This window comes from Ovis canadensis, chromosome 20 (genome assembly GCF_042477335.2).
Source record: "Ovis canadensis isolate MfBH-ARS-UI-01 breed Bighorn chromosome 20, ARS-UI_OviCan_v2, whole genome shotgun sequence".
Taxonomy (NCBI): Eukaryota; Metazoa; Chordata; class Mammalia; order Artiodactyla; family Bovidae; genus Ovis; species Ovis canadensis.
This window is the reverse complement of record NC_091264.1, coordinates 64,473,003-64,614,352: the sequence shown is the minus strand read 5'-3', so window position 1 is coordinate 64,614,352 and position 141,350 is coordinate 64,473,003. Positions and strand designations below refer to the sequence as shown.

General features: G+C 48.3%; 4 protein-coding genes across 32 annotated transcripts; 2 read left to right on the top strand and 2 right to left on the bottom strand.

The window, feature by feature from the left end:
• Positions 1 to 49,501: 49,501 nt before the first annotated feature.
• On the top strand, positions 49,502 to 76,753 carry PRP4K (pre-mRNA processing factor kinase PRP4K). Of its 18 annotated transcripts, XR_011251346.1 has the most exons (21): positions 49,522 to 49,743; positions 56,624 to 57,820; positions 59,690 to 59,866; positions 60,229 to 60,384; positions 60,763 to 60,844; positions 62,130 to 62,340; positions 63,235 to 63,308; positions 64,307 to 64,397; positions 64,950 to 65,097; positions 66,232 to 66,369; positions 67,014 to 67,167; positions 69,668 to 69,782; positions 70,344 to 70,495; positions 71,549 to 71,635; positions 72,307 to 72,584; positions 72,911 to 73,044; positions 73,553 to 73,598; positions 74,112 to 74,194; positions 74,454 to 74,526; positions 74,984 to 75,125; positions 76,572 to 76,753. XR_011251346.1 is itself a non-coding variant. In XM_069563909.1 (15 exons), exons 1-15 carry the CDS (start codon positions 49,607 to 49,609, stop codon positions 72,508 to 72,510), a joined length of 3,123 nt encoding a protein of 1,040 aa, XP_069420010.1. In that variant the 5' UTR covers positions 49,502 to 49,606; the 3' UTR covers positions 72,511 to 76,753. The 18 variants fall into 18 exon arrangements, 1 of the variants encoding a protein (XP_069420010.1); XR_011251345.1 differs by lacking the exon at positions 74,454 to 74,526; XR_011251343.1 differs by having other exon boundaries at positions 74,984 to 76,753.
• A 2,484-nt stretch (positions 76,754 to 79,237) lies between these two features.
• FAM217A (family with sequence similarity 217 member A) lies at positions 79,238 to 88,557 on the bottom strand. 5 transcript variants are annotated; one of them, XM_069563904.1, is made up of 7 exons: positions 88,400 to 88,557; positions 88,019 to 88,123; positions 87,179 to 87,263; positions 83,910 to 84,170; positions 83,206 to 83,280; positions 83,050 to 83,117; positions 79,238 to 80,868 (listed from the first exon to the last, which is right to left on the bottom strand). In XM_069563904.1, the coding sequence occupies exons 3-7, from the start codon at positions 87,236 to 87,238 to the stop codon at positions 79,659 to 79,661; spliced, it is 1,674 nt and encodes a 557-aa protein (XP_069420005.1). In that variant the 5' UTR covers positions 87,239 to 87,263; positions 88,019 to 88,123; positions 88,400 to 88,557; the 3' UTR covers positions 79,238 to 79,658. The 5 variants fall into 5 exon arrangements, with proteins under 5 accessions (XP_069420005.1, XP_069420007.1, XP_069420009.1 ...); XM_069563906.1 differs by having other exon boundaries at positions 84,086 to 84,170; XM_069563908.1 differs by lacking the exon at positions 88,400 to 88,557 and having other exon boundaries at positions 84,070 to 84,170; positions 88,019 to 88,117.
• Positions 88,558 to 94,742: 6,185 nt separating this feature from the next.
• On the top strand, positions 94,743 to 101,673 carry LOC138425192 (testis expressed protein 56-like). The gene is made up of 3 exons (XM_069562781.1): positions 94,743 to 94,935; positions 95,550 to 95,631; positions 101,400 to 101,673. Exons 1-3 carry the CDS (start codon positions 94,743 to 94,745, stop codon positions 101,671 to 101,673), a joined length of 549 nt encoding a protein of 182 aa, XP_069418882.1.
• A 53-nt stretch (positions 101,674 to 101,726) lies between these two features.
• ECI2 (enoyl-CoA delta isomerase 2) lies at positions 101,727 to 119,370 on the bottom strand. 8 transcript variants are annotated; one of them, XM_069562988.1, is made up of 11 exons: positions 119,224 to 119,370; positions 118,008 to 118,150; positions 115,775 to 115,928; positions 113,445 to 113,543; positions 113,046 to 113,234; positions 112,754 to 112,823; positions 109,468 to 109,570; positions 108,676 to 108,796; positions 104,031 to 104,120; positions 102,587 to 102,730; positions 101,727 to 101,993 (listed from the first exon to the last, which is right to left on the bottom strand). In XM_069562988.1, the coding sequence occupies exons 3-11, from the start codon at positions 115,880 to 115,882 to the stop codon at positions 101,838 to 101,840; spliced, it is 1,080 nt and encodes a 359-aa protein (XP_069419089.1). In that variant the 5' UTR covers positions 115,883 to 115,928; positions 118,008 to 118,150; positions 119,224 to 119,370; the 3' UTR covers positions 101,727 to 101,837. The 8 variants fall into 8 exon arrangements, with proteins under 8 accessions (XP_069419089.1, XP_069419091.1, XP_069419090.1 ...); XM_069562990.1 differs by having other exon boundaries at positions 118,076 to 118,150; positions 119,224 to 119,357; XM_069562989.1 differs by having other exon boundaries at positions 118,797 to 119,274.
• Between the last annotated feature and the right edge of the window lie 21,980 nt (positions 119,371 to 141,350).

The window sequence follows — 141,350 nt, the reverse complement described above, 5'->3', positions numbered from 1 at the left end:
CCGTGAAAAGCACCTGGAGCTCAACAACTATCTGCTCTTATCCTCATGCTCTTAGTTAATTCCTTTGAAGGAGCTGCTCAGTCTCTCAGACGTGTCCGTCTCTCTGCGACCCCGTGGACTGTAGCCCACCAGGGTCCTCTGCCCATGGGATTCTCCAGGCGAGAATACTGGAGTGGGCTGCCATTTCCTGTGACCCATTTCAGAATCTTCTGAGGGCAAAGGCGGACCTGCCCATCACTTTCCCAGCGCTAGGGGAGGCAGCCGCTCGATCACACACTGGGGGAACAGCCCCCAGCCCCGAGGTGCTCCCCAGCGGGCTCCCTTAGCCCCCGGGGTCAGGGGACCAGAAACCTGGTGTGGGTGACCACTTTTACTTCTGCCTGAAGTCCCATGGGGCTCTTCACAGCCTGGCCACAGGCCCTCTTTGTTTAAGACTTTAGTGTCTTGCTCATCGTGAAGCTCCTTGTGTTATTCTTAAAACACTGCACCATTTATCCTGCCTGCTGGATTTCTGGGTGTCCCCAGCCCGTACCTTAGCGCCCAAAGCAGCTGCCTCCCTCCCCATCCCAGCTCCAAGTGTGGGAGGGACACTTCTTTTCTCAGAGTTCCTGCCTCAACCCACAGACGAGAGTTTGCACCAGAACCCTGGCCCTCCAGGGCAGAGGCTCTCAGCCTTGCGTGACGACGTCAGACCGAGTGCCCTAGGGTTTCTGTGCCCCAGAGTTGTCCGCACTGAGCTGAAGTCGTTCAACAATTAGACTTTTAAGTGTCCGTGTTCCGACACCGCTTTCTGCTGTATGTGGTGATGCGCTGCACCCAGCTGTTGCTACAGTTTGGGGGCAGCACTTTGACCTATGACCTTGCTTCTCTGGCAGTTCTAAGAATAACTGTTGATTTTTCGGTTTGCTCACCTTTTACGTGTTGTTAGGGTGGCGTGCTGACATCTAAGCTCCTTGCGTGCCTGCACCAGAAACCAGAGCACCCACCCACAATGTTTAGCAGCATTCGAACAGCCCCAGCCTCTGAATACACACATCCTGCAGCCGTCCGACCTGCCCCCGTTGGGGTTGGCGTTGGTGTCTCTCTGCGGGGCGGAGCTGACGCCCTGGGGACCCCTCCACCTGCCTCCCGGGCCCCTCCCCTGGTTCCTCTCGTGGGTCTTCTTCTTTCTCATCCGCTTCCTCTTTTTGATGGAGCACATCCTCCTTGGCTTTAGGTTTCTGAGAAGCACTTGTTTTTAGAGCTTGAGCATCTGAAACGTACTCATTTCACCCTGCTACGGGACTGAAAGTTTAGCAGATGGAAATCACATTCTGTCAGGACACTGAAGGCACTGCTCCTAGCCTCATAGTTTGCTTTCTTGACTATTTCACTTGGAACGTGGAGCAGAAGATCGTGGGGGTGGGGACCACATCAAACCCGGGAGAACTTCCCCCCATCCCAGACCTCCAGGGACGGTCCAGCTCCCCCTTCCCCTGTGCGTCCAGGCTGCTCCGTCCGCCTGTCCAGTGCTCCAGCAAAGAGGCCTCTTCTCAGAGGCAGAAACCCTCCTGGGCCGAGTCATCTGATCCCACAGCCCCCTCTCTGCGAGACCCCCACCCAGATGGAAGTCGTCCCGCTTTGTCGTCCACGGCAGTTGGCACTTGCCGTGGGCATTGTGTGAAGCTTTCTCCTCATCTCTGTGTGATCAAGTCCTTGCACCCAGGGGTCAAGGCTTTACGATTCCTGTCTCCCCAGGCTACCTGGACCACAGAACTGTTGGTTTAACTGACTTGGATGAAGACGATATTTGCTCCGGGATATTCAAAGCACAGCAACGAGGGTGGGTGCCCGGACCTCAGCCGGCCCCCAACCTTTCCAGGTGGAATTCAAGCCTGATGCTGTCAGGATGCCTAAGCCACTGTTTCAGAGGCTCCCAGCCCAGGGAACCCCAGGGGAAGGACGGCCGCCGTCTCCTCTGGTGATGCTGATGGCTCCATAGCGCACAAGACACCGGCCCCTCCAGATGGAAAGAACGCGGATAGGGGACAGCAGAGGGAAGACTGTCCTCTCCGAGAGGTCTCCCCCTAGGAACAGCCGAATGCAGGGTTTCAGGCGGTGGCTTGTCTCCAGGACCCTGTGAACCCCACACGTGCCCCTACTCCTCTGTCCCACGTCTCTGTCCCGAACCCTCTGACTCTTCCGAGGAGGCCAGCATCCTGGAGTCCGGACGGCTTCACTGCCCCAACACCCAGAGCCAACACTTGGATCGCTGCAGAGATCTCCATCCAGGGGTTTCAGAAACGGGGCTCCCTCCCAGCCCTGGAGAGAGACTCCAGCTAGAAGAAGCAAGGACGATCCGGGGAGGATGCCAAAGGCTTTGATCTCAGAGACCTCGCCCCAGCCTTGTGAGTCTGAGACTCGGGTTCTCGGCTATCCTGGAGAAGCCTGTGGCTTTCACTCTCTCTCCCTTTCCCCGGGTTAGACGGCTGTGGCTCTTTCTTGCTTCTCCTAACGGGCCGTGTCAGACACTTCTGCAGTTACGCATCCTCACGCGGGTGTACGGAGCTTAGATAATCTCAGGACGCTCAGGGACCAGCTGCCCATGCAGGAACAGAGAGGAGCATTCACAAGCAGTTTGTAATATGCTTTAAAATTTTACCATTGTATTGAAGCCTGCTCCCCACATCGTCTTCAGAAACACTCCACAAAATGTTTTCATCTCAATTTCTTCCTTTTCATGCTTTTAAAATATGAGTATAATCCATACATGTCTTCAAAATATGCAGATTTAGAAGATGCAATTTTTCAGCGGTTCTAGATTTTTTTAAAAATTACTGTCCTCTGTAATGATGGGCAGTGAAAAAAACACAGGTTCCGCTTCTGTTTTTCTGTAGTTGCCTTCAAATTAGGCTTTCTCTCTGGCGGAAGCATGTCCCCGGCGTTCTTTGTGGTGATTTTGATGTCTGTGTGTATATCCTGGGAAAGACGCCTAGAACCCTTTGCTTCCTTGCCTATTTTTTGAAGAAGTTTAGTCTACTAGCCCAAATGTGGGATGTTTTAGAAGGTAGAAAAGCCACCTTTCAGATTAAGCAACGGTGAGGTTAACTTTCTCCCTCGAACCATGCAGTTCAGTTCAATCGCTCAGTTGTATCCGACTCTTTGCAACCCCTTGGACTGCAGCACGCAGGCTACCCTGTCCATCACCAACTCCCAGAGCTCACTCAGACTCATGTCCATCGAGTCGGTGATGCCATCCAACCGTCTCATCCTCGAACTATTAGGACATGACTTGTCGTGGCGCCTGCCTGAGGCACCTCTTTCCCCGAATCGCAGACAGAGTTTCTGGAAGCTCATAGCTTCCAGCGTTTCTGCCTCCCTCATAGCTGTGAAATGGGAAGCCTTCTGCACTCAGCTGATATCATTTCAGTTTGGGGGTGGGAAGTACAAGGCAGGAAACTTTTTAAAAGTTATGAAACGACTCTTGCACCCCACCCAGCTCCCTCGTGCACCTGCAATATTACTTGTTTTTTAAGAGGATTAAGACCCATCCCCACCCAGGCAAGAGCCCATTAGAGCACAGGCCAAACCTGGTCCCAGTCCGTCTGCCAAAGATGGAACCCTTCCCTGCCCAGAAACAGCGTCCCTCTTTCTTCCCTGTTGGTAGCAAAGTGAGCTGCAAACTTCTCATTGTTAACATCCCTGCTTCTCCTCATCACTTCAGCCACCTTTACTGCCTCTAAATCCTAGATGCCAGCTCTAGACCTGCCCCTCCAACACGAGGCCGCCTTTGAGTAAAAGTCATTCCTTTTAAGGTCCTTTGCGCCACGTCGGGCTCCCATCAGACCAGCATACCCTGCCCACGGGACCTTTGTGTGGCTTTGAGCAAGTGTGCTCAAAGAGGCAATCGGTGGGTTGTTTCCAGGTTTTTATCTGGTGAGATAAGGGGACACGGATCAATTCCTCCCATGTCTCTATGGCTGCCTAGGAACCAGGGGCCCGGGACTGGCTTGGAAAGCCTGTGCAAAGCAGTATCTTCCCCAGAAAGGACATTCTGACCTGATGGGCTGCTCAGAGAGACTTGTCCTCTCTCCTGCCACCGGGGGACTGGGCGGTGGGGTCAGCGCTGGGGTCTGAGTGCCCGACGGGGATGGGCTGAGCAGACTGTTTGCAGGGGGAGCAGGGGTCCCGAGACCCTGCCTTGTGCACACAGGACCCCGTCTGGGGCTTGGAGTGGCTGACCCTGTGTCCTGTCGGGGTTCCCAGGAATTCCTCCCTGGGAACAGTGACCCCAGGAGCCCACACTTTCCTCACAGCACTGGCCAGTCCTTGTCATCTCCTCCGAGTCTCTGGCACAGCTACACCCCGGGGTTCCACCAGCCACCAGTCCACAACCTCGGGTTTCAGATATGCAAACACTTAACCGGCAGATTAGGGGTTTCTGGTTTGACGTGTTAGTTCAGTCTTGTCTTCTTAAGGAAGTTAGGATTTTCAAGACAGCGCGTTCCTAAGTGTATCACCCACACAAGGTCATGGATAAAGCCTGTAGGATATAAGGTGATTTAGTCCAAGATAAACACTTTGAACTTTCAAACCCACTTCGTCTTCACACAATCATTTCAGCCTCCTTGCCGAAGAGTTCGTGGATAAGATGGATCATTCTGAACTGTGCTTCTGAGTGGAGATTCAAATCTCCTCATTCACACTGAAAAGTCTAAATACGCCACGACTAATCTCAATTTCTATTGTAAGCAGCTATCAAAAAAAGAAAAAGGAAGTGAGATCAAAGTTTAAAAATGTTCAGGACAAAAATGTGTGTGTTTGCAGTCCGTCTTTTTCCTTCATGGTGTATGTGATTTCACAGAGAAGAATTTCTGCTGCAAGTTAGACTCAGTCCAGCCTTTGGAAACAGTGCCGGCAGGGCTCTGGGGAGGAGGTCTCTCACCTACGAGGCCAGCCTTGAAGGATGAGCTGGCGGTTCTCAGACTCTTAGACCCGGTGACCATGAGTCCTGAGAGCGCCTCCCAACCGTGAAGCCCCGCTGACCCCCACCCAAGACGTTCAGCTCAGTCGACCTCCAGGCGATTCTATTGCAAACAAGGCTTCTGTGGGGGAAAAGTCACTCCTAGTCCTACTGGTGGCAAGATGACCACTCTCAAAGCTTAATGCTGGGCTAACGAACCTCCAGGATAACCGTCAGTATCCTTGCCTCCCAGTAACCACATCCTCATGAGGTCTCTCCCGTGAGAAATCAGGGCTGGGCCTGCATGACCCATAGAATATGCTGAAGCATGATGTATGCTTCATGATATATGAAGACAGTGTGGGACTTTCCAGGCCAGGCCGTGAAAGACATTGAAGCTTCCACCTACAACCCAGATTTCATAACAGCGGCACTGTGGCCACTTTGGACCAGCTAACTCTTCACTGTGGGGGCTGCTCTGTGCATTGTAAGGTGTTTACTAGCATCCCTGGCCTCTACCCATTAGACAGCAGCAGCCTCTCCTGCTTGGCTGTAAAAATCAGAAGTGTCTCCAGGCACTGCTGAACTGGCCCAAGTTGAAGACCTCTGACCTGGACTCGACTTGCTAGCTCTGGGGACAATAGGTCACCAGATATTGCGAGAGCGCTGCGGACAGGAACACATGGGGAGGAGCTGAGAGCTCCAGCTGACAGCCGATTCCATCTTGCCATCCCCTGGGGGGAGCCACCTGGAGAGGGACCAAGCCACCAGAAGGCGAGGGGAGCTGGCCAATCCAGGTGGACCACTCCCAAATTTCCGACACATAGAAACCAAGAGATAACAGATAATGATTATGTTGTCAAAGCCACTGGGTTTGGCGGCGACTTGCCTAGTTGGTTTGCTCAGCAATTGTTCTTGAGGTCTGAGAACCGGCTGCATGAAGAGCAGGCATGCACATCCTTTTTGTTTCCCTGAGCACATTCTTTCCCTGACTCTTCGCAACCCCGTGGACTGCAGCACGCCAGGCCTCCCTGTCCATCACTAACTCCCAGAGTTTTCTCAAACTCATGTTCATCGAGTCAGTAATGCCACTTAACCATCTTTCCCCAGCATCAGGGTCTTTTCCAGTGAGTTAGTTCTTCACATCAGGTGGCCAAAAAATTGGAGCTTCAGCTTCAACATCAGTCTTTCCAATAAATATTCAGGACGGATCTCCTTTTGGATGGACTGGTTGGATCTCCTTGCAGTCCAAGGGACTCTCAAGAGTCCTCTCCAACACCGCACTTCAAAAGCCTCAGTTTTCTTTATGCTCAGCTTTCTTTATGGTCCAGCTCTCACATCCATACATGACTATTGAAAAAACGATAGTTTTGTCTATGACTTCGTCAGCAAAGCAATGTCTCTGCTTTTTAATCGGCTGTCTAGGTTAGTCATAGCTTTTCTTCCAAGGAACAAGTGTCTTTTAATTTCATGGGTACAATAATCAGTACCTTGGTCTGAACTATCTCCACAGGTTATGGAGGATATGACTATCCCTAACTGTTTACAGACCAAACCTACATGCTGTTCCTAAACCGGGTGACTGCCCTGCTCCTGCAGGTGGGACATCAAATGTGTGGGCCTAGAGGGGGAACTGGGGCCCCTGCTCATTGCCAGCCCCGTTGCTCTGGTGGGAGGCTCTGGGGCCGGTTTGTTTGTCCCGAGATGTTGGTAAGGCAGCTTGGAGGTATTGTTTTTGTTGTTGTGTGTTTTACATACTGTTACCATTTGACAATGAATTAAGGTCTATATATTTCCATTTTTTAGCCACAGTGAGCTTGAAAGGGCTATTCAGCTTTCGTTTTCCATACTGTCAAGAGAAATGTATTATTCCACTTTTTTTTCTATTGTCATCAAATGTATACCATTCCATTTTTTACTGCAGTCAACAAACATGTATATTATTCCATTAGCAAAACAGTCTGCTGATTTTAGAATATCTGAATTCAATTATCCAGTTCTATAATTACTCATGTGATTTTCCTTAAAATATATGAGAAGAGAGAAAACTGGAAGCTAGGGAGCAAAGAACTACAGATTCTTATTCTTTGGTTTGGTTCTAAAGTTCTGCACCAAGAGATGATGGAGCATTTATTTGAGAGAAAAGAAGAAAAAGGAAAGAAAGAGGAATAAGAAGACCACTCAGGCCCTGGAAAGAGCCTGGCACCCTTTCCGCATATCATCTTTAACTCTTTCTCTGATACATAAAGATTTCACATAGTTATAATCAAAGTGTACATATACTTTATGTATTACTTTTCCATAAGATATTATCCAGTTCTCTGTTTCAAAATAAAATACATAGTTGCCATTTTAATGGTGGCATAATATTCCATGATCTCAATATACGTCACGTCCTTATTGTTGGATATCTGGTTTGTATGAATCAGACTTGTAACAAGATATGACTTCTGAGAAGATCTAGAAATATTGTCAACAGATGGCTTATGAACTGATTTTGATATTACAGTGCCTCTATTGATGATTCTGCAGTAAATAAAATGTAACTAAGGATTGCTCACAAGTTGGTTGGAAATGTGGGTATTATATATACAAATAGAATTTACAGAGAGATACATGAAATTAAAAAAAAAAAAACAGAAATGAGATGTAGGTGAGACAGAAAAGGCCAAATATACATAGAAACCAAATGCAGCCAGATCCATAAATAAAGACATTTTGGTCACGTTACTCACCCACGTGTTAGAATTTTTCACGGTCCAGGAGTTTCTCTGTCTGAATCCATGCGTCTATTTAATCCTGAAATACTGAGCTTTTATATCCCTATACAGCTAAACGGTTTCTCAGTTTCTCTCTAAGATTTATGCTAAATCCATATTCCTAGATTAAAGCAACAGTTTCTAAAGTGAAAGGCAGGAATGGAAAGTGGAAAGTAAGGCGTTTTCCTAGTTAGAGAAAAAGACACAGAGGATCTCAGGAGTGACTTTGATTTATGGGAGGGTGGATGTTGGAGAAGGTCACCTGGAGAGGAGTAGAGGAAAAGGAAGGGACTAGTTCTGTAGTCTGGGCTTTTACAAAGAGAGACTGGAAGGGCTACACGACGCCCTTGTGTTAGACACTGATGTGTTCAGACTGCGTCTTAGGTCATAAGGGGCTGAAGTTGTCCTTTTAAAAGAACCAAGGTCGCACCCTTGCCCACCCTGATCCCAGCTGAGCAACAGGGCAAGTTCCATCTCCCTGGAACGTTTCAGCCGGGGGAGTGCCAAACTGCAAAATCGTTCCCACCAACTCTGCTCTGAGAGGAACCGATGCTTCTCTGGTTTTCTTCCCTCCCTCACGGGCCCAGCTGTGACTCCGGGCCAACCTTGAAAACTTACCCAAACTGTTACACAACGAGGGGAGCTGTCTGCTAGGAAAATGGTCTCCGTACATGATTTCTTCTCTCTGAGACTCACAGTGGTGGCTCGTGGGATGGTGCAAAACCCAAATCCTCGTTCAGAGCAGGGCGGTACTCTATGAGGCCCCTGGAGTGTGTGTCTGCAGTAGAAAATGCAGATAACTTATTCCTCAGTCTTATCTGCTCTGATTAGTTGGCACTTATCTTCAACCCCTGTGTGAAGGGAATGATCAGACTGTCACGCAGATCGATATACTTGATTAAATACCAGTATCTACATAGTCGCTTCCCTTGTGGCTCAGTGGTAAAGAATCTGCCTGCCAAGCAGGAGAAGTGGGCTCCATCCCTGGGTCGGGAAGATCCCTGGAGAAGGAAATGGCTACCCACTCCAGTATCCTTGCCTCTAGAATCCCATGGACAGAGGAGCCTGGAGAGCTATTGTCCATGGGGTTGCAAAGAGTCAGGCACGACTTAGTGACTGAGCCCAGGTGGGACGGTGGTAAAGAATCCTCCTGGCAGTGCAGGAGACCCGAGGGACTTGAGTTCGATCCCTGGGTCAGGAAGATCTCCTGGAGTAGGAAATGGCATCCCACTCCAGTATCCTTGCCTGGAGAATGCCACGCACAGAGGAGCCTGGCGGGCTACAGTCCCCGGGGTCGAAACAACATGCCACATTCACATATACAGACACCTGTAACCATTTCTGTCTAATTCTGGGTGTGTTCACACACACACACACACACACACACACACTATATGAGCTCATACTGACACTTCTGATTTCATTCCCATCCCCGCCCCTTCTCCAGGGTGGGCACCTGGGGCCGCCCTCCCAGCGGAGAAACTGCTGCGGCCGTGGGATCCAGGGAGAGGCCACACCCAGCCCGTGCAGAGGCCATGCGGAGGCGACCCAGTGACCACAGGGTTCCACTCGCCTCTTGCCACACATTCAGGATTCACAGCACAAACACGGTGCCTCACGGGTCCCATGGTCAGGAGTCCAGGTTCAAGGAGCAGGGCAGCTGCAGGGCCTCGCCTGGCTGGAATCTGGGGTCCCCTCTGAGCTCTCTGGTACAGATGGCCGTCAGGCCCTGGGACCGTCTGGGTGCAGCTCTCAAGCCCCTATAGGCCCCCTCCCTGCCACGGAGGCCGCTCCCTCATTCCAGGGCTCTGCGCGGCCAACAGGACAGCCTCTGCTCCAAAATCCCCCTTGTCAGGAAGTCTTCTGTGAAAGGGCTCCCCTGCTTAGGTCAGGCCCACCCAGGGCAATCTTACTTTTCATGACCTCAAAGTCAGCTGTTTAGGGACCTGAATTACATCCATAAAATCCCTTTATCGTCACCATGTTATTCACTGTGTTAGCTGTTCAGTCATGTCTGACTCTGACCCTGAGGACTGTAGCCTGCCAGGCTCCTCTCTCCGTGCGATTCCCCGGGCAAGATTACTGGAGTGGTTGCCGTTCCCTTCTCCAGGGGATCTTCCCGACCCAGGGATCAAACCTACATCTCCTTCTTGGCAGGTGGATTCTTTACTGCCTGAGCCAGCAGGGGAGCCCTGTTAGTGTACAGGTAACTTAATGACAGATGTGAGATTCCACTGAGTTCACAAGTCTCGCCTCCGACGACAGGAAGTTATCCAGAAGCTGTGCACGGTGGGGCCAGAGAGGGAGTCCTGATTCCCTGAGCTAGCCTGACCCCCTAGCTTTTTTTAAATGTACTTTTTAACTGTGGTATGAAGCATGGAACATAAAACTCACTGTTTTAATTCATTTTTCATGTGTTGTGAGTTCAGGAGCACCAGGTGCGCTCATGGTGCTGGACTCCGACCCCCTCCCTCGATCCCCACAACTCTCTCTAGCCTGTGAAACTGAACCTCCGTGCAGACTGAGGCCGTGCGGTCCCGGCCTCCCCCCACCCCGCCCCTTGTGTGGCCGGGGCAGGAGCGGGGAAGCCGACAGGTTCGCCCAGCTCACTCCTAAGCGCAGTCCTGTTGGAGCCCGTTTCTTGTCCCATTCAGCGTTGGCTGCGCATTTGGCCTGCTCTTTACAGGACCCGTGTAGCTCACCCCCTGAGCTGGGACCGTGAACCCCATTCGCAGGGCAGGATACAGAGGAAGAGACGAGTCAGGGGATGGAAACAGGACGTGTTGCCCGACTCCACGCTTCCCACAACTGCAGACGCAGTGAAACTTCCCACTCGGTCAGCAGGACGGGGCAGTCTCTTCAATTTGGGAAAGGAGCCAAGCCCAGACCAAGCGAGGAAGCTCATGCCCCCCCCGTGACCAAACGGGAACGGCAGCGTCTACACGTGTTAAATCGCCGCCCCGCGTGTAGACAGCCTACACGGCAGTCATCTTCCACCCAGGGCGGCTGCAGGGCTCTGGAAAGGCTCTACTGCTGCAGGGACCGCTCTCAAGCTGCACAATAAAAGGTCGCTCTTCCGCTTGTTGGGAGCTTCCCTCCTCATGGATGTGTCATTACTGAACAGGGTGAAGAACGTGACTTTGATTCTGTTTCTTTTTTAAATTTGTATTTCTTCTGTTCTGTGTCTGAGGGAAGCTGCGGGCTGTGGGTAAAACCTGCTTTTCACATCCCGAGAGCCTTAGGCCCGGCTGGGCCAATGCAGAAGGGACTTTGGTCCCACTTTCGGGGGTCTGGACGCTGTGTTTTGTATCCTGCAAGATTTCTTTAGCTCTGTTCCGGAGTCATAATTATTTCCAGACAAGATGCTGGCTTGGCCACCGGCCGCGGCCCTGATGCCACTTTTGAGTTTTTCAAGCAGCAAACACAGAGCTGTCCTCTCGCCTTCAGTGAGCAGTTGGTAGCGTGGCAAAGGAAGAACTCGTAATTTCCAGCTATGATACTGTGTTTCCAGGGTAAAGTAACTTGTTGTTCAAATTCCAAAACCACATGCGTAGAAACTATCATTTTCTGTGTGGATAGGAACTCTCCTCTGCAAGCAGAGTAAGGGTGACTGTGTCAAAGGCCTCTCTCTGCTTTTGAATGTTGAGGCCCGTGGGGTGGCGAGCCCCCTGGGAGAGGGTGGGGCTCAGCCCTCTGTGAGCTTTGTGTGTGGACTCGGACCGGGCAGGCTGGAACCCTGGGGACCTCTGACAGGTCGGCAGTCTGCTGGGGACCCCAGAGGTGCCTGGAGCCCTGAGGATCTTGGGTGTACCTGAGCTTAACCAACACAAATTCAAAAGACTTCCTGCTTGGAAAAAAAAAAAAAAAAGAATGAGTAGGAGTTATTTACATTGCCACTTCAATATCTTCAACATACTTGAAGATAAAAGAAAATTCCATAAACATAGAGAACTACAGCTACCAGTCCCCAAAGATGCGAGTGCAGCTGTTTGCACCTCCTCCGGAGCAAGAGGGGATCCAGGGTGAGGTCATCAGCACGCTGGCCCGTTCTATGGACGTGGCCGTTCAGGTGGACACACGCTGCGGTCAGACCGTTTCCTCTGTGTCCCGAAGGCAAGTAGGGGACGGGCCCTGCAGCTTCTGCAAGCTGTGCCCGGCCCGAAACTGCGTGCACACACACACACACACACACACAGAGTGTCTGACCGGCCTAGCCTACTTCACTGAGTGTGCTGAGCCTCATTTCTGTCGACAGCCCCCCCGCAGCCCTTCAAGCCTGTTTACCCCAGCCTGTCATGCCCACCATGGCCTCGGGTCATGGTTTCCTTCCAGGTTCCCGGCTCTGCCCTCTCTCCTCTCCTCAGTGGCCCTGGGACCTTGACTCAGAGATGACCTCGGGCCCCCCAGCTGGTTCCCAAGTCCGCCCGTCGGCGCAGGGCCAGGCAGCCCAAACTAGCCAGGGCGGGTGGGTCTGTTGCCACCCACGACTTCACAGATCTTCTGTGCCCACATCCTGCTCCCCAACTTCCCGCAAGGTCGCTCAAGGTCACTGAGATCTGCTTTCCCCTTCCTCACAGTCAGTGTCTCCCACATGACCTGGTCTCCTCATTGGCCTGACTCCAAGCTAGAATCAGAGTCGGACCAAGCCTTGGGGAGGAGGCAGGCAGCCTGGTTCAGCCTCACCGACATGCCTGTGCGTTATGGCTGCAGCAAATGTGCGGAACGTGAAAAGAACCTAGAAGAGAATTCTACCAGAAACGGCACTGTGAAGTCCATCTACAGGGGACAGAGACGGCAGGAAGGAGGTGACGCAGAACCGAACGTAGGGGACAAGTAGGTAAGCCAAGCTGTTCCCAAGACCCAGACACAGCGAGTACAGAACCAGGTGCAGCCTGGCCGTCGAGAAAATTCTCCCTGGCCAGCCTGCCCTCTGGCTCACACTTCCTGCCCGTGGGTCGTGTGACCTCAGCCAGAGGTAAGGAGGCCCCAGAATTCACTTGGGAATTAATTCAACCCTTAATTTTTGGAATGATATCATCATTTCCTTAGTGAGCACATGGCGTTAGTCTTGAAGAGATACAGAATTAAGTGTAAAAATAATGAAGATAAATCAAACCTATTTTTAAAAATATTGGTACCAAGAAAAAGTCTGTGGATATTTGTGGGTTTTTTTCCCCCATTTGTTATGTTTATGAGTATTTTGTGTGCTGGGTTGCCAGGTCAAACTTGAAATTCTAATTTAAAGCATTAGTTCAAATAGTTGACAGATGATGATTTTATGTTGACATTTTAAGGAAATGTAAGATTCATTATGTGTCCAGAGTTTATTTGTTATTTTTCCAGGAATAATTACTTAAGTGTTTGGCACAATTTGCCTGTTCATCAGACAATTAAGGAAATAAAATTATTACATTTACAAATGCTGTTTTGGTTTTCTTAAATAGGACCAAGGATTAATCAGAGGCCCTCTTTGAAAAGTTATTAAATATTACTAGATTCAGTGTTGAAAATAAAGTTTGCAGGTTGAATGGCATGTAAGTATCATGAAGGGACCCTGCCACAGTGCTAATTAAGCATTCAAAACATTCACCAGTTTTTATTGTAGGTGTATTTCTCATGAGACTCTTCGGCAACGATCACCTTTCCTTTCACTGAAAAGGCTATTTCAGACACCAGTGAGCACATACTCACACCAGAGGCCAGGGAGTCCAGTGCGAACTCCAGGGAGGCTGCTGTTACCTGTGAACTGAGTCGCTCAGCCCCTCTGAGCCTCAGTCTCCTCATCTGTAAAATGACACAACAGCAATTCGCTCCTGTGGCAGACTCTAAGGGCAGATGAGACCAGGTGGGTGAGAGAGGCCCTTGCCAAGGACCCCCACAGCAGGCACCCAGGCTCGTCCCATCTAGGAAGACTCCGATCAAAGAAGCATAGCAACCTTTTACCTGGGCCACAGCCTTTCCGATTTCATCAGAAATTCATGTCGTAAAGGAAACTTACACATTGTCTTGAAAGCCTGCAACAGCTCCATCTCAGTCAGGGGATGAGCCGAGGCCAGGGCTGTGGCCCACCGCCCGTACCCTGGCCCCCGCAAGCTGCCTGCATTCCCCCTGACCTCATTGCCTGCTGTTCCCCTGCTGCTCTGACCCCGACCTGCCTAAGTGACCAGCGTTTCCCCTGGCTGCGAGCGTTTCCAGCAGGTTCTGCATGACCCACCCCCTCTCGCTCTCAGGCCTCTTTTCAGATGCTGCCTGAGCCCCCTAAAAAGCCCGCCATATCGGCTCTAGCCCCTGGATGCCCATGGCCATGCCGTCCCTTTCCTCCAAGGTCCTCATCACCATTTAGCAAAACACCCAAGCCGTGACTGGCTCTGTGTTCACATACCCCAGTAGGGTGCGAGCAGAGCAGAGAGTGTGTTCCCCACCACGGACCTGACAGAGCGGGAGCCCGCCCCTCAAAGGAGCAAAGGATGTGAGACAGGCGGGCCCAGGGCTCCGGCAAGGTGGATTTCTGAGACTCGCCTGTGTGGTCATCGTGTACAGATCCCTGGGCCTCCTGACTCTTTGCTTCCTCCTGTCCACAGGGCAAGCAATCCTGTGGGACACAGGGAGCCCAGGATGACTCAGGGTATAAGGGCGCATTGGCTGGATGGCGGTGCGGACTGTTATCACTAGCGGGTGACATTTCAGAAGGTTGCCCGAGGGTGCACAGTTATAAACATTTTGAAGTTGAAAATTGTTTTCCCTTATGGAACAAGGCTGTGAGCCAAGAAGGACTCAAATCAGCAGTGCTCAGCCCCGTCACATGATATGGGGAAAGGACAGTCACCATGAGTTGTCTCAAAACTGGTGAAAACTGGGGTCGACTGAAGATTCTGGAAAAGTCTCAGGAGGGAATTGTTCGCATCTTGGGAGCTTGTCTCTTTGCTCTGTGAATGCCTGGTCAACGTTCTCTCGGTGGAGGTCTGGAAAATTCTCTGATGGGGAGAAACTCGATGAAGTTCATTACCTCTGATGATGGATAGAATGATTCTCTAAGTGCAACCACTGTGTCCAACAGGATGGCATGCAAGTTCAAGAGACAGAACAAGGGTTTTCCTCGCTGTTTATACACGGTCGTTCAGTCCGCATTTTAAAAACTCTTCTCATTGAATTTAGAGACCAAAGGTCTTTCTCTCAGAAACTGAAGCTTTTGTACAGAAAGAGCCCAGGCATATTTGCAGGAACTAGGCTGGTGTGACAGGTCACCTGGGCAGCTCTGCAGCATGAGGACACCGGTCTGATTAGCTGAGGCCACAGGTTCAGATACAGCAAGTTCCTCAAACCAGTCACCCTGGCACCTGTCCACACACCTGCGCTCGAGCTGACCAGGGGCCAGGGTCACTGGGGGGCAGGGTAGGGGGGACGGCTAAGTGTCAGGCTCCTGGGAACATGAGATCACATGTGAGAGTCTGTAATGTTCTAGAGCAGGTGAGGGGTGGGTGTCAAATCAAACTCCAGTGTTATCCTGTTTTTCAGCAATTTGAGGACAAGATGCTCATGGATGGGGGCCCAGCACAAGAGGTGAGCGCCACCTGGTGGACGAACCCGGAGGTCCTCCTGGTACCCAACCTGCCCCCCTTCCCAGCCCCCACCTGCCAAACTCATCAACTGAGGCTAATGCGGCGGATGGAGCGTACACTTGACAACATTCTTTCACGTTTTTCAAAAGAAGGGTAATTTAAAATCTAATAATGAATTTTCCCTGGGGATCCCCCAGGTGCTGTCTGCCTTCTTGTTCTCCAGGGAGGTTACACAGGAGCCATCCCCTCACCCTATTCCTTGTTCCTTCGCTCAGACATAGCCTCCCCGACGTCCATCTCACACCTTTCTGCTTCACGCAAGAAACCCTGATTTTGTGTAAATGCCATGTAGGGCCCAGAGATGCCACATGAGCAAGGCCGGCCTCTGGCTCTGAGTCAGGAGAACAGACGTACAAGTGATGAGTGTTGGGATTTGCCGACAAATAGCAGCAAGTATGAAAGGGCAGAGGGGAGGGTCTGGGGGAGGTCAGAGGTCGGAGGCAGTGAGGGGAGAAGGGAGGGTCAGGGGCCACGGGCAGCGCCCCCAGAGTCCACCCCACTCACTGCCGCCGTCCAGATGTCCCCAAGCTCCAGCTAGTGCTGAAGCTGCAGCCTTGTCCCTGAGCCTCTGCCCTCCCTGGCTGCACTGGGCTGGCCTGGGTGTGGACACGTTGCTTTTCCTCTTAGTTCATCCAAGGCAAGGATGGAATTTTCCAGCAGAGTTGTTTACTAGGCAACTTAAGGGAAAAACAAAGCAACAACACGAAGTGCTAGCTTGCTGAGGCAAGCTACTCCGTCCCGGGGGCCCAGGCAGACACCCGCACACCGGCGAAGACGGCTCGGCGAGAGCAGCTCGTCCGCATGCGGCCCCTCGGCCCCCTTCACCCCTCGTGGGTCTCCAGGCGGCCAGGCCGGCGGAGGCAGAAGGCAGCTCATGAGTCTCCCGGGCTGGCTGAGATCGCAGGACCTTCCGGAAGCAGCTTCTGGAGCCCGGCTCTGGGACGGGTTGGTGATGCGCCTCCCGGCCCCACTGAAGCCCTCCGCCCTCGCCCTTACCCTCCTCTTCCTTCTTCAGGACTAATGAACATTTACGTAAAGTAAAAACACGAATCATAAGCGTTGCTTGTGGTATATGGGGGCCTTCCCTGGTGGCTCAGATGGTAAAGAATCCGCCTGCAATGCAGGAGACCCGGACTTGACCCTGGGTCAGGCAAATCCCCTGGAGGAGGGCATGTCTACCCACTCCAGTATTCTTGCCTGGAGAATCTCATGGACAGAGGAACCTGGTGGGCTACAGTCCATGGGGCCGCAAAGAGTTAGACACACTGAGCAACTAACACATCCACCCATCTCCACACACACACGGTATATGGAGTATGCACAGACAGGTGTCCTTCCATCAGCTCAGTCTCTCGGTCATGACTGACTCTCTGTGACCCCATGGACTGCAGCACACCAGGCTTCCCTGTCCGTCACCAACTTCCACAGCTTACTCAAACTCACATCCATCAAGTCGGTGATGCCATCCAACCATCTCATCCTCTGTGATTTCATAGTCATGAGAGTAAATAATGTGCAAAAATATAATGTATATTTGTGCAAAAAATGTATTCCTATTATTTAAGTTTTGGATTGTAATATGTTTAAAAAAAAAAAAAAAAGACCAAGGAACATTTGAGTTACCTCTGAGCTTGGCGAAGGTTTCTTTTGGTTCCTCTGGAATCGAAATCTGTAAGCTAACGTACTGCACTTCTCGATTACACCTTGAGATGAGACTCAATGCCTTCCTTTTTACAGAATTCATTGGGACAATTTAGTCTGGGCAAACTGGAAATACCGCAAAGCAAGGCTGGATCTGGACGTTAGCCTTGAGACCGTGTGCGCTGAGCAGAAAGGGAGGCCGGGTCTGGACGTGGATCGTCCTAGCATGAGGGACCAGCAGCCCAGGGGTGAGTCCCTGGCCCGGATCTGGGCGAGGGTCCCCGGGCCCGGATCTGGGCGAGGCAGCAGTCGGAGCATCAGCCCTGCTGCCCACGGGCGGGGCGAGGCCCCCACTCCCCGCGCCCCGCGTCCTTTCTGCGAAGCGGCACAGACGGCCTCGGCCGAGAGGGGGCGCCGCGCCCCCCCACCCCCGCAGGGTCTCGGGCAGGGCAGCGCCCCCCGGAGCCGCCGTGCTCCAGCCCCGCGCCCCGAGGCTCCCGACCGGCCACTCAGCAAGCTCTCTCGGGCGCCAGGACGCCCCCACGAGGCTGTCTCTCACACTCTGCACCTGACCCCTGAGGAGACAGAGCGTTTTAAAAAGACGGACTTTCTCGAGGGCGCATTTCTAAACAGCAGTGCTGGGCCTCAAACCCCAGTTGGTGAATCGCCAAAGCCTTTTTTAAAGGACTGTTTTTTCTTGAGGTAAGGCATGAAAAGTACTAAGCCACCATCCAGCTCTGTGGGTCTCCACCCAGTAACACACGTGTGCTTGCACGCGTCTCCCCCACCCTCGTCTGTTCCCCTCCCAAGGGTCAGGCGGCTGTCCTTTCATGGGGCTTTTCCGACGTGAGCGCCTCGATTCCCAGAAGCGATCACTTGTCCTCCACCAACTGCACCTACCGTGGCTACGGCCAGCGCAGGTTGTCCTGGATCCGGGAGCAGAGGAAGGAGCTGAAGAAAAACGCATTCCTCGGCACAGCAAGACAAATGCCCCGGGGAAACGGTACACGTGACCTTACTCACACAGAGAGAGTCACAGATGTAGAGAAATGTGTGGCTCCCAGGATGCGCGGAGGGAGACAGAGACTGGGGGGTTAGGGTTGGCATATACACACTGCTGTGCATAGAAGCTATGGCTACTAAGGACCCACACTGCAGCAGACGGAGCTTGACTCAACACTCTGAGATCATCTAAAGGGAAAAAAATCTGAAAAAGCGACCATTTTATATGTATAACCGAGTCACTTGGCTGCATAGCAGAAACTAACAGACATTGTAAGGCAACTATACTCCAGTGAAAGTTTCTAAAAAACACACAAAAACAAACTATTTCTCTCTCTAGAGGATGGTCCGGGTCAGGAGTCAGGAGGACAGCAGGGCAGCGCAGGACACTGCCCTCGGCTCTCCTGGGGGCCAAGGGCCATCCCAGCCACGGGTGAGGCCCGAGGAGCCTGGAGCTCAGTCGGCTTTGCTCTCTCCATCCCCAGGTCTGGACACCCTTCCTCCGCACAGCAGACCTCCACCTAGTCACTGCACTGGGCAATGTCCACTCACAGCTGGTTCATTTCCAGGACAGAAGTGAGGCTGCGCCAGCCTCATGGGAAGGACTCTGCTTCTTCCGGTCCTGGTATTTAGTTTTCTCTCCATCTAGGCGGTCGCTACGGCACAGGCGGCTCTTGGGATGGCTCCACTGTCAGAAACGAGCTCCCTGCTCGGCTGGACCAGGACTCCAGGGCTCTCCTGCCTGGATGGTGCTTCTGCTCCCACTTCAGGCAGGAAGATGCAGGCCTGCCTCGTTCTTGGTGATCGATCAGAACAGAGCGGAGCTGAGACCCCTCCTCGCTTCCCCCGGGAAGCAGCTGATGGCTCTCAGACCAGCGCATCTTCTGGGCCAGACGGAACCATTCCCAGCCTGCTGAATGGCCTGAGGACACAAAAAGCCGGTCTTAGAGATGTCACTGAACACTCTGCAGACTTCAGGGTGGTCCAGTGGATAAGAATCCACCTGCCACTGTAGGGGGACACGGGCTCCATCCGGGGTGAAAGAAGACCCCACGTACTGCAGAGCAGTTCAGCCCGTGCGCCACGACTGCTGAGCCTGCACTCTAAAGCCCGGGAGCTGAGACTCCCGAGCCTGCACACCCTGGGGCCTGTGCGCCACAGCAGGAGTGAGAAGTGAGAAGACCATGCACCGCAATGAAGTGTAGCCCCGCTCACCGCAACCAGAGCGAAGCCTGCGTGCAGCAGCAAAGGCCCAGTGCAGCTGAAACAAATAAATTCTGCCTCTGACCCCATCATTTCAATAATTCAGATAGTACCTTGCAGGTCATCTAATGCCTTAGCTTCTCCCCCATGTCACACCCATCCCTGCAAAACTTACTGCTTTCCCCATTTAGTTGACCCTTGGGTCAGTTTGGTTCTGGATACACTCCGATTCCAGAATTGCGTTAGGAGGGGATGAGCCCCGCGGCAGGACTGTGGGCAGAGGAAAGTGGCCATTTAACTCCGCAGGCAGAATCGCACCTCGTGTGGAGAATCCTTTTTTAACAAAACCCTTTGAGGTACTATTTTGCAGCAAAAATAACAGCTCTTGGGGCAAAGCCAAGACAGAAGGGAGTAAAACTATCAGAACAAAATTGTTCTGCTTAATAAATTCCCTCAAGGCAGCCCAAGACTGAAAGGATAGGAGACCCTCGACCAGCAAAACAAAACAAAACAGAAATGTAAACAGAGGAGTAAGAAACAGTGGTGAGCAGAAGGGGCTGGACAGCGGGGTTTTGCAGGGGGATGTGCTCATTTGCAGGAAGTCTCGTGGGGCAGGAACACAGCACAGCCCCTCCATCACCCCCTCGTGCACCCCGACTCCTCAGACTTGGAGGGGGAAGGAGCCCCCAGTAGGGGGGAGCTGCAAGTTCTGGAGGAACAGTCTAGAGACAGGATTCCAGAACAAGAAGCTGGTGATGGCTGGGAGGAATCCGGAAATGTCCCCACCTCCCTGCAAATAAGGGGAGGACGCTGGATTCCCCAGTGTTCGTGAACTGGGGCTGTGAGGAGCTTTTTTCCATTTCAGAGTGTGCAGTGACCCCGCAGCAAGAGGACTGGGCGCCTCTGTGCAGCTGACCATCAGATGCGTCCCCCTCCTCTAGGCCCAGGTCCCAATTCAGCAAAATTTGTGCTGAATTAATTTTGGTTACTATGGAGATGCTGATTTTAAATTGGGTAACAAGGGCCTGCATACAGTTCTGTCTGTCCCTTTTCAGCCTAGAGTCTGGCTGGTGAACAAGATCTTTTTCATTTGGTGCCATAAATAACACATTCAGAAAGATTCTATCAGTTCAGTCCTACGGAAATATTGGTGTCAAAATTAGCAACACGGCGCCCTTTGTATGACACAAGGCCTGTACGCGCTAATACCGCCCAGTGGATTTAATTAATCACACTTGACAAATGAGCACTGTTTGCTAAGAGGTCGATACAAAGAGATTGATACATTAGTCTGCTACTCATTTTTCTTTTCCATAAAGTTACTTTTTAAAGAAATCGAAAAAATCACCTATAATTTTGTTGCATTATAAAAAATACTACGGTCACAACACTTGGAAAGCCAAGAGGAGACACACAATCTTCTCCCATGCTGACAAAAACAGCCTGAGCGTTGTAATATATTTCTAGGAACATGTTCATTTATTTCTTTGCAGTTTTTCATTGTTAAAATTATGAAGCCTTTCCAATGTTTCCAAAACAATATAACACCTATACCCTCCCCACTGAAATTAAATCTGCTAGCATTTGACTATGTAATTGTACACATAAAATTACTGTATCCCTCTCTTTTAAAAGGGCTTCCTTAGAAAGAATCTGCCCACAATGCAGGAGATGCAAGAGACGGGGGTTCAATCCCTGGAGAAGGGAATGGCTACCCACCCACTCCAATATTCTTGCCTGGAGAATTCCGTGGACAGAGGAACCTGGCGGGCTACAGTCCATGGGGTCACAAACAGTCGGACACGACTGAATAACTAACACTTTCACTTTTTTCTTTCTCTTTTAAATAGACAGAGCATGACAGATAAAGCTAAAGCTCAGGCCCTGAGATCCCATCCACCCACACATGTCCACATGTGCGTGGCTGCGAGATTCTGCACTTTGTACTGCATCTTACATTTACCGATCAACACCTACTATCTTTTTGTGTGTGTCTTTGAAATATACATATATCTTTTTGCTCTTTATTTTTTCTTCCAATGTGATGTTATTGCAACTCAAGCTGTCTCCGCTCACCTGGGGCCTCAGTGCAGGGCCTCCACGGGGGTCTGTCCCCCGCCTCAGCCCAGCACACCGTCCTGCTGCAGCTGTAAAGCCCGTCATGGCTCAAGACCGTCCCCAACTTCACCCTTCTCTGATCGCTGCACCAGCAGAGTGCATCCTGGTCTGCCCGGGTGAAGGGACAGCACACCGTCCCTCTCGCAGGACCGTCCATCAGTTCCAGTGTGACCTGCACGCTCAGTCACTCAGTCATGTGTGACTCTGCCACCCCATGGACTGCAGCCCACCAGGCTCCTCTGTCCATGGGATTCTCCAGGCAAGAACACTGGAGTGGGTTGCTGTTCCCTCCTCCAGGGCTTCTTCCCAACCCAGGGATCAAACCCACGTCTCCTGTGTTTCCTGCATTGGCCCAGTCACAAGTGTTTCTAGAAGGCAAACAAGCAGCACACAAACTGACCTCATTCTGATCGTCAATCAGGGACGGAGAGAGAGGAAGCTGGGAGCAACATCTCAGAGTGGAGCAGGGGGCTGGGGGCCGGGGGGTCTTAACTCATCTTCCGCCTCCAGCTCAGACACGCAGAAGGCCAAGGTCTCTGAAGTCTCCCATCTGTGTCCTAAGTCACTTTCTTCTACTTGCTATTCCTTAAGTGTTCTTTCAGAGCAAACCACAAGTCCAAGGACTCTTGAGCAATTCCACGCTCAACAGCATGGGTGTGTCTCAGAGACACATTGTGGCATGAGTCCACTTAAGAAAAGTTCACAATAAGCAAAGTCGACTCCCAGCAATGGAGGCCAGCAGACGGCCCCTGTGGGTGGACAGGGATGGAAGGGGCTCCTGCGGGGATTCCAGGGCACTGCGGATGTCGTTTCCGTACCTGGGCGCCTTGCTACATAAATGCGTTCATTTCGTGGCCCATCTCGGAGCTGCATCCTCAGAGCATGTGCACTTCTCTGCCAAAATTTTGCTCAACTAAAAGGTTTACTCTTTGAAAAAGTAAATCAAAAGTATTCTGTGTATATCGGCAGATGAATGGTTAAGGGAGTTCTGGTACACATACACAAAGGAATATTACTCGGCTATAAAAAGTAACAAATTTAAGTCAGCTCTAATGATGTGGATGAACCTAGAGTCTATTACATACAGACTGAAGTCAGAAAGAGGAAGACAATTATCATATATTAATGCATATTTATGGTATCTAGCGGAGAAGGTGATGGCACCCCACTCCAGTACTCTTGCCTGGAAAATCCCATGGACAGAGGAGCCTGGTAGCCTGCAGTCCCATGGGGTCTCGAAGACTCGGACACTACTGAGCGACTTCACTTTCACTTTTCCCTTTCATGCATTGGAGAAGGAAATGGCAGCCCACTCCAGTGTTCTTGCCTGGAGAGTCCCAGGGACAGGGGAGCCTGGTGGGCTGCCATCTATGGGGTCGCACAGAGTCAGACACGACTGAAGTGATTTAGCAGCAGTAGCAGCAGCTTTGTATCTGGAAAGATAGTACCAACGATCCTACGTGCAGGGCTGCAAAGGAGATACAGACATAAAGAACAGACGGGCACAGCGGGAGGAGAGGGTGGGGTGGTTTGGGGCACAGTGGGAGGAGAGGGTGGGGTGGTTTGGGGCACAGTGGGAGGAGAGGGTGGGGTGGTTTGAGAGAGCAGCGTTGCAACGTATACACTACCATGAAACAGACAGCCAGTGGGGGTCTGATGTACGACCCAGGGAACCCAAAGCTGGTGCCCGGTGACAGGCTGGAGGGGTGGGGTGGGGAGGGCAGTGGGAGGGGGTTCAGGAAGGAGGGGACACAGCCTACGGCTGACTCATCTTGATGTATGCAGAACCATCACCATATTGTAAAACAATTATCCTACAATAAAAATAAATAAATGAAAACATTATAAGTATTCTGGATATATACATATAACTGCAGAACTGAGTCGCTGCTGTACCCCTGATGCTAACCACATTGTTACAATCAGCTATGTCCCAACATAAAACAGATTATTTTAAGTATTCTGAAAACAACTGAGGTTTTTGGCTATTCCTCCCACAGGGGAACAAACTCATAAAGGGAGGAAGGCAGTGAGGAAACCAGGAAGGAAAACAGTGAGGTGCCTGAAATAACGGGACCAGTTGGAGGCGCTGGCAACCAGGTCTCTGGAGAGAATGACGATTCGGATTCCCAACTGGGCTTCTTTTTAAAGCAGTATTCATGCCCCTGTAAACCGCAGCTGGGATGGCAGTGTCCTTAACACACGTCTAAGATGCTATTTTAGCAAGCACTTGAAAGGAAGTCTGAAGCCAGGCTGGCCATTTCCAGAGGCAACTGGTAGCTTTCCCCCTTGCCTCCGGGCTCCCCTAGGCAAGGGCTGGTGAGGGTGCAGCTGCCGTGGGTGCCCGAGGGGCATCCACCCTTCCCTGTGCCACGAACCTCTGGCTGGCAGGCTCAGCAGTCAGCGGGGTCCTGCCCTGGACACACGGCTCAGGAAAGCCTTTCAGGGTGCCGACCACCCTAAGGAAGGGGGTGATGCAGCTGTGCTGCGACCTCACTGGGACCCTGTGCTCCCTGCAGGCGCAAGGCAGACATTCCAGGCTGTCAGGGGAGCGGGCTGAAGCTTTGCAAGCTGACAGCATGGCTGCAGAATCGATCCGACCCACCTAGGTCCCCGCCTCTCTGGGCTGGTTTGTGATGGTACAGGCGTGTTGCAAACACAGCGCCCATCTGGCCCCACGGAAGTCTACATCCGCTCCTGTGAACTCTTTCTCCCACTCACAATGTGGCCTGTGTGCAGATGGGAAGCGACCCCGAGATGTGGAGAGTCATGCTGGGACCAGCCTAGGGGAAGGCATGGGGACCCAGGGACCCCGCGAGGCTGAAAGCCGAGATGTGTCTGCAGTCCTCAGGTTCACGCGTGTATCTTTGTTTTCTGGTGTTTCCTGCACCTGTGGCCTGAGGCTTGGGGAGAAAGCTGAGACTCTATTTCCTGTTTCCAGGGAAAGAGAAAGCCCATCAAGCAAATGATTCTAGTTTCAATTCCAACCACGGGAGGGTATTCTATGTGCAGCATCGGGCCTGGGCCTGAGCCTCATGGGCTACTTATCCAGTGAACAGTCCTGTAAATAATAACCCGGCAGCCAGTCTCTGACACCTGCCACATCCTGTAGGCTTCGAAAACTGCTTCCAGACACATCAGACTTTGTCTTTTCAGTATTGTTACAAAGCGAAGGCGAGCTGTGTGAGATTGCTGATTCCTAGCACACGTCACATGGAACAGTCACAGGGAAGGGACGCCTTGCTCCGCACGTGGCCAGAGGGCACCCCCTCTGGCCCCGCTCAGCCTGTCACATGCTCCTGGCTCGAACCACAGCCTCTGCGCCTGCGAGGCCGTCTCTGGTTTGGAGCCTGTGGCCTCTCCGGGCAGCGATGCCCCAGATGGACCAGCGGAAGAGAGACCATGGCGTCGGGCAAGTACACTTGCCCAGTGTTCTTATCTGTGTCCAGGAAGGGCCCCACTGTTTTCTCTGAGGAGTGCCCTGAAGGAAAACAGCGCTTCTTGCTTCTTAATAGCTAAGCAGCTGGAGAAAAACCCAACGATTTCTGCCTTTGCAGCAGTGTGCTTCTCTGGGAAACACAGAGAAACAGAGACATTCTTGCCAACTGTCCTGGAAACCCGACCTTCTGCTGTGTCCTGGTGTCAGGCAGATACAGACTCGACTTCCTAAAGTCCAGCTGCCTGGCTCAGATCGCATCCTCCCACCACCTCGGGCGACTGGCACTTTTGCAGAGGTGACAGCTGTTTGGAATACCTCCGTTTAGCCCACATGAGTTTTACATGTTTCCACAGGACAGCAGGCTCCTCCTTCCTTCCCAGTGTGTTGATGACACGTGAGCAGGAAATGCAGAGTCAGAGGCCCTGGCTCCCAGCCTGGCCCCGCCACAGACTCACTGCAGAGTCTCCTGAGCCATTGCTTCCACGTCTGCAAATTAGGGGTCCAAAGAATGCCTCCTTCAGAGAAGTCCAGGACTTTTAAATATATGAAAAAATATATATGGGAGAGTTCCGGAGAAACTCTAAGACCAAAATATATTACCGAGCTAGGAAACACGGCCGGTGCAACTTGTCCTCACAATGAAGAGAAAAAAATGACTGCAGTGCACTTTCCCGCCCCGAGCAAGGGGTTCGTGAATAAGAACTAGCTAGCAGGATCGGACGCTGTAGGGATTCAGAACTGCTGAAGGATGGGCCAGAGAATGGGGGAGAGGAAGAGGTGAGATCTTAGTTAACTTATAAAAAAAGGAAACCATGCAGATATATGAGCTTTAAGACACACGTAAGAGCGTGACAGAGTAAGCACAGCTCGGGTCAGGAGAAGGAGCGAGGCAGTGAAGGACAGGAAGGGCGTTGCTTCCTGCGGCCTGTCCGGCCCGGAGGCCGGGACCGGTCACCTGGGCCCACTTTTCCTCCCCGGCTAGACTGCAGGTGCTGGAGGGCAGGAGCTGTCAGGGCGGGGCCTGCCCAGGGCCCAAGTGCACGGCCGGCGGCGCGGTGACTGCTCTGCAGACAAGCACAGACGCTTTGGTCCAAGGTCACGCTGCAGAGCGAAGAGGAAAGTCCGGGCAGCCGTCGACCACGTCCGCAAGGTCTTGTCCAGCGAGCTGGGCCGCAGCTGCTAGAGAGAAGGCGCCTCCAGGTCGGCCAACCACCGAGGCTCGGCCCTACCAGCTGGCCCCCGCCTCGCGGTCAGCTGTGGGGAAGGCCCGCGCCTCCCGGGCAGCTCTCTCCCTGCCCTCCTCCGCACGCCCCTGGGTCTGCCCTCTCCTGGGTCCAGCAAGGGGTGTCCCTCGCAGAGGAGCCGGGGCAGAAGGAGCACAGCGTGTTTGCCTGCTGCCCTGGGGCCTCCTCTGGGTTTCATCACCGCAAACCTCCTCCCTCTCTGGACGCAGGCAGGGAGGAGCCAGGCCTGCCTTTGCCCCTTAAACATCTCCAGCGACTGCAGCGTCAGACTGCCCTCCCAGGTGCTGGCGAGTCACCTGGGGAGGAAGGTGCCCCCTCTCCTGTCCACAGAATCCTGAAACACAGATGCCGCCAAATTCCCCTCTCCCCATGGCCCAGTGCCAGGGAAAAACAGGCTCTATTTTCACTGAGAGGTCTTTAAAAATAGGGAAGGAGACAGGAGAAGGGTGGATTAAGTGACCTCTGGAACTCCAGGCCGGGCGCAGGAAATCCTGGCAAACTCAGAAATGTATGCTTAAGGGACCAGTGGGCTTCGCACAATGAGGCCCTGTTGAGCATTTTGCTGCAGCAGGCTGGTGAGCTGAATTAATCACTGTTCTTTGCAATCAACTAAGGAAAATGGACTTTCCTTCAAAAAAAAAGAAAGAAAGAAACAGCTGTGAGCAATGACTATAAATCGGTTCATTTTATGTGTAAAGATGCCCTGTGACAGTCAGTAAAATGAACACTTCCTTCGATGTGACTTGAAACAGAATGTTGGAAGTGACAATCTATGAGTGAAAATAGACGGGCTAACAAACAGCAGGGTCTCAGACCCACTAAAGCAGCAAGACGCACAAGGGGTGAATTTTGGAGCCGACGAGTAAAAACAATAATCCTGAGAATGATGCCTAATGTTTATCGAATGCTTGTTATATCCTTGGCATTTACTTGCCTTGTCTCACCTACCGTTAAAATTAATATATCCAAGCAGGTCTGTTTGCTATTGAGACTTGCCAAGACTTCCTCAAAATCACAGGCCCACCTCAATGGTCTAAACACACCGTAAAAACACAGATTATCAAGGTGGATCAAACTGAATGTTGTCCAGAAGAAACCCATTTTAAAGTCACATACAGATTAAAAGTAAATAGATAGGACTTCCCTGGTGGTCCAGGGGTTAAGAATCTGCCTGCCAATGCAGGGGACACGGGTTCGATCCCTGGTCCACTAGGCCTGTGCACCACAAATACTACTGAAGCCCAAGGGCTCTAGAGCCCGTCTCTGCAACAAGAAAAGCCACTGCAATGAGAAGCCCTGCTCCACGAGGAAGAGTCGTCCTCAATTCCTGCGACTAGAGATAGCTCATGCACAGCCACGGAGACCCAGCACAGCCAAAAATAAATACAATTTTTTAAAAAGAATAAATACATGCGTGAAAGGATGAAGAGATAGATAGGGTAGTAACCATAAAAATGGACAGGACTGGAAAAGTCCAGGATTAAATTTGGAAGACAAAAGCAACTGGTGAACGTAGAAAGCTACCAGGTGCAGAGCTCCCTGAGCCTGGCACCCAGCAGAGGGAGGGACCCCTGGAAACAGGGGTCTCGGGGGGCCTGCCTTCTGGAAGCAAAGATGATGAGTTCGGTTTTGGACATTTTGAGTTAAGTGAGGGGGAGAGCTCTGGCAGAGAGCGAGGCTCTCTACAGAGAACATCTGTATGAACTAGGCTAGTAAAGAGGTCTCCGAGGAGCACTTATCATCTCAAACTAATGAACATTCTCTAGTGACTTTTAATGGATAAAACTTTCCTCTGAGCAAATGTAACCTATTGACACTGATCAGGCTATACCAAACAGATAGGAGAGAAACATTACCATAAAAAGCGCAGCAGGCTCGGTGTCTGTGTGCTCATCTCCCTTTCCCCAAAGTCAGATGGAGATAAAGCAGATGGAATCAGTGCCCAGTGCAACGTCTAGGCGTGCGCTCAGTCCTGTCCGACTCTGTGCGACCCCATGAACTGTACCCCCCCCAGGCGCCTCTGTCCATGGGATTCTCCAGGCAAGAGGACTGGACTGGGTTGCCATTTCCTCCTCCAGGGGATCTTCCCAACCCAGGGATTGAACCCCCGTCCACTCCGTCTCCTGAGTCTCCAGCCTTGGCAGGCAGATTCTTTATCACTGAGCCGCCAGGGAAGCCCCAGGTTAATCCTTAGTGGTTATTACATGAAGTGGGCTTTGGCAGGGCTGACTGACTCTTTCATAATATTTGTGACACTCTCCCCACTCTGCCCTGTTAAATACGGTTGATGGTACTTCTTTATGGAGTTTCTGACATTAGCCTATAATTCAGGGGAGGAAAAACACCCTCATTTAACAAATGACTGCACTAAATCCCAAAGAGGTGAAAGAAACTGGCCTTAAACCACACAGCCATTAATACTTAGGGGCACAAGCAGGGCTGGATCCTGTCTAATGCCCTGCATTTACACTCCGTGTTCCTCCTGGAAGGTGTTGCCATGTAAATTACCTGTAAAACATAGGGCTTCGAGTCAGAGAATCTAGGTTCTTAGCTCAGTTTTAACACATATGCTGTATGATTTTTTACCTCCATGAAAATCAGCCCTCTCCTTTTTAAATGATTTTAATGATGATACCTACTGTATTGTTTTTTAAAAAGATATGACAAATACTACATAGAATAAAGGGCTTCCCGGGTGGAGCTAGTGGCAAAGAACCTGCCTGCCAATGCAGGAGACGTAAGAGACGTGGGTTCGATCACTGGGTCGGGAAGATCCTCTGGAGAAGGGCATGCAGCCCACTCCAATATTCTTGCCTGGAGAATCCCATGGACAGAGGAGCCTGGCGGGCTACAGTCCATAGGGTCACAGAGAGTCAGACATGACTGAAGTATAGAATAAAAGCACTGAACAGATTTTTAAAAAATAAACTTTACTAGAAAGGTAATTTGGGACATTTTTCTTTTACATTATTTAAAGATGACTCTCTCTCTATAATTTGACTAAAATATAAGAATTTTAAAATTTGCTTATATTTATGTCTTCAGCATCGCACTATTCTAATGTTCAGTGGTTTGTTACTTGAAATTTATGTAATTTGATTTAGAATTAGCTCCACTGGGTAAAAGACAATATTCCTAAGTAAATGCTAATACTGATAGTAAAATAATAATAAAATATTGTATTTTCTACACAGTATCGACAAAAGGGGCCAGTAAGGTAAATAAATTTTCAGGAAATTTATAAACACACACCGCAGCAGAGCATGGTACATTGATGTTCAATAGCCTTTATGATGATAGTGCTTCTATGTAAAGTAACTTGCTGGAGCAGATTACAAGTGAATTTATCCACCACAAACCAAAATCTAGTCACTTATAGCTGCATCTTAAAAAATAAATTTTTTTTCAGTAAAAGTTCGGGGACTTCCCTGGTGGCGCGGTGGTTTTCCACTTCAGGGGGCATGAGCGCCCTGTTGTGGAAAGAAGATCCTGCATGCCTCACCTTGCAGCCAAAAAACTATTAAAAAATTATTTTAAAAAATAAAATAGAAATTTGGCATTGCTGAAGTTCTGCATTGTACGTTCAGAGTTTACTCCGAATGATTACTGGCAATGATCGAATCCAGGATTAGCGGATTAAGATCTATCACCACTGATGCTTGTTAAAAATATGCTTAAAATTCTGAAGGGAATTCTTAAAAAGTACCACTACATGTTTCAGAAACTTCAGAATTTAAAGTTATTTTTCAGTCGGCATATTTTGAGTACTCATGTGTTGGCCAATGTCTTCCTGAAGCAAAAGGCTCAATGTAGGTATACAAATGTTACCACGTTCATTAAACGTTGGAGCGATAGTTTTAGGAAATGTGACTACAAGTGGATTTAAAGGGCATATGCCTCTCCTCTTTCGGTTCTAAAGGGAAGCCAGCCTGAGGATAGAGGTACCGCTCGGCTTCTACAAGAAGGAAATTGGCCGAGAGTGGCCGAGGCATGCAGGTCAGCAGGATTGTCCACCTCTGTGCGGCCCAAGTGCTGTCAGGGAGGAAAGGACAGAACGGTTAATCCAGGCGGTTCTCTTTTACAAGCTTCCCCTTGATTTTCTGCCAGCTCCGCTGCTGCCACGCTTTGTTGGGTTAAGCCCTGCACAGAGATTCTTTCCTGCCTGTAAAAGAAGCCGGCTGTACGAGAACAAAATAACAGGACAGAGGAAGTGGAGAAGAGGAAGCGGGAACACGCAAGCAGGCCTTTGTCCTTCACCCACCGGGTAACATCCACGGGTGGAGAAGTTAGTCGCGGAGCAAGCTTGTTTCACCTACATCCAGCTTAGAAGCCTACATTATTTAATGACTTCATCCAGGGATTTTACACACTAGCTTGAACATGAACACATAAAAATGGGAACATATTCTACACCAGTCGTGTTTGCTGACGTCCCAACAATCTAACCTGGAGGCTGTCTGCAAGCAAGAAGCTGAGTGACACATTTCTTTAGCCAATACATTTATCACTGGTGTCTTTAAAAAAGAAGTTGTGTTTTCTTTGCTGATGTGATTCAGATGCAGTGAAACGTGCTCTTTGAAAAAATGTCTGTTTAGTCCCTCTGCCCATCTTCTAAGCAAATGTCTGTTGTTATTGTTAGTCCGTAGATGAGCTCCCTGTGGGGTTCTCTGCACCCTCTCAAGTGTCCCCTGCCAATTCATGTCTTGATTTTTCCAACTCTGTGTTCTAACTTTTACTAACGTGAATGGTGACTTTAACTGATAGAGTAATTCAGCAACCCTAAATTTCAAATTTTGAGTTTAATTTTCAGCTGCTTCAGCCTTAGGGTTAAAATATAGAAGAGGTGGGGTTTTTTTCTTTTTTGGCTTTGTGTGTTTTCATATTTATTTTATATGTATTTTCAAGTTTAAAAATAATTAAAAATGAGCAACCGTGACTTGAAGGATCTAAGTACATAAGAAAGATAAATTGAATGAAAAGGATTAGAAAGATTGAAAAGGATTGAAGATAGTCTTAATTAAGGAATCATTTTTTTAGAGATATAGATCTCTAAAAAAGAGAGAATGTTTTAATTAGAGAATTAAGCTAATCTTAATTAGAGAATGGTGTGGTCATTTTGACAGAAAATCACAAAGAATCAACAGGCATGATGTTAGAAATAGTAAGACATTTTATTTTATTTTATTTTATTTTATTTTATTTTATTTTATTTATTTATTGGCTGCACTGGGTCTTAGCTGAGGCACGCAGGATCTTTCAGTAAGAGATTTTAATGAGGTAGACAAGTATAAGGTTTTTATACAAAGTCAACTGCATTTCTTTGTACAAGAGACAGCATGGACACAGCCTCAAATATATAGACTGTGTTGCATGTCATAAAACTGAAACCTCAGTTCATGGGGGGGGAGATTTTTCTACAAAGGTGTTGAGAAAGAGAAAGACAAATACCATTTGATATCACTTATATGTGGCAAATATATGGGGAAACAATGAAAACAGTGACAGATTTTATTTTCTCGGGCTCCAAAATCACTGCAGATGGTGACTGCAGTATGAATTTAAAAGACACTTGCTCCTTGAAAGAAAAGCTATGACCAACCTAGACAGCATATTAAAAAGCAGAGACGTTACTTTGCCAACAAGGGTCCATCTAGTCAAAGCTATGGTTTTTCCAGTGGTCATGTATGGATGTGAGAGTTGGACTATAAGGAAAGCTGAGCACTGAAGAACTGTTTTTGAACTGTGGTGTTGGAGAAGACTCTTGAGAGTCCCTTGGACTGTAAGGAGATCCAACCAGTCCATCCTAAAGGAAATCAGTCCTGAATATTCACTGGAAGGACTGATGCTGAAGCTGAAGCTCCAGTACTTTGGCCACCTGATGCGAAAAACTGACTCATTGGAAAAGACTCTGATGCTGGGAGGGATTGAGGGCAGGAGGAGAAGGGGACGACAGAAGATGAGGTGGTTGGATGGCATCACCGACTTGATGGACACGAGTTTGAGCAAGCTCTGGGAGTTGGTGAAGAACAGGGAAGCCTGGTGTGCTGCGGTCCATGGGGTCGCAAAGAGCCAGACACAGCTGAGTGGCTGACCTGATATGTGGAGTCAGTTAAATGTTGTTGTGCTTTAGTCTCTGAGTCGTGTCCGACTCTTTTGTGACCCCCTGGACTGTAGCCCACCAGGCTTCTCAGTCCATGGGATTTCCCAGGCAAGAACACTGGATTGTGTTGCCATTTCCTTCCCCAGGGGGTCTTCCTGACCCCAGGATCAAACCCGTGTCTCCTGCACTGGCAGGTGGATCTTTACCACTGAGCCACCAGGGAAGGCCAGAATCTAAAATACGACACAAATAAACATACCTAAGAAACAGAAGCAGACTCACAGACATAGAGAACAAACTTCTGGTTGCCAAGGGGTAGGGGGTGGGGGAGAGAGGCATTAGAGTTTACGATGAGCAGATGCTAACTGTTATGTAGGTCCTACCATATAGCATAGGGGGCTGTATTCAGTATCCTAGGATAAACCATAATGAAAAAGAAATACATATATATGTATAACAGAGAATACATATAATATATATACGTGCAACTAAGTCACTTTACAACAGAAATTAACACAACATTGTAAACAAACTATTCTTCAATAAAATAGAACTTTTAAAGAGGTTGGGGCAAAAAGTATGCCATTTTTAAAGTCCTTCAACTTATACTATTCAATGTGCTAAGATGCCATACACTGGGGGCATGTCCTGAACCATCAGCTCACATCAGATCGGCAAATATTTCCTTTAAAAGAATAATGTTCTGAGCCAGTAAGAATGTAGTAAAAAAAAAAAAAAAGTCACCATCTTACATTTTATTTGGAGCATAAACTGGTGTACTTTTTTTTTTTTGGTGTACTCTTTAAGGTGATTTCCTGGTGTTTCTTGAATTTACATCTTTCCACTCATTTGCCCTCGCGGCTCCACTTCTGGGAGTTTATCTCCTGAAACACTTAAGGGACGTTCACTGGACAGACTGAGGCTGGAGCTGAAGCTCCAGTACTTTGGCCACCTGATGCGAAACACTGACTCATTGGAAAAGACCCCAATGCTGGAAGTGACTGAAGGCAGGAGGAGAAGGGGACGACAGAGGATGAGATGGTTGGATGGCATCACCGACTCAATGGACATGAGTTTGAGTAAGTTCCAGGAGTTTGGTGATGGACAAGGGAGGCCTGGCGTGCTGCAGTCCATGGGGTCGCAAAGAGTTGAACATGACTGAGTGACTGAACTGAACTGAACTGATAATTGCAATAGGTCAGGGGAGGAGAGAGATATCAAAGTAAAAGAGGAGGTCCCTAACAACTTCTTGATGGTCCAGTGGTAAAGAATCTGCCTTGCAATGCAGGGGACCCAGGTTTGACCCCTGGTTGGGGAACTAAGATCCCATATTTTGTGGGAGCAATTGGGCCTGTGTCATAACAAAGGACCCTGCAACTAAGACCCGATGCAGCCAAATAAATTTCTAAAAAAAGAAAAGGAGGAGGTCTCTTGGGAGGAAAAGACAGGACCTGAGGCTCAGGCAAATTGGGGCGATAGCAGGTGGTGAAAGTCACTAAATACTTGACGGTAAACCACAGCCAAACTGTCTGCACATGAACAGTTAAGTTTCGAATTAAAATTTTCATCCCCTCCCTGAATAATACAGTATAAGCTATTCAGTCAGTTCAGTAGCTCAGTCGTGTCCGACTCTTGGCGACCCCATGAATCCCAGCACACCAGGCCTCCCTGTCCATCACCATCTCCCGGTGTTCACCCAGACTCACATCCATTGAGTCCGTGATGCCATCCAGCCATCTCATCCTCGGTCGTCCCCTTCTTCTCCTGCCCCCAATCCCTCCCAACATCAGAGTCTTTTCCAATGAGTCAACTCTTCGCATGAGGTGGCCAAAGTACTGGAGTTTCAGCTTTCGCATCATTCCTTCCAAAGAAATCCCAGGGTTGATCTCCTTCAGAATGGACTGGTTGGATCTCCTTGCAGTCCAAGGGACTCTCAAGAGTCTTCTCCAACACCACAGTTCAAAAGCATCAATTCTTCAGCGCTCAGCCTTCTTCACAGTCCAACTCTCACATCCATACATGACCACTGGAAAAACCATAGCCTTGACTAAATGGCAAAGTAATGTCTCTGCTTTTGAATATGCTGTCTAGGTTGATCATAACTTTTCTTCCAAGGAGTAAGCGTCTTTTAATTTCATGGCTGCAGTCACCATCTGCAGTGATTTTGGAGCCGCAAAAAATAAAGTCTGACACTCTTTCTACTGTTTCCCCATCTATTTCCCATGAAGTGATGGGACCGGATGCCATGATCTTTGTTTGCTGAATGTTGAGCTTTAAGCCAACTTTTTCACTCTCCTCTTTCACTTTCATCAAGAGGCTTTTGAGTTCCTCTTCACTTTCTGCCATAAGGGTGGTGTCATCTGCATATCTGAGGTTACTGATATTTCTCCTGGCAATCTTGATTCCAGCTTGTGCTTCTTCCAGCCCAGCATTTCTCATGATGTACTCTGCATATAAGTTAAATAAGCAGGGTGACAATATACAGCCTTGACATACTCCTTTTCCTATTTGGAACCAGTCTGTTGTTCCATGTCCAGTTCTAACTGTTGCTTCCTGACCTGCATACAGGTTTCTCAAGAGGCAGGTCAGGTGGTCTGGTATTCCCATCTCTTTCAGAATTTTCCACAGTTTATTGTGATCCACATAGTCAAAGGCTTTGGCATAGTCAATAAAGCAGAAATAGATGTTTTTCTGGAACTCTCTTGCTTTTTCCATGATCCAGCGGATGTTGGCAATTTGATCTCTGGTTCCTCTGCCTTTTCTAAAACCAGCTTGAACATCAGGAAGTTCATGGTTCACGTATTGCTGAAGCCTGGCTTGGAGAATTTTGAGCATTACTTTACTAGCGTGTGAGATGAGTGCAATTGTGCAGTTACTATTACTTTAACTTAAAAAAAAAAAAACCTGCACTACTTTTCCATAATCTAGACTTTGCATTAACGCTGAGGTCTCTCGCTTGCTCCCTCATCTCAGTTGAAATTATCTCATGAGTGTGAATTCAGATGCATCTGTGCAAACGCTTTGTGATGCTCCCCAAGTGCTGGAGTCTGTGTGTCTGGACCAGTGGAGTCACAACAAGCATACAGACTGTCTGAGGAAAAATGAGTTTCACGGCTCTGCCTCAGTAAAAGCGCAGACGTTTGTTCTAATATTTTGACATGAAATCTTATACTTAAAAAACGGAATGCTATTTCTGAACACGGTCTTTCTGAATGCACTATTGATTCTTTACACACGTGTGTGATTACTGCCTGATGCTGCTCTTCAGGTTTGCCTCTGAAACAATCTCTCCCTTCATACACTTACCTCTAAATTCATCTCACATTGAATTTAGACCATTAACATAACATAGGCCATCCCTGTTTAATTTGCCAATCCAAGTCATTTATTCCTAATCTTGAAACATGCTTCATTTAAGAAAAGCATTCAAGGGAATAAATGCACGGAAATGGAAGTTGCCCAAGAAGCTTCATACGTAGGCAGACACAAAAGACATCTGTGTAGAAATCCAGGAATCGGAGCAGTCTACTTGTCATCATGCTCCCCCCGCCCCCAAGCATGGTAAAGAAGTGGGGGTAACCATGGAAATGTTTCATCCTAAAACACAAATCTTAAACAAAACCTCAAAGCCGAGGAACATCAAGGAAACCAAAAACCCTAGCCCTCCAACAGAGAATTCACATGGGAGAATTCACAACAGAGAATTACCATGACCCAGAGCCACTAAAACACTGCAACAGAAAGGAAAGCCCACAGAGACAGGGCCCTGTGCTTTTAGCCCAGGCGAGATGCCTTTTATTCTGTAAAAGAAAACACTTGTCAGCAACTATAGAAATAAAGTACGTGTCTAAAATTTTCCTAAGAAGAGCTATTATTCGGGAGCGAGATTCAGCCACTTTCCATAGAGGATTGGGACTTGTGTGACAAGGGCAGGGGCTCGCTCAGTCGTGTCCGACTCTTTGGAACCCCAGGGACTATATAGCCTGCCAGCTTCCTCTGTCCATGGAATCTCCCAGGAAAGAATACTGGAGTGGGTTGCCATTTCCTACTCTAGGGGACCTTCCTGACCCAGGGGTCAAACCCACGTCTCCTGTGTCTCCTGCAGACTCTTTACTGCTGAGCCGCTGGGGGAGCATGCGAAGGAGGATGCATCCAGTCTTGAGTCATGAGGAGGAGATAAAACAGGGCAGCAGGGGAAGGTGACTGGTGAGAGGCTACTTGACCCTGAGAGGCATTGAAGATGTGACCTTCCAGCCAAGACTGGAAAGCCAGGACAAGTGAACACTCGAGAGGAAAGGAAGAGAAGTCTTGGCAAACGAGGAACACCAGGAGGACTTTAAGACTGGAAGAAGCTTAGAGATTGAAATAGAGGAGAAGAGGGTGTGTCTGGAGCTTAAAGAGCTCAAGAGAAAATTTAGGGAGGGCCGAACATCTAAGGGCTTCTGAACCACAATAAGCAATTTGGATTTCATTTGATGTACACGGAGAAAACGCTGAGGGATCTTTGCTCTGATTAATGTTTTAAACATCACTCTGCTGCTTTGGGAGTAAAGAAATGCAAGCAGAGAGACACTCTGGTGGCTTAGATGAGGATGGTAGAAATGGAGATGAAGGTGAGGCAAAGTCGCGCAGCAAACTTTACAGTAAAGTCAACAGGCAGGCGCGTGCCTTCCCCTCACCGAAGCTTACTAGAACGTCACTGCAGGAGCAGGTGTGGGCTGACCTCAAACCCTGATGGCAACAGATGACATCATCTGAGAGCTAAAGAAAACCTCTCCTCCTGGGGCCAGAGAGAGACAACTTGGAGATTTTCAATAAGAACTCACAGGCAGGACTTCCCTGGCTGTGCAGCGGTTAAGACTTCCTGCTCCCACCGCAGGGGTTGCTGGTTCGATCCCTGGTCGGGGAACTAAGATCCCGCATGCAACGTGGTATGGCCAAACAACAGCAAAACTCAGACAAAACAATCAAAGACACACTCTGAAGATTCGGATGAATAAAAATTTGCAAGTTGTTTTTTCTTTTTTAAATACAAGCCTGATAACAAAACTGTCTATTTAAAATAGATAAAAGCCAGTAAGTAATATGAGGACAAACGCGGATATTATATTATAGAAAAATTAACCAAATGATATGAGATATGATATTCTAGTCAAGACTGGAAAAATATAAAAGACATCTGAAAACATATTTATGGGTGTGTTAGGAATGGATAAATGAGGAAAGAACAAATGAGAACAGTATTGAAAGATGCTGAAGTGTAATATGCTATTACAGTAAAAACATCATACTCAAAAGAGAAATGCATTGAATGTCTGAATTTAAAGTTACACAAAAACAATGAATTCCACCCAAATGCCATGGTTTCTGCTCTATCAAGAAGGAAATAAAGTCAGGTACACTCTACGTTTAAATTGGATTTTTATATGCCCAAACCACTGTTCCAATCAGTTATGTATTGTTACATTAATTGTGATCATTTGAGAGGCCAATTACCCATGAAAACCTATGGATTTCTGATACAAATGAACTTACCTACAAAACAGAAAAAGGCTCACAGACTTAGAGAACGAACTTACAGTTACCTGGAGGGAACCATGAGCAGAAGGGTTAGGGAGTTGGGGATGGGCGTGTACAGACCACAGTATTTAAAATGGGTCACCAGCAAGGACCTGCTGGACAGCCCGGGGAACTCTGCTCAGGGTTATGTGGTGGCCTGGATGGGAGGGGAGTTTGGGGGAGAATGGATACGTGTTTATGTATGGTTGAGTCCCTTAGCTGTCCGCCTGAAACTATCACAACATTGTTAATTAGCTATACCCCAATACAAAATAAAAAGTATTTTTAAAGAAAACCTATCGACTTCTGAAGATATCATAACATCTCAATGAAATCTGCCAAGAAGACTTTAAAATACATGTTTAAGAGAAAAACACTTTCTTAAAAACAGAGTAAATATTACTAAGAAAATGCGACATCACGTCACATTCAAGAACGGTCGCCAAGACCACTGAGGTGGGCGCTGACCTTTGGAAACCAGGGCAGCCAAGCACCGGAGCAGGACCCGGGAGTCCCCCGATGGGCCAGCCATTCCGCCCCGAGGCTGCCGGCGAGGTTCCATGGGCCCTGAGGACTCAGGCAGCGCCACTTCCCCAGCAGCGAGGAGGTCCTTTCATAGTTTAACGGCCAGTGTGGCTGTCCCTGCAGGGTGGGAGGGACGAGGAGAGCATCATTCCCGGGCAGTCCACACCACTCGACCTCTGCAGCCACGACGCTCATCGACATAGCCTGTCGAGAGCCATGCCATCATACATTATTACGTGAAGAAGGTGGTCACACACAGCGGGCATGTGCTGACCCTTCAGGAGCGTGGGCCCGTGTGTGGGGCGGCAGACAGGACAGACAGGACCGAGAAGACATACAGCATTTAGCAGATGGTGGGCGCTTTTCTTCTTAATGTTTATACTTTGTAAATGCCCTACAACAAACATACAAACAAGTTAAAATATTAGGCTTTGGATACTAGGAATTAGACTGCTTTGAAAACTATAATGATTGATAAACAAAAATGGAAAGGGGAGTATGTATGAGGGAAGAAGCTCTGATCCAGTCCGAGGAAAGCTTCGATCCACAGCTGTTCTCCCAGTCTCTTCCTTGCTCTGTGACCAAGAATGACACTGTCTTATGCGTAAAACAGATGGACGACAAGGACGTATTGTATAGAACACGGAACGATATCCAGCATCTCGTAATAACCTGTGATGGAAAAGAATCTGAGCACGAACATAGTGGATGAATCACTTTGCTGTACACCTGAAGCGAGAGAGTAGCCCCTGCTCACCACGACCAGAGAAAACCCAGGCGCAGCAGCAAAGGCCCAGCACGGCCCCAAATTAACCTAAAATCTATCTATCTATCTATCTATCTGTATATGTAGCCACCTCTGTAACGGGCTATGCTTTCCTTTTCAGACCCTTAGCAGGGTTTCCTCTGGGTGAGCAGGGCCATCAGATTAGTCGTTTCCAGCTCTACCCCCTTCGTGTCCTCGGCCTCTCCTGGACATAGAAATTCCCTTGTGCTTATTGAAACCACGTGAAGGAGGCTTTGCTATTCTACTCAGGCCCCAGCTTTTTTTTTTACTAAATGGGGAAACAGCCTCAGAAAGTTTAAGTAGCCTTTCCAGGTTACACAGCTGGTAAGCCACGCTTCCAGCACTCAAACGCCCACAGCTGACCCCACAGCCAGCTTTCGGTTACAAGGCTGTCTCCAAACTCGCGGCCCGGTGTGATACACTCTGCAGGACAAACACCAGGTTAGACCACGCGGAAGACAGCACGGAGACCACGTGAGGCCGTAACCTTGCCCTCTGTTTTCCTCCCTCTTTGAAGACGCCTGATGTTTGCTTGCAGCGTGAGCTAGTCTAGCGGAAGCCGCGTAAGGACGCAGTCAGGATGGCCCTTTGCTGCCCTCTGGTGGAGGATGTCCATAGAGGACGAGAGAGAGACACCCACACACACCACACACACACCACACACACACCACACACACACCACACTCACTCACACACACCACACACACACCACACACACCACACACACACCCACACACACCCCACACACACACCACACACACACCACACACACCACACACACACACACACACACACCCCCACACACACCACACACACACCACACACACACACCCCACACACACCACACACACACCACACTCACACACCACACTCACACCCCACACACACACCCCACACACACCACACACACACACCACACACACCACACACACATACACACACACACCCCACACACACCCCACACACACACCCCACACACACACACCACACACACACCACACTCACACAGACACACACCACACTCACACACCACACTCACACACCACACTCACACACCACACTCACACACACCACACACACACCACACACACTCCCCACACACCACACACACACACCACACACACCACACACACACACACCACACACACACCACACTCACACACACACCACACTCACACACCACACACACACCACACACACACACACCACACACACACCACACACACTCCCCACACACCACACACACACACACACCACACACACCACACACACACACCACACACACACACCACACACACACACCACACACACCCCACACACACCACACACACACACACACCACACTCACACACACACACCCCACCCACACACCACACACACACCACACACACTCCCCACACACCACACACACACACCACACACACCACACACACACACACCACACACACACCACACACACCCCCACCCACACACCACACACACACCACACACACACCACACACACTCCCCACACACCACACACACACCACACACACTCCCCACACACCACACACACACACACCACACACACACACACACCACACACACACCACACACACCCCCACACACACACCACACACCCCACACACACCCCCCACACACCACACACACACACACACACCACACACACATACCACACACCACACACACACACCACACACACACCACACATACACACACACCATACACACACCACACACACACATACCACACACACACACACACCACACCACACACACACACACCACACACACACACCACACACACACACACCACACACACACCCCACACACACATCCCAGGATGGTCCTTTGCTGCCCTCTGGTGGGGGAATGTCCAGAGAGAGAGACAGAGAGAGATTGAGAGAGAGAGAGAGAGAGACACACACACACACACATACACCAGGGTCACCTAGGGTCACTTTGTCCTAACTGCCCTCTGGTGGAAGATGTCCAAAGACACACACACACACACACACACACACACACACAGCAGGGCCGCTTTGCCCTAACTGAATTATTTCAGATGTACTCATTGGAAAAGACCCTGAGGCTGGGAAAGATGGAGGGCAGGAGGAGAAGGGGACGACAGAGGATGCGGTGGTTGGATGGCATCACCGACTCGATGGACATGAGTTTCAGCAAGCTCCGGGATAACAGTGAAGGGCAGGGAAACCTGCTGTGCTGCAGTCCGTGGGGTCACAAAGAGCCAGACACGACTGAGCAACTGAACCACCACCATCTAGGTTTAAGTGGCAGATGAGTTTCTAAAACAATGCAGCTGGCACATGAGAGGGACTGGATGGATATTCGCAGAACTCAACTGAAAGTTTGACTGGCTGAATCTCTGATATGTACCAGGAGTTTGCTTTTTTTAAGAATCTTATGATAAATTATTTTGTTAAATGACTAAACACCTTTCAATTTAAACTTTATGGTATACAGATTGGCGTATATTGTGTTTATTTAACATTATAAAATTGCATCATGTAGCCAATTTGCAATAGTCATAAAATTCACAAATAAAAATCATAATCTAAAAAGTTCACTTTAATCACTTGTTCAAGCACCTTTGCTTCCTTTCCTAAAATAGTTGATGTACAAAACTGTTTTAGTTTCCATTGTGAATCACAGTGATTCAATATTTTTATAGATTATATCACCAGTTAAAGTTATCATAAAACCATGGTTATATTTAGATGCTCTCCAATCTTCAAAATGATCATGAAGACCAATCAGAAATACTCATTTTAATTCTATGAATTATAATCAGTATAGACACAATATAAGTCTGCACATATATCTACAGATTAATACATATTGACTGTATCAAAACTAAGTCCTGATGAAAAAAGCACAAGAGCAAACTTACAGTTTATAAAAAGGAGCAACACTGAAAGATGGTCTCAAGAGGAAATTCACCTTGCAGACTCCTATTGCCTCGTGTGTGTGTCTTAGGTAGCCTTTTTTCTGGCAAGGGTTTGACCCTTGCTCAGTTGCCTTCCTCTTTACTAACTTCCAGTAATATGTGTACACACCTTCCCGATTACAAAGTACTTTTCATATAAACTGTGTAATTAGGGAAACCGTTCATATTATCCAAACAGGACGAACAAGGCGGAATGTTTCAGATTGCCTATAGATGGCTCTTGTTGCAGAAATGTAACCTGACATCTGCAACTTTCATCCCTGGCAAGATGAATGAACTCATGTGTACTTAAAAATTGGAAACTGTCTCACTGGCACCTCTCTAGTGGATACCATTTCAGAGTTTACAAGCCACTCTTATGCATTAGGAATTTAATCTAAAACATGATGCTGTTGCTGGGAGAGACTGAGGGCAAGAGGAGAAGGGGGCGACAGAGGATGAGATGGTTGGATGGCATCATTGACTCAATGGACATGAGTTTGAGCAAACTCCAGGAGACAGTGAAGGACAGGGAAGCCTGGCGTGCTGCAGTCCACGCGGTCATAAACAGCCTGACACGACTGGGCAACCGAACAACAACAATCTAAAACAATTCAAATTCTGCCCAAAACTCTACCTGGGACTTCAAACTTGAGGCAGTGCCCACCACTCAGAGGAAACCGATGCCTTCCTGCTAGCTGCTGCTGCTGCTTAGCAGGGCACACCAAAGCTGCCCTCGAGAGAGGCGAGAACTCGCCTCCACTGAAGTGAGCGGGAGGACCCCAGTAGCCGCGATCTCTTTCAAGAAGGAGAGAAACACAGGGCTACTTCCCATGCAGGAACAGGGGAGAAACCACCCAGTTCTGTAGCAGAGGTCCCTGCCTCTCACATTCTCTGCTGATAAGCCTCTGTGCAGCAAGAAGTCGGCTCTCAGTTTAAAGAGCACCCAGAGTAGGCAGGATCCAGCATTATTTATTCCACATAGTCTGTGAAAACAGCAAGAGGCTCTAGGAAGGCAGAGAACAAGAGGAGAAGGTAATGACAGAAACCGACCACATGCCTCCCCAGGTATCAAGACGAAACGAGTCCTGGAAGTTTGAGTTTTATTCCCTTGTCCCCCTTGAAGGCATCTGTAATACACAGCGGCGGCAGTGTAGTCGCTCAGTCGGACTCTTGCGACCCCACGGACTGCACTCACCAGGCTCCCCTGTTCTGGGATTTCCCAGGCACATCCTGGAGTGGGTTCCCCTTTCCTTTTCCAGGAGGTCTTCCCGACCAAGGGCTTGAACGACAGTCTCCCGAGCCTCCTGCACTGCGGATGGATTCTCAGCCCCTGAACCGTCAGGGAAGCCTGTAAAACACGGCATCTGGCACTTATTTACTGCTTTGGATTCACTGCTGTTTGGTTATAAGTTTTAAATGATGCCTATTTCCTCCAGTATTAATTTTTAAAAGCAAACCTCTATATGATTAAGCTTTATAATAATTTTGAACGAGAAAGCATTACAGAATACATTAAGGCAAAATAATTTGACCAAAAAAAAAAAAAAAAGGCAGGCAGGCAACTGTTAATAGATGCGGTTAGACAAAGAGAAGCAGTAGGTCAGGCTGTCGTGGCGCGGCTCGCACACTCCTGTTGAGAAAGTCCTCCTGTCCAGCCCCTCCGCCCGCTCGGCCACACACGAGAACCGGCCTTGGCCCTGGACGCTTCCTCGCCGAGGCAAAGAAGCCGCACAGCCTGGTCCTTTATTGCCTCGCGCGGGGATGGATGTCCCTGCTTCGGGCTCACCGGGTGCTCCTTTGCTCCGCTCCAGTGGGTGTCTCGATGGCCCGGACGGCTCCCCGCGTTCAGCAGCTCACACTCCTCAGGGGAGGGGCGTGTCCTTCCGCCGCAGCATGTGCGGGCCGCGTGCGGGCCATTTGTCCCGCGTCCGCAGGCTGGGATCCCTCCGGGGACCCCAAGTATTGGAGCTCGTCTCCCTCCGTCTCCTCTCTGTGCTGTTCCATCCAGCGCTAGACCATGTCGTGCTGAGCTCTGCTGCCCTCCGCCAGCGAGAGCCCTCCCCTGGCATTGAGAACCCGGCACCGCGCAGTCCCTCAGTACTCCATCTACTTGACTAGATTCTCGAACGACCGTCTCGGTTCTCCAAGAGTAGTCCATGAATCATTAGGGGCTCCCAGAAGCCTACAATGGGGGCTACAATAAACTATAACAACACTGAGATGTTGCCTGCCATTTTGGCTACATTGCCATCGTGCTGATGGTGCAAAATCAAAGGTTGTAAAAGTGCCGCCACCTCAGTACCCATCAAGGCAGTAGCACCACGCTCCCAATGCAGGGGCCCAGGTTCGATCCCTGGTCAGGGAACTAGAGCCCACTTGCGGCACCCAAGAGTTTGCACGCCGCAGCTGAGGGTTCTGCTTGCCACAGCTAAGACCACGCACAGGCAAACAAATAAATTATGGGCATATTTTCAAACAAATATTAAAAGGAGACACTACAACGCATATGCTAGAAAATCATTTTCTATCCCCACACACTTTGATTATACTGAATCAAACTGCCCAAAATTATGCAAGTTACAAAAGGCTAACGGAACCAGCTGTACTGTGAAACACAGGTGCTGTGACTGTTCACATCCAAAGTACAATTTGCTGAATTTCATTTTAAGTGACTGAATAAGGACAGCAGCAACAAAAAAGAAATGCTATCATAAAATTGTCAGCTATCACAATGAGAAGTCAGTCATCATAATGAGAAGTCAGTTGTCATAATGAGAACTCCCTTGAGATTTCTTACGTGTTCAGTGTCAAGGAAAGCCACTTTGGATAATTTTTAAAAACACCACGATGACTGACTCCTTTCCTAGATGACTGATTCCCATGTTTCCCCCAACCATTCTGTGTCAAGAAAACTTTTTCTCTATCAGGCACTGACAGGTAATTTTACTAGCATGTGAAAAATGGTGTCTTCTTGTTCAACTCTACTTAGCTCTCAATTACAATAGAAACTCGCAATTCCAAAAGGTCTCTTTTGACATACACAACATGATTTAGTACAACTGCCGCCTAAAGTAGGCTACACAAGGACTTCCCTGGTGGTCCATTGGTAAGAATCCGCTGTGCTATGCAGGGGACGTTGGTTCCATCCCCGGTTGGGGAATGATCCCACATGCAATGGAAGCAGGTAAGTTCCCCACTCGCAATTACTGAGCCTGCACGATGCAACTAGAGAGTCTGCGAGCTACAAAGAAAGATCCAATCTGGCCCAACTCAGACCCAACGCAGCTAAGTAAATAAATATATATATGAAAAATAGGCTACATGGAAGGCTTCTTTCATTACATTTTAAGAGGTGAACTCGATTGTCATTTCGTCCTCCTTTTCTGACTTTTATCAGTTCTCATTTTGAAACTACTATGGACACTGAATTCTCCCACAGTTCTGAGGTTGTTCAGGAGAAATTCAGCACAGAACAACAGTTAGGGAGGGCTTTGCTGGGTCTCCGTCTCTCCTGCCTGCTTTTAGCACAGAGGACAAGCCACAGGAGAGAAAGGCAGTCCACAGGCACCCTCTGGCTTCTTTCCTGCGCTGGTCTCTCCGTCAGGCGGGGACCGTTGCTGTGGCCCCTGGGGCTGGGGTCTGAGGGCACTTGGCACACTGTTGCATTGTTTCCAGATTTCCTCTGTTTTCTGACATTTCTACATTCTAAAACTTGGAAGTTTTCATCTGAGTGGGTTTTCATTTCTGGTTCAAAACTGTAATACCACCTGTCATTCAACAGGAAATTAAAATGTGGCTCCTGAGGCTGTTCTTTGTGCTGCTGGTGATTTGGTAAAGATTGAACCCACTTATCTCTAAGGACAGTATTTCTCCAAAGGGCGCAATTTGAGTTTCAAAGTCTTCCCCGAGGAAAGAAGGATGGAAGTTATGTTTTCCTCTGCTAAATGTCAGGATCACAGGATATGTACTGGAATTTACATTTGAATTCATTAGTTTAACAATACATACCTACAAACAGAAAAAAAAAAAAGGAAATGCATACAAAGGCATTTTTAAAAGCTGGCGTTAAATTTGCTTTTTTCCAATTTTATTGAGATGATTGATATACAACTGGGTGTTAAATTTGCACTGCAAGGCACACAATTTTACAATGTATTATAAATGTGGTGGGAAAACGTTGCTGAAATGAGATATAGTTATCTGCGATTCCACTCAGTTTACAAAAACACTCCCCTCAAATACTCACAACCTCACAAAAGTGAAAGCTGAGCTTTTTAAAAAACACTTTAGGAACCTCCCTGGTGGCGCAGTGGACAGGAATCCGCCTGCCAATGCAGGAGACAGGAGGGGTTCAATCACTGGTCAGGGAAGATCCCACGCCTCTCGGAGCAACCAAGCCGTTGTCTCGCCGCCGAGGCCCCGCCCCGCCGCCGAGGCCCCGCCCCGCCGCCGAGGCCCCGCCCCGCCGCCGAGGCCCCGCCCCGCCGCCGAGGCCCCGCCCCGCCGCCGAGGCCCCGCCCCGCCGCCGAGGCCCCGCCCCGCCGCCGAGGCCCCGCCCCGCCGCCGAGGCCCCGCCCCGCCGCCGAGGCCCCGCCCCGCCGCCGAGGCCCCGCCCCGCCGCCGAGGCCCCGCCCCGCCGCCGAGGCCCCGCCCCGCCGCCGAGGCCCCGCCCCGCCGCCGAGGCCCCGCCCCGCCGCCGAGGCCCCGCCCCGCCGCCGAGGCCCCGCCCCGCCGCCGAGGCCCCGCCCCGCCGCCGAGGCCCCGCCCCGCCGCCGAGGCCCCGCCCCGCCGCCGAGGCCCCGCCCTCCAAGGAGGCCCCGCCCCGCCGCCGAGGCCCCGCCCTCCAAGGAGGCCCCGCCCTCCAGTGGGCGGGGGCAGCCCTCCCTCGCGGCTCTGCCCTGGCAGCTTTCCGGTGCAAAGGTTTCTGGACGCTAGAAAGAGCAGCGCGGTTGCAACGATGGGCTTCGGGTTTGGAAATGAAAAGTCGAGCTTAAGTCTGTTGCTTTGGAAACGTCTGATGAATGATTAAAGTAAGAAGCGGACGTTTGCTTTAACTCCGCCTTCAGAGAGCGCCGCTTCTTCCAAAACTACAGTTTGGAGTGTGTCCTTGGCAAGCCCTGTCCTAGTTCACTCTCCGAAAGCAGCACCGTGCGAGCGAATTTGGTGAGACATTTTTAAAGGAGATGTTTGCCAGCATCACTTTCTGAAGCTTGACTTTCACTATGCTCTCTTTTAAAACTTGAATGATTTGTCCAAGTCTCAACTTGAGCCAGCCATAATCAGGCTTCAAACCTGAACCTTAGATCCTCTGTTCCCCACCTATCCTTCCCATCCTCAGGATGCTTCATTTAAGCTCCACGTTAAACATGCTGCAAAGAAATGGAGAGTGGGGCGGGGCCCGGGGAGACCACATTAAGGCTGAGGAAACAGACTGATGTTTAAGAGCTCCACTAATCATCAGGAAAGAGACGACAGTTTCTGGACCTAGGGAAAATAAGGAATTTCTGGTGCCAATCTAGTACTCTTTCAACCGCATGTATGCTAAGTCGTTTTAGCCATGTCCAACTCTTGTGACCCTAGGGACTGTCGCCTGTCAGGCTACTGTCTATGGGATTCTCCAGGCAAGAATACTAGAGTGGGTTGCCATGCCCTACTCACTCTTTCCATTACTTATATTCAAAAAGCATTTGAAAACCAAAGAACTGTGTGGATGGGTGCACTATAGAGAGATGCTAAATAAACGACTTTTCTGTGGGAAACAGCGCAATAAGAAGGAAGAGTGCAGACAAGAGAAATTTCAGTTCAAACCATGGCTCGGCACCGCAGAACTGAGTCATCACAATCAAGTCACCTTACCTCTGAGTGTCAGTTTACTAGGCTTCACGTGTATTATTCTACTTTATATCCAAGATGAGATCTCCTACAGGCTTGTACTCACTTCCGAGAAGAGGTCTGTAATAGCTTTGTACTACATACCCCATGTTTATTTTCACTTTAAAATCATTTATTTAAAAGTAACGGACTAATGTTATTTTAATAACGTGAGCTATTAACACAGCGACACATGGCCTTGCCTTCATGGGAGAGAGAATACAATGAAGTGTAAATACAAGAGTGCTGTATTGCTGTATAAGTAAAACCTTTAAAAAAGATATACCTGGATGAGAATCTAGAGATAAGAACAATTAGCATAATTCTGAAATTCCAACCTACACACTACTAGTACGTCGATAAATATATGGGTGAAAATATAAACCATTTTCTTAAAACTATTTCCTTTGAAAGAAGCCTCCTAAGTTATTATACTTGAATTTGATAATTGAGGAGAAATAAAGAAAGAAAGTGAAGTTGCTCAGTCGTGTCCGACTCTGCAACCCCATGAACTGTAGCCTACCAGGCTCCTCCGTCCATGGAATTTTCCATGACAGAAACCCTTCATGAAGAAAAGTTAAGGACCATTCAAAGAAACGCAGCAATGGGTGTGGGGTGAGGGTAGGAGAACCCACAGAAGTCAATAAACATCCCAGGATTTAGTATTCTGTATTAATAAAGTCCATGAGGGGAAAATGCTAAACATTTTAACACATTTGGGATTCAGCCAACTAGAGACTTACAAGAATATTTGTAACTCTTCCCCTCTGACAATCAAGAGACATATAAGAAGCTCAGCTATTCTGAACTCAGATTTCTAAATCAAACCCAAACTCAGTTGATTACAAGAATAAAAGTGATCATCACCTTGCTTTCAGGCTCAAGTATGAAGAAAGATACTCTTCAGAGAAACAGAGAATGTAAAAACCTACATGTTATTGAAAGCTCTCCAAGAGACAGTTCATTTCAGTTCAGTCTCTCAGTCCTGTCCGACTCTTTGCGACCCCATGGACTGCAGCTTGCCAGGCCTCCCTGTCCATCACCAACTCCCGGAATTTACTCAAACTCATGTCCATGAGTTGGTGATGCCATCCAATCATCTCATCCTCTGTAGTCCCCTTCTTCTCCATCCTTCAATCTTTCCCACCATCAGGGGCTTCTCAAATGAGTCAGCTAGAGACAGTAACTTTTAACCAAGAGACAATAACTTTTCACATATGGTATTTCATTTCGTCTCATTACTGTAGATTCCATTAGTATAGAAAAACAAAATCATAAAGTTATTTGGACCAGAAATGTTACTTAAAAATTCAGTTTACAGGTCCAGAGAACCTGGACAGGAGTAACGGACTCCTGACCTGTGGGCTCAGCCAAACCTGAAACAAAGTTCCAAAAGTTTCAAACGAACGTGCCAATACTAGTAGTTCCCTACGTTCCAGGTACAGCCCTAGCTTGCAGTATTCTCAAGATGCCTGTCTACAAACTTTCTCTTAATACCGCTTCACACTCAGTTATCTAAGGGATAAGAAGCTGTTTAAAAAGCAAAATCATCTTGTTTGCCCAGCTTGAAAATTTTCACCCGAGTCTGGGTGCCACAACGAGACCAGTTCTCGGAACTGCGCCCAGGCTACACAGTCCTCTGCCTTCCAAACCCTCTCCAGGTTCCTAGAACTTGACGACGGTTTTTACCCAATCAGCGCGCACCTTTAAAGCCCCGACCCGGGCTGCCGCGGTCCCGCCCCTTCCGGAAGTGCGTCACGACGCTCGTGCGCTCTGTCCCCGGATGCACTTGTATATCCGGATTCTTCGAGCGACGCTGAGCTCCACGGGTCCCGACGCTGTCGGCACATGCGCGACGGCCCTGTTCCCGCTTCCTCCGCCTCCCCTGGCTTCCGCCGTCCGCGGAGCCGCCGCCACCGCTGCCGAGGAGTCAGGAAGTTCAAGATGGCCGCCGCGGAGGCGCCGTCGCTGCGGGAACAGCCGGAGTAAGTAGTCCGGCGGCGCGGAGGGCCTGCGCCGGGGGCCGCCCGAGAGGGGACGGGCGGAGCGCCGCCCGGGCGGGCGAGCGGGCGGGAAAGTTCGCGGCCCAGCGGTCGCAGCCAAACTTTGCCTCCCGCGCGGCGCCGTGGGGGCGCGGGAGGGCGGCCTCGGCGCTCCGCCCGCCCGGAGGGCCTAGCTGTTGGGTCGAGGACGGCCGGGGCCCGCAGCGGCGTTGCCCCGGGAGGCGAGGGCGCGAGCGGCCTCTACGGGTCCCGAGCGCGAGGCCGCGGCGCGGGCGCGCCTGCCCGCCTCTGAGGCGAGGAGCGGGTCTTCCGGAGCAGCCCGGGCGGCGCGGCCCGCGCGGCGGCGATCCCCGAGCGCTCTTTTCCGCAGGCGGCTCCCGCGCCGCCGCCGGTGTCGGCCCTCGGGGCTGGGAGCCGGGAGCAGAGGGGCGCCGGGCGCGCCTCCTTCACCGCCCGAAGCCGCGGTTGGCGGCCGGCGGAGCGCTCCCTCCTTCCCGCCCGGTGCTCTCGGCCCCAGCGTCCCCGTGGTGTTTTCTCCTCCCCTGCCTAGTGCAGCTGGTGTGCCAGCTCGCAAACTCGAGGCAAAGTAAGACCAAGTCGTCGGTTCTGAGAACTAAGGTTTTTGGCCCGAGTTTACAGCGTTTCTCTGGGAGCCCCAGTGGAATAAAGAATGGGAACGGTCAGCTACTTGCAAACCCGAGCGGTTCGAGTCTGTAATCAAGCTAACGTAAGCATCGATGCGGTCGAGTGGACGCATCCTCGTATATTCTGCTAGGGTAACCCTTCCTTACTGAGAGCAGTGTGTTCTGTTTTCCGTGTGTTTGCTAGGAAAGCTCAGGAACCTAAGAGAGGGAATGGATTTTAAGACAGTATTCTTGTAGCGCCTTTTTTTTTTTTTTTTGCTTGCATCCTCATTATTTGATTTGTTTCCAGCTGTCTTGAGAAAGAGGTAGAGATAGTCTCCCGGCAACTTTGGACTGACAAGAGGAAAAATCTTTGCACGTCCCCAGCCGGCCCATCGCTTCCCCGCTGTGCGTCCAGTGACGGACTGCTGGGGGATTTGCTTTGCTCATCTAGGCAGAGACAGTTACCAGAAGTTTTTCGTTTAGGGCCTCTGAAAGCTGCTCCATTATCTTCACAATTTGACTTAAGAGAGGGCAGGTGGGTTCTGAAGTAGATTTTGCCTCTTTTTGTTTTTCACGGAGTTCACAGTGAGGCCTTGTTGCTGGCTTCATGAGAAGATCCTATGGAAATCTTAGGCTATGCAGCTGATTTTTCTAGTAATCTCTTTAAAGTTCTATAGTATTATGTCCGTTAATTTGATTTCAGGGACGGTTTAGATTCCTTTTCAGGAAGGATACAGCCGTGTTTGTTTAGATACTCAAATAACACCAGCTTTAATCTTATTTATTTAGGCTCCTGCAATGTGAGTGGCACTGAGATGGTCTTTATTGCACCTCCCCACTCACACACACTTGGTACGCAAAGAATATTCCATCTATATGTGTCCCACTTTCACTTATTTGAAACGTTTTAATATAGAAAATGACAGTTTACTAGGAAAGCAAGTACTATGTTGGCTGCCCACAGTGAATGCTGAAATGTAATGTCTGAGTAGGTTTTTTTTTGAAGACACACCGAGGAGTTCACAGTTACTTGGAATCTACTCCAAGTGGAATATTTTGAAAAAGTAAAGCTCCCTGAATGCTTTTTAGTGGCTTTTAAGTTTGTCATTGTCTTTATCTCAATGTTTTTTCATAGTTTCAAGCATTTAAATTTTTATATGCGTTGACTTACTTGAACTTACCCAGACCAGTACTGAGCAAATACGACCTCATTCAGTCTTTATGACAGCCCTGTGGAGGCGGTCCTGACACTCCCCACATTGTACAGTTGAGAATCTGGAAGTACAGAGAAATTAAGTCAGCTTGCCCAGGGTCACACTAAGTGACAGGTGTAGGGCTCACACCCGTGCAGCCCCGCTGTGAAGCCCTGCTCTGTGCTCTGGTCTCTCACTGTACTTCGTGGCTCCTTTTATTTAAAATATTACTAGCCTTTAGCGTTTGAAATAATTTTTATTTATTTTCAGTATCCTAGGAAGGTTCGTTTTTATGATATGACAGTTCCAACTCTTTGGAATTTAATATCCTATTTGGAAAGAGTGGGGGTGGAATGGTTCCTTTTGAGACTGGTTGGTCTTTTGAATCCATCCTTATTTTTGCATCTACATTAATTCTGTATTAAAGGAGTCTCACTTGTCAGAGAAACAGGCTTAGTTATAATTATTTTCCTTGTTGAAAGCAGTGGCATTCACTTTGCTCCCCATTGCCCCCAGCTCCAAAGCATGAATTGAATGCCTCCCATATAAGATGTTATTAGGAATATTCTTTAAAAGTATATATATATATATGTGAAGAGGGAAGTTAAAATAATGCTAGTGGTTGGTAATTGGTCGCTTTATTTTAAAGTTGTTCCATGGCTATTTTTATTGTGCCAGATGCCCCAAGACTCTGGGTGGTTTGAAGGATGAAATAAGCTAACCTATGAGTAAATACTGTTTGACACCACCATGCTGTCTGCACTCCGAATGCAGCTTTCCTTCCAAATGAGATTTGAAGGATGTTACTCAGCTCTCAGTAAGTACTGGTTTATGACAAACCTGTTGTAGACCAGTTTGGTATAGAAATATACCTACTAAATGTGTAGTGTTAGATTGCAAAATGTAAATCGTCCAAGAAAGTGATCAGGTTTCTTTACAAGAAACCTTTTCCTAAAACTTTAGACGAAAGTTGTTAATGAGCCTGAATTAAGTGACCTAGCAGAAGCGCGCTCATCATATGCGACATGGGTGCCATTGATGGGCTGAGTTCACGTTTTCCTCGTGTGCCTAGTCAGGCGTCAGTTGTTGTCTCTGAAATTTGCTCTGAGAGATCAACAGAAGAGGCCAGTAGCCTAGTCATTATTTCTTGCGGTGACATTCGTTAAGTTGCAATGGAAACTGGGATTACTCCTTGGGAATGGCAGTAACTTTGGGCACCGCTGTGATGTGGATCCTGATTCTCGGAAACTAGATGCTAGGTTCTCTTTCGGAGGAAATTACTTCCTCTGAAGGTAAACCCTTCAGTATTTGGATTTGAAATGCCTTGGAAAACTTGTAAATTATAAGTAGCATTGGAAAAGGGTCAGAAGAGGAGATTTTTCTGTGGGGAGATGATTAAATTTAAATCATTTGAGGGTATTGTGGTCAAGAAATAGGCGTATGCGCTGGAGCGTAAGTGAGCCAAAAACCAAGTGTTCCCCTTCAAGAGCTGAGCATGTGCACAGACAGCGTAAACCAGCCGTGCCCAGCGATGCCGCTGCGTCGTCGGTCAGTCGTGTCCGACTCTTCTGGGACCCCGTGGCCCGCCAGGCTCCTCTGTCCATGAGATGCTCCAGGCAAGAAGACTGGAGCAGGTTGCCATGCCCTCCTGCAGGGGATCTTCCCAGCCCAGGGGTCGAGCCCACATCTCTTGCATCTCCTGCACTGGCAGATGATTCTTTAGCACTGAGCCACCTGCTGTTACTCTGTGAATCACTCCCTTGACACAGAAGTACTTACTGAGTACCCGCTCAGGGTTAGATCATCTTCTGGGCCTCAGGGATGGAGCGGTGAGCTAAACAGATTACGATCCTGCTCCACAGGGCTTATGTTATAATAGGAGTTGTGCTAGGTGGAGGGCAGTGAAGGGGAGGGAGGGAGTCTGTCTGTGAAAAGGAGGGGTTGTAGTTAAAGGGAGCTGGTCAGGGAAACTTGACTGAGAAAGTGGAACTTGAGCCAAGACCTAAGGTAGGTGAGGGGACCGGCAGTGTGTACTTCTGGGGGGAGCGCCCAGGCCCTTACGTGCAGGGAAGGAGAGCCGTGGTGTTGGGGGGAGCAGGCTCGGCTGAAGGAAGGCTGGGCTGATGCTCTTGGTCTGGTGGAGGATTCAGGTTTTCACTCTGGACGAGGCAGGAAGCAGTAATCAGCTTTCTCTTGGGGCTGATGGTGACCTGATGTTGTAAAAGCACCTTCACGCAGAAGCAAGAGCTCTGATGTCAGCTGTAGCACCAGCCTTCCCACCGGCTGGGTGTGCCCATGCCTCAGATGAGTCCTGTCTGCCTCCTTGAGTGTGGTGTCACATCTGTCGCAGGGACACAGGCAGAGACAGGGCTTCTTGGGCACTTGAGTGACTGCTTTGATGTGGATGAACTCGTTGCAGTGACATACCTGTGGTTGGTCAGAAGTGTTATTTGCCCAGCTTTTACAGTGGGGGACACTGACGCACGGGAGTGGCTTGTCTGAGGGCACACTGGGGGTATCTTGTTGCAGGCGGCGTCGGAGCAAGGCGGTTTGATCAGGACCCTTGCTCTTTAAATCACATTCTGAGTGTCCATGGGCAGCTCCCCAGCGCCATGGGGAGTAAATTTGCCCGGTGTCTTGAACAGTAAGCAAAACTGACTTTGGGCACGAGATTTGTGCTGGGCCTTACGAGCTGTGCGTGTTAACTGTGCGGTCCTCACCGTGTGCTCAGAGGCAGGTCCTGCTCCTTTCCCCACTAATCTCACACTCAGTGAGGCCACTCAGCTAGTCAGTAGTGGGACTGGGGCTTGAGCCCCTGGAGCCTGGCTCTGCAGACTTCACCAACCAGCTGTCTGTTCTCTGGGCCGTTCTTAGAGGGTCTTTAGGTTGAGTTCTAGCTTACTGAGTAGAATTTTGCACTTTGGGCACTTGGATTTTTATATTCCTGAAAATCATTCTCAGCCTTCATAAAGGTCCTCCCTGCCTATCTCTACATCTTGAATTAGCTTAGTTCTATTTATCTCACACTTTCCCCCTGTAAGTCAAGGTTCAGAAAAATGGACTTACAGCCCACCTTCTAGATTGTGGGATGGGAGAGTCTAGGAAAGGGAGACGGTTGCCTGTATGAGGTTGTAGCCTATACAAGGAACAGAGTTGAAATGCCTTTGTATCTTCACCTTAAATCTGTGATGTCCCCTCACCTCCTTGATAGAGCCATGTTGTTGGGTATTTTTTAATATACAAAGATACTACACTGTCTTTTTCCAAGTCTTTGAGAAAAGTCCAAAGACCTTTTTCTAAGTCTTTGAAAATAGTCTTTTCTCAAAGACTGTTTATTCTGTGCCCTCTTATACTCTATTGGAGCGGTCAGCCCAGACTGAGACCTGGCTCAACTGAAGACACCGCTTGCTCTGTAGCTCGCTAGTACTCTCTCCTTCCCCGTGGTCCCCAGTGCCCGAAAAGGGCGTTGGCAGTGTGACACCCCAGATCCCACGTCCCTGCCATGTGGTGGCTGTGTGTTCTCCACGGCCCCTCGATACTGGGAGCCAGTAGCTTTTCAAGCGTCCTCCACTGTGTCGTGCCCCTGCCCCGCCAAGTTTACTGAAGACTGAGACCAGGCTGGGGGGCCGTGCGTCGAGCAGCCCGACCTTGCAGTCCCTGGGCCTCTCCGCTGTCTCAGCTGTGTGCTCCCGGAGTCTGTGCTGCACGCCTCCCTCTCCTGGGGTCGGTCCACTTGAGAGCTTAGCTTCCATTAGACCAGTCTCTTCACCAGGTTTGACACCCAGGCAACATTGATCTTTTTTCCTTTTTCTAAAATACCCCTTAACCTTTCTCGTTAATGTCATACTCATTCTTCAGGTCAGTGTTACTCAGCCTATTTTTTAATCCAAATAAATACCTTGTTGATAAACTTCTCTCCCCCAAAGGCGCTGCTGAACAAATCGCTTGGGTTTTTCTGTGATCCACAAGATACCTTCCTTGACCGTTTCAGAGTGATTTAAAGTGACCCATCAGCATTCCCATAATGCCCTTATTCAGGTCTTCATCGATGCAGTTCTCCAGTGAGGCATGCGATTCTTTTCCACTGGAAGTTTCCTTACGAGAAGCAAGAGATTTTTATTTTCCTGCTACCTGACTTAATGCCTACATTATGTGTAGGTGATTTTCTTCGACATGTTAAAAAGAGATTGAATAGACCCATTAATTGTTAACTTGCAAGGAGCTCTTTGTAGTATATGGTACAAACATTAAACTTACTATTAAAACATTAAACTTATTAAAAGTACAAGAGTATATAATTTGGAGGACTTGAGCAAATTAATCCATCTTGTTCCAGCTGGATGTCAGGAGGAGGATCACCTGCTTCTGGTGACCCTGGGGCCTCAGCCTTGAGGATGTGGCTGGTCAGGGTCAGGAGCAGACAGCATCCTTGGTAAGGGCCCAGGGCGGGATGGCACGGCAAGCTCATCACGCTGCCCGGAGGGGGCAGGTGGTACTGCTGTGGCACACGGTGGCTAAGATGCTGCTTACAGGCCCAGAACGACTCTGAGTATAGCTCGTTTTGGCTCTAGAGGTTTAAGTATATATGTGTGTGTGTGTTTCTGAATTCCAAGTGGGGAAAGAGATTAGTGTCCCAATGGATGTTATTACTAACATTTTATGGAAAAAGAATGGGCAGGTTCCTTTAGTGTATAGCAGTATGGGAAATGCTGATTTAAAAACCAAGTTTCCTAGTGGCTGTTTAAGAAAGTCAGTGTTAACTTACTGTAAAAACTACTGGTTTGAATTTCCTTTTTCTACAAAGTATAATTATGTTAACCTACCCTATTATGTGTTTCCTTTAATACTTTCAGTATTTGAGTTCAACCGTTAGAAACAGAGTTAAATCACTGTTCAGCTCAGTTCTTGCCTTATACCTTTGAAATAAAATACTTCAGTGGCTAAGTGCATGTATCACTTCGAGATATATTTTATCATTGCTATTTTGTTACAACTGAATGCTCCATAAGTAATGTGTCTTTTAAATGTTTGATACATTTATAGGATGGAAGATGCTAATTCTGAAAAGAGTGTTAATGAAGAAAATGGAGAAGTATCAGAAGACCAGTCTCAAAATAAGCACAGTCGTCACAAGAAAAAGAAACATAAACACAGAAGTAAGCATAAGAAACATAAACATTCTTCAGAAGAAGACAAGGATAAGAAGCATAAACATAAGCACAAGCACAAGAAGCACAAACGGAAAGAGGCCGCTGATGCTTCTGACAGAGAAGGCGTGTCTCCAGCAAAAAGAACTAAGCTTGACGATTTAGCTCTGCTGGAAGACCTGGAGAAGCAGAGAGCCTTGATTAAAGCTGAGCTCGATAATGAGCTCATGGAAGGAAAGGTCCAGTCTGGGATGGGGCTCATATTACAAGGTTATGAGTCCGGCTCTGAAGAAGAGGGGGAGATTCATGAAAAGGCAAGAAATGGAAATAGGTCCAGCACTAGATCTTCAAGTACGAAGGGGAAACTTGAACTTGTGGACAATAAAAATAGTACAAAGAAGCGGAGTAAAAGCAGATCCAAAGAACGGACTAGACATAGGTCTGATAAAAAGAAAAGTAAGGGAGGTGTTGAAATCGTTAAAGAGAAGGCAACAAGGAGCAAGTCAAAGGAGAGGAAAAAGTCAAAAAGCCCCTCCAAAAGAAGTAAGTCTCAAGATGAAGCCAGAAAGTCCAAGTCGCCCACCCTCAGACGGCGCTCTCAAGAGAAAGTTGGGAAGGCCAGATCTCCTGTCGATGACAAGGGTAAAGTCGAAGATAAAACTAAGTCAAAGGATAGGAAAAAATCCCCTGTTATCAATGAAAGTAGAAGTCGTGATCGAGGCAAGAAATCTAGATCCCCAGTCGACTTGAGAGGCAAATCCAAAGACAGACGGTCGCGGTCCAAAGAGAGGAAATCGAGGCGGTCTGAAGCCGATAAAGAGAAGAAGCCGGCCAAGTCTCCCTCTAAAGATGCTTCCTCTGGGAAAGAAAACAGGTCACCCAGTAGAAGACCTGGTCGCAGTCCCAAAAGAAGAAGTTTGTCTCCGAAACAGCGTGATAAGTCCAGGAGAAGTCGATCCCCACTCTTGAATGACAGGAGGTCTAAACAGAGCAAGTCACCTTCTCGAACCCTGTCGCCTGGCAGGAGAGCCAAGAGCCGGTCTTTGGAAAGAAAACGCAGGGAGCCTGAAAGGAGACGCCTCTCTTCTCCAAGGTAACTTGATTTCAGAGCGCTAGTGGTTCCTACCATTGCAGCAGATTTCAGTGGAGAAGCTAAAACTTGTGGACAATAGAAACAGAGGTGATGAAGAGTTGATAGTGTTCGGTGTAACCTGTCCTGTCTGCTAACTGTGCTAATGTTCGCTTCTGTCAGTTTCTTGCCTGGAGGTGGCTTTTAAGTGTTGAACTTACTCTAAGTTCTTAATTTAGTATCTAACGTGCAGAACCACACCTTTAAATCCAAGAAATTTGGTTGATAAGTCTGAGTCTACACATTTTATGGGAAAGTGTTAGTTTCTAGAGCAGGGATTGTATTTTGAATAGTGTGGGATGGAATTTTTAAAACTGGAGGTATCAGTTTAAGGATTGTGACCTGTCCATTCTTTTGAATTGGTGTGATTCTGAATCATAACAACATAGTTGGAACTACAGTTGGTTTTTTTGGCCCCCAAAATACAATTGAAAATGGGAAATTTGTTGTTATTAACTCATATACCTGTAGTCTCATTGTTGAACAACATAGGAGCTCTTAAAATGATTTTTTTAATCAGTCGTAATAAAAATAATTCATATTTACATAATACATTTGATCCACCAATTCTTGTCTCATAATTTCATGAACTCCTAGCCAGCTACTGTGTATGGGTATAAATATGAATTGATGTTAAAGTTTAAATTATCCTGTTTTGAGAAGCTTCAAGAATGCAATTCTCATAAGAGCTACTGTTGATTCTTTACTTCTAAGTGATGGAATGGTCCCCTGCCTGTAGCTCTGCATGGAGACCGTGTTACTGTCTTAATATCTTTTCTTAAGGATCCTATTCTCTTTCAGTTGCTTTCAGTTTGGAAAGGAAATTCTTATGAGTTCATTAAGGGACTAGAGTTGAATATTTAAAACAAGTTTTTAGTGTTAGTTTGCAGAACAAATGCGTGCTAATTAAAGAGACGTTTAAATCCTGCAGGAAGCCAGTAAACGCACTCTTCCATCCCTCCTCTGCTGCCACTCCTGAGACAGCAGTCTCTCTTCAGCCCCTTCTCTGTGCGGATGATACTTCTTAAAAACAGGATTCATACCGTTCATGTTAGCTGTGGTTTTCTTTTCTCATCAAACACTGAGTGGCAGTGTGTAAGGGGTGTTTGTTACGTAATAACATGAGACTTCACGCTGTGGATGTATCATAATGATTCACCTTCCTTTGTTGAGACTGATGAAAGTTGAGATTGGTTCCAGTTTTCACAGTTGTGTGCAGAGATATCCATTGGGTCTGTGTGAAGCTTCTTTTAGGGTAGTTTCATAGAAGTGGAATTACACAGCCTAAGATTACGTATATCTACATTTCAGAAAGACACTGCCATATTTCCGTCCAGATAAGTTATACCAGTATTTACTTCCATGACTTGGTGGACTGGCATTTTCTCTTAACTCTTGCCTAAAGTTCCTCTCTTCTAAGGTTAATGTTGATTGTAAAGGGATTTTATTCTTAATTGACACATTAAAAATAAGGGTCTTAATTGCAAAAAAAATGTCGACAATTTAGAAAGAAAACAGTCCTTAAACCAAGGGAATGTAATATTATTCCTTATATGGGCAAGTTTTATCTGAAATGAGAAAGAGATAAACAATATAAATAATTTTTACTAATTCTTCAAATTGTGAGACCAGAGGAAATAGACCTTCTCTTGTGTGTCAACCATTACGCCAAAATGTTATTGTTGTCGTCTGAATTTTTGTTACAAAACATTATTCTGTGTTTGCAATCTTTAGGTTACTGTGCCCTTTCTTAAAGTGCCTTTACATGTAGGAGAAGTTTGCTTATTCTGATTTGATTTATTCTTCTCTGAACCTGTATCTGGTCCCCTTAAGAACGCGACCTCGAGATGACATCCTCAGCAGGCGGGAAAGGTCCAAGGATGCCAGCCCGATCAGTAGGTGGTCTCCAGCCCGCAGACGGGCCAGTAGATCTCCTGTTAGGAGGAGGTCCCGTTCCCCTCTCAGACGGAGCCGGTCTCCCAGAAGAAGAAGCAGGTCTCCTCGGAGAAGGTAAAGCCTCCCCTTTGGTCCATCAGACCGGAGCTTTTGAAGCTCAGTGGGTGGGTTTCCTTAACAGCTGCTTTTCTCTGAGAAATGAGCTGTGGCGCCGTGCAGTCTTTCTGTCGCCAGCGTGCTATATTTCACACACACAGATTGTTGAGGTTTGCTTTAAACTTAAATCAGTGTTCATTAAAACATTTCTGCTGGCCCCTTAATGACTTTATTTTTAGAACAGTTTTGGATTTATAACAAAATCAAGCTTTTGAAAAGTACTGGGAGTTCCTGTAACACCTGTGCCCCAGCACACTCAGAGCTCCCTAACTTCAGGTGACCTTTTCTATGTATTATATCTCTCTGTTCTCCTCAAATAGGGACAGAGGTCGGAGGAGCAGATCACGCCTGAGAAGGCGGTCTCGATCACGGGGTGGTCGTAGACGTAGGAGCAGAAGCAAAGTAAAGGAAGACAAATTTAAAGGAAGTCTTTCTGAAGGAATGAAGGTTGAGCAGGAATCTTCATCTGATGACAAGTAAGAATGGAACTCTCCTATAACTTCTTTTTGCAAATTAGACAAACACGGTGTGACTTGAAAGTCTTTAATTTCCATCTGTAATTTTGATCACAGCTAGTGATGACTTTTAAGCTTAAGGATCCTTCTTTTGTTTCCAGTCTTTGTGCAGTGAAATAGGTAAGGAGAAAAAGGAGACATAGAAGGTTAAATTTACTTGCCGGGATTCCAAACCAGGACAGTTTAAAAGCAAGGATAGAGTGAGGTGGCTTAAGGTTCCTGTTCAAACTTACTGATGACCGACATTTTCCAGCTTTTATTTTTTTAAATGTATGAGAGTTAACAGTTTTGGACTAAGGATGTCTGGAATTAACATGTATGGATGCAACTTTTCCTAAGCCTTGAAGACTTCGATGTTGAGGAGGAAGATGAAGAAGCCTTGATAGAACAGAGAAGAATACAAAGACAGGCCATCGTTCAGGTATTGATTTTAATAACATTTTGATCAACAGCCCTTAAATAACCACTATTTAAACAAAATTAAGGGTTTTTACTTTAACAGTTAAATGTTGGTAGAGCACTTGAATAGGTCTTGAAAAAAAGATAGTTTCTTAATAAAATTGAAATATCTTTTTTGTATACATAGGATTCCCATATAAAGCCCTTTTGTAAGACAAAATTTGGAGTGTGCTTTTTTTTTTTTAATGTTGATAAACAGGAGAACCCTCAAATGAGTACAACTTGGAAGAATTTCCTTTAGCATAAAAATTGTATATATTATAGCCTATTAAATGTGAGAAAGATTTTTCTTTAACGCCTAGTAAAAATGGTAGATTTTCTAATACAGATGTGCATGTTTAAATGGAACGTCCCGATAAATTTAAGACTCCTTGAAAGCCGAGTGATGCAGGAGTCGGGCGGGAAAGGGTGTCATGTAGGCCTCAGACGGTGAGCTGCGCAGAGGGCTGCCGGCTCTCCTTCGCTGTCCTGAGAGGAGGCCTGGCCACGTGGCCCTGTGAGCATGGCCATCCTCGTGCAGTGCCTTCTCATCGTCACGTGATGGGAGGTGAGGGTGGAGGTGAGAGGAGAATTCTGAAAGACACGGAAGATGCTTGGGTGCTGTAAACAGGACAGCAGACCAGGAAAGGGCAGTTGTAGCAGCCTGTGAACTGGCAGCAACCTCAGCATCTCAGAGCAAAGGGCAGAACTGGAATTACCAGAGTACGTGGGGTGTACCTGGAATTCCAGAGGTGACTTCCCTCCCTGGGGCGCTGCGGAAACTGGTACTGAGCAGTTACTGGGCACCCCTGAAGACTTGGTTGAATCTTTTTCTGTTCTTACCCAGGTCCACAATCCCTTATCTCCAACTTTTGGGCCAGATGTGCTTCAGAACTGAGAAATGTGTGAATTTTAGAAAGGTAATGTGGTGCATACCTGTATCTTACTTAGCCCCTGAGTGGGGGCTAGCACAGCACCCCATTATCCGACACTGGGAGCGCTCTGCTGTGAGACGCCTCGTGTTCACACTGGGAACATTCAGAGTCACGGCTTCAGGTCAGATTCTGCCACCTGATGAACATGCACCAGCCGTAGAAAGCCTCCCGCAGCTCTGTGGGTTTGGAATCGCACATAAGGGATTGTGGATCTAATTCAGCTGAGGCATCAATACCTTTATTTTATTTTTATTTTTTAGCATTATTTGACACTCAGGTTTTCAGTGCAGCTCCCTCGATTGGTGACGATGGCGCTCTGTGTTGTCGCTACAGAAATACAAGTACCTTGCTGACGACAGCAACCTGTCGGTGCCGTCCGAGCCCAGCAGCCCGCAGAGCAGCTCCCGCTCCCGCTCCCCGTCTCCCGACGACATCCTGGAGCGCGTGGCCGCCGACGTCAAGGAGTACGAGCGCGAGAACGTCGACACGTTCGAGGCCTCGGTCAAAGCCAAGCACAATCTGATGGCCGTCGAGCAGAATAACGGTGAGCTAGGTTTCTGTGACTGGGCTCTTCTTCCCGGCTGCTCAGCTCCGTCACTTCACCCAGAGGAGAGGCTGTTTGCGGCAGGGGAAGGGAAGGAGACGAGGAACGCCGTGCTCAGAATACCCCAGTGAGTGTCCCCGTGACCGCGACGGGAGCTCCCGCTCGGTCCACCGTGCGTGCTCTGTACCTTTGGTTCTGCTTGCTGGAATATTTGAAAGCAAGTCCAAGCCGTGATTAATTTCACCTGGGAAAAGTCCAGTTTGTATCTGTGTTAGATAAGATTTCTAAAGAAAAACATTACTTACGCTTGGTAAAACTGATGGTTTTTAAATATCTCATGTCTGTAGTTCGTTGGTTTGAATCATAATCCAGATGTGGGGTTTAACCTTTTGAGGTATGAATTGGCAGTTTAAAGAGGAGCTTTCTTGGCGGTGTTGTGTGTGCTCAGTCATATCTGACTCTTTGCAACCCCAGGGACTGTAGCCTACCAGGCTCCTCTGCTCATGGGATTCTGCAGGCAAGACTACTGGAGCGAGTAGTCCATCCCTCCCCCAGGGGATCCTCCGCACCCAGAGACCAGACTCCAGTCTCCTGCATTGGCAGGTGGTTGCTTCAACCACTGAGCTGCCTGGCAAGCCCAATTGTTGCTTAGTTATTAGCATATTAGTTCAGTGTTAGTGAAAGTATCGATACTAGGTTTTTTAATTTTCTGGAATGCATTCTCAGTAAAAAGTGGATAGCTTTATATATCTTGTGTTATGAAGTGATACTAAGTTGGGTTTTAATGAAACACTGATACACAAGAGGAAAAAGCCTGGATTGCTGTTAGTGATTCTCCATTGATTGATTCTTTGTGTTTCGGTTTTCCAAATACTGATGCTGATTTCCATTCAGGCTCATCTCAGAAGAAGCTGTTGGCACCTGATATGTTTACAGAATCTGATGATATGTTTGCTGCCTATTTTGATGTGAGTATTTTTAGTTATAAAAATATAACTGTTAAGTACATATAGAAAATATGTATTTGGGTGGTATGTACATACCTAGTGAGAAAAAAAGAATCAGGGCTTCATAAAAGTTAAATACAAAATGACTTAAATGTGTAGTTATTTTCTTTTTAAACAGCTCCTTTCTTGGATTTACAGATGTTTGTATCTGTTGTGGTTAGCGGGGGACCAGGTGACATGAGTAATTTTCAGGCTTTCAACTCAGGGCTTCTATATTGTAGGTGATTGGAAACTTAGGATTTGGAGCTTAATGGAATACATTGAAGAACTGGGAATGTTATAAGGACTGGGTTAAGAAATTTTTTCTTTTAAGCATTTTATCAGTTTTTTTCCTTGAGAAATGGTCTCAAAAGCAGCAGACCATTTCCATCATAAACTTAGGAGGTGTGAGAAACGTGGAGGCTTCGATCGAGGCAGTGGGGTGCACGCATGCACACAGCGAGCACACGGCGGGGGATTACAGTGGACGGGGGAACAGTGGGTCCAGGACCCCGCGGACACCAGCGGCCGGCGTCGGCAGCAGTCGTGTCTACAGTGTGAGCTACGCTCACGGGCAACGGGTTAGGAGAGGATGAGGTGATCTGAGGAAGCTTCATTTGCCTGGGTGTGAAGGGTTTTCCGGGTGTCCTGGAGAGTGATGCGTAAGGAAAAGGTCTTCAGAAGTACCAGGTACTCTTGCAGTGCAGCCAGTGGCATTTCATATGGAGATGGGGAGAGACACAGGGTGTTACATGAATGGGGCGGTAGAAGGAACATGAAGGCAATGTTAACTTTTTCCCTGAGCATCACTGTGATACGAGGGACTTAGGAGTCACGTTTCTGTTGTGTTGCATTTGTGTGAGTCATGGTGAGAGTTTATTTAACTTGGCACGAAATCTTACTGTCAGAGTTTAAAGGAAGTGCTTTAAATGTCTGCCTAAATTGGGCATAAGTAGCTCATGTTACTCCCTTAATTTCAGAGTGCCCGTCTGCGGGCTGCTGGCATTGGAAAAGATTTCAAAGAAAATCCCAACCTCAGGGATAACTGGACTGATGCAGAAGGCTATTACCGTAAGTCCACAGTCCTTGCTCATTTCAGAGTTTATCATAGTACTTTGTAAAGTTGTGTGGCTCGAGGCCTTCCCACTTGGGAGGACTCTGGAGATCACACCCCGGTGCCGTCACTCGAGCGTGCGGCTCCACTAGCAGCTGCATGTGCCCGTACCGCCACCCAGAAGCCCCGCAGACTGAAGTGCAGCGAGACCCGACATGCACCTTAAATCTGCTCAGTTACTTTCAGGCCTCAGGTAATCCTCTGGAGGGGGCAGTGCCAGCCACGCCAGACTGCAGCGCCCACGGCACTGCCTCCTCGGGGTTCAGGGCGTCAGCAGTTGCCGGAGGTGCTCCCTGAACTTCTGTAATGCTTGGAGGCCTGCGGCTTCGAGCATGTAGTGTGGAGGCAAGGCCTTGGGACTCTGGTGTCCAGGAAGCCAAGCACACCGGAGAGATTTGGCACTCTATTAACATGCTCTGTTCCCTGCCTTTTGATTTCTGATGTGTCTCAAGGTTCTGTTCATTAATGTATCCTGGTCAGAATTCTAATGTTTCAGTTTACCTTTTTAGGTGTGAACATAGGTGAAGTTTTGGATAAGCGTTACAACGTGTACGGCTACACGGGTCAAGGTGTGTTCAGTAACGTGGTCCGAGCCAGGGATAACGCGAGGGCCAACCAGGAGGTGGCCGTGAAGATCATCAGAAACAACGAGCTCATGTGAGTTTAGGGAGCTGCGAAACCAGCTCAACACAGGCGTTCACAAACAAGCATGTTTTTAAACAGTGACAGCAGTCTGTGTAGGGCAGCTTGGGGCTTATAAAACAGCAGGGCAGCTCCTTGTGGGCATTTAATCTATAGTCATGCGTTGTTATATGTGACACATCGGAACTGTGGACTGACTGCATTCAGTTCGAAGGGTCGTGGTGCTTAGCCGTCACCGAGCATGATGCCTGCGAAAGGTGACAGTTCAGGTCTAGGAATCCATCGTATCATTTATCTGCTGCCTTTTCTCTTTACGAGCAATGAGGTCATTGCCATACTGCTTTAACACAATCTATGCCACACACTGGAGAAGGCGGTGGCACCCCACTCCAGTACTCTTGCCTGGAAAATCCCATGGACGGAGGAGCCTCATAGGCTGTGGTCCATGGAGTCGCTAAGAGTCGGACACGAGTGAGTGACTTCACTTTCACTTTTCACTTTAATGCATCGGAGAAGGAAATGACAACCCACTCCAGTGTTCTTGCCTGGAGAATCCCTGGGATGGTGGAGCCTGGTGGGCTGCCATCTGTGGGGTCGCATGGAGTCGGACACGACTGAAGTGGCTTAGCAGCAGCAGCATGCCACACACTGAGCTGCGTTAAAATCAATTTAGCGTTGGTTTAGAAGCACTAGAAAGAAGTGTCTAGTTTATGCTGAGGTCCTGGGTTGTCCTGGGCTTAGAAGGTTAGTTTGATGGAAATCCTCAACTTCTGTTTTATAGACACTAGCTTTAAAATATGGCCTATTGTCAAATTGTAACTAGAATCTTGGAGGATGATATTTACATCGAGGCGTCTTGGGATAAAATGTGCCAGATTGATTTCCCTCCAAGCAAGGTGGGTCTGTTGCTCGGAGTTTGTGTTCTGTTCACTGATTATTTTGGAAATTAGCTCCATGAAAACATTATTTGGCCAAGTGGGAAGTATTGTGTGAATGACGTGGAGACTTGTCCTTCCTCAACAGATGGTTTATTAATACTTTAAAAAAACTTAACATCGCTAAATAAATATACAAAATAAATACACATTATTTGCTTCTCCTAAATTCTTGGTGTATCTAGTTTTGACCTAGTTTTCTTTTTCATTTCAGGCAAAAAACTGGCTTAAAAGAATTAGAATTCTTGAAAAAACTTAATGATGCTGATCCTGATGACAAGTTTCATTGTTTGCGACTCTTCAGACATTTTTATCACAAACAGCATCTGTGCCTGGTGTTTGAGCCTCTAAGGTACGATGCCTGAACCTGGACATCATGACCCTGAAAACTAGGCTTCCCCATCTTGCCATCCTCAGTTCAGACAAATACTGTGACCAGTTTTCTGGGTGTTTGATGTTTTTTTCCAGTTGGCTGTGGCTTTTGTCTTTTAACTGTTGATGAAAAGTTAGCTCCTTGACGGTTGTTAATGTGTAGACAGTACGGTTGTTAATGTGTAGACAGTGGTTGGCCGTGTGCCACACACCCACCTTGTGTGGCCTTGAGCTCAGCAGAGAGTTCCCTGAAAGTTAAATACTCCAAGGAAAGATTAAGCCAGGATGAGCAGGAATGGGAGTCATGGAGTAGGAATATGATTTCAACCTTCAAATCCATGTCTTCGTGTTTCTGCCCATTCTAGGTCAGTGGGAGGTTTACCCCTGTGTATCTTCCCTTCTCTTCATTTTGGAAACTGTGTTGTGTAGACACGGTTCATACGCTCTTGTTTCAGTGTGGAATAATGTATCAGACATTTGGGCAGTGGGTGGGAGGATTCCTGAACAGTGTTTTCATTGTATTTCATACTCTAAATTGATTTTTCTTCATGCTTGAAAATGTTCTTGCTTTTTAAAATTTTCATTTTTCATTTTAACTTCTGATTTTTGTTTCTTTCCTAAAAGTATGAATTTACGAGAGGTGTTAAAAAAATACGGTAAGGATGTTGGCCTTCATATTAAGGCTGTCCGGTCCTATAGTCAGCAGTTGTTCTTGGCTCTGAAACTCCTTAAAAGATGCAATATCCTCCATGCAGATATCAAGCCAGACAACATCCTGGTAAGTCAGACGGTCAGACGGCCTTGTTCACCCACGCAGCTCCTTCTGTAACGCGATGACCACTATGTCCTAGAAATTACATCTCCAGGAGTCATCCCGTGTGTTAATTTCCCATTACAAATGACTTCACCAGTTTTTCACTCTGGAAATTGGGCCATGAAGTGTTAGAGCGAAATGTGTGGAGAGAGAGGCAGTAGGCTGCTTTCCCAGACGTCTCCGGGTGATGGATGGGTTTCGCGTCCGCCGGACGCTGAGAGCTCTTGGATTCGCGATGGCGGGCTTCCTCTGGTGTCTGAGCAGCAGTGCTGCAGGTGGGGCCTGCTGTGGAAAGGCGTGCTCACCAAAAGAAGGCAGCCCTTGCTTCTCTAGTTTCGTGCAGTGAGGGAGTCACCCTCTCTGAAGTGGATGCGCGGCGCTGAGTGTAGGGCGCCCAGCAATCATCTCCATCCTTTGTTCTTTGCTCTGTGGCCGCTGTGGCTTCGGGGGCCACGCCCGGGGAAGCCCAGGCGTGGTTGGGCCTGGTGTGGAAGGCGTGCCTCTCCCAGCGCGTGGCTTTGGTGTGGTCAGGTTTCCCAGTGTGTGTGTCTGAAGCCTCATCCCAGTGGGGCGGTTGGTCTGCACACGCCTCTCCCGCCCCAGCCCGTCCTCTGCCCTGGCCATGCTGCCCAGAGCCGAGGGCATGTTCACGGGCGGGGAATGCCTAAAGAAAGACCCCTTTATAGTGTGTTTCAAACTCCTTATCAGTAGCTTAGAGCTTGGTTCGGATTTCCGTTTTTCTTTTTAAATATCTTAGACTGTTTCCTTCCAGACTACCACATTGTTGAGGCGTTCCATTTTGTTAGGTTTGGTCTGAGTATGTAAGGTATTGCATTTCTAAGGTAACTTGGGGCTTGAGGCGATGAGTATTCTCAGTGAAATGGTAGGTACAGTATGAGTTGTAGTCTTGCCTAATCAATTTCATAATTGTCTTTTACCCCAATTTTCTTTTTTTTTGAATTACAAAGTACAGTGTCCATACCAAAGAATGTATTAACTATGTGTCGGTCAAAAGTAATCACCCAGTGAACAGCCTCTCTGTAACCACTTGGAGGTTAAATAATAAGACATTTACCATTGTCTCAGGACCGCTTGCCTTTAAAACTTCATTTATCTTTGAGTTGGTGCTTAACTCGTATAGGTTTTCACGTGGATTTCAGAGACAGTTTGGCATTCTTCCTAAGAAAAATAAATATCAGAGACCACGTGGAGTTGCTTGTGAATGAAAACCCCAAGCTTTTAGCCCAGCATTTCAACTGTCAGTCTGACAGAGTAGGGTACTAGGCTCCCTGAGGGCCAGTGGACGAGGGCTGCCCAGGTGTGGGTCCCCAGCTGCTGGTGAAGGCCCTCCGTCCACCCAGCATCCCCTGAAAATGGCCCTGGGGTTTTTGTCAGTGACCGTTGAAACTGCATCCGTAAGTCGCTGAATGCAGTTTATGTTGAAGAATGTTGAAGCGCTTTGCGTTTGAAGAGCTCTTTTTCCCCCAGTTTCCCCAGGTGAAGCCTGGTGCTTGACCGTTTCTGTTGCTCAGTTCTGTGGACGTCACCTGTAGTGGGCCAGTCCACACTGACCAGGCTCTACGATAGCCTGGGAATGGCCCGGGGCTGTTTGTTTAAAGTGCTGGGTTTCTGTGGGGTGGGAGCAAGAGGCCAAGTTCAAGTCCCAACTGGAATTTGTGTGTGTCTCTTTTGAAGGGGGGAAGGGACTCTGGAATGTGACTTATCTCCACTTGTTAACCCCGAACATGCTTCTGACTCAGGATGGCAGCAGGCATGGGAGCGCCTCCAGCCTTTCTCAGCAGATGTCACTGTTACTGTGTATGTGGAAGTATTTGCAAAGGGAAGAGAAACGATGACTAATAGTGTTCACGTGTATCAGTTTGGCCAAATGTATTTAACATTTTCTTGACTAATACTTGCTTTATACTTAAGGGATTTTAATTTTTTTGAGACTTGAGTGCTAAATTTGGGATGGCCTAACAGCTTCCGATGGAGAATGTCTCTATTCTGTTTCTGTCCAAATTTAATCTGAGCCCTTCTGCTTTCATTGCCGTCATAATTTTCTGGCAAATGAGAGTTAAGTCCGCTCTCTTCAATGACCGTCTTCATGTTCCTTTAAGTAATAACTTGACTGAGATTGGGTTTTCTGGGGGGTTTTAGAAGATACTTTGCTTCAGTGCTTTCTCTCACTACTCCAACCTTTTCTAAATAGCATTGGTTAGAATCAGATTCACTTGGTATTATCCCTTATTTCCTCGTTGAAGAAAGTTATTTCGCTAATTAGAATACTATAGCTCTTAATTCATAATTAGGAAATTGAATTATAAAATAATTAGGAAAGGAATTTTTAAATGAGTGACTTTGTTCTCAGTATTGGAAATAACTTCTGAAAGCCAATTATTTTATGATAATGTCTTAATTATTTCTGGCCTGAGTCAAACTTCCCCGATAAACTGTTTTGCAGGTTAATGAATCAAAAACTATATTAAAGCTCTGCGACTTTGGGTCAGCCTCACATGTTGCGGATAATGACATAACGCCTTACCTTGTCAGTAGATTTTACCGCGCTCCTGAGATCAGTAAGTTTCCTCCAGTGCTCCTTGGCCTGGGCCATCTTGTGCGGTGGGAGCACCCGGTTCACTGAGTACCGTTTCCTGCCACACTTGAGCAGCCGCTCAAGTCATTGCTAAGGAGAGCAGCCCTGCGTCCTCCTCAGGTGGGGTGATGGTAGTTGGTTGTGGCAGGAATCGCAAACGGGCATGGAAGGCCTTGGGTTTAGAAGATGCCGCATTACTCCGGGCTGGTCGTCACGTCCTGTTCACGGCTTGTCTGCACCTGTGCGGTTTCTCCTCTTTGGCCTTGGCTGAGGCCGGTTAGCTGCTCCACAAAAGGGGAAATGAGAAGATAGAAGAAACACTTGCTTTTCCTACCTCTTCAGTTCCTCCCCAGGCCCTCATCTGTTGAGGTTTTTAAGAGTCTCTGTTAAGAAATAGTGGGAGTGAACGTGAGACTAATGCTGAGGTGTGAACTATTGAGATAATGGTTATATTGTCCGAGTTAAATTAATGCTCCTGTTGATGGAAATAAATAATAGTTGGTTGATAGTATCATTGTATATTAAAACTGTATTATGTTTTCAGTTATAGGTAAAAGCTATGACTATGGTATAGATATGTGGTCTGTAGGTTGCACCTTATATGAACTCTATACTGGAAAAATTTTATTTCCTGGCAAAACCAATAACCATATGCTGAAGCTCGCCATGGATCTCAAAGGAAAGATGCCAAATAAGGTAGGATGTTTGGGTGAGCTCGTTTTTAAGGTCTTAGCCCTACCATCCTGTAGATTCGTGGGTGGCTGACGCTCACCCTGGTGAGAGTACAGCAGTTTCTGAGCAGCAGGTAGCTGGCTACTCTGATTCCTTAGGTGTTTCTGGTGCTTAAATTAATGGGTCTACGCAGCCAAGAGCTCTCAGGACAGAATGGGAGAATCCCATCTTCCTTTTCCTATCTGAAGTCTGTCCTTGTGCATTTCTTTCCCCTCCTGAATTGAGCAGCAGGGTGTGTAGGGTGGGGCTGTGTTGGGGGGAAAGGACGTGGCTGTTCCACATCTCCACAGCCTTCCCTTGTCCCGCTGACTGCCCCTGGGTGACACACGCCCACCCTGGTGACTGTGCGGCGAGAACCAGGTGCTGGTAGGTTAGACGGAGTCAGAGGAAGGACCTGGTCATCGGGGAACCGTGGGGGCCTATCGGAAGCGGGACTCAAGGGCACTCGGCTTATTAAAGGTTGGACACTGCTGGGCAAAGAAAAAGGTGCCAAGAAAAGTCACATGAAATGACGTCTTTTTAGGTTCTGTTCAAATTCTCTTGTGTTGAACTTGTTTAGACTAAGACAGAAATTAGTTATGTTGGTTTTTGCTTTAATGGTGTCATTTCAGGGCTGTTACTAGAACATAACGTTTTTCAGTGTCCTGAGGTTTCTTAAACTGCCAAGAGACAAGGCCCCACTTGTGTAATGTTTTTCCTGTCTAAGAACAGCTGGTTTAAGTCTTTGTTTAGTCTTCAGTTTTGAATAATGAAAGTACAACTTGATATTGTAATGGGTTTATTTAACTCACTGCCTGGGAAAATTAATTTCATGTTATTAAGTAGTTTTAGGTACAACATTTACATTTTTTTCCAAATATGTTACTTTCTCAAGAGCAAGGAATCTGAGATCATTTTCAAATAAGTAAGCAAACCCAGAGAGACTAAATAGTAATATTTGTGTGACTTATATATTAGGTTATCGGTAGATCAGACTGTTTGTAAGAGCTCAAAATCCAACTTATGTTTTATTGCCAGATGATTCGGAAAGGCGTATTTAAAGACCAACATTTTGATCAAAACCTCAACTTCATGTACATAGAAGTGGATAAAGTGACCGAGAGGGTAAGTGTCTTCCAGGTGTGCCACGTTAGATGGTGACCTTATAGCTCATGGATGGATTGGGTGTTGGATGGTCTAGGAGCTATGAATATTTCAAAACACATCTATTCCTGTTCCTGTTGGCCAATTTCTGAATAAGACACATCAGGTGATGAAAAGATGTAAAAAAGTTTGCCTAGCATGAGTTTATTTTACCGTATTTAGGCCTTTTTCTCTTTCCTTGGATCACTTTCTTGGTCTGGCTTTGCATTCAGCTTCCTTGCTGCTTCCAGATCTAAAAACAAATCTGATCGTGTTACTCTCCCTGATTAAAAATTCTTCCCTGGCGCCTCTTACCTGTAAAATACTGTACTTAATTCCTCAGAAAGCCTGCTGTCCCCGGCGGGGGACGTCCCCCTTCTTGCGACTCCATGGACCAGCCACTCCGCGCCTGGCGGTAGGCCAGTGGGCGAGCGCTGTTGCAGACCCCATGCCTGTGTTCCCGCACGAGCTGTGATTTTGAATTCTCATAGAATTCCTTTCTGTTCTTTCTCTGACCTTTTTATAAAATTACAGAACCATGTTTAAAAAAGCCATCATGGCTAACTTGGGGTTGACCTTTTTTCATTTAAGTTTTTAGGTTATATGTGTTTAGTAATTTATTTAGAGATACACATTTAAAAAATTATTTGTAGGAGAAAGTTACTGTCATGAGCACCATTAATCCAACTAAGGACCTGTTGGCTGACTTGATTGGGTGCCAGCGACTTCCTGAAGACCAACGTAAAAAAGTACACCAGCTGAAGGACTTGTTGGACCAGATCCTAATGTTGGACCCAGCTAAACGGATTAGCATCAACCAGGCCCTGCAGCATGCCTTCATCCAGGAGAAGATTTAACTGAGATGAAGACGCTCCGAGGGTTTGAGTAATTAGATGCAAAGACTGAAGAAACCTCACAGCAGTTTGTTAATGTATATAAGCTGATAAGTATTTCTCCAGCAGATTTGAGGAAGCATGATATATTTGAATTAACACCAAGGGTGATATTTCTTTTAGAAATGTTAGTTAATCTGTTTTGTGTCTTATGTGAAATCTCACTGTAGAACTGTTTTAATCGCCAAGACTGCACAGAATTCCAGTGCTAATGTAAATGGTTGCAGTTCACATAAAAGACAGAAGCATCTGCTGTAAAATGAGCAGTGAGATGGGTGGTTGACTTATTTTAGCAAACTTGGCTTCATTTTGGTCCTCAGATAAAAGGCCAGCGTAAATGCTGTTTATATTCACGTTTCCCTAGGTGTGTGTGTGCAGGCCGCAGCGGCACGCCCTGGGTGTAGTCAGTGCCGAAGGGGCCTGTTCCTTCTTGAGCCTGCCTGCAGGGACGGCCTCCTCTTTTAAAGCAGGTTGTGTACAGCATTCAGTACACTGAAGGTAAGCTGAACCATCAACATCACCGGTGTGTAAGATGTTATTTTCCTGGAAGAGTTGACAAATGAGGGACGTTAGCGTTGTGGCAGAATTCCCCGCATGTGTGAGAGCTGCTCTTGTTTTATTTTTTGGCATCACGGCTGTGGAGTAGTTACAGTTTCTGTTCCGTTCATCACATTTGCGATTTGAAGAGAATGCGCTTGATGGATAGAGCGCCTTCAGTGTACTGTTTCTTAGTAACTTCCATTTTTTAAAATCAACTTGCTATAGACTTTATACACATTTTGTTAAATGCAGTTCCTAGTGACAGAAACAGTGCGTAGCTCCCTTTACTGATAACAAATGTTGAGGCCTGATTCTGGAAGTCCTCATATTTAAAAGTTAGGTAGACAACGTAATGAAATTTTTAACTATTTGTATGTCATTTTGAAAGTGTATGCTTGATGGTAAAAAGTGTTTTTCATTTGTTCACTGTTTTCATTCTTTGTGATCATGTTGTCTTTCAATACAGGCATAAACCTTCCACTCTTGAACAAAGCAGCTGCTTTTTAAAAGCGGTAATTGCTTCTTTACCTTTTATTTCTTTTGTAAAATGAACTTTTCTGTAAGGATGTGACTTAAAGTGTTGTCTACTGCATAACCAGTCGGCCCTCACTTACTGTAAAGTGGAGATTGCTCTGCTGCACGCGGCGTGGACCGTGCAGGCTTCTGTGTGTTCTCAGTATGCATTGCTAGGTAATAAAGTCTTTTGTGAACAAGGCATTGGCAGCCATTTTTAACAGTTTTTGTCTTCAGTGCTGGTAAGTCAGGTAAACCACGTAGAATGAAAAGCAACCTTGCGTTTCTTCCTTTAATTCTTTACGTGAAAGAATTACTCGTTAGAGGTGTAATCTAACCAGAAATGTGTAATTTTATTAATAATTAGGAGCCTAATTATTTCATCAAAAAATTCTACCAGTATTGTCAGCTTTCAGTGTAGTGAGGTAGTTCCTGTAGGTCGTGGGGTAGAGTCCAGGATTTAACTAATATTTCTGCTGTTTTCTCACTTTTCCTTCTGATGGTGCGGAAAGAGAAAAGGAGACGGGGCACAGGCCACTCACCGCCTTCTCCAGGGTCTGATTTGCTGAGACACCAGCTGCACCTTCTTAACAAGGTTATTTCTGACAGCATGTGTAGATAAACATTTAGCAACGGTTTAAATCAAAATCATGTCAAATCAGTTTGGTTTTGCAACACAAAGGAATTAGTAACTTTTTTTTAACATGGTAGCAGAGAATTTTCAGAAATGTAATCTTTTCTGGTTGGGTGGTAAAATGAATGCTTGTCTCCCTGAGGAGTGTGGAAAATAATCAGATTTTTAGAGGTTAACATAATATTTTAAAATTGTAAATGGGATTTTTTTATTCACCCAGGCACCTAATTACAACAAGCATGCACATTTTGGTGCATTCGAGAATGGAAAATCAGAGTAGCAGCATCCTTCTGGTGGGTTTTGCTCCATTTAAAGGCATGAAATGACCTGCAGCCAGGAAGGTGCAGATGCTATCCTAGGCCAGCTCTGACTGTGTGCCCCCCTCCTTGTGGTGTAGCCGTGAACCGACGTGAACGCCAGGCGTGCTCGTCCTCAGGCGGTGAGGCCTTGTAAGCAAGGCTCACAGGTGCAGCTCTCCTGCCTGAACTAAGCGTAGCAGCTTCCCGCCACATTAGCTCTGGCATTAGCTCTGGCGGCCACTTACCTGCTGCACAGTGGAGCGTTTCCCGCTGATTGTCACTCACAGTAGTTACATTTGTATGTTTCTGGTGATTTTTCATGGCTTCCTTTTGTATACTTATTTAAGTAAGTTAACCTCCACTAGAAACAGTTCATCTTATGCCTTCAAAACTGCTGCGCGTTCTTTAAAAAGCAAACGAAGTCGCTTGTTGCCTGTTCTTTGTGTTGTAGGTGCAGCTCAGTGGAAGATGATGGCTCCAGAAGACATGAGCCAGGGCTCTGTCCCATAGAGGTCTAAGAACAAAGAGCCTCCATCTAACCTCTGTCTGGTGTTTCAGTTTCAGCATGACGGTTGAGGGTGCATCGCCCTTTGGTACTGAGAGTGGTGCTCCCGTGTTCATTGTAAAGTGCTCGCTCATCACGCTTCCTGCCCCTGCCCCTTCCCTCCCCCGGAGTGCAGAGAGGAGTCAGACCCAGCAGTGTTAGCCGTGTGGTCGGGGAGATCCCGCGTAGCGCATAGCTGTCAGAATCGGTCCCTGCGGACTACTAGAAAAACCACAGCCACCAAGAGCACCCTTCCCGAGGCAGTGTTCCGCCACAGGGGTCGTGTCGTCTTGGCCGATCGATGCCCAGGGATAGGAGCAAGCCCTCAGCGCTGCTCAGCTCCCGGGGCGCCCACCTCTGTGGCTCACCCGCGGGGTCTGCCCAGCCAGTGGTGTCGTGGTCTTAGAATAGGCCACATGCCGAGCACAGCCGTGGTCCTGAGGGGAGTGAGGGGGCGCTCCCTAGGTCTCCAGGGCTGCGGACTCAGCACGGCTCCGTTTGCCTCCGTGAGCGGTCTTGATTCTCGCGCCGGAGTGGTATTGGAGCCCGTGGTCTCTGAAGCAGAGGCCTGGAGCTCTGTGAGCCTGCAGGGTGGGGCCAGGTGGCGGGCGGTCCCCAGCAGGTGGGCGTGCCCAGCGGGCAGGCGGTCCCCAGCAAGCGGGCAGTGCCTAGGCCGGCCACTGCCATTTCTCTCAGGAAGGTTTTGCTTTATTTCACTTTGTGGCAAAAGTGGCATCAAGTGATTGTGAGACTTGAGGGCCTGTAAGTCCTAGAACGTGACCCACAGAGCGTAGTTTTCTCTGTAGTTGGAGTGGTTGAGCCTACACATCTTAGGATCGTTCTTCGGGTAGACCTGTTGTCCTCCAAAGTTAAATAAACCTTAAGACCCTCCCGGCATGAGTTCACCCTCCGTTCTTATTAATAGCACCCTACTCCTTTATTCCCCAGTGCCTGTTTCAGTACACTCTTTTTCTCAAAGTAATTTTTGTGTTTAAAAAACACTTTTTTAAATCACTGTAATTACCACCTCCTTCCCCTAAGACATACTCGGGACATGTCTTTGGTATGTGGTGGAGGCAGTGAGACATGACTTGTCCTTGGGTGCAAGCCGCCGCCTCTCCACCTGTAGTTTATCGTGGCTTCATAGTGGCACTCTTGCTAGCTGGGGAGAAAGAGAATCTGCAGCAGGAATCCCATGTCTTCAGATGCAGGCCAAGCAGTTAAGGAATTCCCTTCTAAATACTGAGATAGGAAGGAAGCCAGATGGCCAACGTACAGTCACTTTGTTAGTTAGGGCAGCGTTAGAAATTGAGCTTCCTAAAGTGTTTTCTTTTTCATAGCATATTAGTTCAGATGTGAATTTTTATAAAGTGTTCACTACAAATTCATTTGTTTTTTATGTCAATTAATGTGCACCAAATTGACTTTTAAAATGCTTTCCAGTTACTTTGATAGAGTTCATCATCGTGGCATCTTTTTCTTCTTCCACGTGTAGGGTAAGGGACTGTTCTTCTGAAGAATCTTTCCATTTAGTGATCAAGATACGGAAGCTGACCTCTGAAAATACTCAATATGTATCCTAATTATTCCCAGTGTCCTTTGAGTTGTAACTTGCATTTCAGCAGCAATGTTCCTAATTGACCTACTAGGAAAATGTAATAAACACGCCTCTTGTTACCCTGCTGCCTCCTGATGTCTTACTGCCTGTTTCGTGTCTGACATGTAAAGTGAGGAACACCGTTTCTCACCTGCCATCTCCCACTGATCTTCGCAGACCTGCTTGTCCCAGAACCCCAGCAGGCCTTCCTGTCTCCCGCTCCTTGTTTCCGAAAGACAGGCTCCACGTCCTCACTGCACACCACATCCCTGGTGCCTGTGCCTCTGAGAAGCGGGAGTGCGGATGGTCTGTCATGAACTTAGCACAGGGCACCCTCTCTGCCCTCCGTGTCCCTCCTGCTCTCCTTGATACATATCCTGAATTTGCCAGGCTCTTGATTATAGGAGAGAAAAGGTTTCCTACTCACTTTACCAATGAGGTAAGGGAAGAACAGAGAGGTCAAGGAACCTGCCTGAGGAGTCAGAACTGTTAGCGGAGCCTGGGTCCCCGTGCAGATGGCTGGCAGCGGGGCCGGTGCTCGCAGCTGCTGCGGGAACGTCACAGGCCTGTGTGGAGGCCAAACTCCACGTCTTAGCTAGAGACCCCAAAGGGTGTGTGCAGCGCGCCAGGCAACAACGAGGACGCAGCATTGAATGGGACGCACGCCCCCCCCCCCCCCCCACCCCGGAGGGTTTAGGAATGAAGATGAGATCTCAGCGCTGAAGGTGAGGGCCTGCCTGGGATGCACACAGGTGAAGGTCGAAATGAGATGGAGAGCGCGCTGGTGTGTAGGTTCAGGACGCAGAGCTGTAGGAAAGAAGGATGCGCCGGTGGGGAAACGGGTTGGAATTGAGTTAAAGCACAGGCCCATTTCTGTGAAAATCGGTGGAAAGGCTGTTAACACCGTTTGGCTAATGAGCCTAATTGTGTGGGATTCAAGTAAAAGTCTATTATAAGGGATCCTGAACAATTAAGTTTATTTTTTTTATTGCTGTTGTAAGGGTCCAGAACTTCCTTTGAAATTAACCTAAAAACTAAGCATACCCTGGCCCCTGCCTCTTAAGTACTATTTGAATTGTGTTCTTTTCCTAATGATATGATGGAGGAAACAAACGACAGTTGCCTCTTCAATGTTGATTTGAATCGCCCTTTAATCTCCACTCCAGCATGCCACCTTAGTGGGGAGATGATGTGCAAAAACTTAATAGTGACTGCCTTTGTGGGAGGGGGTTGGGGGTAGGAAGGCTTTTCTAGTTTTCCTTTCCTAGGTGATGTTTGAAGTGTTAATTTGAATTCACCAACCATCCACTAAAACCAAAGCCCACTACCCCTTTAAATACCCAGACTCCGGTCCAGGCGGGCTGCACCAGGTCTCTCACTTTGTATAGCGTTTTCCAACTGTTCCAAGAGCCACCTGCATCAAACTCACCTGGGATACTGTGTTCAGAGTGGAGCCCTGGGCCCCTCCCAAAGACCCTGTTTCCTCAGGGCTCCAAGAGAAACCAGGACTGTCTTGTTTGCCTGATTCTCAAGTGCAGAAAAGGATGTCAGTTACGCACATGTGCAAAATCGCTTCAGTCGTGTCCGACTCTGCACCCTATGGACCGTAGCCCGCCAGGCTCCTCTGTCCTTGGAATTCTCCAGGCAAGAATATTGACTGGACTGGGTTGCCATTTCCTTCTCCAAGGGATCTTCCCCACCCAGGGATCAAACCCGAGCTTCTTAAGTCTCCTGCGTTGGCAGGCAGGTTCTTACCACTCACACCACCTGGCTAATTACGTCATTTTTTGCCTTGTTTGCCAGGTGATGAGTTAAGTTGCAGCTGTTTTGAGTTTCAACTAACTACCCAGGGTTAAGACTCCAGCAGTAGTCTTGGGGAGACATTTGGGCTATTCTGTGATCAGTGACCTTTCTCCGTTTCCCTTCAACATGCTAAAGCTATCCAATCTGAGGGAAGAGGGTGGTTTCAAGCCTCTATCTGTAGCTGGGCCTCAGAACTGACCTTGCTGTCACGCCTACGCCTGTGACCAAGGGCCTGGGGAAGGGTAAATTTCTGAGGCTTCAAGGAAGGACCCAGAGGATCTTGTATGTTAATTTAATAAAATAGCAACTTCTTTAGCTTTTGAAGGCAAAACAAATGCTCAAAGATTAGGGCAAAGTGACAAAGGAGACGTGTGGAGATGAGAAGGGTAAGAGAAGAGGGTACCAGTGAGGGGGGAAAAATCAAGGTGGTCATGATGTCCCTTATATAGCGGGATCTAAGAAGATGATGCGCACGGACTGTTTCACAGAACAGACAGACCTACAGACACAGAAAACAAACTCATGGTTACCAGTGGCGAAAGAGGGAGGGATGTATTTGGAGTTGGGAATTAATAGATAACACTACTACACGTAAGGCAGATGACCAACAGGCACCTCCTGTATAGGACAGGGAGGCTGCGCTCCATACCTGCAGTAATCGGTGTAAAATCTGAAAGAACACCGGAGACACTAAAGCAGCTATAACGAAAAGTCACCGATTCTATGACTAAAATGGAATAAAAAAAAAATCGGACCAGTGGTAAGTCTGTTATACCATTTATTGATGATGGAATTACACTGGAAAATAATCACAACAAACGAACCACCTTGAGTAGAATGGTTTTCTAAGAGAAACGTTCCTTAGAAACGTAACACGTAAGAGACTCAAATATGTCACCAGGGAAGCCCACGGTTTACGTGTAGCCATCTCAGCTGGGGCTCTGACAAGCTCCATGCCGCAGCACATTCAGGGATTCCGTGTGCATGTGTGCGCGTGTGTGTGTATGCACGCACGCACAGGAGTGAGCGAGTGCGTGTGTGCGTGTAATACCTGTATCTCACAATGAGGAGCCATATTTGTGACTGTGTAATACCTGTATCTCGGAATGAGGAACCATATTTGAGCCGGGCTTCTTGGAGTAGATTTGCTCATGTTGAGATGCAGGAAAGAAGAGAGAGGTGTTATTTTTGGTCAGTGGGTGAGCACTTACCCTTAGCTATTAATGAAGGTGACAAACAGCAGCTCAGCTTCTGAACACAGAATGGCCTGCCCAGCACCACACCTTTCCGGTAAAGTTCCTTTTTGGCCCTCGGTGCCTGGCTCTCTTCCCTGTGACCATCAGGAAAAGACAGGGGTGTGGGTGAAACCGGTGTGGGAGACTTTGGCGGCAGGCATCTAGCCGAGACCGTTTTAACCAGCAGCTGAGTCGTCTGGACAGGGGCGGGCTTGATTGTGAGTTCTTGGCATGGGTTTAAAACGGAGATGTTGGGATCCTTAACGTCATCGTGAACGGCAATGACCTGTTTTGGGGTGGACGAGGTTTTCAGAGCTGGTCTGGAACCCCACTTGTATTTGCCAGCGCTGTTCCAGTTCCACTTGGGAGCACGGTATTCAGGCTTGTAAGAACCAGAACTGTTTTTCATCTTCTCATGACTTTTCTCTGCACAAGCCATTTGAAGCCCCACAGCATCAGGAGGTTTGGGCTGTCTCGTTTTGGAGACAGCTTTGGAGGAAGGGGGTCGTTCGGTGGCGACCGGGGCACAGAAGGAGGTCTGGAGTCTGGGCCTTTCTCTCTGAATGGTCAGGTGCTGAAGTCTCTCCATGTCCAGCAAACGAGCCATCAGCGGCTCCAGGGAGCTGGCCGGCGTCTCCACTGACATTTTCCAACTGTCAGATTTTGAGAGGGCTACTTTGTGCAAGTCCAAAGTACTGAAAGGAGGGGGGAGAAAATCAGGATATGGAAATACTTCATTCAGTTCCTCTGTGAAAGGTTCTTCAACATTTTCTATTGTTTCTGGCTTTAAGTTCAGGTCCATCTTTTTAAAATAGCTGAGTAAAGCATCGTTTGCTTTTTCATTTTCTGATAAATCACTTTCATCTGTTAAATTTTCCTCCACACTGCTATTTCCACACTTCAGATTCCAGTTTGGAGCAGTTAAAAGTTCTCCACTGTTTTCTAGAGTTGAGCATAAATTAATATGAGGCTCACTCGTGTCCTTGAAAGAGTCTCCATCAGCATATGGACGGCAGAGACTCAGTGGTGCCCGCAGTGCAGGGTGGGAGCCAACTCGCTTGTCCGCTGAAGCAGCTGTCAGTGGGTTCACACCGAAGAGCCTCATGGGATTATTGGTCATATTACAGCCAGTTTCCATTGAAGATATTTTGAAATCCCTTAAAAAATGATTCATATAATGAATGGTTGGTTGCCTAGAATTAAAATGCTATTAAAATAATGAATAAGAAAGCTTTATCAAAGACTAATGTTTAGCCCCCAGTGGCATTCTATCTATCTGTAACAGAAACATGTTAATTTTCACATACGCTCCAACTATATACAACTATCTACGTTTTTAAAAGTATAGATTAAAATAATAACTGGGCAGTCCTTTGTACATGCATAGGTGACTAGACCATTCTACCTAGAAATGGCTAACTGACTCTGAATGGCCACGAGGCTACATGTGGCTGATCATAGCTGCTTGCCTATGAATATACCCTACGTGTAACTAGGATGTCTGAGAAGGAGGCTCTCCACCTCAAACTGAAATTACACTGAAATGTTTATTGAATTAGACAAAAGGACACTCTCAAAGAGCGTAGTCAGGTTACTTAAGAAAGGCTTCTACTTGGGCCACTGTGGTTTTTAAAAAGTAGTCTAGCCAAAATAGGAAGCAAAACAATGTCTAGCTATAAACAAAAATTATCCCAGATATAGCAATTTTCATCTGATGGTACACTTTCATTTTAGGGGTAATACTTCTAGATATTATATTCAAATGAAAACTGCAAAAAAGCCAGGCCATAGGATACTGAATTCACAGTTTTACGTTTTAAACACTTACTAGAAACAGTGCCATGGAAAGATTTGATGCATTAATTGACATATATACAGTTGCGTTATCTTCTTGCTTCTTTTAAAGCCAACTTACACTAAAGTCAACAAAGTAGTCTTGAGGGGTTTACAAAAACTCAGAAAATGGTAAAAATCTATTCATTTAGCTAAGCACTAGGTTTAATGACTTGCCTCTGACAAATCACAGGAAAATCACCTTAAATCTATACTTGATAACAGACAATCCATGTAGCAAAAAAAAAAAAGAGAGCATGGAATCTCAATATGGAAGACTGTGGCTGGACCCCTTTGCCACCAGCTTACAAAGTGCAAATTATCCACCCTGGAGGTGGTCTGAGAGGCTAGACAATGACACCAACGCACTCCGCAAACTTAAACACTCACGTAAGCTGTCGCGGCTTTTACATGTCGCGACATTGAGGAGAAACAGCTCATTAGCAAAATGTTTCCCTGCCCTCAAGCTTCCAACTCTGCACCAACACCAGGCCTCGCCAGCACCAGCTGTGAACACCCATCAACTCTGTGTAGTCCTCCCAACAGCCCACGAGGTCGGCGGTTTCATTTTCTCCCTTGGGCGGATCAGGGGTCCCAGGCCCAGGCAGGCCGAGGTCACGCATCCCGGAAGCGGAGGAGCTGGGGTTAAGCCGGGGCGGAGGGTTCCGCGCCCGTGGCTCCAGCCCCTGCCCTCTCCTGACTCCATCGCGTCCTCTTGCGTGCCCTGACCTCATCCTGCGAGCTCCTGCTCTGAAAAGCAGCCTCCCCCACCTCCCATCAGCACCATCAGCCCGGACACGAACCACTGCAACCCCCCGCACGCCTCCGCGCTGCCTCGGCTTCAGCGCGAGCAGGGCCGCGCCCCGGGCGCGCAGAGAACCCTCGGCGGAGGGCGCAGCGGCTGCTGGGGAGACGCCCGACGGTCAGAAGCGGGGACGGCGAGCCGCCCAGCTCAGCAGCCTCCGCAGACGACACACGGCGGCGCTCAGTCCACGGAGGCGTCCCCGTCACTTGGACTGGGATGTGGAGACGCCTTCCAGCTGGGTCTCACGCACACCGAAGACCCCAAAGGAAGAGGTCGGCCCCAGACAGGCTCTGAAGCGAGGAAGGGGGCTGCGGGCCGGGCTCTCACATCCGGCTCAGCCTTCCGTCGCGGGTCTCCTGCCCCCTGTCCTCACCTATAAAAAGACGCAGAGCCAGCAGGCCTCCCAAGCGGGGCTGCCCTGCGGCTTCGGAGCAACGCAGGGACGCGAGGAGCCCGTCGCTGGCGCCTGCATCGCGCCCCTCGCCGGGGCTCCTTCCCCTCTGGACGGAAGCCCAGCCGCTCCTCGCCCAGCCCCTCCGCGGCCAGGCCCGCTCACGCTCGGCCACTCCCTTCCCCAGGGCTTCCCCAGGATCTGCACACAGTCCTTTTTGCTTCTGGTTGTGTTTTGGCCTCCTACTTCAACTGAGGAGCTAATCCGTCTGTAGCTATCTTTGTCTCACAGTCATAAACACTCGCTCACCTGAGCTCCGTGGTGCTTGCTTCCCTCACAGGGTAACTCCACAGCTGGAAGAGCCCTCGTTTACTATTCTAAGAAGAAAACCACAGACGTTTTAGTAACGGCATGCCTTTTTAAAAAGAACAAAATACTTTCAGAGTGTGACAGATAGAACCCCACCTGTGTTCTCTGGGGCACGAACTCTGAGAAACTGAGCTCCAGCAGGAGCTGCTTTGCTGGAATTTCCAGGTGGGTCTATAAAGCGGCAGAAGACATTTAAACACCCAGCATCTCTACTCCCGACTCTTGTTCTAAGAATGTACAGTTCTTGTTCTAACCAAGCAATATATGCCAGAATCTGATAATTCACCCTTATATACATATTGGTCTGTACTGACCTCAGTAGGAATAGTATAATCCATTTAAAAAGATCAGCTAAGCACTGTTAACTAATAACACTTGACTATCATTAAAATTGTCTTTATTTTATTAAGTTAGCTGTTTTACATTTTGATCAAAAAAAGCAGATGAAAGACTAATTCTTTCACTACTTCAAAATATAACCGTTTCAACTGCCTTAAGGCATCTTAAGAGCTGAGACCACCTCCCTTTAGGCAGTGACTAGAACATATTATATTCATTAGAATGTTAATTTACATTTATGATATTGTTATATTGAAAAATGCAATATAATAAGATATTCACTTAATGACCTATTTGCAGCTTTGTAAAACAGTAAGCGAAAGCACTGACTTGACTTGTTTGAAGAACTCCATCAAAATAAAATTTAAAGTTTAACTTAGAGGAAAGAAGCTTTCTTTAAGGAACATACAATGCCATGCTAATGTGCTGTGAATTATTTAAAACCAAATATTTATCCTTACCTTGTTAATTTTGCCTGAAAGAATGTGTACGGGAAAAAGATGACAATTAATAGTTACATAAAACTGGTGATACTCAAAACAAGCCCCTTTAACATGAGTGGTTGTTCCTGTTACAAGTAGGGATGTAAGTTTCCGTATATTTATAAATATAAGCAGACACATCCGGGATCTCTTACCACCTGTGGCGCTGTCCCTCCCAGGTGGGGGGCTTTTATTTTCAGGAACAAGCGCTTCTGCATCCAAATTCCAGCGAGACAAGCTCTGAAACAATATTTGTTTCAATAAACTTAACGTAAGAAAATTTTACAAGCCCAAGTACATGACTTTATAGGTCTTTTGGGTAAAATATGACAAAAGGCACCAAGTTCTATGACCCCCACCTCCACCCCATATGGACACTCAGCATTTCTGAGGAGCGGGAAACGTTCGCCTTCAACTATTATCAGCTGGATAAGACCTTAGGAAATGGAAAGGCTTTTATAAGAATTGATGTCTTCATTTCAAAACTGATTTTAAAAATATGATAAAGTGTCCAGTTCAGTGTGTCCTGGGCACACGATGGCTCATTCACTAGATTTTATGTATCTGAGTATCAGATCTGAGAGTCTATGAAAGTCTTTCCATCAACAGAACAAAATTCTGTGACCCTCACATACTCAACACTGACTAGCCCGCATCTCAGTCCAGACTCCAGATGTTGAGAAACATGCAGGAACTGTTTTTTTTTTTTTTTTTTTAAGGCAAGACATGAATAAGGAAAGGTGCAGTAGCTACTGAGGACCCACGTTCCAGACACTGCGCTGACCGCTATGGGCAAAGGCACGGGTGTGTGCAGGAGAGGGTTGCAGTAAGGCATCCTAGAAAAGAGAAGGTGAAGAGGTGGGCAGTTTACTTTTAAAAAAACTAATATTTGAGGGCTTCCCTGATGGCTCAGTGGTGAAGAATCTGCCCGCTAATGCAGGAGACATGGGTTCAGTCCCTGATACTGGAAGATCCCACACGGAGCAGCTAAGCCCACGCAGCTCAACTGCTGAGCCTGTGTCCCGGAGCCTGTAAACTGGGACCACTGCAGCTGCGCGCCCAGAGCCCGGCTCTGCGACAGGGGCCCCAGCCCTGCGAGGAGAGCAGCACCACTCGCCCCAACGAGACCAAGCCTGCAGGCAGGGGCAGAGACTGAGGACAGCCAAACCAAGGAAAGAAAGAAATTTTTCTTAAAGTAACATTTGAGGGATGAACTCAGCAGCTTTGTTACCTCAAATGAGAAAACCCTTTGTAAACTAAACTTTAAGCAACATTCACACCAATGAAATGTTAGGTAGTATTAGGTCATCATCACTGCACTAAGGAGAAAGAGGGACAAACCAGCTTAAATACAGGATGAGAATTTAACTGATCCACAAGGAAGTTACCTCCCGGCAGGAAGGAGAGCTGACCTTTGGAAGGTGGGCCTTGGTTTATCTTTTCCTAGAGGCAATGGCACCCCGCTCCAGTACTCTTGCCTTTTGGAAAATCCCATGGACGGAGGAGCCTGGTAGGCTGCAGTCCATGGGGTCGCCAAGAGTCAGACACGACTGAGTGACTTCACTTTCACTTTTCACTTTCATGCATTGGAGAAGGAAATGGCAACCCACTCCAGTGTTCTTGCCTGGAGAATCCCAGGGACAGGGGAGCCTGGTGGGCTGCCGGCTATGGGGTCACACAGAGTTGGACACGACTGAAGCGACTTAGCAGCAGCAGCAGAGGCTTTTATTTACAAAAAAAAAAAAAGTTAATAAAATTCTTCGTTCTTTGCGAGAACATGCTTTGGATCTAGTCTCTGCATGAGAATCACCAGGGGTGCTCTTCAAAAATAACAGTTGAGGGTTTCCCTGGTGGTCTAGTGGTCAAGAATCTGCCTGCCAAGGCAGGGGGCACCAGTTTGGCCCTTGGCTGGGTAAGGTTCCACAGGCTGGGGAGCAACTAAGCCTGCACACCGCAGCTGAGCCCAAGCCCTAGAGCCCGCAAGCTGCAACTCCCGGGCCCACGGCCACAACTAGGGCCGGTGGTCCACAACCAGAGAAGCCAGCACAGTGAGATGCCCTCACACCACAGCCAGAGCAAGCCCGCAGCCAGAGCAAGCCCGAGCACGGCAAGGAAGACCCAGCACGGCCAAAAAAAAAAGTAAATACATGCAATTAAAAAAAAAAGTTGAGAAACACAGATGCTGATTAAGTAGGATGAGGCCAGACACTTGTATTTTTAGAGCCTCCTGACAGATTCTCAGGCTTCTCTCCCCTCTGTAATCCTGGTTCCCTGGGACTTCCCTGGTGGCTCAGAGGGTAAAGCGTCTGCCTTCAACGTGGGAGACGTGGGTTCAATCCCTGGGTCGGGAAGATCCCCTGGAGAAGGAAATGGCAACCCACTCCCGTATTGTTGCCTGGAGAATCCCATGGACCGAGGAGCCTAGTAGGCTACAGTCCACGGGGTCACAAAGAGTTGGACACGACTGAGCGACTTCACCTTCACCTTCAAGGTGCAAAACAACCTGTGAGAGAACAGCCCTACAGTAACACGATAAAGGGCAGCAAACGAAAACTGCCCCACCGAGATCACAGCGAGATCACAGCAAAGACGAATCGAAGTCACCCACCGAGATCACAGCGTAAGAGGAAGCGAAGTCACCCACCAAGATCATATATTGAGATCACAGCGTAAGAGGAAGTGAAGTCACCAGGTAAGGAAGGCCGTTGCCCACGACATCTGCCACATCGTAAACTCCCTACAGGTGGGAAGTGGGCCCTCCTACTTGATATCCACCTGCCTTGCCAATATTTTTCACAGAAAACATGTAAGGATATTAAACAGGTGAGGAATCAAGGAGGCATGTTTCATGAAATCCCATTGCAATCAGAAATGTTTGGAGATTTGCAGAGAAGCTGGTTAACTTGTCCTTTGTTAAAGGACATAAAAATGTTCCGGGCAGTCTACGCAGTACTCTGTAACTAAGCGCGAAAAGAAATTGAAAAAAGCGTGGATATATGTATGACTGAACCTCCCTGAGCCGTGCACCCGACACGAACACAACACTGCCGCCCGCCTAAATTCCAATATAAAATTTAAAAAGTTTTTAAAGAGAACTCTTCCGTCTGGTCTTGCGAACGCACCTCGAGGTGGAGTGCACACTGCTCCCAGAGAGAGCAGCAGGGCCCGCGGGGCACCTCGCAGAGGCGCTGAGCGCGGCGGGTGGGTGGGGAGGCGGTGCTGCGCCCCCCGCGCTCCGCTGCACCTACCTCCCAGGGGACGGCCGCGCCCGGGCCGGCGCCGCTGCTCTCACCGGCTTTTCTGCCCATCTTGCTCCTCGGTTTCCTGGGAATCCTGCTCAGGTGTGGGGCAGCACATGGAGGGTGAGGCCCGCGGTTGAGGCAGAGAGAGCGTCCAGAGGTTAAGAAAACGCTTTAGAAGAGGAGAGGCTGGCCTGAGGGCAGGCCGGCTCACAAGAGGGGGTTAACTGGGAACCCAGGCCAGCCAGACAGAGGTGGGGGGGGGGCACAAAAAAGAGAAAACGGGAAGACCTAAGTGTCAGAAGACGGAAACGAAGGTCTGAAGCGAGAAGGGAGCTACTATCCGATCGGAAGAGTAAAACAAACTGGCGAATCGTCTGGAAGGAAGACACAGGGCCGGGCTGTCTGCTTTCCAGCATTGAAGCCAGGGGCGCCGTTGGAAAGCGGGGTCCACCTTCCGCACGGGCAGCGCAGACGCCCCGCGCCGCCACCCCGCCAAGGGCCTCAGCTCCGCCGAAAGGCCTGTTTCCCACCCCAAACGACCCTGGGCCCGGGCCGCCGCCGCTCGAGGCAGAGCCTGCGGGCGCAGCAAGCGTCACGGCTTTGCCGAGGCAGATTAAGGCGCGGGTTCGGACCCGCTGCAAAAACGCAGACCGACGGCAGCTGCCGCGGAGAGCAGGGCGCTCGCCGGGCGTCTCCGGGAGGGACGCCGCTGGGGGACGCTCGGCGCCCGGGGAGCCGCCAGGCGGGGGCGACGGGGCGGGGTGCCCGGCCTCCTAACGGGGGCGGGAGGGGAGGGGAGGGGAGGGGAGGGGAGGGGGGCGTCCGGCCGGCCCGGCCGCCTCTTACCGCTCGGCGCCGCTGGCCCCCGGCTCGGCCCCGGCCGCGTCTCCGCGCGCGCTGCCGCCCGGGCGCCCCAGCCGCTCCGCGCGCCCGGCCTCCGGCTCGGCGGGCCTGCGGGGAGGACAGAGCGCGGCGCCCCCTTGCACTCCGACCCCCGCCCCGACCTTGACCGCGCCCCCTGACCCCTGACCCTGACCTTGACCCCGGCCCCGCCCCGGCCTCCCGCCGGACCCTGCAGCAGGTCCAGGCTCCATCCTTACCTTCAGCCCGGCCCCGTCCCCTGACCGCAGACCCGACCCCGACCCTGCCTCGCCCAGCCAGCCTGCTCCCTCCTTCGAGACCCCGATTTGGGTTTGCAGTAGGATTTGCTTTCAGTTCGTTGCTCACCTGTTGCATCAGAGTTACTGATTTAAATTTCTCACTGGCTACCTTTTAAACACCTTGAAGATGAGACCGGGCCTTTCTCTGACTGGCAGAGTGCCTGGCATAACAGACAGTCCGTACTGTTTGGGTTAAATTACCCCCGAAGTGACGTTTTTCTGTGTGGTTACTATGTTCAGGCCTCCTGCCAAACGTTTCATAGAGATTAACCAGTGTAACACTCAACAGCCCAGCGAGGGCGGTACTTCTAGGGATTCTTGTTTTATAAATGAGTAACCTGGCCTTAAATATTACATTTCCCAACTTACAATTTCTTGAAAGCTAGTGACTTGGGTACATGTGGGTGTCCACATATTCCTAGCTAACACTGACTAACGTATCTAAGTGGGAAAGGGTTTCCTGTTCTCTGGCTGGAGGACAGAAGCGATGCGTGTATGTGGACACGTGTGTGCGTCTCACACGTGTGTGCGCGCGTCACCTGTGTAGCTTGTGCAGCCCCCATCCTTGCTTTCTGTCTCTGCTTTTCCTTTAGCTTCGGAACTTGACCTGCTCGCTAACCCCTTCAGGTCCTTCTGAGCTGTGGCATCCAGGGATAAGCACACCCTCTAAGACCCTCTCTTTTTTTCCTTGACGGAACATATTCTTAAAAACGCTCCTGTTCTCTCTGTTTGATGGTTCTTCCTGTCTCTGGAGACTTTTTGAAGGCTTTGCATCAGCATCAAAACCCTGCCTCCCTTCCCCCAAGTTGGTAAGGTTTTTAGCAACACATGTTCAACACAGCAGTGACCGCACAGTCCCCACAGGGTGTTCTGGGAGAGCGAGGGACCAGGCCTCTCGAGGGGCGGCAGGGCCAAGCTGTGGATGTGGAGGGTGCGGGGTGGCAGCCGGGGAGCCTGGGCAGAGCCTGGCTGCAGGCTGGTCTGCCCCTAGTCCAGCCCTGAGAGTCAAGGCGCGGGCTGGACGTGGCTGTTTTCCAGAGCAGCTCAGGTCCTGGGCCAGCCTTCTGGGCCAGCCCCAGGCCTCTTCGGGATTTGGTTCTGCTGCTCGCCTTACTTCCAACCCGCTCCTCCCTATTAACCCATGAAGCAGGACCAGGTCGCCTCTGTCTCTTGGCACTGGACAAGCTCTTCCGTCGGTCAGGACGGAGCTGGTCCTGGTGGACCCACCCTGTGGGCCAGGGGCCTTCTCCCCACCTCGGGCTCTCTTGCTGTGGGAAGGTGACACGGACTCTTGACAACTACTTTGGAGAGTGCTCTGACATACCTTCCTTCTCATTGTCCAGGCTGACGGACAAGGTCAGGAACAACAGTGCTTAGCTTCTCGTTCTCCTGAAGGGAACAGTTCTCTGCATCTGCCCCCCTCTGCCAGCACCCTCTGTGGCTCCATACATTCCCTTCCTGCTCCCTTGATTCTCCCAGGTATTGCCAAGCTTGGGGCAGGTCGTGTTCTGCTGAAGGATCTTGTGCGGTGTAACTATGGACTTGCTTTCAGAAAGTCAGGACCATCTTTTCTAATTACTAATATGCATTTCCTTGGCCGCACTGCATGACACGCGATATTTTAGGTCCCTGACCAGGGACCGAACCCATACCCCTGGGAGCGGAAGCCTGGCGCCCTAACCACTGGGCCCCCAGAGATTTTTGCTCTCCGTAAGACTCTATAACAGTGGGAAAGACTCCGACTCAATTACGGGCAGCTTGCATTTAGTGTGTCCAGGTAACTCGGTTTCCCTTACCCCACCCTCCACCTGCCTCCCGATTTTCCAGCCTCTGCTTTGTCTTTCAGTCAGGGCCAATTATATTTATCTCCAACTTGGAACTCCATTTTTGTGAGATTTACCTTAAATAGCCTAACTTCCTTGTATTTGTATAATTCTGCTCTAAGAAATATTCATGGAGTTACTTTTAGTTAGAAGTTGTGTTTTTGTTTGAAAAATTAAGCTTGAACACTTTCCTTCCTTGTTTGGGAGGCCCCAGTTGTGTTGTAAGAAATCTTGTTAAAAACCTGTTTCTAGAAGGTGTGTGATAGACGTGTGCGTGAATATCTTTCCAAACGTAAGATACACACAGACATCAGGACGCTCCACACCTGCCTCTGTTGCAGCTCACACTTTTGATCCAGTTCTCAATCATGTTTCTGCCTTTATTTCGATTTTTCTGCAAGATTTGATTTCTACTGTTTGAGTTGCTTTATATGTCTCCCTGTCCTCCAGATGCCTGTTCTCCATAGCTGGGTTTTCCTAGCTTTATATCCCCCTCTCACTTTGGATTTGGGTTTGGGTTTGGGGATCAGAACTTACTCTCTGGGTGGCATTAACAGTGAAGAACCTGCCTGCTAGTGCAGGAGGCCTAAGAGATATGAATTCAGTCCCTGGGTCGGGAAGATCCCCTGAAGGAGGAAATGGCAGCCCACTCCAGTATTCTTGCCTGGAGAAACCCATAGAGCCTGGTGGGCTACAGTCCATGGGGTCGCAAACAGTTGGACACAGTGAGCAACTTAGCACAGCACTTACTTTCTGCTGGCAGGAAAGCTGTGGCTTGGATCCTCCTTCTGGTAGCTGGGGCCTTCCCACCTCAGCTGCTTGGAGCGGAACACTCTCTTCAGCACGCTCTCCTTCAGGAACCTGGAGATAATCCTCTCTCTCTGGACGTTACTGAACACCTTGCCCTCGGGAAGCCAGCTGAGCTTGTCACACCCCCCATGGAAAGTGGGGGGTGGGAGGAGCTCGGGAGACACGGCAGTCCTCTGCGGGAACAACGACAAAGAAAGGAATTGCCGTTACCTGGAAGTCAAGAATGAGAGACCAGCCTGCCCAGAAGACCAGCGCCCAGTGGGAGCTGTGGGAGCAATTGCGCTGATAACACGCGCGCCCCCCGCCCGGGGGGCTGCCAGCCCTTCAGGGCAACTCAGGGCATCACAGTGACTGGAGGAGCGGGGCACGCCGAGGGGAGGTCTTCCTGATCCTTTCTAGGGAGAAGGTAATACTCGACCCCAGGTTCGGTTTTGAAAGGTAAGTGTACCGGTCACTGAAGAGCAGAATTTTAAGTAAGAGGGGCTCAGAACAAGGCTCACAGGGGAGGGGTTTGTGTCCTCAACATCAGCACCTCAGGCTGAGAGCAGTTTGGCCACAGTGAAGGTCACGCAGCTGCTAAACTGAAGGTCACAGCTGGGCTTGGCACCCCACCTGCCCCGTGAAGACTGTTCACACCCACCCCAAACAGTGTTCTTGCCACCGTACCGTCATCAGAGCAAAGGGATGAAATCCAGCTCCTTGAAGAAGACATACCTGTGGCAGAAAACACTTATTCCTCCAAGTTTATTTAAAAATAAAAGGTAATCATTGTGGCCTCCTGATTTCAGCCAAGGTCAGTGAACAGATTGCTGGAAAGATTCCAACAGCTGTTGTTTAGAGCAAAGAGTAAGAATATATAGATCAACTCGCAGCCTTCGAGAGCCAGCTAATTGTTGTTGGGGGGGGTGGGGGGGATGGAGGCGGGAAGGGATAGTTAGGGAGTCTGAGATCAACACGCACACACCACTATATTAAAAATGGACGGGACCTCCCTCAGGGTCCAGGGGATAAGCATCTACCTTGCTGTGCAGGGGATGTGGGCTTGATCCCTGGTCGGGGAACCAAGACCCCACATGCCACAGGGCCACTAAGCGCACGTGCCACCACTACTGAGCCTGCATGCCGAGACGAGAGAGGCCTGCGCGCTGCAGCCAAACCCAGCACGGCCAAAAACAGGCACTGTCCTAGAAATGAGATGGGAACCGACAGGGGCCTGCTGCACAGCGCGCGGAGCTCTGCTCCATGAGAGGTGGCAGCCTGGGCGGGACGCGGGCTTTGGGGGAGAGCAGATAACGTGTGTGCAGGGCTGAGTCCCTTTGCTGTCCACCTGAAACTGTCACACTATTATTTGTTAATCAGCTATACTCGAATACTAAATAAAATGTTAAAAAAAATATACGGGTCAAATAAAGAACAGGCCTGTGGTTGCCAAGGGAGAGGGGAGTAAGAGGGGAATGGATTGGAGTTTGGGGTTAGCAGATGTGAGCTGTCATATACAGATGGAGAAACAAAGTCCTACTGTATAGCATAGGGAACTATATTCAACATCCTGTGATAAACCATAATGGAAAAGGATATGAAAAAGAGTGTGTGTATATGTATAACTGAGTCAGCAGAAATTAGCACATTATAAGTCAACTATACTTCAATTAAATATAAAAAGAACATATAGGTCAATTTATGTGAACTGGAAAAACTCAATTTTAATAGATTCCCTTCCTTGGCCTTTGAATGGCTTAAAACATGGTTTGTTCTTCCCTATTTATGTGAAAGATGATTTAGAGTAACCCAGTCACATCTGCTTGGAAGAGAGAAACTTCTGGCTTCCAGAATATTCTACCCTCCCTCTCCACCAATTCCTTTCTCTCTCCAAAAGCACCTGTGAAATTGTGAGACTCACACTCTATTCCAGGGGCTCTGGTTAGTTCCACACCTGTTTAAAATGTATTTGTATTTAAAGTACATCTTTCTGTTTACTTTTTAAAGTTGCAGTTTTTAAATTTGCAAGTTGAAAATTCAGAAGTGGAATTTTGTGTCTCCTGTGCTGGGGACCATGATACCATCATGACTTTCTTACAGTCCTGGCCAAGGGTTTTGACGCTTGATAAAAAGCTGGCCCTCAGGCACGCCCCCCAGTGGTTAAAATGCTGCACTTTCAATGCAGGAGGCGCGGCTCTGTACCTGTTCGGGGAACGAAGATCCCCCATGCTGCGCAGCGCCACCAAAAAATAGGGGGAGAAAAACAAACAAAAACTTAAAAAACACTCCTAGCTTTCACCATGTGAAGCTGAAGTGACGTTGCTGAGTCGTGTCCAACTCTTTTCGATCCCATGGACCGTAGCCTACCAGTCTCCTCCATCCGTGGAATTTTCCAGGCAAAAGTACTGGAGTGGGCTGCCATTTTCTTCTCCAGGGGATCTTCCTGACCCAGGGATCAAACCCAGGTCTCCCACATTGCAGGTAGATGCTTTACCCTCAAAGCCACGCAGGAAGCCCAGTTTTTGCCGTGGCTTTTCCTGTTTCTGACCATTCGGCAGTGTCCAGCCAGTTCATGGAACAGACCAACTATGGTGAGCCTGGCTCAGTTGGAGCCTGGCCAGGATTACCTATAAAAGATTTCATTCTTTGCATTTTTGCCCAATTTCTGGGAGTAGTTCTTGGCACCTCCTGTCTTTCTTGGGGGTTGTGCCTTCAGGTGTGGGGGTTTAAGATCATTTAGTATGTCTGCTTTTGTTATTTCTTTAGTTATTTTTATTGAAGTGTAGGTAATTTGCAGTGTTGTATTAGTTTTAAAGGGCTTCCCAGATGGCACTGGTGGCAAAGAACCTGCAGAAGACGTGAGAGATTTGGGTTCCATCCCTGGGTTGGGAAGATCCCCTGGAGGAGGGAAAGGCAACCCACTCCAGTATTCTTGCCTGGAGGATCCCACGGGCAGAGGAGCCTACGTGTACATCAAAGCGATTCGGTCATACACACAACACACGCACACACCCACACACATGCATTCTTTTCTGAGATTCTTCTGCGTTCTGTCGAGAGGCCACTGCAAGCCACCGAGTGCAGGCCTCTGTGCCGCCGGTAGGCCCTCGTTCTTTGCCTGCTTGACCCTCCGTCTGCTTTTGGACTACGATGGAGAACGGCTTCGCTAGTAAAGCTGGAGCTGAGCATCTTTTGCTTGTTTCCTTTTGTCTCCTCGTGTTAGTCTAGGTTAATAGAGAAAGAGGTGGTCTAAGAAAATAAGCAGCAGCTGAGCTTCTTACCTGGGTTAATCTGGACATGTCCTCAGCCGTGGATGATGACGCTCTTTCCCTGGTTCTGCTTGGAGACCTCGCTGCTGTAGCCACACTCCCCGGGGCCAGGTAGGTCTGCAGAGCCTTAATTAGATTCACACAAGGTGCTCGGCTTCCACTGGGGGCCGGATGGGAACATACCACTGATGTGCGCACACTGGGTTCCCCTCCTGTAGGAAAGCACCCTGCCTTCCTTAGGTATCGTCCGTGTCTGGACAGGAAACAGGTTTCTGCCTAAAATCCCCCTCAGACTCGGGATATTTGTGAAAGGCGAACTTCCTCTGGGTGGGAGATGCGAGGCGCACACTCAGGGTTCCAGGCTTGAGCTCTGGGCCATTGTGACCCTCAGAACGCTCAGCAGCCAGAGGGCAGAAAAGAGGGCGCATGGTGCCTTCCTGGAGATGACGGGGAGCCTGGAGCGAGCCGCTGCCGGGGCCTCCCCCGCTCCGCTCTCCTTCCGCTCTTCTCCATAACCCAGAGGGTCATCATGGGGACAGCCAGGAACAGCCAAGTGGAGCTGAAACTGCCGCTCCTCGAGAAGCCTAAGACCCCGAAAAACTACAGCCACCCTGAGGTTCTCCGTCACACCTTTGAGACTCTGTCCAACCTTCACAAGCTGCTTCCCAATCATCTGATGGAGCTGCTCCACTCCTGCCAGAGTGAGGAGGACAAGAAACAATGTATGTGGGCGGAGGGCAGGCGCCAACTCTTTAGGAAGCCTGCAGTTTATCGCGGTACCCACGCCCCCTCTGTAGTCATGCGTTGGGTGTGTGCTAAGCCGCTTCAGTCACCTCTGACTCTGCGACCCTATGGACCATAGCCTGCCAGGCTCCTCTGTCCGTGGGATTCTCCAGCAAGAATGCTGGAGTGGGTTGCCGTGCCCTCCTGCAGGGGACCTTCCCAACCCGGGGATGGAGCCATCTCCTGCGTTGCAGGTGGGTTCTCTACCGCTAAGGCCACTGGGAAGCCCCTCTGGTCACGAGTGAGAACCTAGTCCTGCAGAGCAGGTATGGTTCACGCCTGAGACCTCGACCATGTCCATCCTTCGTGCTGTGGGGCCACGTGCTCAGAGCTCACGCGCGGGTCACCTACACACTGCCTTTCCCAGCGCCGCCTCCTGCTCTTTTGTGAATCGGGAAAGACGGGAAGGGGCCTAAATGACAAAGACCAGTGAATGTACAAGTTCGTTCCTAGATGTGGTTTTAAGCTTAGTGGGATAACCTCCCAGTTAAAGGTCAGGCTTTGAAGTTTACTCCTTGCTCTGTTTCCTGCCCCTCCTTCTTCCTTTTTTCAGGCTTGCACCGCCCTGGAGGAACACTGTTCTCCCCCAGGCCTTACAGGCTTTGCAGTGGGCAGTGGCTGCCCCTCCTGGATCAGTTAGGGAGGGTGATAACTGGACTGATTTGCAGAGTTGGGTGGAGCCTGCCTCCCGAGTTGTTCGAGCTCAGGTGAAGGGCAGAGGTAGATGGTAGCCACCGGCCCCCGGGGCCTTAGGGAGTGAAGTGGCAGCTGCCACACTGATGAAGACACAGGTCCTGGGTAGGGAGGCGGGTATCGCGGTGATGATTTTAGAACATAAGGCTGCTTTGGTGATTTGTCTTCTGGTGGTGGTGGCTTAGTTGCTAAGTCATGTCTGGCTCTTGTGACCCCATGAACAGAAGCCTGCCAGGCTCCTCTGTCCATGGGATTCTCCAGGCAAGAGTATTGGAGTGGGTTGCCATTTCCTTCTCCAGGGGATCTTCCCAAGCCAGGAACCGAACTGGGTCTCCTGCATTTTGTCTTCTGATTAATCCCTAATCCCTGTACAGTATTGTGAATCAATCCCGAGATCCAAAGATTACACAGCAATCAAGAAAAGTGTAAGGGCCTCGTAGAATAGACAGACATTATACGCTGGCAATTCACAAGATGAAATACAAACACTCTGGTTCAGACACTCTGGTAATCAAGGAAGTAACAGAAAACCAAGGAGGGGGTTTTCCCCTGTGGTCTTGTGGCTAAGACTCCAAGCTCCCAGGGCGGGGGGCCTGGGTTCAGCCCTTGGTCCGGGAACTCAATCCCACATGCCACAGCTGAGATTTTGCAGGCTGCAGTTAAAGATCCCGCTTGCAGCGACAAAGATTCAAGCTCTTCCGTGCTGCAACTGAGACTCAGTGCAGCCAAGGAAAGAAATATTTTTAAAAAGATAAATTGAGGAGATATTTTTAAGCCATCAGAGGGGTCAAATTTTGTAAGATCAGTAATGATAAACATGTGGGGAAATTAATACCCTCACAATTGATGGTATGTTCATTGCTTCAGGCTTTTTCGAAGGTAATCTGAAAGTCTTTGTCAAAGTTTAAAATGTATGTTGCTGGCTTACTGAATGAGCTCAGTAAAGAGTAAGCAGAGTGTCCTGGGACTGCCAGAATGGGGGGGTGGTTAAAGCAGCGAATGGATGGTCTCATGGCCTGGAGGCTGGAAGTCCAGAGCCAGAGTGTAGGCAGGCTCTGAGGCGGCTGGGAGAGGACCCTTCCTTGCCTCTTCCTGGTCTCTTGAGTTTGCTGGGAATCCTTGGTGCTCCTCAATTTACAGACACATCACTCGACTCTCTGCCTCCGTTGTCTCAGGAGCGTCTGCACATGTGACACCCGTCTTCTCCCTGTGCGCGTCTGTCTTCCTACAAGGAGCACCATACTGGATTAAGAACCTGCTCTGCTCCAGAAGAGGGCTTCCCCGGGCGGTGCTAGCAGTAAAGGACCTGCCTTCCAATCCAGGGGACGCAAGAGACTCGGGCTCAACCCCTGGAGTAGGAAATGGCAACCCGCTCCAGGATTCTCGCCTGCAGAATCCCCATGGACAGAGGAGCCTGGTGGGCTACAGTCCATGGGGTCGAACAGGGCTGTACACGACTGAGTGACTTAGCACACACACTGCCCCAGTATGACCTCATCTTAACTACATCTGCAGGTTATTTCCAAGTGAGGCCACATCCGGGGATGCTGGGGCTTAGGAGATGCTCCAGTCCCCAGCACTACAGCACCTTTGCCTAAAGAAATCCTCACGTGCCTAAAAGAATGCTTAGCATTTTCTTACATAGATAAGTTTGTTGTTCATAGTTGGGTATCTGGCGCCACTGGATGCTTTTCAGACCTTGTGGGCTTAGAACAAAACTGAGCCAACAGAAAAATCCGCAATACATCCTGTTAGATGCGCGTGTCCTTCAACTTAGCAATTCCACTTCTGCTTAGTCACCTGGAGAAATACTGGCCCACCCTGCACAGAGATGCAAGAACAAAGGTGTGTGTCGAAACACTTTATAAAGGTGAAAAGTTCTAAAAAGCCTATTAGCATTCAACAACAGGATGGTTAAACAGACACATTCATACTGTGAAATACTGTTAAAAAGAGTCGATATTAAAACATCTACAATACACACTGCAGAGTTTTAATAACAATGATTCCATTTTTGCCAAAAGAAGACTGTAAATTCATAGATGTAAATATGTACATGACTGTTTAGAAAAGGGTTCTAGAAGGAGACACAGCAAATTCGGGATGGTGGCAGGATAGCGGAGAACGGAAGAGGTTCCTTTGACTGTTGTTGACTTTGAACTAAAAGGCCCGCCCAGTATTTCTCCAGCAAAGATGGCTTTACTCGGTATCCACGGAGAAGTGCAAATCAGCAAACCACAAGGAAGTTACCACACGGCAAGGACAGGGGAATGCTTTTACGGAAGGTAAAGGAAGCTGCGAGGGAAACCACAGGAGCGAACAAACCGGGCGAGTCCTGCGGGAGAGGAGCGGGGCGGGTCTGTCTGCTTCCGATTTGGGCTCCGCTGTGGACACAGGGCTGAGCGCGCCCCCTGCTGGTCTCCCGGCTCAGGTTCATTGATTTTCGGCACTGTGTACACCGCTTCCCTGGAGAAGGCGATGGCAGCCCACTCCAGCTCTCTTGCCTGGAAACTCCCATGGACCGAGGAGCCCGGTAGGCTGCAGTCCATGAGGTCGCGAAGAGTCGGACACGACTGAGCGACTTCACTTTCACACATTGGAGAAGGAAATGGCAGCCCACTCCAGGGTTCTTGCCTGGAGGATCGCAGGGAGGGCGGAGCCTGGCGGGCTGCCGTCTGTGGGGTCTCACAGGGTCGGACACGACTGAAGCGACTCGGCAGCAGCAGCAGCAGACTGCCTCCCTGGTGGCTCAGACAGTCAAGAATCTGCCTGCAACTCGGGAGACCTGGGTTCCATCCCTGGGTTGGGAAGATCCCCTGGAGAAGGGAAAGGCTACCCACTCCAGTATTCTGGCCTGGAGACTCCCATGGACAGAGGAGCCTGCTGGGCTACAGTCCATGGGGTTGCAACGAGTCAGACACTACTGAGCGACTTTCACTCGCTATACTTAAGCTGTTAAATTTTATTTTAATGGAAGTCTTTCCATCCATCTTTAATTTTTGTAATTGAAATTCAGTTTTAAAATTGAAAATGGAGTGAGCGTTTATGTGAGGTTGGAGAAGTGGGTTTTGATTTCTCAATATTCCAGTTATATGTTGATTGTTTGTTCTCCTAGCCTTCCAGTGTCGACACAAATAGGTGTTGACACGCCTTTAGCAGTTGGTGGTGATCCTGCCATGTAGGCTTCGGTCCCCTGAATTATCAATAGATTTGAAATCCTGACAATCAAGCAAACCCTACGCTCTTGCTGTTGGGCGGAGGGAGCCTGAGGGAGGCTGGGCGGCCCAGCTGTGTGGTCATGGGGCTCAGGAACCGCCGTGAGAACCCTGGCCTTCGTCCGCAGGCGGGAGCCCCATACTCAGGCCTGCTCTTGAGTCACTTGGTGTGATTTTCTGGCCTCTAAGGATGAAGCTGATCACTGTCATTATACCATTTAGTTCACTTAGTCTGGATGAGGCAATGTTTCTGGGGGTCTCTACCAATTACCCTGCCTGGGAAAGACCTTCAGGGATCCAGCCGGTGGAATAATGGGGGCTGGATGAGCTCTGATCTAATTCCGAGTCTGATGCAGGGCCTCCCTGAATCTCTTGAGGCTCAGCTCCTCTTCCTGCCACAGCTGTGTGACAGCTTCTTCTCACCTGAATGGGTTGCAGAGATGCTCAGAGCACGGCCTGCAAACTGGCTTTTGCTTCTCAACGTGTTACCAGTTGGCAAAGAGATAAAAAGCCTGCCCTGCAAGGTAACTCAGCTCTGTCAGTAAATGACGTGCATTTTAACTGACTTCCCTTCTCCCTCCCTCTTTTCTTTGGAGGGGGAGAGATGGTTTTGATGAAGGAAGGAAGCGGTGTCCTGGAACACGTTCTGACACAAGTTCTGTCTCACGGCTGACGGGCAATCTGATTATGGGCCATCCGTGTGAAGCAGCGCGTGTGCCGTCGGGGCAGTGTGTGGTTACTATCACTGAAGGGCTTGCCCTTTGAGAATCACAGACAGATCACACCAGAGAGCCTCAGTGCCTGCCCTGTGCAATCCTTCACTCTCTGCTTGCTGGGCGTCTCTCAGACATCCAGGCCCAGGCTAAGGTCTAAATGCTGCTCACTGGTATTTTTGGAATGAAGAAATGGCAGAGCTAAGTAGCAACTAAATGGCACGAATAGCCGTTCTCAAACCAAGCAGAGATGGGAAGGAACACCGAGTTGCTCCAATGCTTGCTGCACCAGGGCCTCCCTGGGGCTCACGTGGTGAAGAGTCTGCCGGCTGGAGAAGGAAATGGCAACCCACTCCGGTACTCTTGCCTGAAGAAGCTCTTGGACAGAGGAGCCTGGCGGGCTACAGTCCACGGGGTCGCAGAGTTGGACAGGACTGAGCAACTGATGCACAAAATGGAGGAGACACTTGCTGGCGCGAGGGTACACTTATCTGTTCTCGCATCTCCTGCAGGAAGCAGGATGGGGCAGGCAGGATGGGTCCCCACCCCCACCCCCCTTCTGGAAGTCTTAGGGCCTCACTGCCTGCCACAGTTGGCCTCGGGCAAATAAAAGACAAAGTTGTTTACTGGCAAAAAAAAAAAAAAAAAATCTGCCTATAGTGCAGAAAACCTGGGTTCAATCCCTGGACTGAGGAGATTCCCTGGAGAAGGGAATGGCAACCCACTCCTGTATTCTTGCCTGGAGAATTCCACGGACGGAGGAGCCTGGCGGGCTACCGTCCAGGGGCAGGTGTCACAGAATTGGAGACGGCTGAGCGACTAGCACTAATTTATTCTATTACTAGGTGAGAATTCGGAATTCTCTGGCTTAGAAAGGATCTTGGAAAGACATCAGTTTCCAAGAGAGATTAATCTGACCCCCAAACCAAGCAGTATGCCCCTGTGGAGAAGGAAGCAAAGCAACAGCGCCAATCAAGGGTGGAAGAAATGCCGCCTGTGGAGCAAAGGCACAAGGGAGCCTCCGATGTCGACCATAGTTGTCAGGTAGGCGGCCAGCTTTGCCCCCGGCGGGCCTGTTTAGAGACGTTACAGGATGACCACGAACCCCTGATGCCTCAGCTAAAAAATGACTTGAAGTCGTCTCTGGCGTCTGTGGTTGAGTGTGAAAACAAGCTCTGCTCTGCATAAAACACAAGCTGCCTTTTCACCCTCCGCTGCACCCAGCGTCTATAGGCGTGCTCAGAGACGGAGCAGGCGTGTGGGATCCCCGTGGGCCGCCGCATTCCAGGTCGGGGAGTGGAGACCTAGCCGGGCTGGAGTGGGATTCTAGGGACCCAGCCACTGGGCTGCAGGGCTTTTGTGCTGCACAGGTCAGGAAGCACCAGCCCGCCCCAACACGGCCAGGGACCCAGGGTGCAACCCTGAGTGGCCGAGCCGTGCCTGTATTCCTAGTCCACCGGATGCCTTCTTTTTCACATAAGTGCTCACAGCTATACATTTTCCCACTCAGCACCAATTTTACTGTGCCTCGTAAGTTGTGTTTTTATTAGATTACAAGGACAGTGAAGGCAGCTTTCGGATGTGTTTTTTATAAGGGACCGTCTTAAATGAGAGTGAAGACGGGACAATAACATGAGGGAATAACCACTGATATGGAATATCATGTTCCTGGGAAACGGTCTAATTCTCCACATCTTTTCGGCAGATGGATGGTGGAACGAAACTAGATTCTAACTGACCCTCTGATGGTCCTGCTCCTTTCTGTCCATTCCTCCCTGTCAGATGGCTGAAAAAGAACATGCGACCCATCGAAGACCTTGCCTCCGTCACGCAGAGGTTGTCGGTGTTCGGGCCGATAGAGTCGGTGACTCTGTGTGGACGGCAGAGTGCCGTGGTGGTTTTCAAACACATGGTCTCGGCCTGCAACGCGGTGAGCGCGTTGCAGAGCAGGGCACCGGGCAGCCTGTTCCAGTGCGCCTGGCAGCAGCCGTTCATGTCGCGAGAGCTGACCCTGCCCCTGACCAAGGGCCCACAGAAGTTCCCCAAGCGCGTTTGACATCATTTGTTTTCCATCAAGGCTCCAGCACAATACAATCATAGCAACTGGTATTTAAGCACTGAAAGAAGGCACAGCAAGCTTTATTCGGCTCGGGGGCTGACAAGCGGGAGCAGCGGTACAACGCTTCCCTGGAGGCGCCCGGCTCCGCTGCCACGCGGCCGTCAGAGCTTCGACTTTCTGGACAGGAAGCTCGCGATGGCGTTCATGCACTCGTCCGACAGCCACCTCTCCCTCAGGACATTGCTTTCTTCTGCGTTGACCGCGTGCAACTTTTCTTTCTCCCTGTCTCTGATGATCTGCTTGGAAATTCTCATGGCCTGAAAAGTCAAAACCAACAGTTAGCTGACGAGGTATTCTAAGAGGAGTTAGGATCATTCTAGAATTCTGATGACTGTGTGGCTCTGTTGTTCCTTTGATCCTGTGACACCTTATAAGGAAGACAGGGCTTCTCGAGCGTTTGTGTGTGCACACATCACCTTGGCAGGTGTGGGGCGGGCCCTGTGACCGCACACTTCTGGCTCCAGGACTGCATTCTGAGCAGCGAGGATACGAGAGAGTCGCTTACCGGCGGGCACGTGTGGAAGTGCAAGCGTCCTCGAGGAGCTCACCTATCTATCTGCCTGCTCACCTGGGTTCGAGGCCAGAAGTCCCAGCAGTGGCGGCTGGTCAGCCTCCTCAAAGTCATGCCCAGGAAGAACTGCTCCTCTGTCTCCACAGCCCAGAAGTGGAACGGCCATTTGGTAAGTTTCGTAAAAAAGTCAGTATTTCTAATGTTATTACGGCTACTTTTAATATCAGATTTACATGTGCTCAGAGCCAGCGAAGGTGTCTTGTTTTTTTTAAATTGCCTATTTAAGGCAAACGGTTCTTGCAAGTAAAACAAACAAACGAAACAATCCCGAATACTAACATTTGGGGGGAGCTTCGAATATGCTTTCAGCCTGGCCCAGACTTCTTTCTGAAAAGTGCTGTCGGGAAAAACTTCGGTAACGAGTCCTTGGGCACATGCTTCCTGGGCCGTTAACTTTTTCCCAAAAAGGAGCATCTCTGCCGCCTGGAATGAAAAGCAAGGTTAGGACGTGACTTCAGTGAAGAAAGGCTCAGTAACTCAGAGTGAGCTCCTCTCAGCAGACACGCGGCCATTTCCTTCGGTCTTTGAGAGCGCCAGCATTTCTCATTAAGGGAGAAATTGATGACCCCACAGGCAATGCTGTGCAGGCTGTGTGCTGAGACCGTCAGGCTTTCGAGAAGGCTTGTGGAGTTCGCTGCTTCTGTTGTGTGTCTGTGTTGGGGAGGTAAGAGCTGGGATCTGGAGCAGAAATGCCAGATACTGGGTCTGTGACAAATGGCAGCTATGATTCCTTGTTTCGTACACAATAAACAATCACAACAACAAGAAATGGCAACTCATGGTCATAGAGAATGGCAGCCAGCTTTCAGAAACAGCAATGGTCAAAATCCCCTTCCCTGGAAATTCACACAGTGGATTACGCCCAGGGAGTCAGATGAGCTCTGATTAACTGCAGGAAGGTGGTGAAGACTAACGTTCAGGTCCTAACAAAACTGGGGTCACTGAGTGGGTATCTTTCTCTGTGTTCTTCAAAGACTGTTCCACAGCCAAATGCTCTAAGCCTTCGAGTTGGGTCTGCCCGACTTTTCGAGTTCAGATCTGTGTAACACTTCAGGGAATGTGTCGGAAGAAAGAGATTTAAAACGGGGATTCCTCAGTGGCCTAGTGGTTAGGATTCTGGGCTTTCTCTGTTGTGGCCCAGGTTCAATCCCTGCTCGGGAAGCTGAGATCCTGCAAGCCATGCGGCATGGCCAAAAAAAAAAAAAAACCTTTAAAAAATCCACGTTTTTTTCCCCATGGAAATCTGACAGCAACAGGCAAAGGCTCCATCCCCACTCCTCTCTCAGATCTCAGAGGATGTCTGCCAAGCCTCTCCCACCCCTGACGCCCCGCCCCCATCACGCTCCCCTTGGGGTCCTGCACAAAGACAGTGGGCACTGAGGCTTCCACCGACGTAAGGACAGGCCAGAGCAGCCACAGGCCCCTGGGTGCCCACCCTGCCCCGAGCAGGCTGGAGAGAAGGCTGGAGAGGCCAGGGCGGCCCTGGGCGCAGGGGCACCCAGCTCAGCGTGACCCGCTGTCTGCGGAGCAGCAGACCGAGTGCCAACCCCCTCCACGTGAGACCCTCCCCACAGCCCGGCTCCTCTCTTTAAAACCCTTGGATCTGCGGGGCAGACCATGTGCTTCTGTGCCGTCCCTATTATCTATTATCGAGGGAGTACGGGACGGCTTTTTGGAGTGGAGAGACTTATTCACGTTTATTTTTAAGGCTTCTGAGACCTACCTTGCTTGAGCCCATTATCTTGGGGAAAGTGTAAGAGGAACAGCCTTCCGGACTCTGGCCCAGGTGACTGAATGGGGTGTGAAAGGTTGCCTTTTTGGAGAGAAAAAGAGAAAAGAAAATCATCTTTTCACATGTGATTTCAAAAACATCGCCATCTGTTTGTGTCCTCCTTACAATGCTTAATTGAAGTACTTTATCGTGTCACAGGCAGACCTCACTCCATTGACCTTTTGCTTTACTGTGCTTCACAGACTCTGCTTTTTTCTTTTTTAAAAAAATAAATTGAAGGTTTGTGGCACCTTTGTATCAAGCAGGTCTATCCATGCCATTTTCCCAACAGTGCTATTTTCAAATTAAAATGTTTTTAAAACATTTAAAAATAGCTCATGGTTTTTCAGACACAATGCTATTTGCACTCTCAACAGACTACACTATAATGTAAACGTAACTTCTCAAAGCACCGGGAAATCAAAAAATTCCTTTGACTCACTTTATTGTGATATTTGCTTTATCCCGGTGGTCTTGAAGTGGACCCACAATATCTTCAAAGTGTGCCCATATACACACAAATTGACTCTCTGAACATACACAGTTGATGAGTTTTAAACAAATGTATAGTCATGTAGCCACTACCATAGTCAAGATATAGAATATTTCTATTGCCCGTAGTGGTAACGAACTTGCCGGCAGGAGGCATAAGAGGCAGAGGCCCGATCCCTGGGTGGGGAAGATCCCCTGGAAAAGGGCATGGCACCGACTCCAGTGTTCTTGGCTGGAGAATCCCGTGGACAGAGGAGCCTGGTGAGCTCCGTGAGGTCGCAGGGTCAGACTGAGCACACAGCCTCGGGTTCCTCGTGCCCTTCCACAGTAAGCCTGTTCCTCTCATGCCTGAGCCACCACCGATCCGGCTCTGTTCCTACAGTTTTGCCCTTTCTCAAATGTGTATAAATGGAATCATGCATCCTGTACCCTCTCCTCCTTTTTCAGGCCTCTGTCCTTAGCAGAAGGCTCCTGGGTCTCCACGTTGCTGTCTCATGTACCAGGATTTTGCTCCTTCTTCTTTCTGAGCGGTACTGCATCCGATGGGTGTGTCAGGAGCCATCTATCCACTCACCAGTTGAAGCCATGGTGGCATTTCCAGTATTCTAGATATTGTAAGCTTATGATGAATGTCTATTTTCAACTCTCTTGGGTAAATACCCAGGCATGCAATTGCTGGGCTGTGTGGTAAATGTGTGGTTTAACTAAGAAGTTGCCAGACTATTTTCAGAGAGGCCGCACCATTTAACACCACCACCAGCAGTGTAAGTCCCAAATGCGCCAAGTCCTCCCTAAACCTCGTCATCAGCATCAGCCTTTTCAGAGTGTTGCCCACTCTCATAGGGGTGTCCTGGTGTCTTGGTGTGGTTTTAATCCCTTGGTGGCTCAGCGGTGAAGAATCCACCTACAATGTGGGAGACCTGGGTTCGACCCGTGGGTCAGGAAGATCCCCTGGAGATGGAAAAGGCAACCCACTCCAGTATTCTTGCCTGGGAAATCCCATGGACACAGGAGCCTGGCGGGCTACAGTCCATGGGGTCACAAAAGCATCACACATGACCGAGCAAGTAAACAATAATGACTAATGATGCTGAGCATCTTTTCACGTGTTTATCAGCTATTTAGTGCCCTCTTGGGTGAAGTAATTTGCAATACTTTGCCCACTATTTTTAAGTTGGCTTGGTTATCTTTTTATTATTGAGCTGTAAGAGTTCTTTACATGTTCTGTTTACAAATCCTTTTCTTAATGGTGTCTTTCTCATATTTTCAAGAGCCAGTTATACTTTCTTTTCTGTGAGCCGTATTATTCCTCTCCAGCTTGCGTTTCTATATTACGTTGTTGATCCATCACTTTACTAATTCATTTTAAAAACTGTACTAGCAAGGTTGGCCTCTATTGCTGTTTTCTCAATTGTCTTGATTTTGCCCCAGAGGTTTTTGATTGGCTTTAAATACCCAAAACTACTTTAATATTGGTTATTTAGGCTACAGAGTCAGTCAGTTATTCGACTACAATAACTGTGTTTTCCGTGTTTTCCTAGATGTCAGAAATATTTTTGTGTTTCTTGATGAATGAAAAGTTCTTAGGAAATTAACTTATAATTTGACAATTCTGTAAACAGCATATTTAGACTTCATTTTCCATAATCCAGACATGGCTGAGGTTTTTTTCAATGAATACTGTTAGAAGATAAAAACATATGATGTGCAACACATACAAGTCAAAATAATAAAAGTATAAAGAAAACAGATATTAAGGTCACCTGCCTTCTCTTTTGACCCCAAAAGAAAGCCTTTTGGAGAAAATGTGCTGAGAAGGAAGGAACATAATCAGGAAACAAAGAAGGAGCCAACCCTGGAAAGCGCCACAAACAGGTACACGGAAAGCGAAAGATCTGCGGCGTGTAACTCACTTATAAACATGATTATAAGCAACACTGAGCTAACTGTCAGGAATAAGAGCAATAGAGGCAGAGACGGTTAGATACGGCGTCAGGCTGCCTGGTGACCCTGGAGCTTCTTGAACTCTGTGCCACGGTTTTCTCATCTGTGAAATGGGGATGAGGGCCCCTGCCTCACGGGGCCGTTACTATGGGCACTTACTGAATACGTGTAATGGGCGTCAGCAGAGTGTCTCCTGTGGACTGACCACTCAGTTATCTAGTATTGTTATGACTTCCACCTTTTCATGAGCTCAAAGGGGAAATGTGCTGTTTGCTGATGGAGACACCAATAGACAGGCATGACCTACTGTCCATAATAAAGAATTGGTTATATGGGTTAAATGTTAACCCACGTTTAATATGGTATACATTCAAGAAGCCAGGAATGAACAGATCCTATAAAATCAATTCCTCTCCACAGCTTCTTTCTTCTGTGTCTTTCTCTGATTTGAAATTGAATCCTGGTTTAATTCAGTTGGGTGAACTCTCAGCGGTGGTCACTATTTGTCAAATATCTTACTGTGGGCCCAATCTGTCAGCATATATAATACACACACATTTCCCTCTGATTTCAATTTTAATTTAAGTTGTATCATAAGATGGAGTCCTGGGAATCTTTAAAAAGATGATGCCCGTGACAGTCACCTGGAATCTAGTGGGAGAGTAAGATGCAAATATGACACTATTTGGCTTTCAAGTCCTACAGAAAGAGACCGCCAAGTTCAGGTCAGGAACTTCTGCTCTCACCCTGCTCAAAGCAGGTCAACTGATGGGTCATTTAACACACAGAATGGGACTGAAGACTGTGAATTTCTGCCTTTGGGCAGAAAGTTCTACCTACAAAGGTTAGGTAGCCAAGTGTCTAGAATTGCACTTGCTATTTTTACGGGGAAATTATTAATAAGTATTAGATCTGACAATATGCCCAATCAGATTGAAAGGAATCCAGTCAAAGATGGAGCAAGGAGTAAAGGACCCTTATAAATGGCCCTGTTACTGGAGAAGGTACCTCCAACAAAACCAGGAATCTCTTCAGCGGCAAAACCCAACTGTTCCCTGCAAGGATACGTGTACGTCAGCAAATTTCATTGCCACAAAAGCAAGAGTCACTCTAAGACTCTGATAACCCTAAGAGGTGGTTATTAGTTCTATAGGAGAAGTTCTAGGGTCAAAGTGCTAAGATAAATGTTTATCACATCTTTGTTTATAAGGAAACAAACTAGACATGCTAGGGTTCCAGTGTCAGGGACTGGTTAAATTAGGTAAGCTAAATAACCCAAATGTTAGCACTGCTTATCTCTGAGTGGGGAGAGGAGTGATTTTATTTTTTAAAAATGTTTAGCATTTATCTACCTGGCCACAGCAGGTTTAGTGGTGGCATGCAGGCTCTGCACTGTGGCACGAGGGGTCTTTAGCTGTGGCATGCAAACTCTTGCTTGGCACGTGGGGTCCAGTTCCCTGACCAAGGGTGGACCTGGGCCCCCTGCATTGGGAGTGTAGGGTCTTCGCCACTGGACCACTAGGGAAGTCCCAAGGAGTGATTTTTAAATCAGTTGTTTTCCTTGTACTTCTCCATATTTTCCAAATTTTTATTTTCTGCTATGACATACATTACTACTACAGTAGGAACTGAAGTGCAAATCTATGTAATTCAATGGTGAGCACGAGGCAGTAACTTCTCTGAGCTTCGGTTTTCTTATCTGCTAAGGGGGGAGTGAAAGTAGATGCCGCCCGAAAGTCCTTTCTCAGTCTAGATTTCTAGACTCCAGGGTTCACTCACATTGAAAAAAAATGATCAGATAACTCACTTGCATAACCTTCAAAGCTGCTCTGTTTTTTTTCACCCGTGCTTTCAAGTCTGAAGGTCTCCCAACTATTTTAGAGCAAAGTTGAATGAGTCTTGCATCAAAGGCTGAGAGTAAACAGAACCAAAGGGGCTGGGACGATGCTGGAGACAACACTGGTGTTTAGGAAAACTCAGGTTAATAGTGAAGGAAGACTGAAGCACGTCAAAGAAGACTAATTCTTTGGGGAAAATGTAACTTTCATCCCTTCTAACCCCGACCGCATGCCCTCTGTTTACTATCGGCAACGCCAAAGCAGCCTTTGGAGGAGCGTGTCTTCACCAGCCTGACATCACTCGCTTCTGCCGGCGGACTTACCCGGTCGGTCGCGTACACGACATCAAACAGCCCGAGGATGGTGACGGAGATCCCCACGGCCGGACCGTTGACCACGGCCACCAGAGGCTTCGGGAAGTCTATGAAACAGTTGACGAAATCCCTGCAGACACGGCAACAGACAAGCGTGTTGAGCTGTTTGCAACAGCTTCACCGAGGTACAAGCGGGGCCGGGGTCCGGAACGCGCTTCTCTGGGGGGAGCTGGGGACGTTTCCACCTCCGGGCGCCTCCCTGGCCTGCAGCCTGCGATTCACCCAGGCCCCGTCTGCAGGACACTGGAGGGGTGCCTGCAGGGGCCCCGCGGCCGGCCTCAGTTCAGATCCTGCGTCCTGGGCCTTCCGTCAGGGCCGTGAGCCAGCGGCCACCTCGGAGTCGGCACGGGCCGCGGGGTGCCGGCGTGCTGGGCAGCAGGGTGCTGGGCAGCAGGGCCCGTCTCCAGCCCCCTGCGCGCAGCGGCCCGGCAGCGAGGCGCCCCCAGCCCGGGAGACGGCGCTCGGCTCCTCCGCCTCGGTGCGGCGGCGGCGGTGCTGTCGCCAAGTCGTGAGCGCCACGGCCTCGACGCGGAGACCCGAGCGCGCGCCGGGAGCGGGCGGCCGGGCCCTGGGCGGCTCCGTGCGGAGCGCCCAGGGGAACGGGAGTCACCGCGAGGAGCCAGACGCCCTTCCTGACGGCGGCCGGACAAGCACAGCCGACCGCAGGGAGCCCGGGTCTCTCCTTCCCGCAAGCTCAGACCCTGATGAACGGGCGAGCGCCCGGGGCAGCCGGCGCCTCACCGCAGGAGGACCGCGCTGCTCCGGGCCATCTCCTCCGGGCCGCCGGCCGGCAGGTTCGTGAAGTTGGTCAGGTCGTTCCCGCTGCAGAAGTAGTCCCCGCTGCCTGCGAACACAAGCACGGCGCCACTCCCGCGCCCGCGCCGCGCTCGGCGAGGGCACCGAGAGCCCGCGGCGCGCCCGCCCCCGCTGACCGGCGGCCGCTGCGTTAAGCACACGCGGACGAACCAACGCGGCCGCAGCGGGGCTCGGGGAGGGGCTTTGCCGAGGCGGGGACAAGGGCACTGAGGCCTGCAGGGCAGACTGGGGAGGGGGGACAGGGGCGGGAACAGGGCGGGGTGTTCTCCGTAGCTGACAGCGCGTGTGAGGCTCTGGGGCGGGGCACCCGGCGCTCGATGGGCCCAGAGAGGCACCATCACAAATGGATGCGTTCAGCCTGCTCTTCTCGGTCCAAGACAGGTAAGTTAGAAGGGAAAGCAGAATTTAGGGAATCTACATGACATGAATTAGAAAGGCAAGTTTAATCGACATAATTATAACTCTACACCTTAACAATCTAGAGTGAATTTACTTTTAATTCTTAAAATTTTAAAATTTAAACATTTATTGTTATTACTTGACCAGGCTGTGTGGCCTATGGGATCTTAGTTTCCCTGACCACGGATTGAATCTGTGTGCCTGGCATTGGGACCAGGGAGGGAGTGGACCACCAAGGATGTCCCTGAAGTTACTTTTTAAGTGTTTCTGGATGATATAAAAAAAAAATTAGTCATTTTTTTGCTTCTTAATCTTCAAGGTAGATATTTCAATATACATCTAGTATACATGAAATTTTAACAGATTCTAAAAAAAAAATCAGAAAAACTGATCATCTCTGATTATAAGCTAGGAATTGATAACAGAACTGCAAAACAAACAAAAATCCTTTCTGAAAACGGAAGGACCTATTATTACAATGCTTAGATGAAAAGAATAGGAAACCAAAGCGAAGGGTATATAGAAAATAACTAAGGAACAAGCATGTGAGCTAAGTCATGTCTGACTCTCTGTGACTCGTTGGACTGTAGCCCACTAGGCTCCTCTGTCTCTGGAGAGTCTCCAGGCAGGAATACTGGAGTGAGTTGCCATGCCCTCCTGGAGGGGATCTTCCTAATCCAGAGGTCGAACCGGTATCTCTTATGTCTCCTGCACTGGCAGGCAGGTTCTTTACCACTAGCGCCACCTGGGAAGCCCAGAGAATAAGCACTATTTCTCAGCACTTAATCTTTCGGTTTTCTTACTTGTAAAATACTAGTAATAATAGGGCCTAATCTCATAGAGTTATTGCAAGAAAGCTTAGAAGAGTTACAAATTAAGAAAGCCACCAAACAAATTAAAATGCTTAGCCCAGTGCTCAGCAAATATAAAGTATGATACACTTGTTGGCCGTTATGACCAGTTATTGTGAAACTCAGCAGTTTCACTTCTACAACAAGGATATCTTTGCACATTTACTGAAAGATGGATGTCTGAGGATATTCCTTGCAGCATGATTTTAATAGCAAAAGAATAAGTACAATCCACCTGTTCACTGACAGAGGAATGATGACATAAATTATGGGGTCCTGAAACTTTCATACTTCACAGTCCTGCAGAGGAAAACTTAGATGTGCAGGTGCTGACTGAGAACAAATTTTCAGGACATGCAGTTAGGACAGAAAGGTGGGTGTAGTATGTGTGTGTTATGTGCGTCGTCTTCTGTTTATAAAATGAGGGGCAGGGAGAACCACACACACACACAGGCAGTTTCTAGAAGGCTCAAGAAAAGCTGAGCTATCTTTAGGATGCAGGACTGGGGTTTCTAGCTTAGTTATTTGCCATTTTATAGTCTTTGGATTTTTAAGAAACGATGTGCCTGCATTGTACATTTAGTTTAAAAAATGTTCACTAAAAAGTCAGAACCTGTTCTCCTCCCGTACCCAGCCAGTGCTGCCTCTGGACTGTTCCTGGTGCCTTCCTTCTTCTAGGCATACAGTGGGATGCCAGAGCATCTTCATGCCTTCCCTGCTTCACCCTTTCTCATTAGCTGTTAGGTATCTTTCTCCTCACCTCTCTCTCACTCTCTCTTTTTCAATATATATAATATTATATATTTTACAAATTTCAATGAGAATTAAAATCACTCCTGGGAATTCCCTGGTGGTCCAGTGGTTAGGACTCTGTACTTTCACTGCCAAGGACCAGAGTTTAGTCCCTGATTGGGGAACTAAGATCCCACAAGCTGCGTGATGCAGCCAAAAAAGATAAATAAAATAAGATGACCCCTGCTTCTGCCAAGCCAGTACACACAGCAGGAGCTCCCACTCCCCAAGTGCCTGTGTGAGCCCTGCCCTGCACTGCCTCATGTCACCATCTTGACCACTCTGCGGGGTTACGAAGACACTGTCTTCTCCATTTAGGAAGCAGAATTCACCCACAAGTGGTAAGAAGTGAAGCTGGGGTTTAAACTCAAGTTGATCTGAGTCCAGAACCTCAGCCTTCACCGCTACATACATGCAAAGCCCCTACCAAGTTCAATCATCAAGTTCTCATCAGCCCAGGCCCACCAGCATCCGTGCTTTCCAATTATTCTCACAGTGCTGGTATAACTGCTAATGTTTTATTTCTTAAACGTTTTTCTAGATGGTTAGTCTCTGCAGTTGCACTTTTTAATGCTTTTGTAAAACACGGCCTACAGGGCGTCCTGTCATGTGGTTTATTATGGTCATTTAGGGGATTTAGAATGTTGGGGAGATTCCTGTGTCAAAGTATGTGAACATTTTACGGATTGTCAAATGCTGTCTTTTTAAAAGGTCCTAACGCTTTTTAAAGCCATTTATGCTGCTGTCAGCTAGGGGAATTCACTCTACCGTGACCTTGTCAAAATTCAGTACAGTATAAAATTTTGCTAATTCAGACGAGCATTAATATAAAATGGTATCTCATCGTTTTTATTTGTGTTCTTGCTTATTACTCTGGTTGCATTTTCCTTGTTTCTTTGATGCCAAGACTTTCTCATACAAACTGTCTATTCATTTTACTTACCAGTTTATCTAACAGGTTTAGCGCTTTTCTTACCAAATTGTACCTGCTTTTTACATGATAAAGATATCAGTCCCATGTCTTCCCATATTGTTTATGTATTTAAGAATTAGGGTATCTCAGCACTAGAAAGATGATAGAGCTTATTTATTCAATTCCCTTTCTAGGAGAAAATCCTCCCCTGCCCCCAAACAGAAATCCAATTAAGAAATCCAAGGAAATGTCTTACCTGTTAAAACAGTTATGGGTGACTCATCCTTGCTTGCAGCCTGAAGTGCAGCTATGATGTCATGATACATCTGCGTGAAAGAGGGAAGACGAGGAAAGGAGAAAACTGAAAATGATCATCCCCACCCAGTGGGTCCTCTCCACGTCGGTCTGCAAGCCCGCTCTTTGCAAAGTGCCAAACGCTTGCCTGGGCTGTATTTACAGAACCAAAAAGGATGCTGATACTCTACCGTTTTCGAGTGAAACAGACGAGACAAGACAAGCAGGATGGACTCCCGGGCAGATGGTGTTACCTGAGTGGTGAGAGCATTTTTTTTGGTTGGACGGTTCAGCCTGATGGTGGTGATGCCGTCTCCGGAGGTCACCACCAGGCTATCGCTTTCCGGTTGCTTCCTGTCTGCTGCAGGGGCCTCTGGGCTGGGGGACTCAGAGGAAGCACTCAGCTTGGACACCAAGTCCACGTAGTTCTGTCGGGCAGCTTCCTAAAGAGAGATGGTGATTTCAGCCCAGTTAATGAACAAGCATTTTGAGACACTTCCTGTCCTAATAAGTACACCTGGCAATGAAGGTCCTGGTTGGATATAGGGACCTCTATCCCCAGAAGGCTCATCTTTATGTCTTAATAGGGAGAAACACCCACCTCCCTTAGGAGCACAGTAAGTGAAATAAAAGCAGGGTGGGAGTCCATGTACCTTGGACAGACTGCCAAGAGCATTCCATGCATCCCATTTGGTCTTATTGATAAAGTCCAGCATACCTGGTTTGGGCACGTTACAAGGTCCTTCAGTGGCCTATGAAAGGAGAGGGGCAATTACTGGTCAAAGGCACATGCAAACTGGACCTTAAACAGCTGAGATCCAAAAAACGCACACTGGCGTGATGGTGCCTTCCCCTCCCAGGTAGCTTCACAAGGCAGAGACTGGTCTGAACTTTCCTCTCCCTTGCCCTCTCTTTGATGCTGCCGCTAAAAATGTACAAACAGGAGAAAAAAAGACTGGAGAGCCAAACTATGCTATTATGGGTTATCAGTCCCTCAAGTTGTAACTGCCTGCGTATGAACATAAGGCAAGATCAGGGTTTGGGGAAATGCTTTCAAAAAACTAATCGTTCGTTAGGTTTGCATTGATGGTTCAAGCAAACAATCTTTAAAGGAAACTAGCCTACAAACATTTAGAAAACATGGTATATCCTGAAAGCTCATTCAAAGGTACCACTCCCCACCAATTCCTCCCAAATCTATGGTGGTGGATGTCCGGTAAGTGAGCAACAGAGTTGCCCCTGGAGGGGGGCGGGGGTGGGGGTGGGCACCAGAGCCACCGGCCCTTAAGACACTTAATTGAAGGACATGCAGCTGGAGGGGGTAAGTGCAGTGAGTGTTTTGAGATTAAAAAATATATATGCACTATTCTTTCCAGAAATGGCAACTTAGAACTCCATTTACTAACCGTGCTTTTAATTTTCATAATATAACTGGCTAAAAGAGAGAAGAAGAGAGAGGCTCTGAAAGACAAAGACGGTAAAGGAGGCTAAGATGGTCCGAAGAAAAAGACTGATTTCTCAAGAGTTAGCCATCGGGGATGCTAGAGGCAACACGGGCGTAAGACTGCCCCCCACTTCTGACACATGGGTGTGAGACCAGGGGCTCCTGGAAGTGCTGACTCGGGGCAGTGACGGCTCACAGGACACACTCTCCTCCTCTCGGTTACCAGTCATTGCAGGCGGGGTGGGGAAGAAAAGTGCGGGCGTGAGTGTGCCCCGCCCGCACCGGCCACTGCAGAGTGAGGACCGTGTGCCCTCCCAGTCTCCGAACTGGCGTGTGACGCACACACAGAGTCCCGCTCGCCAGGGAAGCTCATCCAGGCCTCCTCGGTGTTCAGAGTTTTCCCTGCGGCTCCGCCACTTCTGAGTGACTCTCTGTAGCTGCAGCCTCTGCTCCAAACCCCACTGTCACTACCTGGGGCGGCCAGTCCCCTCTAAATCCCATCCTTAGACTCTCCAGGCAAACAAAGACTCGGTCTATCATGCTTGGCATTTCAAGGGCTTGGAAATTACCTCCCAGAAGCCAGGGGCGAGGGTCAGACCCCTGCAGGGCAAGGTTAATCCTTTAACACACACACTAGTACCGAAGTAAGAGGGGCTCACAGGGGTCACAGGGAGAGACAGAGAGGACACAGGAGCCCAGAGGGTCTGACTTTCTGGATAGTTTTCAGACACTGTAACTGAAACCTCAAGTTTTGAAATGTTTTTATAAAGATTTTCAAATACATGTAAGAGTAGAATATTATAATGAACTCCCAATATTCAGCCCCCAAATTCAATTAACTCTCATTTTTGCTATATTTGCTTCAACCATCCTTTTCTTTTCCGTTTTGCTTAATTTTTTTAGAGAATGGCAAACACCACACCATTTTTCACTCCATGTACTTTGTATGCACTCCTAAAAAAAATCAATTTTTCTTATATAACCATGATGCTATTAAGAACAGTTCGGCAGCCCACCAGGCTCCCCCATCCCTGGGATTCTCCAGGCAAGAACACTGGAGTGGGTTGCCATTTCCTTCTCCAATGCATGAAAGTGAAAAGTAAAAGTGAAGTCGCTCAGTTGTGTCCGACTCCTAGTGACCCCATGGACTGCAGCCCACCAGGCTCCCCTGTCCGTGGGATTTTCCAGGCAAGAGTACTGGAGTGGGGTGTCATCGCCTTCCAGGTGTCATCTAATACTCAATCCCTATTCAAATTTCCCCAGCTGTCTCAAGGCCACTCTGATGGCTGGCTGTTGCTTGCTGTTTTGGTTGTTGCATCTTTGAAGTCTCTTTGACTCCGCAGTGATCCTAAGGAGTGACTATTTGCCTTAACAGCGCTCTGAAATCTTATCTAATAAACTCTCAGGCATACAGTCTTCAGAGGAAAGGCAGCAATGCACCTACACACTCAGGCTGCCTTCTCAGAGCAACAGACAGCGTGTCTATCTGAGGACCCATGTGCTCAAGATGCTTCTCTCTCAAACACCCGTGGCGCTTACCTGCTTGTAGAGTGCGTAGAGTTTCAGCTTCACCTCATTGCCCGGATCCTCCTTCAGGAGCTTCAACTGGCTCACCGCGTTGTTAAAGTCCTTCTGGCTGGTTTGCATGGCGGGGCCACCCACGTGCAGCCCAAGGGCTGGGACCTGCAGGGGGCTGCAAACCGGCACGCGGGTTCCTAACTGTTTCCAATTCCTCCACGCCAAAACGCTACATTTCTCCAGTGATATTTTCCTCGCACTTGCCCTAGCCACCTGGCTGAGAATGGTTAGTGGTTTCCAAACCGGTCCCTAGATAAGAAATCCAGAGAAGAGCTAACTTCGGTAAGGAAGGCCCTCAGAGATAAAAGCAGCCAGAAGCCAGGGAGCCCAGAGGCAGGAAGTAAATGAGAGGCCTGGGAGGAGGCAGGGGGGCAGGAGCGCTGGGCAGGGTCTGAGGGCTGCCAAGCCTCTTGCGCAACTGAAGTTGTTTTAACCCACTTGATGATGGCAAAGAGCAAAAAAAATGTTCTTTTTAGAAGCAAAGCTGTTTTATGAGGGACCTCCCTGGTGGTTCCATGGCTAAGATGCTGTGCTCCCAATGGAGGGAGCCTGGGTCTGATCCCTCGTCAGGGAACTAGATCCCACACGGTGCAAGACCTGGTACAGCTGGAAACGAGCAAACAAAACCGGTGAAGCAACTACGGGGAAGGGACATTCAGACTGTGAATGCCCAGAGTTTGTGGGGATGATCTGAGTTTCAGCCTGGGTAAAGCTCCCCTCTGCTGATCTAAATAACTCTCCAAGACCTCGGGGGCACTAGTTCCTGCCATGGTGAAGGGGACTCTTCTCAGTAGTGGTAAAAGCTAAACGGGGGCACCATGGAATCCGCCTGTCTGGCCACCCCAGCAAACTGCTCCAGCATTGAGACACTTATTTTGAGGCTGGCAACTGGACATTATCTCTTGGAAAAGTGAAAGTTGCTCAGTCATGTCTGACTCTTTGCGACTCCTCAGGCCACAATACTGAAGTGGGTAGCCTTTCCCTTCTCCAGGGGGTCTTCCCAACCCACGGACTGAACCCAGGTCTTCTGCATTGTAGGTAGATTATTTTACCAGATGAGCGAGCCACAGGGGAAGCCCAGCTCTTGGATGGCAAAGTCAAAACTCTTTCCTGGCTTATTAAGAGACACTATCCTGTATACTTCTGGCTTGTGAAATGATTATACTTCCCACCAGGAACCCGTGTCAAATAGAACACTCGACAAGACAGTCTCAACCTCTGAGCATAACGGCAACCCACTCCAGTATTCCTGCCCAGAGAATCCCACAGACAGAGGAGCCTAGAGGTGTTCTATTTGACACGGGTTCCTGGCGGGAAGCATAATCATTTCACAAGCCAGAAGTATACAGGATAGTGTCTCTTAATAAGCCAGGAGAGAGTTTTGACTTTGCCATCCAAGAGCTGGGCTTCCCCTGTGGCTCTGCACCCCACAGACAAAACGAGGATAACGAGGATACCGAGGCCGCGGGGGTAAAGCACGCGGGAAGAGCGTAGCGTCCCAAGGTCCGGAAACCGCGTCTGCAGCTGAACCTGCGTCCCTCTGGAACCAAGTTTCCTGACCAACTTCGTGAGTCGTCCTGCGCAAAATCCTGTCCCCTCTCTCGTCCCCTCTGACCTCAATCTGGGCAAACCGCTAAGAAACCAGTCAGACGACTAAACCCACTGCTGCCAATACTATCGTTCCTGCATTAAAACTGCCGTTCTAAACAGCCCCCAAACATGCAAACTCAGGCTGTTTCTCCAGAGCAGGATAAGCCCACAGACCTCCAAGCCACGGACCACCTGGCCAGAGTCATAAACCAGAGACATCCAGTGATTACTCTCACCACTTCAATAATCAACTTCAGCTTCTCTGCTCTTCCCCCTCCTACCCCCCCAAAAAAACCTCAGGGGGTTTCTGTGGCCGCTTCTCCCACTCCCTTGGGGTTCTGCAATGAATCCTTTGCCGCCAGCTCCTGCTGCTGGAACTTGGTCTTCTGCTCCAACGGCACAAGAAGAGCCTTTCGTTCTATGATGTAGTCACTGATTAACAAAGTATAAACTTTAATCAGGTCAATGCCTAACTCTGCTCAGCAAACATGTGCATCCCAGCACACACAGATAACAGGAGGGGAGAAGAAAGGTAGGTTTTCAGAAGGAAAACTGGTTGGTGTTGCAGATAGCTCTTCTTTCCTAAGAGAGGTGGAGGACCTACCTGGGGGAATCTACTTGGCCTGGACGCTAGGCTGTGAAGCACCCTGAGCAGACACGCTCAGTCCTCACCTCCAGAAGTCTAAAGAGCCAGCAGCAGAGTGGGGACAGCAAGCGTGGCCAGGTTAAGTCCTTTTTAAGCACACACTGTAAGCAGAGGGAAGGGAAAAGCATCACAGCACAGCAGTGAGGTCACAAACAAACAATGGATGTTCACAGCAAAGACTCTCATCCAAGTTACAAATAATCCCCAAACATAACAAATGTATCACCTCCTCTGCAATAATGTAATTTTCAAAGAGTGAGCCCAAACTTTGAATTAATGCCTTTCAGTAAAATTAGCCTTCTGGTTTTACATTAGGCTTCCCTGGTGCCTCAGTGGTAAAGAATCTGCCTGCAATGCAGGAGACCCAGGTTTGATCCCTGGGTCGGGAAGATCCCCTGGAGGAGGAAATGACAAACCACTTCAGTATTCTTGCCTGGAGAATCCAAGGACAGAGGAGCCTGGAGGGCTATAATCCATTGGGTCACAAAAGACTTAGCGACTAAAGGACACGTTTTATATTAACTGAATCATTCCCCCCCTCCCCCAAAAAAGGAAAAACTCTGAATCCTACACGAATCTGGCAGCTGGCAAGTTTCAAGTAGAAAACGAACAAAAAATTTGAAATGTCAATAAAGGCCGAAATGTGCTCCCCCCCCCCCAAATGCGATACAAACGTATTTACTTTAAAATCGAGTTTTAAAAACAATTACAAAGCACGACCGTTTAATACATAAACCGGGAACGTGCCTCTCCACGGAGGCGGCTGGCGCGCCGTGCGGTCTCCCCGTCGCCTGTGAGCCCCGGGTCCGGCCTCACGTGGGCCGCCGCGCGCCCCGCCAGAAGTCACCCGGAGGATGTCCTCCGCGAAGCACCCGGGTCACCCCCCGGACTGCGGGGCGGTCCTCTGGAAGGCCCGACTCGGCAGGCCGCGCCCAAGTCTCCCCACCCGCCCGGGGCGGCGTCTCCGAGCCCGGCAGCGGCCGGCGGAGGGGGACCAGGCTTGGCGGGCCAGACCTCCTTCGGGCCCCGCGGACGGCGAGCGCGAGGCGGCCGCCTGATGTCACGCTCCCCGGCCAGCCCGCGTGGCCCGCAGGGGCAGGAGGAGGAGACAGGCAGCGAGCTCCCGCAAGGACGCGGCGTCCAAGTGCGGCCCTGGGCCCGGCTCAGCACGTACCTGCGGAGAAACCCGGAGTACCAGCACCTGGCGAGCCGGCCGGCGAACCCCGCCATGGCCGCCCGAGGACAAGGGCGGAACTGCCTGGCGGGGCCCCGGGCCTGACACCATAGGTAGAAGCGAGGACCGTGGGCGGGGCCGGGGCTCGGGGGCGGGGCCTGGCCGGGCCGGGGCCTCATGCCATAGGTAGAAGCGGGGGCCGTGGGCGGGGCCGGGGACGGAGCCTGACGCCATAGGTAGAAGTAGATGCAGGGGGCGGGGCGGGGGCGGAGACGGGGGCCGGGGCGGGGCTTGACGCGATGCAGTTCAGTCGCTCGGCCATGTCGGACTCTCTGCGACCCCATGAACCGCACCACGCCAGGCCTCCCTGTCCATCGCCAGCTCCCGGACTTTGCTCAAACTCATGTCCATTGAGTCAGTGATGCCATCCGACCATCTCATCCTCTGTCGTCCCCTTCTCCTCCTGCCCTCAAACTTTCCCAGCATCAGGGTCTTTTCAAATGAGTCAGCTCTTCGCATCAGGTGGCCAAAGTATTGCAGTTTCAGCTTCATCAGTCCTACCAATAAACAGACTAACCTCCTTTAGGATGGACTGGTTGAATCTCCTTGCAGTCCAAGGGACTCTAAAGAGTCTTCTCCAACACCACAGTTCAAAAGCATCAATTCTTCAGCGCTCAGCCTTCTTCACAGTCCAACTCTCACATCCATACATGACCACTGGAAAAACCATAGCCTTAACTAGACGGACCTTTGTTGGCAAAGTAATGTCTTTGCTTTTCAATATGCTAAGTTGGTCATAACTTTTCTTCCAAGGAGTAAGCGTCTTTTTATTTCATGGCTGCAGTCACCATCTACAGTGATTTAGGAGCCCCCAAAAATAAAGTCTGACACCGTTTCCACTGTTTCTCCAGCTATTTGCCATGAAGTGATGGGACCGGATGCCATGATCTTAGTTTTCTGAATGTTGAGTTTTAAGCCAACTTTTTCGCTCTCCTCTTTCACTTTCATCAAGAGGCTTTTTAGTTCCTCTTCACTTTCTGCCATAAGGGTGGTGTCATCTGCATATCTGAGGTTATTGATATTTCTCCCGGCAATCTTGATTCCAGCTTGTGCTTCATCCAGCCCAGCATTTCTCATGATGTACTCTGGATATAAGTTAAATAAGCAGGGTGACAATATACAGCCTTGACACACTCCTTTTCCTATTTGGAACCAGTCTGTCGTTCCATGTCCAGTTCTCACTGTTTCTTCCTGACCTGCATACAGGTTTCTCAAGAGGCAGGTCAGGGGGTCTGATATCCCCATCTCTTGAAGAATTTTCCAGTTTATTGTGATCGACACAGTCAAAGGCTTTGGCATAGTCAGTAAAGCAAAAACATGTTTTTTTGTAACTCTCTTTGTTTTTTGATGATCCAGTAGATGTTGGCAATTTGACCTCTGGTTCCTCTGCCTTTTCTGAAACCAGCTTGAACATCTGGAAGTTCACCATTTGTTGAAGTTCACGTATTATTGAAGCTTGGCTTGGAGAATTTTGAGCATTACTTTGCTAGTGTGTGGGATGAGTGCAGTTGTGCGGTAGTTTGAGCGTTCCTTGGCATTGCCTTTCTTAGGGATTGAAAAGAATGAAAACTGACCTTTTCCAGTCCTGTGGCCACTGCTGAGTTTTCCAAATTTGCTGACATATTGAGTGCAGCACTTTCACAGCATCATCTTTCAGGATTTGAAATAGCTCAACTGGAATTCCATCACCTCCACTAGCTTTGTTCATAGTGATGCTTTCTAAGTCCCACTTGACTTGACTTCACATTCCAGGATGTCTGGCTATAGGTGAGTGATCACACCATCATGATGATCTGGGTCATGAAGATCTTTTTTGTACAGTTCTGTGTATTCTTGCCACCTCTTCTTAATATCTTCTGCTTCTGTTAGGTCCCTACCATTTCTGTCCTTTATTGAGCCCATCTTTGCATGAAATGTTCCCTTGGTATCTCTAATTTTCTTGAAGAGATCTCTAGTCTTTTCCATTCTGTTGTCTTCCTCTATTTATTTGCATTGATCACTGAGGAAGACTTTCTTCCTGAATATAAAATATAACCAATTTAAATATCCTAATAATTTTTGAAAATCATTTAGTTTTTAAGGAATCAGTTTGAATTTGTATTTTTTGTGGTTTAATAATATTTCTTTGTAATATATATCCTAAATAGGTATATGGTTCCTGCTCTTGTAATTTATCAACAGCAATATGTAACCCTTATTCTTTTAATTTAATCTCTGTATTTAAGAAAATACGTTGAAGTTCCTCAGCAGAAGGAGAAGCTAAAAGAATGTCATCCATATAATGGATAATATAGGCATGAGGGAATTGTTTTCTAATAAATTCAAGTGGTTGGGAGACATACAATTGACATAATATAGGACTATTAATCATAAGGGACTTAATTGAGGTCATACCTGAATGGTCTAGTGGCTTTCCCTAGTTTCTTCAATTTAAGTCTGAATTTGGCACTAAGGAGCTCATGATCTGAGCCATAGATAGCTTCTGGTCTTGTTTTTGCTGACTGTATAGAGCTTCTCCATCTTTGGCTGCAAAGAATATAATCAATCTGATTTCGGTGTTGACCATCTGGTGATGTCCATGTGTAGAGTCTTCTCTTGTGTTGTTGGAAGAGGGTGTTTGCTATGACCAGTGCATTCTCTTGGCAAAACTCTATTAGCCTTTGCCCTGCTTCATTCTGTATTCCAAGACCAAATTTGCCTGTTACTCCAGGTGTTTCTTGACTTCCTACTTTTGCATTCCAGTCCCCTATCATGAAAAGGACATCTTTTCTGGGTGTTAGTTCTAAAAGGTCTTGTAGGTCTTCATAGAACCACTCAACTTCAGCTTCTTCAGTGTTACTGGTTGGGGCATAGACTTGGATTACTGTGATATTGAATGGTTTGCCTTGGAAACGAACAGAGATCATTCTGTCGTTTTTGAGATTGGATCCAAGTACTGCATCTCAGACTCTTCTGTTGACCATGATGGCTACTCCATTTCTTCTAAGGGATTCCTGCCCACAGTAGTAGATACAATGGTCATCTGAGTTAAATTCACCCATTCCAGTCCATTTTAGTTTGCTGATTCCTAGGATGTCTACGTTCACCCTTGCCATCTCTTGTTTGACCACTTCCAATTTGCCTTGATTCATGGACCTAACATTCCAGGTTGCTATGCAATATTGCTCTTTACAGCATCGGACCTTGCTTCTATCGCCAGTCACATCCACAACTGGGTGTTGTTTTTGCTTTGGCTCCATCCCTTCATTCTTTCTGGAGTTATTTCACCACTGATCTCCAGTAGGATATTGGGCACCTAATGACCTGGGGAGTTCCTGTTTCAGTATCCTATCATTTTGCCTTTTCATACTGTTCATGGGGTTCTCAAGGCAAGAATACTGAAGTGGTTTGCCATTCCCTTCTCCACTGGACTCACATTCTGTCAGACCTCTCCACCATGACCCACCCTTCTTGGGTTGCCCCACGGGCATGTCTTAGTTTCATTCAGTTAGACAAGGCTGTGGTCTATGTGATCAGATTGGCTAGTTTTCTGTGATTATGGTTTCAGTGTGTCTGGCCTCTGATGCCCTCTTGCAACACCTGCCGTCTTACTTGGGTTTCTCTTATCTTGGACGTGGGGCATCTCTTCAGGGCTGCTCCAGCAAAGCGCAGCCGCTGCTCCTTACCTTGGAAGAGGGGTATCTCCTCACTGCCACCCTTCCTGACCTTCAACGTGGGATGGCTCCTCTAGGCCCTCCTGCGCCCGCGCAGCCACCATTCCTTGGATGTGGGGTTGCTCCTCTTGGTGGCCGCCCCTGGCCTCGAACGGGGCGGGGGGATAGCTTCTTCCGGCCACCGCCCCTGACCTCGGACGTGGGGTAGCTCCTCTCGGCTGCTCTTGTGCGCCGTCGCAGCCACCCGCGTCACAGCCACCCGCGCTTGTGCAAAGCAAAGGAGGAAAGGAAAGATATAAGCATCTGAATGCAGAGTTCCAAAGAACAGCAAGAAGAGATAAGAAAGCCTTCCTCAGCGATCAATGCAAAGAAATAGAGGAAGCCAACAGAATGGGAAAGACTGGAGATCTCTTCAAGAAAATTAGAGATACCAAGGGAACATTTCATGCAAAGATGGGCTCTATGAAGGACAGAAATGGTAGGGACCTAACAGAAGCAGAAGACATTAAGAAGAGGTGGCAAGAATACACAGAAGAACTGTACAAAAAAGATCTTCAAGACCCAGATAATCATGAAGAGGTGATCACTCACACTCATCTAGAGCCAGACATCCTGGAATGTGAAGTCAGGTGGGCCTTAGGAAGCATCACTATGAACAAAGCTAGTGGAGGTGATGGGATTCCAGTTGAGCTATTTCAATTTCCAAAAGATGATGCTGTGAAAGTGCTGCACTCAGTATGTTAGCAAATTTGGAAAACTCAGCAGTGGCCACAGGACTGGAAAAGGTCAATTTTCATTCCAGTCCCAAAGAAAGGCAGTGCCAAAGAATGCTCAAACTACCACACAATTGCACTCATCTCACACGCTAGTAAAGTAATGCTCAAAATTCTCCTGATGTTGAAGCTGAAACTCCAATACTTTGGCCACCTCATGCGAAGAGTTGACTCATTGGAAAAGACTCTGATGCTGGGAGGGATTGGGGGCAGGAGGAGAAGGAGACGACAGAGGATGAGATGGCTGGATGGCATCACCGACTGGATGGAAGTGAGTTTGAGTGAACTCCAGGAGTTGGTGACGGACAGGGAGGCCTGGTGTGCTGCGATTCATGGGGTCGGAAAGAGTCGGACACGACTGAGCGACTGAACTGAACTGAGGACTATTAAGCATTCCTTGTGGCCATACCTTCCAGTAATATTGAGACACTGTTTTTTTTTTTTTATTATTATTAATTGATGGTACAGTAAAAGCAAAATGGGTAGCATCAGATTCTTGTAGAGGAATAGTATAGAAACAATCTTTAAGGTCAATGATTTTTATTTTCCAACTTTGTGGTATCATAGAGGGTGCCGGAATGCCTGGCTGTAAAGCACCCATAGGTTCAATTATAGCATTAATTTTTCTTAAATCAGTTAACATTCTTCATTTTCCTGATTTCTTCTTAATACAAAGACAGGAGAATTCCAAGACTAGTAGTTGAGGCAATATGATTAAGAGATAATTGTTCCTCTACTAGCTGTTCAAGGGCCTGTAACTTTTCATGTGATAGGGGCCACTGCTCTGTCCAAACAGGCTCATCAGATTCCCATGTCAATTTAAGTGCTGTTTTTTGTTGTTCAGCAGTGGCCCTCACTAAAAAGCCCGTGTATTTTGAACAGCATTATATCCCATATTTGCCATAGTTTGTTTAGCTTGAGAAGATATGGTAGGATTTGGTACAGAAGCTCCCCATTGCATCAATAGATCTCGTCCCCATAAATTAACAGGGATATCTGCAAGTAAAGATTGGAAAGTTGCAGGTTGTTGTACAAGACCTGAATAGTTCAAAATAGTAGTACTTTTTTGAATATTTTGCATAGTTCCAATTCCAGTTAACATAATAGGAACATCTGTTAAAGTCCAAGAAATTGGCCAATGCTTTTTAGATATTATGGAAACATCAGCTCCAGTATCTACAAGTCCTAAAAATTGCTTATTATTAATATATACAGATAATGTGGGTCCAGAATTGAGACAGTTATTTCCTAGGCAGGTTGATAAGAAGTCTAGGGGTCCCCAAGGAGAGAGGGGTCTGGAATTCTCAAGGAGAAAGAAAGGACAAACATTTTTTCTCCCCTACATTCCTTAGGGTTATATAACAATAATGTATCCTGCCTGAGAACGGTCTCTGGATTAAACCTTCTGTCCAGTCCTGTTATCTTACAGTGTAAGTTATGGGATTTGGTCTAGTGAGGTCTTTACAACCTCCAGACATTCTTTTGATTCACTGTAATAACTAACTGGAGAGTATATAACTCCATTGCTAATACTAGCAGGGGGGTACTCTTTCTGTCCCTTCTGATGCCTATGTCAGAAGCTTTCTCTATCTCCTTTATACTTTAATAAAACTTTATCACACAAAAGCTCTGAGTGATCAAGCCTCATCTCTGGCCCCGGATTGAATTCTTCTCCTCCAGAGGCCAAGAATCCCAGCGTCTTTTCGTGGTTCAGCAACAACCTTTCAGAATCAGGTACAAAAGTTTGCCAATATACCTGTTTTCCTCCAGTTCTTTTAATATGAGATTTACTAGTAGTGATATAAGGTAATAATAACAATTGAGCTATACAATCTGCTTTTATTATTTGACAAGGATACTCTGTTTTCATCATAATAGAAAATTTGCCCTCATAATCTTCACCTATAATCCCCATTAAGGCTTGAACTCCCTTACTTGTTAAACTACTGTGTCCTAATAATAATCCCACACTTCCTTTAGGTATTGGACCTTTAATTCCAGTAGGGATTTTATAAATTCCCATAGCTGGCATAAGAATTAAATTATCATTGGTGGGGATATCTAGTGCTGAGCTCCCAGATGTTGCAGGAAGGAAGTTGGCAATGCGGGTGTATGGTTTGGAGGAGGTTGCTGTTCGCTGGCTGGGTACACAAAAGGAACAGCGTTCCAGGTTTGTTGAGAGCTCATATTGTTTGACGGGCCCTGAGTGGGGCCCTTCTTCCAGTTTCCCGACAAAGGGGATCCATTTTTATGAAATTTAGATCTATGCTGATTAGCCCCATGGTGGCCTTTATTACAGTGGGGGCATAATCCAGGTGTCTTTTCACTTGTAGGAGCAGGCTTATTAGGTGTATTTTTATTAGTCTTGCAATTTTTCTGCACATGTCCTCTCTTACCACAACTAAAACGTTTAACCTGCTGATTCGCTTGTTGGTTCAAGCCTGTAATGGCCTGAGCTGACGGTTGCATCTTATAGGGTTCTAATCCAATCTCATGACAAGCCTTAATATAATCCTCTAGAGGCTTTCCTTGTGCTTTGAGAGGCTGTAAAACCTTTTGACATTCTGAATTTGCATTATCATAGACAAGCATCGGTAATAACATATCAGATAATTCAGTCTGAGCAACAGTTCTCACCAAATTTGTTTTAATTGGGCGATAAAATCAGTATAAGTTTCTCCATTAGATTGTTTTACATTAACAGAAGAAGGATGAGACTGTCCCAGGGGGCTAACCTTTTCCCATGCTCTAAGACAAATCTGATTTGACTTATAAGTTGATCATCGAATCGTAGTTGTCTCTGAACCCCTGGATACGCCCCTGACCCCACTGATTGCTCCACAGTAATATTAAGAAGAAGATTAGTCACTGTATTTCTTTGAGCCTGTTGAGAGGCTTCAACTTGCCACCATGTTCGAGACTGTAAAAATTCTGAAGTGGATAAGCAAGTTCTAGCGATCATTTCCCAATTATATGGAATGAGTCGTTCAGACTGAGCCAAGCCCTGAATAAGACCTGTGGTGTAAGGGGATGAAGCTCCATATCGCGTGCATGCCTGTTTAATCTCCTTATTAGTTCTAAAAGAGAGAGGCGTATGCTCAAATCGTACCCTGGCTTGTGGAAGCTGAGCATTAGGGGGCACCTCAGTCATGATAACAGGCAAAACCAAAGCATCAGGGTCACCTTCTTGCCTCGCTGCTCCTACCACTTGTTGAAAAGATGAGAGAGCCGGCGTAGATGTCTTCGGAATTGTGACCTCGGCACGAAATACCCCATCATCCCATGGTATATCGGGATCTAGTAGAGGAGGTTTCTGAACTAGAGGGGGCTCCGGCCAAGGAGCCGAAGGCTGTGAGACTGGCCGTAAAGGGAAAGCTTCAGGATGTTGCTCAGCACCTCAGTTAACATGGGATTTAGAACTCAAAAACTGAGCCTCTCTCTCCCCTTCCAAAGGATTATATATTTCCCTTTATCCAGAGTTTCATAAACATGAGGCTGCCGGACAGGCGATTCCTGAGATGCAGGAAGAGAAGGAGTATCAGATTCTGAATCGGAAGAGTCAGACCATTCAGACTGTAAAAGAGCCAAAGTGGTATAAGTAAGGTTACACGGAGACCACACACTTAGAGGGATGGGGTCGCCAGACTGGGAGGCTGGACGCAAACCACAAGTCACTTCTTTCCACTCAATAAGACACAAAGTTCCTTTTTCTGGGTCCAACCAGTGACAGTGCTTATGAATTGCCTGAAACAAGTCCTGAAAAGTCTGTTCTTTCACTTTCACTCCAGAGCTACGTAGTAAGGTTTTTAGAAGTACGGTATAGTCAGCGTGCTTAGAAGGAGATTGCCCCGTTGTGTCCCTGCTTGACAAATCCAGGGGGCTGTACTCACCAAGTACTTTCACTGTCCTCCGATCTCTCAGTTGGAATTCCCTGCATCTTCTGGCGCTGTGTCGAAAAAGAGCCTCGAACGCTCCTTGCACCCTCAGGTCCCTGCTTGGGCATCAAATGTCGGGACCAGCCCAACAACGAACTGACCCGAGAGAGCAGTGCCGCAGAAGAGTAAAGAGAAAGAAGACTCGGAAATAAAGTGGGGATCAGAGGGCTGATGCCATCCACGGGCAAAAGCCCAGACCCCATTCCTTGCATGGCTTTTACTGTGAACATCTGCGTCCTTGTTCATTCTCTAGAGATATCTGTTCTTTACAATCTCAGATCAGGGATAAAGATATGCAATGCACAGTCCTCAGTGTCAAACCTTCAGGCCATTCATGACTGTTGAGCCTTTTGGCCAGTGACACCCTTTCTCAGCAATTCCCTCAAGGCTCTGGTTAGGGGAACAGTCACTAATGGTTTTCCATCAGTCACCCAGCCCTTCACCTGGGGGTGATGAGAAAGTCATTCTTATTTTTCAAAGAAGCCCCGTTAATTATAATACAGGCCTGTGCATAGCATACTCCCTTCATTTACCCTGCCATGTTTTCGAATGACATGCAGCCTGGTTGGAAGCGCTCGCCTCTCAGAGCAGGTCTGAGCTGGGCACTAGGGGCAGAGGAAGGGCAGAGAGCCTGCAGGCGGGTGGCCGTGGCTGCCTGGCTTCCTCCTCCTCACTTTCTGCTCCAGAAAGTGGCAGGTTCCAGAAACCATCCAGAACTGGGGCAAGGAGGCACTGACTGCAGGTCCTGGGGGTGGAAAATTTGGACCACAAGGGGCTTTTCAGGTGGCGCTCGTGGTAAAGAATCCGCCTGCCGTTGCAGGAGATGTTAGAGACCTGGGTTCCATCGCTGGGTTGGGATGATCCCCTGGAGAAGGAAATGGCAACCCACTCCAGGATTCTTGCCTGGAGAATCCCAAGGACAGATGAGCCTGGTGGGCTACAGTCCATGGGGTTGCAAAGAGTCGGACACGACTGAAGCGACTTAGCATGCGCACGCCCGCTGAAGAGTGTTCGGGTTCACTAGAAAAGCAGAACCAGCAGGACACGCATATGCACAGAGAGCAGGCTTAAGGAAGTGGCTTCTGCGACTGTGAAGCTTCTTGAGCTCGATATTTGCAAGGTGGGCTGGAAGCTGGAGGCCTTGGAAAGTGTGTCCGTCTGATGCAGGGGCAGTCGCAGGCAGGATTCCTTCTTGTTCTGGGGATGTATTCAGGCCTTCACCTGATCTGATGAGGCCCACCCACATTATGGAGGGCAATCTGCTTTACTCAAAGTCAAGTGATTTCAATGCTAATCTTATCCAAAAGTCTCCTACACAGAAACATCCAGAATAACGTTTGACCACACACCTGGACACTACGGCCCAGCCATGCTGACAGATAAAATTAGCTGTCGCAACTGGCGCCAGGAAGCGCTCAGAACCTGTGTTCAGCAGTCACTGTTGGACAGTTGTGGGCCTTCAGCTCAAGAGTCACTGGCCGTCATCAGGAGCAGGCTGCCATCTGAGCCCAGGGTGGCAGGAAGACTGCCTTCCCCGTGCGTGTGCTCTGCACAGCAGCCACGGCACAGGCAATACCGTCACAGCACATCTCCCAGGACAGGCTCCACCGTGGCTTCCTGGAGATGGCCCACAGGAATGTGTGTGTCCATGAACTTGTAGACATGGGGACTGGCCTCTGGTTCCAGGGCCGGAGAACAGCAGGGCCAGAGGCAGGACCTGAGAGAGTGCCCAGCTTCCTGCCCGCTGTGTGCTCCCAGCTGCCCTGGGTCCAGGCCCACGATGGCCACGAGATGACCCAGGTTCACTGAGCAGCCTGACTCTGTCTCAGGTTATGTCTGCAGCGATTTGCTCTTTATGCAGCTATTCCATCAACTCTCTTCAGTGTGCGTAGCAATGTGGTATATGTGTGTGTGTGAATTTAGATACACTGACTGAATGGAAACTAAAATGAATCATGCCGGAGGAATTTTTGTGGCTAATCTCATGTCTGAAATAACTCACTGCCCTCATTTCCACGTTCAGCCAGTCAAGCCCTGGAGCTCTGCCCCTTCACCTCCCAGGCCCTCCCACCTCTCTCTCCCACCTTGCCCCTTATTACTCTTTACCTGGATCCCACAGTGGTTTCTTAAGAGGTCCGCCTCCACCAGTGGCAGCCTCCCAGCCAACTCCAGCTCTGGCAGGGAGCTTTTCATTTTTTTTTAATCAGAAAATAATTTAATGCTTTTTCTTTCAATAACTAAACCTGAATAAATTTCAATTTAATCTCTTAAAATATTATCAGAAACTAATCTTTACACTGTTTCAGTTCCATTAGTTTATAAAGTTTCACACCTCACTGGTAAATGCATTTTTACTTTAAAAATCATATATTTTACTCATCAATTACATGATTAAATATTATTATACAGCAGTTTTTTTTCCAGTTTTGCTTTTTAAAATTTAATTAATTACTTTATTTCAATTGGAGGCTAATTACTTTATAATATTGTGGTGATTTTTGCAACACATCGACATGAGTCAAGCACAGGTGTACACGTGTCTCCCCTGCATCCTGAGGCCCCCACCCACCTCCCTCCCCACCCACCTGCGGGGGACGACCCGTGAAGGGTTAATGGTATGATGAGACCGCTTTAGAATTGTTACAACGCATTAACATGGCTCTTAGCCGCACTCCAAGAAGTGTAAGCCTGATTATTCTGGGTATAGTATCTTTAATCACCCTTATAGCAACTGCTGTTACTGCTTCTGTTTCTTTAGCACAATCCATTCAAGCTGCTCATACTGTAGATTCCTTGTCATATAATGTTACTAAAATAATGGGAATTCAAGAAGATATAGATAAAAAAATAGAAGATAGATTATCAGCTTTATATGATGTAGTTAGAGTTCTAGGAGAACAAGTTCAGAGCATTAATTTTCGCATGAAAATTCAATGCCATGCCAATTATAAATGGATTTGTGTTACAAAAAAGCCTTACAATACATCTGATTTTCCGTGGGATAAGGTGAAAAAACATCTACAAGGAATTTGGTTTAATACTAATGTTTCTTTAGATCTTTTACAATTGCATAATGAAATTCTTGACATCGAAAATTCTCCAAAAGCTACGTTGAATATAGCTGATACTGTTGATAATTTTTTACAAAATTTATTTTCTAACTTTCCTAGCCTTCATTCACTATGGCGAAGTATAATTGCTATGGGCGCGGTTCTGACTGTTGTGCTTATCATAATTTGTTTAGCTCCTTGTCTTATTCGTAGTATTGTTAAAGAATTTCTACATATGAGAGTTTTAATACATAAAAACATGTTGCAACACCGACATCTTATGGAGCTTTTAAAAAATAAAGAGAGGAGAGCTGCGGGGGACGACCCGTGAAGGGTTAAGTCCTGGGAGCTGCTCAGCAGGTATGCAGAGCCTAGGACATGTGCCTAAGCTCCCTGTCCCGCCACCCTCAAGAATTTTTATAGCCCTTAAGGCTCCAAGATGTTTGGTTTCGGCAACATTTCATAGAAGATAGATTATCTTATTGTGTATACTTCATAGAAGATAGATTATCTGATTGTGTTCTATATACAATGGTAAGGGTCTGGTGATTGTATCCTGAGATTAAAAACAATCTTGTAAGTGCCTTAAGTCACGTACTTTACCCTATATATACTGCAGCACAATAAAGCAAGGTATCAGCCATTTTGGTCTGATCCTCTCAACCCCATCTTTTGTCTCTCTCTTATTTTCTTAGCGGGGACGCTCCGTTCTCTCCCTGTGCAGGTGCGACTCTTGCTTGTGCTGGCCGCGGCACCCACCTCCCTCCCCACCCCATCCCTCTGGGTTGTCCCAGGCAGGGAGTTTTTTAAAATGCAAATCCCATCAAGTCTCAAACCGCAGACCTTCAGGGGTTCTCCAGACTGTCAGGATAAAGCTCAGATTGGGAGATTCTTTGTGGTATCACCTACTTCTGACCTTTGGCTCCAATAAACAAGCAGCCATGTCTTTGTAAGAATGCCGAGCTCTCCCCTTCCTCCCCATAGCTAATTTCCGCCCTGCATACTGGTCTTCTCTTGTTTAATGATCGGCACCTTTTCCTGCTTATTCTGCAGGGGATGTTTCCTCTCCACACCTATGTGCAGGAGTGTCCATCTGCCTGTTAAAGGCTCTGCCCTCTCCTGGCCCCGAGGAGCACGTGGAACTCAGGCTGGGCCCCTGGACACTCATCTCAGGACCTGGAACGTGACTGGCGTGCCTCAAGGAGGGGCAGGAAATGCTAGGAGCTCTTCCCCAGCTCTGAAGCGCCTTTGCCTTCTGCCTCTAGGGAGATTGAACCCTGTGCTTCAATAGCTGTTTGCCTTCCATAAATCCTTGAGGAAGTTCAGGGTGGAGTGATGCACTCTGCTCCAGGGAATCTGGGGGAACGGGTCTTTAGATTATTGGATGTTTCTGGGAATAGATTTTATGATCTCAGTCCTTGCATTTTAACAACATAAGAGAAGACTCTACACATGGACATCACCAGATGGTCAACACCGAAATCAGATTGATTATATTCTTTGCAGCCAAAGATGGAGAAGCTGTATACAGTCAACAAAAACAAGACCAGGAGCTGACTGTGGCTCAGATCATGAACTCCTTATTACCAAATTCAGACTCAAACTGAAGAAAGTAGGGAAAACCGCTAGACCATTCAGGTATGACTTAAATCAAATCCCTTATGATTATACAGTGGAAGTGAGAAATAGATTTAAGGGCCTAGATCTGATAGATAGAGTGCCTGATGAACTATGGATGGATGGATGGAGGTTCATGACATTGTACAGGAGACAGGGATAAAGACCATCCCCATGGAAAAGAAATGCAAAAAAGCAAAATGGCTGTCTGGGGAGGCCTTACAAATAGCTGTGAAAAGAAGAGAGGTGAAAAGCAAAGGAGAAAAGGAAAGATATAAGCATCTGAATGCAGAGTTCCAAAGAATAGCAAGAAGAGATAAGAAAGCCTTCTTCAGCGATCCATGCAAAGAAATAGAGGAAAACAACAGAAAGGGAAAGACCAGAGATCCCTTCAAGAAAATTAGAGATACCAAGGGAACATTTCATGCAAAGATGGGCTTGAAAAAGGACAGAAATGGTATGGACCTAACAGAAGCAGAAGATATTAAGAAGAGGTGGCAAGAATACACGGAAGAACTGTACAAAAAAGATCTTCATGACCCCGATAATCATGATGATGTGATCACTCACCTAGAGCCAGACATCCTGGAATGCGAAATCAAGTGGGCCTTAGAAAGCATTACTATGAACAAACCTAGTGGAGGTGATGGAATTCCAGTTGAGCTGTTTCAAATCCTGAAAGATGATGCTGTGAAAGTGCTGCACTCAATATGTCAGCAAATTTGGAAAACTCAGCAGTGGCCACAGGACTGGAAAAGGTCAGTTTTCATGCCAATTCCAAAGAAAGACAATGCCAAAGAATGCTCAAACTACCACACAATTGCACTCATCTCACATGCTAGTAAAGTAATGCTCAAAATTCTCCAAGCCAGGCTTCAGCAATACGTGAACCGTGAACTCCCTGATGTTCAAGCTGGTTTTAGAAAAGGCAGAGGAACCAGAGATCAAATTGCCAACATCCCCTGGATCATGGAAAAAGCAAGAGAGTTCCAGAAAAACATCTATTTCTGCTTTATTGACTATGCCAAGCTGTTGTGTGAATCACAATAAACTGTGGAAAATTCTGAAAGAGATGGGAATAACAGATGACCTAACCTGCCTCTTGAGAAATCTGTATGCAGGTCAGGAAGCAACAGTTAGAACTGGACATGGAACAACAGACTGGTTCCAAATAGGCAAAGGAGTACATCAAGGCTGTATGTTGTCACCCTGCTTATTTAACTTATATGCAGAGTACATCATGAGAAACGCTGGATTGGAAGAAACACAAGCTGGAATCAAGATTGCTGGGAGAAATTTCAATAACCTCAGATATGCAGATGACACCACCCTTATGGCAGAAAGTGAAGAGGAACTAAAAAGCCTCTTGATGAAAGTGAAAAAAAGTTGGCTTAAAGCTCAACATTCAGAAAATGAAGATCATGGCATCCGGTCCCATCACTTCATGGCAAATAGCTGGAGAAACAGTGGAAACAGTGTCAGACTTTATTTTTGGGGGCTCCAAAATCACTGCAGATGGTGATTGCAGCCATGAAATTAACAGACGCTTACTCCTTGGAAGAAAAGTTATGACCAACCTAGATAGTATATTCAAAAGCAGAGACATTACTTTGCCGACTAAGGTCTGTCTAGTCAAGGCTGTGGCTTTTCCTGTGGTCAAGTATGGCTGTGAGAGTTGGACTGTGAAGAAGGATGAGCACCGAAGAATTGATGCTTTTGAACTGTGGTGTTGGAGAAGAGTCTTGAGAGTCCCTTGGACTGCAAGGAGATCCAACCAGTCCATTCTGAAGGAGATCAGCCCTGGGATTTCTTTGGAAGGAATGATGCTAAAGCTGAAGCTCCAGTACTTTGGCCACCTCATGCGAAGAGTTGACTCATTGGAAAAGACTCTGATGCTGGAAGGGATTGGGGTCAGGAGGAGAAGGGGAGGACAGAGGATGAGATGGCTGGATGGCATCACCGACTCGATGGACGTGAGTCTGAGTGAACTCCAGGAGTTGGTGATGGACAGGGAGGCCTGGCGTGCTGCGATTCATGGGGCCGCAAAGAGTCGGACACGACTGAGCGACTGAACTGAAGTGAAGTAAAGTGAAAGTCGCTCAGTCGTGTCGGACTCTTTGTGACCCCATGGACTATACAGTCCATGGCATTCTCCAGGCCAGAATACTGGAGTGGCTACTCTTGCCCTTCTCCAGGGGATCTTCCCAACCCAGGGATCAAACCCAGGTCTCCTGCACTGCAGGCAGATTCTTTACCAGCTGAGCCACCAGGGAAGCCCCTTTATCTCTAAAGAAGCACTAACTCCCTTAATGGTGACATCAGAGCCTTATGACTAACAAAACACCTTTTGAAAAATGAGTAATTAATGGTATTCAACTCTCCCTTCATCAAAACCTTATACTGACCTTCCCCCACTGCCGCTTTGGAGTTGTCTCTCAGAGCTATCTGACAGACAGCATCCTCGTTTTGCCCCAAATAAAACTGAACTTGCAGCTCTCAAGGTGAGCCTCTTTTTTAGTCGACACAAGCAAAAAGCCCCCAGTCAGCCCCCTCTCACCCTGTACAGTGCTGTCCTGGGAGCTTCCCTCCTCAGCTCCCACGGGCCTTGCTCATCGCAGCAGGACCTGCGTGACTTTATAGCCCCGATCCCAGCGCTGTCTCTGCCTTGTCATTGACATGTCATGAGTGCTGGTCACGCCCCTTCATTACAAATAAATAGAGAAAGAAATCGGGAAAGCACCGTTTCACAGAAATGAAGGAAATAGATTCTGACTTTTCACCATTTTTAATGAAAATCTTAAATATTGTATAAATCCTCTGCTTGAAACAGGACATTCCTTGGAAGGACTGAGGCTAAAGCTGAAACTCCATACTTTCGCCATGTGATGCGAAGAACTAACTCATTAGAGAAGACTCTGACGTTGGACAAGATTGAAGGCAGGAGGAGAAGGGGACGACAGAGGATGATGGCTGGATGGCATCACCGACTCGATGGACGTGAGTCTGAGCGAGCTCTGGGAGTTGGTGATGGACAGGGAAGCGTGGCTGCTGCAGTCCATGGGGTCACAAAGAGTCGGACACGACTGAGCGACTGAACTACCGAACTGAATCGAACTGCTTGAAACAACGTAAAGTGAACGCGCTGCAGGCGCTCCCTGGCCGTGTGGTGCCTCCCCGGCGGCCCTGAGCTGGCGTGTGATGCCACCCTCGGCCCCTCTTGGTGTCTGTGGCCTCCCTTCTGCCGCCACTGTATAGTGGCCCTTGCTGGTCCGTTTTCTTTTGATGCGTTAGTCACATTTTTAAAAAATCTATTGATGTAATTGATTTACACTTGTCTGCGCCGGGGCTTTGTTGCGGCGCGCTGGCCCCTCACCGCGGCGCTGGCCCTTCACTGCGGCGGCTTCTCCTGCTGCAGAGCATGGGCCTCATGGCTCTGGGGCACATGGGATCCTCCCGGAGCAGGGAGCAAACCTGTGTCCCCTTCATTGGCAGGCAGATTCTTAACCCTTGGACCACCAGGGAAATCTCCAATAAATTCTTAATTATTTAAAAAGTAATTTAAAATAAAGAACTAAATTCCAAAGAAATAGCCTAAGCTGTTCTCCGTCGGGTCTCTGTCACCCACAGTGAGAAGGGCGCTAAATGCGCTGTCCTCACCGCCAGGACCCTGACTTGCCCTGAGTTGGGGGAGTTTGAATCACTTCTCCGAGGCACTTCATCTGGGTTCCTCTGGCCTGTGTCCACCGTGCTTTGCCCAGCTATGAGTCCATCTTTGCTCCTCTCCAGGGCCTCCCCTGTAGGTGTGCCCATCTCTTAGCCAAGATGGGTTCTAGCATAGAGGCCTCTGGGTGGGTTTGCATCACCCAGGATAGGGGTGGCGCCCCTCCGTTTCTGAGCCCCGAGGAGCCTTTCTGTGCATGGGTGGTCAGGACGGTCTCCTTGACCTGGAGAACGAGGACTCTGTAACCTGTTTCTCTCTTACCTGTGCAGGACTCAGCTCTCCTCACTCCCGCTGCGGTCTTCATCTTGCAGAGTCTGTCGGCAGGAGACAGACTCCAGTGCTCAGCCTGGGGCCCATCTGTCTCCTGCCTCAGGCCAGGGGTAACAGCCTCCAGGGTGCTGAGTGGGGACGTGTCTGGGAGACAGCAGCTGCAGGGATCAGGAGGGAAGTGAAATAGTCCAGGAAATTCTCACATGGAATCCACCCTTGAATTAACAAAACGTGGTTCTGGGCTAAGCTGGAAAAAGTTGGGAAAAATGCTGAATGATCAACGACCCACCTTGAAGTTGGTAAGTCAGGTCTGACGGGCTTCTCCGGTGGCTCAGCAGTAAAGAATCCCCCTGCAACGCAGGAGCAGGAGGAAATGCAGGCTCCACCCCCGGATCAGGAAGGTCCCCTGGAGCAGGAAACGGCAACCCACTTCCAGTATTCTTGCCTGGAGAATTCCAAAGACGGAGGAGCCTGGGGGACACAGTCCACGGGTCACAGAGAGTCAGACACGACTGGAGCAACTTGGCACCAGCACAGGGCAGAAGCCCAGGGCGCCCGGGTGGGAGGGCACCGACGGCGGGAGCTGGGCCTCAGGGGACCAACTCCTGGATCTGAGTCAGGTGACCTGGCCTCGGTGCAACGGATGGCAGGAGGCCCCAGCGCCATCCCAGTCAAGCCTGGAAGGGGTGAGCCCAGGGACAAGTCCCTTCTAGTTTCCGAGGGCAAGGGGCCGGGTTCCAAGATCTATGGAATGTATTCCAGTGCGGGTAAAGGCACTGTTCAGTATTATTATTTAAATTATATTCAAGCTTAAATTGTATATTATACACATGGACCACAGCCTTGTCTAACTCAATGAAACTGTGAGCCATGCCATGTAGGGCCACCTAAGACAGATGGATCATGATGGAGAGTTCTGACAAAATGTGGTCCACTGGAGAAGGGACTGGTAAACCCCTTCAATATTCTTGCCTTGAGAACCCCATGAACAGCATGAAAAGGCAAAAAGATAGGACACTGAGAGATGAACTCCCCAGGTTGGTAGGTGCTTAATATGCTACTGGAGATCAGTGGAGAAATAACTCCAGAAAAAATGAAGAGATGGAGCCAAGGCAAAAACAACACCCACGTGTGGATGTGACTGGGGATGGAAGCAAAATCTGATGCTGTAAAGAGCAATATTGCATAGGAACCTGGAATGTTAGGTCCATGAATCAAGGCAAATTGGAAGTGGTCAAACAAGAGATGGCAAGAGTGAACGTCAACATTCTAGGAATCAGTGAACTAAAATGGACTGGAATGGGTGAATTTAACTCAGATCACCATTATCTCTACTACTGCGGGCAGGAATCCCTTAGAAGAAATGGAGTAGCCATCATGGTCAACAAAGGAGTCCAAGATGCAGTACTTGGATCCAATCTCAAAAGTGACAGAATGATTTCTGTTCATTTCCAAGGCAAACAATTCAATATCACAGTAATCCAAGTCTATGCCCTGACCAGGAATGCTAAAGAAGCTGAAGTTGAGTGGTTCTATGAAAACCTACAAGACTTTTTAGAACTAACACCCAGAAAAGATGTCCTTTTCATTATAGGGGGCTGGAATGCAAAAGTAGGAAGTCAAGAAACACCTGGAGTAACTGGAAAATTTGGCCTTGGAATACAGAATGAAGCAGGGCAAAAACTAATAGAGTTTTGCCAAGAAAATGCACTGGTCAGAGCAAGCACTCTCTTCCAGCAACACAAGAGAAGACTCCACACATGGACATCACCAGATGGTCAACACCGAAATCAGACTGATTATATTCTTTGCAGCCAAAGATGGAGGAGCTCTATACAGTCAGCGAAAACAAGACCGGGAGCTGAATGTGGCTCAGATCATGAACTCCTTATTGCCAAATTCAGACTTAAATTGAAGAAAGTGGGGAAAACCACTAGACCATTCAGGTATGACCTAAATCAAATCCCTTACAATTATACAGTGGAAGTGATAAATAGATTCAAGGGATTATATCTGATAGAGTGCCTGATGAACTATGGACTGAGGTTCATGATATTGTACAGGAGGCAGGGATCCAGACCGTCCCCAAGAAAAAGAAATGCAAAAGCCAAAATGATTGTCTGAGGAGGCCTAACAAATAGCTGAGAAACAAAGAGAAGCTAAAAGCAAAGGAGAAAAGGAAAGAAACACCCATCTGAATGCAGAGTCCCAAAGAATAGCAAGGAGAGATAAGAAAGCCTTCCTCAGCGATCAGTGCAAAGAAATAGAGGAAACCAACAGAATGGGAAAGACTAGAGATCCCTTCAAGAAAATTAGAGATACCAAGGGGACATTTCATGCAAAGATGGGCTCTATGAAGGACAGAAATGGTATGGACCTAACAGAAGCAGAAGATATTAAGAATAGGAGGCAAGAATACACAGAAAAACTGTACAAAAAAGATCTTCATGACCCATATAACTATGATGCTGTGATCACTCACCTAGAGCCAGACATTCTGGAATGTGAAGTCAAGAGGGCCTTAGGAAGCATCACTACAAACAAAGCTAGTGAGGTGATGGAATTCCAGTGGAGCCATTTCAAATCCTAAAAGATGATGCTGTGAAAGAGTTGCACTCAATATGGCAACAAATTTGGAAAACTGAGCAGTGGCCACAGGACTGGAAAGGTCAGTTTTCATTCCAATCCCAAAGAAAGGCAATGCCAAAGAATGTTCAAACTACTGCACAATTGTACTCATCTGACACACTAGCAAAGTAATGCTCAAAATTCTCCAAGCCAGGCTTCAACAGTATGTGAGCCATGAATTTACAGATACTCAAGCTGGATTTAGAAAAGGCAGAGGAACCAGAGATCAAATTGCCAACATCCGCTGGATCATGGAAAAAGCAAGAGAGTTCCAGAAAAACATCTATTTCTGCTTTCTTGACTATGCCAAGCCTTTGACTGTGTGAATCACAATAAACTGTGGAAAATTCTGAAAGAGATGGGAATACCAGATGACCTAACCTGCCTCTTGAGTAATCTGTATGCAGGTCAGGAAGCAACAGTTAGAACTGGACATGGAACAACAGACTGGTTCCAAATAGGCAAAGGAGTACATCAAGGCTGTATGTTGTCACCCTGCTTATTTAACTTATATGCAGAGTACATCATGAGAAACGCTGGATTGGAAGAAACACAAGCTGGAATCAAGATTGCCGGGAGAAATTTCAATAACCTCAGATGTGCAGATGACACCACCCTTATGGCAGAAAGTGAAGAGGAACTAAAAAGCCTCTTGATGAAAGTGAAAGAGGAGAGCGAAAAAGTTGGTTTAAAGCTCAACATTCAGAAAACGAAGATATTGGCATCAGGTCCCATCGCTTCATGGGAAATAGATGGGGAAACAGTGAAAACAGTGTCAGACTTTATTTTGGGGGGCTCTAAAATAACTGCAGGTGGCGACTGCAACCATGAAATTAAAAGACACTTGCTCCTTGAAGAACCAGCTATGAGTAACCTAGATAGCATATTGAAAAGCAGAGATATTACTTTGCCAACAAAGGTCCATCTAGTCAAAGCTGTGGTTTTTCCAGTAGTCATGTATGGATGTGAGAGTTGGACTGTAAAGAAAGCTGAGCACTGAAGAATTTGTGGTTTTGGACTGTGGTGTTGGAGAAGAGTCTTGAGAGCCCCTTGGACTGCAAGGAGATCCAACCAGTCCATCCTAAAGGAAATCGGTCCTGAATAGTCATTGGATGGACTGATGCTGAAGCTGAAGCTCCAATACTTTGGTCACCTGATGCGAAGAACTGACTCATCTGAAAAGACCCTGATCCTGGGAAAGACTGAAGGCAGGAGGAGAAGGGGACGACAGAGGATGAGATGGTTGGATGGCATCACTGACTCCAAGGACATGAGTTTGAGTAAACTCTGGGAGTTGGTGATGGACAGGGAGGCCTGGCGTGCTGCAGTCCGTGGGGCCGCAAAGAGTCGGACAGGACTGAGCGACTGAAGTGAATAAGCTTGTCTCCTACACGTGTATTTATTTATTTGTAATTGCATTTATTTTCTGTTATTATTTTAGAAAGATTTATCTCCCTCTGTGCTGGGTCTTTGATGCTGCGCTGGGACTTTCTCCAGGCACAGCGAGCAGGGGCCACCCTCCCCGCGGGGGCTTCTCTTGCTGCAGAGCACGGGCCTGGGGACGCCCGTTCCAGTCACTGTGGCTCCCGGGCTTCGCTGTGGCTCCCGGGCTCTAGGGCTCAGGCTGAGTACTTGTGTCACCCGGGCTTAGTTCCTCTGCGGAATGTGGGGTCTTCCTGGCTCCCCCGTGTCGGCAGGCGGCTTCTTAACCAGCGGATCACCAGGGCAGTCCCTACGATGCATTCTGACATCAGGCAGAGTTGGCGCTTCCCTTGCGGCGTTGTTTCGGCTGTTCCTACCCCCTATTCCTTCGGCCTATTCCACCCTGTCATAGCTCCCGGGGGCTGTCCTAGTTCTGGGCGAGTGCCAGGCCTGGTTCCATCCCCGTGTGCTCCTAATCACTCAAAGGCAGAGGCGCAGCCTCCGCCCTGCCGCCAGCTCCCTGCTCGCGGAGTGCCTGGGTCCCCCTGTCTCCAGGAGGAGACAGGAGGCAGCAGGGAGCTGTCTTTCCCACAGTCTGGACGAAGGCGCTGCAGGGTGGCAAGGAGCCAGCGTCCAGATGGAAAGATGTGTACAGTATGTGCTCCAAGTTTGCAAGTTCTGAACGCTGGAGGCATAAAGACATGTTTGTTTGGGAACCAGTGGTGGATTGCAGGGGCAAAGAGTGCGAGAAGTTCCCATGGCTTTTCTCTGCCGTTCTTTCATAGTCATAGAATTGGATTGAAACGGGAGTTTCTTGGCAGGTTCTTAAGGAGAGAGAGACACAAGGTTGTTATTTCAGGCGGCCAGGAATCTTCTGGGTTATATGGGGTTTTTTTCTTTAGGGATTAGAAAATACTTCATAAATACTAAGTTGCCAGTCACAAATCCTTGTGTACATTTGGAAACAAATTTACAAATAAACAAAATAAATTAAAAAA

Excerpts from the sequence above, each read along its gene's own strand:
- PRP4K (XM_069563909.1), top strand. The coding sequence starts at position 49,607 with ATGCGCGACGGCCCTGTTCCCGCTTCCTCCGCCTCCCCTGGCTTCCGC. Across the intron at positions 66,370-67,013 it reads CTGGTGTTTGAGCCTCTAAG|TATGAATTTACGAGAGGTGT; the intron begins GTACGATGCCTG and ends CTTTCCTAAAAG. Across the intron at positions 70,496-71,548 it reads AAGGAAAGATGCCAAATAAG|ATGATTCGGAAAGGCGTATT; the intron begins GTAGGATGTTTG and ends TTTTATTGCCAG.
- FAM217A (XM_069563904.1), bottom strand. The coding sequence starts at position 87,238 with ATGGGCAGAAAAGCCGGTGAGAGCAGCGGCGCCGGCCCGGGCGCGGCC. Across the intron at positions 83,281-83,909 it reads TTTCAGGCAAAATTAACAAG|ACCCACCTGGAAATTCCAGC; the intron begins GTAAGGATAAAT and ends GCCGCTTTATAG. Across the intron at positions 83,118-83,205 it reads TCGTGCCCCAGAGAACACAG|AATAGTAAACGAGGGCTCTT; the intron begins GTGGGGTTCTAT and ends TTTTCTTCTTAG.
- LOC138425192 (XM_069562781.1), top strand. The coding sequence starts at position 94,743 with ATGGGGACAGCCAGGAACAGCCAAGTGGAGCTGAAACTGCCGCTCCTC. Across the intron at positions 94,936-95,549 it reads TGAGGAGGACAAGAAACAAT|GCTTGCACCGCCCTGGAGGA; the intron begins GTATGTGGGCGG and ends TCCTTTTTTCAG. Across the intron at positions 95,632-101,399 it reads TGGCTGCCCCTCCTGGATCA|ATGGCTGAAAAAGAACATGC; the intron begins GTTAGGGAGGGT and ends CCTCCCTGTCAG.
- ECI2 (XM_069562984.1), bottom strand. The coding sequence starts at position 119,279 with ATGGCGGGGTTCGCCGGCCGGCTCGCCAGGTGCTGGTACTCCGGGTTT. Across the intron at positions 104,121-108,675 it reads TCGTGTACGCGACCGACCGG|GCAACCTTTCACACCCCATT; the intron begins GTAAGTCCGCCG and ends CTCTCCAAAAAG. Across the intron at positions 101,994-102,586 it reads ATTCGAAGCTCCCCCCAAAT|GCCATGAGAATTTCCAAGCA; the intron begins GTTAGTATTCGG and ends TTGACTTTTCAG.